The 125,376-nt window shown below is 40.5% G+C and overlaps 3 protein-coding genes across 3 annotated transcripts; 2 read left to right on the top strand and 1 right to left on the bottom strand.

The window, feature by feature from the left end:
* The first annotated feature begins 51,438 nt into the window (after window positions 1-51,438).
* nckap1l (NCK associated protein 1 like) lies at window positions 51,439-73,539 on the top strand. The gene is made up of 31 exons (XM_030092262.1): window positions 51,439-51,598; window positions 53,204-53,314; window positions 54,341-54,433; window positions 54,878-54,934; window positions 55,282-55,424; window positions 55,836-55,926; window positions 56,960-57,097; window positions 58,269-58,317; window positions 58,628-58,784; window positions 60,095-60,151; window positions 60,274-60,370; window positions 60,595-60,704; window positions 61,407-61,539; window positions 61,630-61,711; window positions 61,807-61,865; window positions 61,947-62,092; window positions 62,178-62,310; window positions 62,818-62,937; window positions 63,428-63,567; window positions 64,183-64,314; window positions 65,279-65,497; window positions 65,696-65,826; window positions 67,058-67,155; window positions 68,084-68,177; window positions 69,281-69,363; window positions 69,660-69,740; window positions 70,823-70,916; window positions 71,033-71,149; window positions 71,733-71,842; window positions 72,389-72,478; window positions 73,151-73,539. The coding sequence occupies exons 1-31, from the start codon at window positions 51,509-51,511 to the stop codon at window positions 73,265-73,267; spliced, it is 3,372 nt and encodes a 1,123-aa protein (XP_029948122.1). The 5' UTR covers window positions 51,439-51,508; the 3' UTR covers window positions 73,268-73,539.
* Window positions 73,540-78,724: 5,185 nt separating this feature from the next.
* On the top strand, window positions 78,725-92,997 carry LOC115388794 (calcium/calmodulin-dependent 3',5'-cyclic nucleotide phosphodiesterase 1B). The gene is made up of 14 exons (XM_030092069.1): window positions 78,725-78,912; window positions 80,822-80,935; window positions 82,355-82,537; window positions 82,927-82,993; window positions 83,127-83,243; window positions 83,993-84,133; window positions 84,973-85,073; window positions 87,099-87,224; window positions 88,861-88,962; window positions 89,196-89,316; window positions 90,925-91,006; window positions 91,255-91,372; window positions 91,819-91,955; window positions 92,286-92,997. Exons 1-14 carry the CDS (start codon window positions 78,860-78,862, stop codon window positions 92,381-92,383), a joined length of 1,560 nt encoding a protein of 519 aa, XP_029947929.1. The 5' UTR covers window positions 78,725-78,859; the 3' UTR covers window positions 92,384-92,997.
* Window positions 92,998-98,113: 5,116 nt separating this feature from the next.
* Window positions 98,114-123,824, bottom strand: LOC115388795 (protein phosphatase 1 regulatory subunit 1A-like). Its single transcript, XM_030092070.1, has 7 exons — window positions 123,586-123,824; window positions 112,989-113,049; window positions 105,585-105,622; window positions 105,361-105,424; window positions 103,578-103,760; window positions 99,984-100,112; window positions 98,114-98,839 (listed from the first exon to the last, which is right to left on the bottom strand). The coding sequence occupies exons 1-7, from the start codon at window positions 123,664-123,666 to the stop codon at window positions 98,760-98,762; spliced, it is 636 nt and encodes a 211-aa protein (XP_029947930.1). The 5' UTR covers window positions 123,667-123,824; the 3' UTR covers window positions 98,114-98,759.
* Between the last annotated feature and the right edge of the window lie 1,552 nt (window positions 123,825-125,376).

The following is a 125,376-nucleotide window of genomic DNA, read 5'->3' as shown; positions in this document are numbered from 1 at the left end:
GGTTCTGACATTTAGCCACTATATTATCAGAATCTGCATAGTTTTTGTGGAGAAACTTATAATTGTGCACAGTATTGTGCACAGTATGAAATACATTTTTATACATGGCTGAACCATAACATTTAGCTTCCAACTGAAATATATTTGTAACAATATAATCAATACAAAAATAGCCAATTATATCACTGAGAAAACAAAAAATTATACCCTTTGAAATATGTAAACAATAATATCTGCAAAATGCGCATCAAGAAAAAAACAAAAACAACGTACAATTAGCTGTAAAAAAGCTCAATGAAGATAAATGTGCATGTTTCAGAATTAAAAAATTGCCAAATATATCAGAAACAATCACTAATTGCCATCCGCGTGCGTCTCACTCTGCAGTGCGCACCGGCGCACCTGCGATCCAAGATGGCGGCGGCGCTCGTGGGGTTATGTTTGAAGCTGTCTCCCAGCTGGATGAGCCCCCAGTCACGTGTAACATATCGTTGGAAAGCTCGCGAGACGTAGAACATCAACAAACGTGATTTGAGCTCCCAGGGTGAACGACGAGCCCACAAGATGGCGACATGAGGCAGCATATAAACATTGTGGCGCACGACGCTCTTTCACTTCGCTAGAGGATTATGAAGTCAATTTTGGTCAGAGGAGAGCCTGGATAGGTGGAAAATGACCACAAAACGGTAAGGAAATAAAATATGTTGTGTTTTGTGTGAATAGCTTTGAGATTTGGCAATGAAGTGTGTGAGAATCATGCAATCTGAGGTGCTGGCTGTGAAATGTGAAGATCAGTTTTTGGTTTGTTTTGCCGCTGACGGGAGCTGGTCGGCTCAGAGAATATTCTGCCTGGTGTCATCTTAAAGAGCAGCTTTTCTAGTTTTACAAGATACCAAATATGTTGGGATGGAGCAGACGGACCGTGCGTTCTGTAGCGTTTTGTGTCGGCAGGTGCGGGTGAGGGGGGCGTGTCGAAATGTTGCATACGAATTTTAAAGTTGTTATAAATCAAACACTCGGTCATCAAAGTGCAGTTTGAGCGTTCAGTTAGTGAGATTAAGGCTTATTGTTTGAGACACAATTGAAAGAAAACATCCTCACAGCATTTTAGTCACTTTTTACACATGTTGAAGTGGAGCGTAAAAATGTTGGACCCGGTACCGGGTCCGTCGGGCCAAACGGGTTAAGGACGAATTTGTTTCTTTTATGCCCTTTTTGCACATCTTTTGTGCCTGCCGCTTAACGCATTGTAATAAGAATCAAACAGTGAACTGAAAGTAATAAGCAGATCGGAACTTATCTTCCTTTTTAATTACCAGATTAAAACCCGAGGGAGAATAGAGACATTGATGCTCAAGCGGTGTCAGCTGTGGCCTGTTCACCTGGATATAATAAGCCTTCCTGTCCTGGAAAAGGGATTTGATGAAGCAGGTGGCTGCTGTGGCCTCTCTAGCAGGTGGATGCAAAACCCGGAGGTGAGGGGCTTCTGCTATGTATGCTGTGAAACAGTGCTCACGTGTTTCCCAAATATGGCGGGTTATGATAGGATAGCATGAATTTTTGAAGTGGCTGATGATCAGCTAATTGCTTTATCAGCATCAGACTAAGACAGGCCTTTTCTGAATATATTTGTTAATTTCAGGAGAAGTAGCCCTTTCTATCCTTGCGTGGCCTTTCAGACCAGCCTCGATCCTCCCGTCAGACCTCTGAACAGACCCTGTAGTTTGTGCAGGAATGGCGCTCCTGTCCCCGCGCTAACCCTGTCGTAGCTGAGGCTGTAAATCACGGCTGCTAACAGAGTCCTCATGGAGATGCCATGAAATCCCGCTTGTACTCCACAGCTACAGCTCTGCTATATATAAATGGAAAGAGACCGTTTGGTTGCATCATTTATGCAGGGTCCTCACCTCTCCGCAGGTTGCGACCTATCAGCTTTGACCTTTGACCTCCACACTTTATTGGAAACAGGAGCAGCTGGTGCATCCTGAGTGTGCAGCACTAGTGCTATTCTCTGCTGCTTGGCCGTCTAAGGAAAACTGGTCATCCAGCGGGTCAGAGAATCACACTGATGGTTCTTTTTTTTCCCGGATATGAGACGTTTATTGAGTTCAGGTTCAACTGAGTGCATACCTAATGACAGATCAGGAGAATCCACCAACACCTACACCTACAGATTACACTGTTGGTGTATTTTGGGGATTATCAACTGAAAATAAACACATGAGTGACATAATGCATAAACAGGAGTATTTAAGTGAGGGTTTAGCACCCTTTAGGCCCCGTTTACATGACAATGTTTTTGAGCAAAATGGGAAACTTTCATTGCTGAGAAAACCAGAACTTTTTGAAAACAAATTCCAGAGTGGAACGCTCTGGTCTTCATCACTGTGCAGACAGAGGAAGTGCAGCTTTTTTGAAAATACTGGATACTGCACATGTGCACTACAGTCGTAGTAAATATTTGTGCACTTGCACAAGTAAATCGGCTCTGACAATAGAGGAATCCACAGTGTCCTGTGCCGTCGATTCTTGAATTGTCCAATAAAGTGTTCAATGATACAATACCTGAATAAGCTTTAATGTTTACATCAGGGGTATGCAACTAAAATTCACAGCGGTCCGGTCAGGGATATTTTGTTCAAGCAAAGGTCTGGAACATCATAATGTCTAACTGAATTAGTGTGATATATGTAACCTAGTAGTTCTATGAGCGTCTGCATGTCATCAATAGCTGACTATCAAATCAAATGAATTCATGCACTCCTTGACAACCTCCCCATCACTAAATGGTTTTTTGTGGTGCCCCAAAATCCAAGCAACTCTGAGGGAACATTCATTTGCACGTTGCTGGGCAGTGAGTGACTGTCAGGATCCTGGTGGACTGATCATACTGGGCTCCAGGCCCGCCGACAGGGGGGGGGGGGGCAAACGGGTTTGTTGTCCAGGGCCCAGGGTTGGGGGGGCCCAGAATTAAAGGCCGGGGGGCCCATCCAGCACCCCGCTCACGGATCCCGATGCAGCATGCAGGCACCGCGCCGCTCCGTGCCTCCCCAACCCTTAATAGGCTCGTCCATGCTTCACATGTACGCGTTTCCGCGTCCGCTTTGGAGTGTCCGCGCACCACCGAGGCGCACGCGCTTTCTCCCATATATCTCCCATACTACATTTTGAGCTCAGCTGTGCGCAATGTTCAATGCAGGAACGCTGACCTACGCATCCTCGAAGCTTTTCTGGCACTACAGACTGTTTATCTGCTCCTTTATTCCAGACTATTTAGAGAAAATTAAGCACATACACTGTCAGTACACTATCATTAAGTATTGAAGTTTATTCAGCCTTTTTTTTCCTGTTTCTGACTCGCGGGGGCGGTGCCGGAGCGATTAGTTACTTTCACTTCTGTCTGCAGACCTTCTCCTCCATCCAGACAGAGTCTGCTCTCTCTTTCCACGAGTTTTTCACTCTTTCGGTGTCTTTAAGTGGAGCCATCAGGCTGTAGCTCCGTCTATTTTCACATTTACCGTGAAGTTTTGTTTGCTGTGGCACTCTGGCGCATGCGTTCACCGCCACGAGCTGCGCGCAACGCGGTCTCAAAATCTGGCTGCTGCGCGGACGTCGGTGGATCGGTACGCGGGACCCTAGCGGACAGGAATTCATGAGGATTTTTACATCACGCGGACCAATGCACAACGCGCACCCACGCGGACATTGAAGCATGGACGGGCACCGCATGCAGGCACCGTGCCGCACCGTTCTGCGCGCCGCCGCACCTATCTGCATGTCGCACGCCGTACTGCTCCGCACGCGGCACTCCGCTCCGCTCAATATAAGTCCGGGTCCATATTGGATGGCATCTGGGTCCGGATCCGGACCGCGGTCCGCCAGTTAGTGACCCCTGGTTTACATGGTAAGTGCGAGTAAACAAAAGCAAAGCCCCCACTAGTGGCGCCACATGCTCTCTGCAGCACTGTCAGTGTTTCTGTGATCATCTTCAAAATGCTGCTGTGTCATGCAAACAGGGCTTCATGCTGTTCATATCAGAACAATCTGGTTGAAATGTTGATGTGTCAGCATTAGTTGCTTTGAGTGATTCAATTTCTTCACGAGCACATGAAGTCAAACTTTGAAGTGCAATACCAAAAATACCGTACATTAAAGTTCATAAACACGTTCAAAAACAAGTTTTTGTGAGCCAGATGAGTAAATGCCTCTCACCACAATGACAGCAGCATGTCTGCTAAAGACTGATCCAATTTACACCTCCTTTTCCGAAACAGAAATACAAAGGAAATGAGAAACATTTCAGATACTTTCAGATATTGTAAATCACACATCGTGCTGTGTGTTAAGCTACTTGCATGTAGTACTACTTGCTTCCAGTATTTTGCCCGATTTTGGCGGTGCAACCCATATTCCATATAAGGCAACCAGGCTAAATTGATAGTGTATAATTTGTGTGTCTGTCAGACACAACCCTCAAGGTGCCTCATTAATTAATCTACTTTCCTGTGTGTGTTTACACAATATCTGGTTGGCATCCATTTTTATATATGCAAACCTTTAGTAGACCCAGCAGGATACACCCTGGACAGGTCACCACCAGTAAATCACTGTCTCAGAGAATCAGCTATACACACACAAACACACACAGACATTCATATCTATGTGCAGTTTTGTGTCACAAATTAACCTCAAATTTCTCTTTTTGGAAATCCATGAATGCACAAGCCAAACATGCAAACTCTGCAGAGAGGTCAAGTTTGAATTGAGGTTATTCTTGCGATGTGCAAAAGAAGCTAAACACTATTCTACCATATATCTCAGGTTCTCAACAATTATTTGTTCTAAATCAACCACTGTTTGAAGTGTACCAACCAAATGTGGTCGTAAGTGAAAGCTGAGTCATATTTAAACTTAGACTTTTCTTAAAAACCATGTAAAGGTGGTTGTTTGACGTGTTTGTTCCTCTCAGGCACATTTTGCATGTTTTCTCTATTCCACAAGCTCTACTTTAAATTAAATAACTTGTAATTTTGTGCACTTTTAGACATTTTTTTTCCCCTCAGTTAGTATTACTCCCTGCGTACTCTTGTTCCAGGCCAATTATAAATGTTTTCCTTTTGTGATCGTGTGTCTGCGCCATGAGCCTCGAGTAAACCAGGGATCAAAGATCGTGGATCAACAACCTGCCAATTATCTATTCATAGGCTTGAGACCTAAAATCAGCTCGAACATCTTTATTGAGTCACTGCTGGTCGTAGCTGGCTGGCAGCCTTGGACACGGTGTTTTGTGGACTGAAAATGCTGCACAGTTGTGCACCAGTGGAAAAGTTTTGCTGGGCAAGATGCTGTTTCATGGATGCGTATTACATCAAGTGTCTTGAGCAGAGGAGGTGTGTGTTTCACTCAGCGGTGCACGCACATCTTTGAAGTGAAGTCTTTGAAGGCGAGTCCCACGGAAATGACACACTGTGCCTGTGAGAAGATTTCCTGCTTCCCATCTCAAAGTCTGCCAGTGTGCCTGTATGGTTTAGGTATTAAGATTTTCTGGCACTGAGTCCAGACAAGACACTGCTTTGTTTTAGGTAAAGTAAAGTTCATTAATGCACCACCATCCAGACACAAGGCGATTCAGAGTGCTTCACAACAACTCTGAAATTCATTTAAATAAAAAAATTGAAGAAACATTAAAATCATGTCTGCGTCATCATGTCCCATTATGGGAGATTTGTTCCACTTCAACAGCTTGGACCGTTTACCTGTTGTACACTATTTTTATTCTCATTCTATTCTTGCATATTCGTTCAATATTAAACATTCATTGAGAAATTCATTATATTTAGCAGTTTCTGAATTTATTAAAAACAAACAATGGCCATTTATGAGGATCCCAGGATAAATGCTTAAATACAGTTGAGTTAAATAGAGACATACATTTTGTCTTGTGTAAGATACTTGCACAACGCTTCTGCTTTACACCTTTTGAATTGTAGTTATTTGCTTTAGCATAACATAACCCACGGTTAATGAACCTTTAACCTTGAAAATATGAAAAGAATATATCGATCCATCTTTGATGTTTCACCTAATCTGGAGTTGCAGAAGTGTGGCGCTAATTCCAGTGTAAGCAGAATACATCTTTGTTTTTGGACCGAGAAAGGAAACTCCTAAACCCCATGCACAGTAGACCAAACGGGGAAGCCTCAAGCCAGACTTGAACCAACGATATTCTTAGTCTGAGGCAATAGCAGTAACTACGACACTGTCCAAACTTTTTCCATTAAGAGTCACACAGGAAACAAACAACAGCTGTGCTAAACTTTGATTTGTGGAGAAACACACTTCTGCAAGTTCCACCTATTGCTAAAACAAAGTATAATACAGTCAAGTGCAAGTTTCACATACTCACCATATTTCATGATATATTTAAGAATACACTATGAAGCACATGGTTACGAATGGAGAACGCACAATGGTGCTGTGCTGAGCACTGATGCATCACAATGTGAGCATCTCCATTCCAGTCCAGGTTAAGGGTCTTTCTCAACGCCATGAGCAGGTTCTTCCCTGGGCTTGTGTGGAATCTTTCTGGGTACCATTCTGGTTTTCTCTGTGTCTGTCTCTCTGTATTTGTCATGTGATGGACAGATATACCGATGAGTGCAAAGTTGGCTTTAATTAATTTTTATCGTATTGTATTTATTTGAAGTCATATGATAACAAATTCCAGCTGCAGAGTTCTAAAGATGCACTGCTGCTCAAAGAGATGAAAAGACCTTCCGAGTAAAGGTCTGCACTTATTTAGGAATGAAGTGTGTCTGGGAAGATAATCAGAGTATGAGAAGGAAAAGCAGCGAGACAGAGAGAGCGAGAGAGAGAGAGAGAGAGAGGAATGGGGGGAACAGACAGAAGAGGGAGGGGGAGAATAATATGAAGTGAGGGAGAGATTGAGAGGTGAGGGCGGAGGAACAGCTGAGACTAGAGAGAGAGAGAGAGAGAGAGAGAGAGAGAGAGAGAGAGAGAGAGAGAGAGAGAGAGAGAGAGAGAGAGAGAGAGAGGTGCACACAGCACAACAGGGAGAGATGAAACTGAGGCCATGTGAAATCACTATTGAAATAACAAAAAGTCATGACTTCTTCATCACTGGCTGGGTTGGATATGAAAGTATGAAAGAGTTGACTGTCAAACTGCCTATGGGTGTAATGACTTCAATTTCTAGTGCCTGATTTCTGCTACAAGCACAAAAGCAGAGATTTATGATGCACTCAGCTTTTGTAATGTGAAGCTAAATCCATTCTTCCATCTTCTATACTGCATTATCCAACCGGGAGTCGCAGCGTGCCGACATCACTGAAGGCAGGGCAAACCAAAAGACAGTCACACCTCCAGGTAAACTCAGATACACCAATCAACCTCAAATGTGTGTGTTTGGACTGTGGGAGAGAGACCGAGCATCCTCCAAAAAAAATCCCATTACCAATTTGTTTGCTCTCTTGAGATGAGCATCATGATTAGTTTTTAACTTTTCAAGTTTTTGCTATAAATCACACCAGTCATCCAGCAGCAGTGGAAGCTGCAGACTTATCATATGAACTTGGGTGTTTATTGACGGGGCTTGAGAAGAGGCTGGGAACTGGTGGTCTTGTGTGTTTCCAGCCTGTTCAAACAAACTGTGTCCACTAAACAAAGTGTGGTTTATTGATTTCCAACATTGCCGTGAGAGTTAAGGGTTGAGTATGTTTGTAAAGCAGAAGTGTTTTTGTTGTCCGTGGCTGATGTTTTCCTGTTTTACACAGGATGTTAAGAGTCTGCTTAGGTATGGATATCACTGTGTGACACCAAGCTTTTATTAACCAAGACAAGAACTTAAGGATATTGTGTCTTTCATGAAAATAGAGTCAAGAAATACCTCATTTTGACTTCAGTGTAGGGTCCATATCATGCCAATGAGATTTTGCAATGATTTTAAAGACATGTGCATTACTGCATGATTTTTTTTTTTTTAACTATCTGAGATTAAAACATAAGTTGAGTGTTGTGAACCATCTGTGTGCATCCGATGGTTTGGTCTCAGATTCACCCCTCAGTCCCACTCAGAGCGCGTCGGTCAACAAAAAGGCACAAATATGTTTGCATAAGTCGGTGACAGCCTCACACAAACCCTCCTCTGTTTGAATTAGCAGCTGCTGACACATATTTGTGACTCCAAGTAAAAAGCAACCTTTCACTTTTCTTTGACTTATATTGTACAGTAGCTTGACACAGCTTTGAGGCAGATATATTCTGGGACGAGAGACTGATTTCATATATTGATCACATAAACAGGAGGGTGAAGTCAGAGGGACAGAGTCAAAAAATGAGAGGAAAATAGAGAAAGGCAGTAGAATGTGGCAGCATCTGTGGAAATCTCCTGAAAGAGTCGGAGGTGGGGAGCGCTGTGAAATAGTCCAAATATCTGGAAGAGCTGAGTGCTTGAGAGAGAGAGAGAGCGAGAGAGAGAGAGAGAGAGAGAGAGAGAGAGAGAGAGAGAGGGAGAGAGGGGAGCAACGATGATGAGGAAAAAAGGGTGGGGGAAGAAGTGGAAACTTCACAAGCATTTGTGAAAGCTGACGTACACATTACTGAACTGCTTCACATATTTTTCAGGAGGAAGTATTTTTGGAATCATTCAATGGGTTGAAAAATCAATAAAAACAAATCATAGTGATGAGTTTTTTTTTCATATAAGCAGATGCTTCAGGTGTGGATATGTATCGAATACAGAGTGTTGGAGCAATTCAGATGAAAAAAAAGTAGTTTCAGCAAAAATGTGAAGTCTTTCTTTTATATACCGGTATTTTTCAACAAGTCTAGTTATTTATCTCTTTCCCAGCCCTCCTTCTCTTTCCTTCTGAATGTGTCTGGTTTGTCTATCAGTGTGATCAATGCTCCCATCCCTCTGACAGACCTTGCTTTGCACTGAGGAGTCTTTCTTAATACTGTTAGTTCTGAACGCCTCCAAAACATCCAAAATGAAGGGTCCTATTTCCCACACGTAAAGCATTTAAGCATTGGCCACTGTTGCTACTCTGCTAGTCATAAATAACAGAAATGCACTTAAACACCTGACTAAAGTATTTTTAAAATGACCATTTCTTACTGTAATGATCTTTAATGGTGGTCATGAAAGTGTTATATTTGAGAAAATTCATACGTTAACTGTGTCTTAAAGTTTTCTGCTTGGTAAAATTTTAAAGGTTTCTGCAGCTGGTTACGTACTGAAAGAGTACTTGACCAGTAAAGTGTCCGTGAAGACCCCAAAACTTCACATCTGTTCCCTCAGGCCTCCTGAGATCCATATGAAGAGATGGCATTTAGCTGCACTTTAAACTGCTCCCTGATACTTGGAAGTATGTTCACTTTCTTAAGAAATGCTAGAAACCACATGGATGTACACACACATGCCTGTATCCACATGCAGATAACTACTCTCCAGTTTTTCGTTAACGTAAAACAGGTGTGTTTTAAACCACATCAGACCGTGTAGTATTATTTGTGATTTCAATCAATCTTTATGTGGCACTTTTCAGACAAAAACTAGCACTAATTCACATGATCTAAGAAGAGCCCCACTTTTCACCCAATACAAAATCCGCACACTCTCACACAGACACCCTCTCATACAGTGGCTGAGCATAGATGAACATTAAAAAACCAATCCTAATTTAAAACCAGAAAGATAACTACATTTAAAAACCTTAAACAAAAAAGAGAAGACTGTGTTTTGTGGAAACATTTGGTCTTGTTGGAGCCTGATCAATGAGCACATAGGTTTAGAGGCTAATGAGAAACATCTGTACGAAGATGCGCTATTCCCACTGTAAGAAACAATCAGAACAAAGATGGTAAAGAGAAGCCAGTGACAAACTGCCTCACTGTGATCTATGTAGACACATCTGCAAGTGATTGTCTTGCTCTGGTTTACAGGGATGCTTGTTGTACATTTTACATATTGCATGTGTGTTTGTGTGTTTTTATTCCCCCTTGGTGCAATCACTCTGTATTAGGAAAGCTGTTCCATTCAGTACTGTTACAGTGTCCTCACAAGACTTCCAAAAATTACTCATATAAGACAAGTATGGCTTTTGTTCAATTACTGTCCAATTTTTTCTTAAGCAATCCATATTTGCTGTTGATTTAAAAGTAGGAATAAATGTTCTACCTCTATAAAAACCTAAAAACACCTCACAAGTGTGTGAAAACTTCACCCTCTATTATGCATTGTTCAGACGATTTCTTAGTCCGACATCAAAACATGTCCTGGCTGATACGTATCTCATAATTGACGGCTGTGACACAGTGAAAACACCGGAGGCCTGACTTGTGAGGGCTGCACTGTATTGTGGAGTCTCGTGTGTGCCCTGCGCGTATGGAGCTCATTTCCTGCAGAGGATCAGTCTGAGGTGGGCACATGAATGGACCTATTTATGGAGACTGAGTGGTCCTGTGGATGAAACCAGGTGGTGAAATCCCAGAGGTGGTGAAAGGAGAAGTTTAACGAGAGTGAGTTTTTGTTGTTTATTGCGCAAGAGTGCGATAGGTTCGAAAACTGTGGGCAATAATAGCAGGAACCTTATGTGAGGAACACTTTTATTAAGGTCATTGCAAAAGAAAAGCACAAAGTCAAATAAAATCTATGGGAGATTACAAAAAGCGGAAAAAAAGATAAAAGAAAAAAACGTAAATACAGTCATCTGGAAGCGCTCTGGTCCAGTTTTGGTTCTGTTTTCTCATTTTTGCATGCCCTGTCTCACCTGCTTGTCTGTTCCACAAGTTCTCCTGCCTGGTTTCCTACCTCGTTAGTGCCCTAATGTGCCTCACCTGTGTCTACCCTATTTAAGCCTGCAGCCCTCACTTATCTTTGTTGGTGCATTGTGGGATGTCTGCATGTTCCTGTGTCCCTGCGTCCCTGCGTCCCTGCCTGCACCTCAGCTCAACTTGCCCTGCGTTCCTGTTTCCCTGCATTCCTGCAATAAAAGAGTTCAACTCTGCCTGGCTGGGTCCTTCCATCCCTGCACCGTGACAGTTTGGTGATATTTTTCTTTCATCTAATGTTGTACAGCGAGAGGCTTTTGTCACAGCCTCGTAACAACCTAGCACAATCTTAGGACAGTGTCAGAAAGATCAATTAAAGGATAAGTACGGTTCAAACAGTTTTCACGTTGTTTATAGAATGAAGTAGAACAATATACTCACCCCGAATGCTTTTCTGATCCGAACAGTGCTTCGAGAGATATTTAGATCCAAAAGGGCGGACATCCATATGCGTCTAGCAGACGGGGCATGGGCTCCTAAAACGGCTTTAATCGTCCAAAAACTCATTCGTTTCACCAATATTTCATCATGGTCCGCTCACGCCTCTCCTCCACGACAGCCCGGTGTCGCGAGATATGTCATATATGCAGATAAATGTTCGGTAAGAAGTGCGCACGAGTCTAGATATCTATGTCTAGGTAAGCCGGAGCTATAGAAGCTGCATTGTTTTGTGTGTTTGACTGCCGATGCTAACGCATGTGTCTGATACCTGCTCTCAGGAATAAACATCCTTAACCCTGTAAAGCCCAAACCATTAAATAATTGACAGAAAATTCCAGTTTTTTGAACTTGGAGCCTTTATTAGTCCCTCTTAACAAACAAATTTTTTTTTTTTCAAATATCATTTTCCATTTATGAGTTTCAATTTGTATCATATTTGATACATCAGGTCACAATGCTTAACGATTGTTTTTTTCCCTGAACAAACAAAAACATAATGAATCAAAAACAAATCCAACAAATGTCTATTTCCAAACATGCAAAGTGCTGCCATAATGCAGTAGTTGGAAATCCACCAATGGAACTGACTGGGTGGAAGCCTGAAAAACATAACGTTCAGTTATTTTTACCCATTTTGCGGTTCACGACCTTTTCACTTTGCATGGTGGTAGGCTTGAAAACAGTTTCTGTCCTTGTTCAAGCAAAGATGCACTTCTGACAGTACACATGGGTAAAGTGGCCTGTGCACTTCTTGCATCTCTGTCGGGTTTCCCATGTTGGAAAATGATTCATGCCATCCTTTCTCACATCAGGGGGGACCTCAGTGGTTTTCCTCTTTCGGGGAGGGGTTGATGTTGCTTCTGGAGAGGTCATTGGTCTGCCACACCTTTTGACTTTTCCTGCCCTTGTGAGGGCAGTGCCAACAGAAGCCTGAAACCTGAAAGAGGTAGGGGCTTCTCCCCGGGCTGCAGCTTCTCCAGGTCTCTTCTGTAACAGAACCATGCATTGATTACTGCCACTGTAACAGTGTGTCACCAAATGTAAATGGACCATCTTCGAACCTCGTACCATCCAGTCAAGCCTCTCTTCAGAGTCTTCCTCAACACATTGCACCAACTCGACAGATGGAAGTTCAACCTGTTTTCTTTTCCACCGATATATCTTCCTTTTCATGTTACCCCTTGCCAACTGCTTCAGTGTTGTGTCCCTTGATTTTGTTGTGTCTTCTGGGACTTCTGGTCTTTTATCATCATCACTACTATCTGGGTTTTCCTCCTCATCCTCATCACTGCGATCTGAGGTTTCCCCAATCTTTGCAGTAGGAGTCCATTCTTCATCCTCCACATCATCGTCATCATCATCATCTTCCTATATCTGCTCTATGTCACTTGAATTCCCATCCATAATCATTTTGAGAGCATCTTCAGCACTGTATTTTTTGGCCATCTAAAAACACACATAACAAAAGATTGTGATTTTATTCTAGTTTTATCAGTTTATTATGTAAAGCAGTAAGCAAAAGGAAGTTACAAGAAATCAGATCATGGCAACACTGAACTAGTCATCAATCATGATAACATACCAAGTTACATATCTATTTACTCTAAAAATACCAAATTATGTGATTTAAAAATCAAAAAGACTGTATACTGCTTGATGTTTTATATAATGCAAAAAATCCAAGAAAAATGATAATTGACTGTTTTAGTGTTTGATGACCTTATATACCTGCTGTATCAAATTTGATACACCATTTTCAACACGGTTTTACTAAAACATATATGATGAAATTTTAAGTTTTTTCACATTGTATGAACCCAGTAACTGTTCCTATTGATGTTTCAGTAAAAAAAAATATGTTTTTCTTACCTTAACCTTTTCAAACTTGGCAAAGTTCTTCTCCAAAAACCACCGGCATCCACTTCCTGATTCATGGCAATCTTGAAGTGTCACTGGAAGGACCGCTAATGAATGACTTACTACCCCCTGTTGGTTTATCTATGCACTGCATGTATCTGATTGTATACATCAGGTTTTTCAGGCAAAAAAATACCACACTGCTCACGTGGAGGGCTGACAAACTCATGTATCAAATATGATACGTTTGGCGTTTTAGGGTTAAGCTCGTGTCTGGAGTTTCCATTCGTTTCCAATGTATGTATCATTTTTCAACAGAGCTTAAATGTGTTAGTCTGGTTCGATACTTTACTATAATATTAGCATAAAGCAATAGAAAAATTTATTTATGAGCCCCGCCTTCGTCTCATAGACCCCCATGTTATCCGAAAAAGTGCCGGTCAGCGTCAGCCAGTAGATTTCGAGCTTCCGCCTTGTCGTGCCGTCAATCAAAGTGTGCGCGCAGCCAGAGAGCACGGCCGCTTGCCCAGGAAGAGGTGAGTTAGCTCCGCAGCAGCCGCCGCGCTTACCTCGGATATATCCACTGTCTGCTGAACATCCACCGTAAACAGCTAAACATGTAGGATGCTGTAGGACTCGGAGGCTCTCATTTTCACTCGACAGATAATTCGCGTGCACAAGTAAAGGGGCGTGGCTTTGTCGCTCATGAAAGCAGAGGGAGGGGGGAACCTCCAGACATTGGATTAAAAAAACCTCTCTCTTTCAAAACTCCGGACACGAGCTTTACGCTGCTACACGCCTCTGGACTTCATTCAAACATATTACAAGATACATGTTGTTGTGGTTTTGCTGACCCCTGAACTGAAAGCTTTGTTTACGGCTGCTGCGTGCATGCGCAGTGCGGCTCATTGTTTCCGGGGCTACCGGAGGCTACACAACAACTTTCTTCTTCCAGTTTAGTGCAAAATGGACGAATATCTGTCGTGGAGGAGAAGCGTGAGCAGACTATGATGAAATATTGGTGAAACTAATGAATTTTTTGGACGATTAAAGCCGTTTTAGGAGCGGCGTTACCCATGTCCTGTCTGCTAGACGTATATAGATGTCCGCCCTTTTGGATCTAAATTTCTCCCAAAGCACTGTTCGGATCAGAAAAGCATTCGGGGTGAGTATATTGTTCTACTTTTTAAACAACGTGAAAGCTGTTTAAACCATACCTATCCTTTAAGCTACACCAGCGCTGATCCAAAACTATAGTTTACAAATTTCAAATACAGTAATGTAAAATACTGGATCAGGTTCAGCTTTTCATGCTGGCTCCCTGAAACCTGAAAAAAGTGGAGTAGGAGATGAATAAATGCTACTCAAACAGCAGCTCAATTCTTGGTTTGCCTTATTTAATTATTTCCTGTGAAGTAAAATACCAGATGATGCTGGTATTTTTGTGTGCCAACGGATATCATTGTGGATTAGATAGCTCAGTCAAATCGACTGTCATTCCCCGAGCTCATGAAACACAGTGCAAGAGATAACAAACTTATAAGAATACCAATTCCACAGTTTTGTCAGTAGGAACCTCTACTCACCTTTTCTTACCAAATGAAACGCATTATAGGAAGATCTCATTTTTAATTCTCAGTGGATTCAATATATTTGGTCATTGAAATTTACACTCTACCGTGCAAAAAAATACAATCAGATTTACTTCTTATCCTCAAAAGCAAACAGCAATGTAAACCCACTAATGGAGAAAATGTTTGGATGATTTTTTTTCTTTATTTGGCTTATTAAGATTTGTAATTACAATGCAACTGTTTGTTCATAGTTCTGGTGGAGTGATATTGTAAGATGTACACTGTGACCTCAAAAGCCCCCCCAAACAAAGCTATGCTTCAAGTATTTAATTAGTTTCTCATCTTCGGCATATGAAGCTAACATTGAGCTTTTCAATACACCTGACCTCCACTACATTTAAATGTAGTCTGATTACCACTGCCAGACCTGTAAACTGCTTAACTGACTAATTGTACAAAAGGAAAAATAAAGTAAAGGTGATTGACAGTTACTTCTTTATTGCTGTTGTGTGGGGTTTATTGTTCGGTTAGAAAAAAGAGAACCAGCTGCAGTTCAGCGGTGAACTCAGCATGACGAGGACTCCCTTTCTCCCGTCCACATTTTTGCCCTCAGGCACCTTCAGAGAAGCCCTGCCTGCTTCGTCTCCTCTTTTTTAGAGCAGCAGCTGCAGAAGTGCGCCTGTCCCCCCCAACGCCGATCGTAAACCTGCGTACCTTCAACAGGTTGCAGTGACAGTCCAGTAAAGAAAGCTGAATAAAGACGACTCCTCTCGTTTCTTCTGCATTCATGTCTTCTACATCATATTTTATACTCTAGTGATCTAAGCCTTGTTCATCTTTCCCAAACTATCAATTATAGTGATGAAAAGGACAAATATCAAAGTGAGACCACCACCTCTTTAACCAGAAAACTACCCATCAAATGAGAGGAAGTCACAGCAGCCGGGGCTCTAACTTACCACGCCACATTTGGTAATAATTAAAGGGCCGTCAGTCACATTAATTAGAGTCACATTGCAGGAAACACACTGCATACAATACACACGAATTTGCATCCTCCTTCCACCCTCTTCTTCGTCCGTCTCTCGCTCACCCAGACGCACTGTACAAACACGCAAGTCTGTTTTATAACACAGCTGACCGGCCGTGTAAACCGCGCTGTATTTGAAGAGGAGGAACTATAAAAAGGAGTTCTGCCACCAGGCTTTGAATGAGGCATATATTCTAGTTTATTTTGATAATAGGGTCATGTGGCTGAGTCTACACAGTTGCCTGGTAATCCTCCAATCACAAAGTCTCCTTTATAGTGGGGTAATAGTGGGGTTAAAGCACGCCGTCGCTTCAGATGACAGACATTGAGCGAAAACATACCATTAAGTCAAACAGGGCCTGTTTTTCTTCCTTTCAAGTAACATTTCAAGGCGGTGGGCTTTCAGTCAGTGTCATTCATTCAGTACCCTGTTAAATACAACTGCAACTGAAGTGACTTTATCTTGGTTCTCAACCAATTGTACTGATTGGGCATGACATACTGACATAAAACAATCCAAAATGTGGATCTTAAAGAGAATATACAGACTCAATATACAGTAGTATACATGTCACATAATACTGATTACATCTTGAATATCAGGATATTTTCCGTTCTGAAGAAATAAATACATTTCTCAACTCGAGGAGGCGCGAGCTGAACTTCGGAAACATCACTCATTTTTGTTTCTTCAACTAAAACTTGAAAAATAAAACTAAATTTCAATGAGAACAGCCTTATGGGAATGTCTTTATACTGCAGAAATCAGACATTTCTGGGGTAAAACCCACATATACATGAGTAGAACATGCAAACTCCACACAGAAAAGGCCACAAGCCTGAAAATTGTCTGTAGAACTATAAGCATATGTGAAGTTGTATATCTGTTGTTATTTGCCCTCTGATGGAGGGGTGACCAGTCCAGGATATCACGCTTTGTACATAACCAGGATTGGCTCTGGCAGCCAGGAATGAATGAACATTTCTTCCTGGATGCTAAAAATTGTATATATATGTTAAATATGTTAAATAAAGCATGTAACTTGTTTCTGTTTGAGTGGAATATCATATTACACTTAAATAGCCAGAGATCTTTTTGATTTACTGTTTTGAGTTTTGAGAGCATTTGCTGATTTAAAGCAGCTGGCCTTAAGCACAGATGAGGATTACAAAGATCTGGTGGGATTAGGACCACAGAAGAGGATTTTTTTTTTTTTTTTTTTTTTTTTTTTTTTTTTTAGTATTTAAATTTCCAATTCGAAGTCTGATGCTGAGTCAAGTCAAATCACTTGAGGAAATGCACCATTCTTTGCACAGCTCCCTCTGGAGCCGCGCAGTGCTTACACAGCTTTAAGCACATATGAAGAAGCATTTCTGAAAAACTCGGAAACAAAAAAAGGCTTGGAAATGCAACAGTAGTAGAGATTACCAAAATTAATTACTTTTCTTTCCCAGCTGTGTTGTGGAGTTGCATAATCACGGGGTATAAAAAAAGGTGCTTCTGTAGGAATGTTCCACATAAAACTGCACAGACACGTTTGTCAGCCAAAAACGATGAATTACAGGGTGACTTGTGTCCACGAGGAAAGAGAGGCAGAGAAAAGGCAGACCAAACGCAAGAAGTCAGAAGAGACGTCAAGAAAAGAGGGGAGTGTGGCAAATGCTGTTGATTGGCAGACGATCACTAGAAAACACAAACCAGCAATTCAAGGAAAAGGTAAAAAAAAAGAAACAAAAAAAAAGAAAAGGGGGACAGCTCTCCTCTGAAAAAAACAAAGACACATTGAGAAGCATAAATCTGCACCAGAAAGATGAACGGATTCCCGGTGCCTCGAGCTGGACTCTGCTCGAGAGGAAGTGAAAATGGTGGCCTCAGGTGTTAATGGAAAACAGCAGAGGAGTCGGCGCTCCTTGTTCTTTTGAGGGACATCTGCAGTGTCACCACAGCTAAAAGGGCTCAGAGTTTAACTGATGAGAGAAGACAATATTTTTTTGTCTTTCCCTCCTTCGCACAACACTAGTTAGTCCTTATTCCTCTATCCATCAGTTTTTACACACCCCCTCACACTGAGCTGTCATGCTCCATCACGTCTTAACAGCCATCTGGAGTTCTTCCTCTAAAACAAGAAAGAATTGAAGAAATGCAGCTCACTCGAACAAAGCTGCTGTGCCAGATCATAAGAGGAACAAAACATCACAAAACAGGTCTCAAATCTACATACGATATAAATTTATATCAAGTCTGACTTCTCCCTCTATGATACGCATTTCACTATCCAGCAAATATAAAGTTGGTCATATTTTTACTGTTATATTGTTGATAGACCTCCTTCGATTACACAGTTTGTCACAATTTATCCATTTAGGCTGCTGGCAACTGTTTGGCTACGTCTATGGAAAGAATAGTTTCCTCACTTGTTTGCCCTCCTTTTCTGGGTTAACGCTTGAGCAGTATACAGGGCAATTTATGAGAACTTCACACCGATGGTCAGTTTAGCCGCAGCCGCGGCGGAAGTCCATCCACTTGTTGCACTTCTGACATGTGCAACTCTTTCACCCCAGCTGAATCAATACAGGTCAGAGTCAGCACTATCACAATGGAACACTAATGTGTACACACACACGCACACACACACACACACACACACACACGCTTAGTCATGCAGGCACTGGCACACAGACTCAAGACACACACTCACACATACAAGACACCAGACTCTTCCCAAATACGTACATTCCTCACACTTGAATGAAACCCTCGGCCTGTTCCTCGGCTCTGTGCCCTCTCAGACGGCAGCCTCGCTCCACACAGCCGTCTGGTTGGTAGCGCGCTGTACAGCTTTGCACTTTTGGTGACATTACAATGTCAGCTCTGCTGATATACAGTATATGTAGGGCTGTCAAACCCAACAGGATTCATTATTACACGGAGCAGGGCTTTTTAGTCATTTTAAACAAACAAAAATAATTACTACTTTAAAAGACATTTAAGGATATTTAGACATTTTCCTAATCATTTATAAAATGATGGCTTATTTGTGCAATAGTCATTTATGAAATACTGCAGAAAAATAGTATTTGGCAAAAGTAGGCAAAACTCTTCGAGTTTGACTGCTCTTAAAAACATAATACGGTAATGCAACTTATTTTTCATCAGTTGAAAACTGAGTGAATAAAAGGACAAAATGTTATGTATAATGTGATTATTCTTTGCCCAAGAAAACACCAGTAATTCACAGCCCACATTTGTCGCTTTGAAAGCAACTCAGCAGGAAGAAGCTTCAAACATCGGCTGGGTCAAATACACTGAGGTAATAATATTAAACTGTCAGTGTTGCACAGTAGCTTAAGTGACAGGTGACCAGGGTCCTCTCTGCCGGACCCTGACAGCAGAAACGGCTGCTGAAACAGTCACCACGGGGTCAAATGTTAAAATCCAGCACTTACATTTACATTGACACTAGAGTAAATACATTAACCAACATAAACAAAGACAAACACACAGAGCTTTTTGCTACTGCAAAAGCATTTATATATGTTATTATGTTTTGAGTCAAGCGGACCCAGTGACCTGAGAAAATCTGTTGGACTTGTTACTTTTCACGCCAGGAGCTCAAAGGTTTTACAGTGAAAACAACATTATTTTTTCTTTCCTGCTCTCCTTGTAAAAATGTCATTTATATGGAGGGTTGGACAGAGTGGTGTGAGAGGCAGCAACCCCTGCAGCTTTATGTGTGTGTGAGTGTCCCAAAAAACAACGGCAACCGCAGTGGTGAAGCCACTGGTCAGCTACTTTGTGATGCCAGCGTATAAATGTGTTAACAAACCATACTTCATGTAAAACTTTTACCATTTATTAAAGCATGGGTGGTTTCTGTCAGAGAAGATTTGGGAAATATTCAGCTGTATATTTTCTGAAACATATTGAGACCCCATTTTAGTCATTAATTGGGATTACCAATCCTTAACTTCAATTTCTGTGTACTTATTATCCTTTTGAAACACTTTTTAAATCTATAAGTAGCAGAAAAAATAGTCCACTAACCATATCTGTTGTGCTCAAGAGTTGCAATGGTTTTAACCAGTTCCAGTTTTCTGCAGATGAAAGGCCTGATAAACCCTGGTGGTCCAAAGTCCTTCACATTCCAAATTACAGTGAGAAAGACACCCACAAACTTTCAGTCACGTGGATAGTGGATCTGGAAACAAATTAATCTAAAACACAAGAAAAGGAAACTGAAAACTTAGAGAAATTTCACAGCAGGAACATGTAACAGATCGATAAAATAATCCTCAGATCATGATTTTCAGAGTTGTTGAGAACAACAGAGATATAGCAATAACAGAAAATTATATCTATAAACTCCTTCATACAAACTATAGTAACAATGTTTTATGAAAGAAAAAAACTGGCATGTACAAACTATAAATAGCACAAGGAAAAGAACAGAAAGTATAACCATTTTCAAATTGTGAATGAAGTCTGGTTAAGGTTGCCCAAATTTTTAACTTTTAGCGGTCATCACATGCTGTGATGAGCCAGTTCATCAAGTCAAAACAAGCATGACTGTCAAATATGGAAAAATCCATTTAGAAAGTGTTGAGACTCAAGCAATCTTAAACAAAACGTTTGACTGTGAAACTCTACATGCATCACTGTATTGTGAGAGCTTAGAGTTAATAGTTTGAAAAATGGAAGACAATCTTTACTCCCACAATTATTTAATAAAGCTATGTGTTTAGTCTTGTCTGCTGTGAAGTAGCTTTAATTACATTGAGGATGATTTATGACGATATCCCCTGCTAAAATAAAAAAATATTCAGAAGAACATGGGATATAGTGACCACAGAGGAGTAGAAACACAGTCCCTCACATGTAAATCTCACCTTGAATATATCTCGCTTTTCTTCTCAAACTGTCAGTAGAAAATACAGTGAGCATTAAATAACAGACCTAAACGATCACAACAACATGCAGTGACAACACGCACTAATCCACCTGTTTTTTGAAAAGTGATACATGTCCTGAATGATTCTCTCCCTGCCTTCTCCTTGCAGCCCTCCAGTCGTGCCGAGTGCCCAGGCTGACTCTGTAATCTGGCTGAAAGCAGGCCACATGGCTCCGTATCTCGTGAGGAGATCCCTCTGTGTGGCTGCTCATTCTTTTCAGCCGGCATCTAAGCCTTTCAGGAATGCTGAACTCTCAGACTCGGACTGAGTGTGCGAAATGTGTGCAGAGGTAAACACTGTGGCTCGGCTTGTGAACGGCTGCCAAGGCTTTTCTTTTATGTCTGCATGCTGTCCATGAACCATTCATTATGACAATATACAGTAGGCTGAGACTGAAATCTTTTTTTCTCCCTAAAACTACACAGGAACACAAGCATGAATCTGCCCTCTTACAACAATCTAGACAGAAACAAGTGGCTCTGGGTAAATGACGCATAAAGCTTTTTTTTTTTTTCTTTCTCAGCCAGAAAACAATATTGTTGTTCAGACTGTTGGCCCTTCTGGACCCTCAGAGTTTTACCGAATTATGTTTCTGAGTCACACGTGATAATCTTCCAAATGGGTCCAATTGAACTCATTAACCTTGACGCTGGTGAAGTGGGTCAATTCTTTCACCACAACACATTTGCACAGACTTTCCCTTGTAGTGGGTATGATAGTAGAGAGACTGTGGCACGCCGCGTTTCCATGAATGAAATTATAACAGCGTGAGATGTGGACTTGACCACTAAACATTAAAACCTATCTATTTTATCTTTTAAATGCAAATTGAGATCAGATTTTTTTTTCTTTTCTTTCATTTTTTTGCAGATGTGTAACAAAGAACAAATAACTTTGTGTTGTTGTTTGTGAATATTTCTGAACTTGCGGTCACATGCCTCAAACTGGTACTGGCAACAGATTTAGAGATGCAATCTCCATTCGTGGACTTAATAAGTGAAATGTTTGAACTTACAGTTTTTCACAATTGCTAAAACACATTTCTTGAAACCTCCATCCATTTTCTCAAAACCTTAAACACAAATCCAAAAATCCACATTACATTCACAAAAACCTCAGACATTTCTGTCAAAATCGAATTATCGCCTCAAAACCAGTTCTCTTGTGATCAAAACCACACTATGCGTTCAGATCTCACACACAGCAGGTAAAAACATGTTCACCTCAGATCATTCATTAGACACTGCATGAAATAACTGAGGACACAGCAGCAGTCCTCACTTTTAAACCTGCTGGGTTCTTTTCCCATTAACCCATTTCCTGGGTAGCCCTAGATTTTGTGCAGATTGGGTCACTTTTACCCCAAATTAGATGAATTGTGTCGACCCAGCAGAGTGAATTGATGATTTTAACAAAATCACCATTTTGAACACTCCTGCAGCTCCTTCTCCTTCTTGCATCTGGAGACTTCTGGCAACAAACGCAACAGAAAACTGGAGTCCTGTGTTCTCACAGAAGATGATTGCAATGGCTGAGAAGGAAAAGACATATGACATCCCTCTCCTTATACTTATGTGTGGCTGTGGCTCATTTGGTAGAGTGGTTGTCTCACAGTTGTGAGGTTGTTAGTTCAAATCTTTTCCTCTACATGTCAATGAACTGCACTGAGCCCCAGCTGGCTTCCAGTGGAGGGTTTGACAGCCTTGCATGGCAGAGGGCACATGTTTCTGAATTCTGAGGGTTTACATTTTTACTGTAAAGTAACCTTCCCAGACCCGCTGATAAATCTTGACCCAGCATCAGGGTCAAATCTTCAGCCCAAACAGCTGGGTAGAAATAACCCCGCTTTGGCTCGGTCCCTTTTGGACCCAGCGCTGGGTCAGCAATTCCACTCAATGTGGGTTATTTTTACAGTAACCCAGCAGTTTTCAGAGTGTGTAGTGCACAGAAAATTTTTATTTTACGTATTTGAAATGCATTTAGAAAAAAAAACCCCATCTAAGTCAAAGTGATATCTAAATTGACCGTCATAACAAAAAATAAATACAAAACAAACAAAACAAAAGCACACTACTGCATGGTCACGGTCCTGGAGATTCAGTCTCCAGCATCTTGTCTTTGTGCACACTTGGTCTGATCACATCATTAGAAATATGTGTGTTCAGTTTTGAGCTGTTGTGTGTAACAGATGACAGCTGTGTTGGAGTTGTGTTCACATTTTGCTGCCAGTGATTACAATTTTGCAAAAATGTTGTGAAATGTGTTTAGTGACTGAGAATGTGTCTAAGGTTTTGCAAAAAAGAGCAGATCGGTTTTGAAAATTGAGCATAGGACCTGAACAGTGTTTAAGTTTTTGCCAAAAGAGTGTTTGATTCGAAAAATGAGTTTAGGCCACTGAGAGTTTGGTTCAGGCAGTGGGGTTTAGTGTTTTAGCAATTGTGAAAAACTGTAAAGTACAGAAAAAAGAAGGCTTTAAAATTATTAGTTTTATTACTGATTCAAACATTTTCAACAATGCACTTCTGATTTATTCTAAACAAAAACACTAAAACAAGAAATGTGCATAAATTCATCTTGTTCAGAGTCACTGAGCACTGGAGCCTATAGCCTGCAAATTACAACCAAATGCAGCATACCCAAAGAAAACCCATTCACACATGGGAAGAACATGGAAACTCCACAAAAAATGTACCCAGATAGACTTGAAGTGGGAACTTTCTCTCTGCAGGGTGAAAAAAACTAATCACTAAATAACCATAGAATTCAGTTTTCTGTATTTTGAATGGAATAAGACATTTTGGTGTAGAAGCTGGCATATTTACCACTATCGCTCTTATTCTGTGTATATATTCTGTACATTGCGTGTTTACTCAAATGTTGTTCTGATAAAAGCTGAGATGCACTACTGCTGCTTCTTTGTGGACCGTAGGATTCCCTTACAGTCTGTGTGATCGTTAACATTGTACAGCAGTTTATTGTTTCCTCTTTTTAATTTGCCGCTTGAAAAAAAACTTGAGGATCAAAGACAGAAGAAATAAAGACCCAACAGTTCCTCTGAAAAGCTGGTGGAAATGAAAATGCAGCTGAAGCAAAGTCAATATTGATCCACCGAGGACAACCGCGGCTTTAAATGAAGACTTTTCTGCTTCAGTGTCAGTACGACTTGGAAATAAGGTGAGTGTTGACCAACATGTTGGACTTATTAGCTGTAAATGGTGCTCATATGTGACTTTTCTCCTTAAAACCGCAGTTTGAAACGGAACAACTTTGATTAAACAGATGAGGTGGAGGTCTTTACTCAGGCACCTCCAGGTATTTTATACAGGACAGCATGGCCCCTGAAGTTACACCTCCCCTCATCCCTCTTTCCTTCCATCCCTCCTCCTCCTCCTTGGGGTCTGGGAGCTTTGAAACCTCAGAGTCTCATCAATAGCCCTTTTGAGCGGGCTTGTTTGGTTATAAACACGGGTTTTAAAGAAAAAAAAAAGAGGCTGAAGGCTGTTGATGGTGGCCGACGTCCAAAAGCAGTGGAAGTGTGAGCGGAAGAAAAAAGGAACAGAGGAAGGAATGAAAGCCAGACTGATGTGAGAGAGGAGTGGAACCAGTGAGGGAAACGAGAGAGAGAGCGAGAGAGAGAGCGAGAGAGAGGTAAGACTTGCATGTGTGTCTTTAAAAGGACCGTACAGTAGTCTGTGGTCTCCTAAGGTGAGTCCAGCATGGAGAGAGGCTGGACGGTGAGCGCCCTCCCCAACGCGCTGACACAATGAGGCTCTGTGTGGTGATCTTCAGGAATGCTGAGAGATGGCAGGACCGAGGAGACGAGAAGGGAAGAGGGGGGATTTAGGAATGGAGGGAATGGCTGGGTGCTGGTAATGGATAGGGCATGAAGAGACAGACATGACAATGAAGAGGAACTTTTTGGCGTAGAGTAGCTGTAAGTGCTGAACAGAGGATAGTTATTCCCTATCAACTTTGTAGGTTTGAATATGTACATTTTTAGGGTTTTTTTTATTTTCTGTACAAAATGAAACACAAAATAAAAAATTGGTGGCAACGCGAAAAAGATCTATATTCTCTAAGTTGTCATTAAAATGACTTTGGTGTTATTGTGCAAAAATCTCAGCATCGAGTCAGAAGTCAATGGGGTCAACTATGGTTGACAAGAACAGTTGCCAGATATAGGTGTATCAGATTGATTAGAATTAATGAGAGACAGACCTAATTTATCCAGTCATTCCTGCAGCTGAAGTTTGCTGAAGCTTTGTATGATATCAGTCAGTAACCTTAGTGTACACTTTTTCCTGAAGGAACTTTGGGATAGAGATATATTTTCTACCTACGACACGACAGATGGAACCAAGATCAGTTGCTTTGCTGGCAAAAAAGAGAAAAGAGATTGAAGAAAAACCCTCATACGTTAAAAAAGACGTATTTGAGTATATAGTAATTGTGAATGCTTATGTAATCACATATTTTTGTGCATGAATACCTGACGTCAGTTTCTATTTTTTTTATAGTTTAAAACAACAACTTTGAACATGAACAAATAAAACTCTGAACCAGTAAATTCTGCGCTGATAAACCGGGCAAACATGGAGAGCTTAACAGACATCGTGGTAGAAAATCGGCGCACAAACCATTACTGAGAATATCCTGCAGTATTAAGACCTGGTCGGTGTAAGTGGTTAGCAATTGCTTGTCATCATCAGTCACAAAACATGTGCATCACTACAATAAGGATCAGTTTTAAACTTCAGCCAAGACCCTTTCTCTTGATGTTTTCTTAAAAAGTGATAAATACAAAAGTCTATTGCCCTCTTTAATCCTGAAGGTTGGTAACATCATCCCAGGATCTAGTTTTGTCACAAACCACATGATCATATGTCATTAAACGTTACAACACACCCTCAGCACTCTTTACACTGGTGTTGTAATTAACACCTCCTACAAGCTTTACACTATGTCTACATGGGTACCACGTTGTTACAAAGGTTGTTCTTATGTCTCTACATTGTACATAACACAAAATAGTATCTGACTCTTTTTCCTGTATGTCTAAACCTGTGATGTTTAAAGATAAATATGGTTATGTGCTTACTGTTGATCAAAGCCCATAATCTGGTCTTTGTTGGCACATGGTGTGATCTGGTTTTATTTCTTTCTCCAAATTGTTGTCTCTGTCAAACTGAATGATTATTTGAACCATACATGGACACGCAAAGACTGAGTTTGGTCTTGAAATTAAAGAACACACATGTATTAAATCAATCAGATACAAAGGCAAAGACACAGGGTAGATGAAGCTCGAATTGCCAAGTGGAGCAAGACATCTTGGAAGGATAAGAGGACAAAGATTAAAGGCAACTGAGAGGAAGGGAATGACAAGAGGAAATAAACATTTATGGATGGTGTCGTTCAAAAGAGGGTACAAAGTGGAAAATGAGTTAAAAAAATAGAGGTATAAAAGTGATTAGATGTAAAAAAAAAAAAAAATCAAGATATGAAATGAGACGAGGAACAATGATGAACTAGAAGAACTGCCGCATGTGTCAAATGTGAATGAAGGGGAAGGAGGCAAAGTAAAGAAAGGTTGCAGCTTCGATAGGTGTTATTTAGAGCAGGGGTTTTCAAAGTGTGGAAGAGCAAGAAGTGCTCTCTCTCTCTCTCTCTCTTTCTTTCCCTTGCCGGGCCTCCCCTGAAGCCCTCTGGCGCCCCCCGGGGGAGGCGCGCCTCACATTTGAAAACCGCTGATTTAGAGTCATTTTAGGGTAAGAGAAGTTAAATTACTTAAAGGGGACATATTATGCTTTAATTTCACTTTGTGAAGAGTTTCTCATAGTAATATGAGTTGCCGTAGCCTCATTATGACGTTCAAATTTGAAAACTGTCTGTTTCCTCCCTGTCTTGCTGCACCACATTTTGTGGGTCGAGTTTGAGTTTGGTCTGCTTATCCTGAAATAAGCGGATTTAACTCCTCCCCCTGACTGTGCCCGAACCGTGTGTGTGTGTGTGTGTGTGTGTGTGTGTGTGTGTGTGTGTGTGTGTGTGTGTGTGTGTGTGTGTGTGTGTGTGTGTGTGTGTGTGTGTGTGTGTGTGTGTGAGTGAGAGTGGGCGTGGACAGATGTGTTCACGTGCATACCAGGAAGCAGGCTCAGAAACAGCCTCTTCTGAGGAGGGCTCCTCAGAGCGACTTTTTAAACCGCTGAAACTCTGAACAAAGGATGAATTTGGGACGAACAAACTTAAATACTATGCTTTTGGGCTTCTGAGACCTATAAGATGTGACTGAAAAATAGCATAATATTTCCCCTTTAAATCATGTATAGAGGAAATGAAAACTATGAAGAAAACCAAGTTTTGGCAATACATACAGAATGAGGGAAAAGGGTAAAGAAGGTCAGGTAAGTAATGAGAGAGAGCAAGACCGAGAGCGAGAGAGAGAGAGAGAGGTGCTGATGGTAAATTTGTTTAGACTCCCCCACACTGAGAAGGCTCCAGAGGTCTTAAAGGAGGCTGGGACATTGCTGCTGGCTGACCCATAATATTTTTTGACCAAGCTGATGCTTTGGGATTAGTTTACGAAATACCATTGAAACCTAAATATGAGTGACCAAAAAAAAACAGTAAATATATATCACATTTTTGCACTTGTTGCCACCTGTTTATAGTCATTCCTTTATTCTTATTCTGTTTTAAACCTTCAGATTTCAGTGTTTGATAGTTGTTCATAAGTACTGCAAATAGTGTAAAGTTTCCATTTATTATGTTTCATGTCATTGCGATTCATAAACCTACTGAAAGAAACTTAATGTCACCAAAGAACTAAAATATATATTACATTCAAAGACGTCCGTCTATATATTCTTCAATGTAAGTCCCCTCCTCCATCTTCAAGATGTGGCTAAATTTATAGACTCGCTGACAAACGAAAACAGTTGAGATTACAGACTCCAGTTGAGATTTCACCACATGTTCATCTGCTCAAACCACTGCAATGCTGTCTGAGTGACACGATGTGACCGCTGGTGTGGGAGTTTTCTTTCCTTTAAATATCTGAAAAAGCATGTAACAGAACAGTGTTGATTTTACAGTCTGCAGAGTTTATACTGATATGTTTCTCATGGTAGTTTTCCTTTAATGCACCAGTTGTTGGGCTGTTGGTGACAGATAACTGCAGCCTATGGTATCTCAGACATGCTTCCAAACACACTGCTTTAAAGTGTTTCCAGGGTTCCGCCTGTAAAAACAGACAATATCTCCTCCTTTTGCCTATGGCGAGGCGTTTTTCCCAGGTTTTCTCCACACACTGAAAGAGTTAAAGATTACTATTAAGCTGTGTGTACTGCTTCCAAAAGGGGGGGAAAAAAGAAAAGAAGACAAAAGTGAGAGCACACCTAGTAGAGATCTGTGGGTTTCTGTAATCCAGCTGAGGAGAGAAACATTTGAGACGATGATCGGGGCCGCACAGACTGGGAGGAAGCAGGTCACTGGGCCAACTGACAGGGCTACCTGCAACGGACGGACAAAGGGACAGTGTTCTGGATGGTCTGGAGTTAATATGCTGTACATGTGGTGATGATAACTTAAATAGAGAGAAGAAAAAAGACAAAACAAAAACACAAAGACATATTTATAGGAGTGCAATTCCTCAGCACTTGAAAAGGACCAATGTGTAGCAATTTAAAAGGCCCCCTTGTGGAAAAAATGTAAACCACTTTACCAAGCAAAAGAACAGCAGTCAGCTAAGCTGATTATAGTTCACTGTTAAACAAAATGAATCAGGACTTAGACATTCACGCAAAACAACTCAGAGGTATCTAGAAGAGCAGGAGCTGGTATGACATCAATTTTCAATCAGCTTATTTAGAATAATAGACTTTACTTTCACATAAAACGAGCGGTGGAGAGTTGAGGCTTGATGGAGAGATCAGCTGCTTTTACACTGGCTCTTTTTATTTCTTTAAATAACTGAGATAGCCTTTATTTACTATTCAAAATACTAAATACGCTCCCATAAAATAAACCACACAGGCCAGCAGTGAGGCTTAACACGCTCCTTTTCCCATCAACATATCCTTGATGGTACTTTGCACACACCATATGCCACAATGAAATATTTGTTTACTTGTCAGGTACAACAGGAATTGTACAGACTGTGTGAAGCCACTCATTTGGAAGCATTGTCTCTCCAGTGCCTCACTGTGCAGGTACAGTGTGTGTAAGTGTTCTTCGGTGGATCGGGTTTGTAGACTGGTATGCTTTAATCGACATGTGGCATAGGTCCAGTAAATAACTCGAGAAATGAGCTGAATGGCTGCTCTGTTCACCTGTGGCGAGTCTGATGGAGCCGTCTGGCATAAAACCCGCATAAAAAACAGACAATGAGAGCGGAGGATGCAGGGATTACAACAGTGTTGACGAGGTTTGAACTGAGAGAGTTTGTGATTCTTTAAGAGGCAGATAAACTGAACAATAACAGGTAATGCTGCCTGGTGCCACAGTTTTATTACTTCTTTTTATCAAATGCACAAACAGTGCAGCTCTGAAATACCAAAGCCTGGCTATTCGCCATTTTATACTGCAATGTATTAATATATGAAACTTCTTCCTGTTTTTCAATGTTTTGGACAAAAACATTTGTAAAAAGAAATAAAGTGAACACATAAAGAAAGTATCAACATTTGGAAGTACTTTCAGTAGCAGTCAAGTAATTACGGTAATAAAAATGAGGTAAGGCTCACATGTTGACAGATTTTTGCCAAAACTGCTCAAATATCCTTTGTATAATAACTTTCTAGGTTTGATAAAGACTACTGTGAGTCATTTAAATGGCAAATCTAATCATATGATCTGAATGTGATTAAAATTGCTTGGCATCTTGGCGAATTTCTATTCTACTCTATTCTCTTAAAAAGCTCTAGGGTTGATAAAGAAACTAACCTGTGGGATTATTTGGGTTTGGTTCCTACCTTCCACAGGTCTAAAAGCAATATTAATAATATCCTCAGCAATATCAATTTTCAATTTGATCTTTTTGTGTGACCTGGCTGGAAAAGAAGAGCATGACTGAGAACACACAGGCAAAGGGATAACACACATATCCTTCCTAAGCTTTGGTTCTAAGGGGTTAGGAAAGAAAAAAAATGAAGTCTTTTCAAGGTGCCAGTCAAAACGATTTCACCCCCCACTGTGGACACTGCATCTGAATGTGGGTCTGCTGTGGGAGTTCACAGATCACACATCAATTCTCCTTTCAGAGCTTTATTTGAATCAAATGAGCGAGGATTTTTTCTTAGAAAAAGTCCCACTGTCCTCCACAGGTCAACTCTGCTGTGAGCAGAGGTATTTTCTGACGCTGGGACGGAATGAATGCTCAGTTTGCTCTGCCAACCAGATGAGTTCGGTTCAGCAAATGTTTGCCGAAAATCTTGAATCTAGCCAGAAAAATAAACCCTCCTTGGCTACAATCATAATACTGCTGTGCAAAATTATACTGTTTGCTCCGCTAGCAAAACCATTACATCCCGTTTATTTTACCTAACATCTGAAATAACACGAGGCACAATCAAAGTAACATTGTTGATTTGCAACAGAAAGACAGAGATACCTGATTAAAACAGGAGCGATCCTCACCATTACTAAACTACATCACATAAAAAAAACACATCTTTTGGAAAATACTCAGCAGACTGATTTGTAATCCTTATTTTTCTTTTTTGTGGACCAAGTTTACAAAGCAAATTCATATTTAGTACTTTGAATTCTTCCCTTCACGCTAAATTTCTCATAGTTTTGTTGCTTGTATTATAATAAAGAAAGTTCATTACTGGTGGATGTTTTTGGATGACAGAGGGTGGCTGATTTGATTTTTTTTTCACTTTTGAGTGGAGAAATGACTCCAAACTGAGTTATGATAAATTTAAAAATGAAAATCTTGCTGACATTAAAAGTCATTTTGGAGATTACATGTGTGATGCAGTTTAAAGACTGCAGTGCATGTTCAAGTTCAGGGCAGAACAACAGGAAATTGGTTTAGTAGAATGGGTTATATATAGCAAAAATGCAGCTCCGTGAATGTGTGAAGAGTAATCAAAGTTATGATTATAATAATTAACCAAGAAGCGAGGATTTAAAAGGGATTTCAGCATGTTTGCTTTATTCAAATTTGTCAAATGTTCTTTTTTTTTTAAACCCTCTTCTTTTTCTCTTTTCACAGTGTGTCATATATACTGACCCCCAGATGCAGTTTCTGCATTACAAAAAACGTACCTAGTTTTGAAGGTAAAAAAAAGTAACATCTTACCCACAGTTAGCTGTGAGCTCTGCTCAAAGGAAAACAGTGTCCCTGTGTTCAGCTGAGCTGCTCACATGCACAGTTACTGGACGCTCCCCAGGTTATGATGGTAAATTTAAATGGGGTAAAAGATCTGAAAATAGAAGCGGTGAATAAAATCTCTGGTCATTTGCACTTATTACTTGATGATCAGGAAGGCCGCTGACCAGTGACCAATTAAGTATTCACAGTAAAACCATGACTTTTTTTTTTTTTAATGGTTTTTTATTTAAAGAGTGCACAGTCTTATGTCAGGTCAATATTTCTTATGGCTCTTTGAGTTAAAAACAGATTTGCAGATTCTTGCACGTTTTCTGCAGTTCTATACAGAGAGCCCTCTATACGTCCTACTTGTGGATTCCTTTTGGTCATGGAGGTGGAATGACGCGGTGCGCAGGTAGGTAAGAGTCTGGATTGTGAAGTGTTCACTTTGCATCGACAGGGAACGCTTTTCAAGGAATGGAGAACAGGCCTGTGTCAATACTGGGCAGGACAAGGTCTTGATTTATGCAGGGGGGCTGGCGCACCAGAATTAGCTGCATTACAGTTGCCTGGCCGATCAGAAATGCGTACTTTTCCAAGAATGACTTACAGTGAAATGACAGAGAGACCAGTTACCCGGCAAGATTTCCATCAGGTGGACCATGCGAAGAGTCGCGACACGAGCTGGATGCAGCTCAGCAACAGGTAATAAATAGTAAGACCATGCTTCTCATGGGGCTCTCTTTATAAGAACGGCACCATTAATCAGCCCAAAGTATATGAAGCTCTGACTGTGTTTTTATTTCCTGCACTGAGAAGGGGAGCTTTGGAAATCACCCGAAGGATTTGGGGAAGCAGTGATTCTTGCCTGCTGTATGCTCAACTGAGCGATGCTTTGTGCTGCCAGCAAAGAATAACAATACAACAGCCATCCACAAATCTATCCACAAATACATTTCCTTGTTTATTCCCAAGATTTGTTTTCTTTCTTCCTTTTTCTAATCCTTGAATTGTTGGCTCATCACTTTAACTATCTGCCTGCCAAAGATTAACCCCAGATTGACTACACTTTCAACAACAATGAGAATTGACAAGAAATTTCAATAAAATTGAAAGTGAGAAAGCAACCAGATAATTCCTCATTAATTCCTCCATGTGTTGCTCCAAACTATTCTCTGATTGGTTGCCAGTGTTTCATGGGACATCTGCAGACTTTCTTTGAGCAATCTCCAGTTTCCGGACAGCCAGAGACCGTTCAAACCACGTGCAAAATCTCACAGTCCACATCCAGCACAGTAGCAACAGCGAGGCTTTTCCTTCTGCACTGCACATGCTGTGCATGCATTAGTACCAAGGATACAGCCTTTCTTTTTTTTTTTACCCGAGAGCTGCACAGATTGCTTGAAACAGAGACTTCTGATCTCTGAGATGCCAAAACATTGCAGTGAAGAACAAACACTGGTGGACACCCCCACTTTCATCATCACACTTAAGCAACGGACAGTTTCACAGATCTGTCCTAGAAATGGTCTGATTAGGGTTTCCTGGTTACAATAGTGTTCCATCTGCTGCAGGGAATTCATGTTCTTTCATTTGAAAATTTTTGTACAGTTTTTTTTAGATCAATTCTATTTGGTTCTGGACTGAATGAAAAGAATCCTAAATCTGCATTTTAAGTATTATTATTATTAAATACTTTTTATTCCGTTGCAATAAATATCTGACATTATTGTGAAAATGGTTCCTATTCATTCATTCATCTTCTGTCCTGTTTCCTTGTTCGTGGTCACACGGTGCAGGATTGGATGGGTGGGGGCAGGGTACACCCTGGACATGTCGCCACAGGACCAACAACTATTTAGTCTGTTGTGATAGACATTGTACACATTTCAAAGTACAATTAAAAACAAACATACATCTTATTTTTCCACACAACTGTCTGGGTATAGTTAGAATACGGTTAAATGACTGATGTAGAATCTTGAAATGATAAAGTCAGGAGATGCCCACCCTCAATGAGTGCGACTTATTTAAATCCTGAAAAAAACATATGAAGACTTTTAATTTGAGAAAAACAATGATCACACGAGTTCAGTGACGAACTGCAGCTGTAATCAGTGAAAGGAAACATATATAAGGAAGTAAATGGGGAGGAAAAAAACAACTTCTTCTCTGAACTTCAAAGCATGTGAGAACTAGTGATGACACTTGGCCTGATATGTATTGAAGTTCACTTCTGTTGTTCCAAAAAGTGGTCCTACAAAACTATTTTGAGAAGGAAAATATGTCAAAATAAGAATAATGAAAAAAAAATCTAAAATCTATCATGCAATTTTTGTCCTTAGTAAACTTTAAAAATAATTGGCAGCTTATATGTATAATCCTATATTTACTTTCACACAATTTGTTCGGAGGAGAATGCCAATTTTTTAAAAATCAGGCATTATAAGTATGTATTTCATAATTATTTTAGATAAGTGTTTCAGATAATATTCTTAGAAAAAGAAATGTAGACACCTGGAGCAAATTGGATTATTTCCAAATACTAATGAGGTGTCTTCTGAGGCGAATACCAACATGCTCTTTTGCCGCAGCAGCAACAAAACACCCTTGTTTTTCTTTGGAGGAGGAAATGCAAGGCATGAAACTCCAGAGAAGAATTAAATTCTTCTTTATCTGTTGCTTTTCTACATAAACTGCATGATCTCTGTGTTTATTCTGGATAGAGGCTGAACTACCCAGGAAAGTAAACACTGCCCATAATTCAGGAAAGGGCCACAGCCTATGGAGAGTAAATTTAATCATAACTTCTTCTGACCACTGTTAAAGCAATACCAGTCATTCTACAATCCGCCAGTTCAAGTTTCTTCTGTTGAAAGTAGCTTGTTGTGGTATATTTTTATTAGACTTCCTCCCTGCACCGTTCATGCCTCAGTCAGCAGACTTTCAGTGCAGGGCTGAAATGTTGATCCAAAAATGAAGTGACTAACAAATATCTCACACAGTGATTTATTTTCCTCAGATTAATAAAAATCTACTTCAGATAGTGTCGTGTTAGTTCTCCTCTCGCGCCACAGCAAACGGATGAAGACTAGACATCAGAAAGCAACATAGAAATTGTACCAATCAATCCAGAGAGTCAGGTAAAGTCATTTTCGTTTCATATTGCTGTTGAATCGAGTGTCTTGAAAGTTAGAAAAGTTTTCAAACAGTAGATGGTAGATGGATTTTTCAGGGAGCAATCTGTAAAGAAATTAGAGGAAGATGTGTTTCTGTTGAATGGGCAGGGACTGAATGGTGGTGCTGTGGTGAGGGCATGCTTTTTTGTCCCATCATGTATTTCCTTAAAGTTCCCACTAAATTATGACAAAAAAACTGAGAAATGTATTTGAAAACAGATTTTCCGTTTCTTCAAATGCATTTGTGAATGAAAGTGATAGAACAGGCTATAGTGCACAACCACAAGTGTAGCAGATGTTCTACAGTCATACCTGCTGGAGATCTCCAGAGTTACAGCACCTGATAATAGTTTGTATAAGCTGAATTTGGGAATTGAACTGCCAACAACTTCACCAACTCAACAACAGCTGCTCAGTGTTATGGATGTACAACCAGTATGTCTTTTCTATAGTCGCAAGGAACGATGCAGTCTTAGTTGAAATAAAGGTCTTTTTTCAGTCTGGATATTTGTCTTTACGTGGATTACCTTGGTAATGCTGAACACAGAGAGGAGACTGTTACTTCAACGTCGTTCAGAAGTGAAGATACATCGAAACTCAAAGAGTGAAACCAGGTCACCAAGCGCCGTCTTCTCCTCATGTGACGGATCAGCAACTTTCCCAAGATGAGCAGAACTCATGGGGCAGCTCAATAGACTGTGGTGAACTTAAAGTAAACTTTAGCCCAGTATGAATTTCTTTCTTTTTCTTGCATCCTTTTGTGGGGGTGCTTGTGAGAATAAAGTACAATAAACAGAAGCTCCCGCCTCTAAAGGTCTACAGCAAGTGCAAACAACCTCAGCCTGGCTGTAGCTTTATTAGCGGTCAGCTGGTTCCCATTAGAGAGGCTTTGTGAACTGCTATCTCTTCTCAAGAATCCCAAACAAACTGACCCTGGGCTCTGTTTGTCTCCCTCTAACCTCTCTCAGCATCCGTCATGCTTCTCCAAGCAATATCCCTGGAAACCGGCGGCCTCCTTCAAACAGGGGGGTCAGTGTCAGCGACCTCTCTGACCATTAATGTTGTTACAGAGCAGCTTAGGTGTATGCAGCGCCCAATCTGTTTTTTTTTTTTTTTTTTTCCGTGGCCCAAGAAAAATGGCTCGTCCAGCATCTGTATTTGAGTAGGAGGTTTCAGAGTTGATGTCAACAAATTTGATGTCGAGTCTGACACCCTTGTGTCTACAGGAGGTGTGAAACTAAGAAGCTCACTGTGGAAAAGCACCTTTTCAGTCTCACTGATCATTGGGTATGCTGGACCATTACGTTTTTTAGGAATGCAATAACTTGGTGGCCTACAGGTTAGAGAAGTGGACTTGGAGTTCGTATGTTTGAGTCCCACAGCTGAAGTGTCACCACTGCGGGTCCCACAGCAAGACCCTCGACCCCCATCGGCTCGCTGGACTGTCACAATGTGGCTGCACCTACGCATCTGGAAGTGGTCAGCATGGAAAGAAAAGGAATTTCCCCGGAAGGATTAATAATGTATGATTAGCTGAATTGCCTTTGCAATTTAACATCAATGACAAGAGATTGGAGGGCTGCACAGTGCTGCAGTGATTCACACATTTGCCTCTTAGCAAGAAGTTTGTGGGGTAAAGACATTCTGTTGAGTTTCCATGTTCTTGAATGTGTATGCGATTTTTCTCTTTATGTTTTGGTTTCATCCCACAATATGGAAAAAAACAAACTTGCATGTACATTCATTTGTCTGTAGAAGTGAATGTGTTTATGGCATAAAGCAGTGATGGTGAAGCAGTTCAACAATAATCTGACCTAGGAAAACAGAGGTATGAAGGATCAAAATAGAATTTTCTGATAATTGTGAATTTGCCTGCAATGTTTTCAAGTATGTATGTAATTTTTAAACATAATGAAGTGCAATTAACACCATAATACGTTTGTCACTACATTTGAATGAAAATCAACAACTTTTAATCTGCATTTTTTTAGACAAACACTTTTGTCTTATAATGGGAAAAATCACAAAGCATGTCCATAGCTTAATTTACATACTTTTTTAAGAAATGCGCTTTGAACATAGATATTTTAATCAAATGTTATCTGCAGTGTAACTGAAAAAAAAACAAGCAATATTTGTGGTTGTTGAGAAGTTTTAATCAGTTATACTTTTAGTGTTAAATTTCATCATTGCAATAGTAATTGTATTTCAGTAGAATTTTTAGTGCTATTTCCATTTGATTTGATTTTGTTTTTTGTTTTAATGCAGTTTTCATAGGTTTTTCAGTGATATGATCTTGACAACTGAAAAATCGGAAAGATTAAGTGGAGTGAGATATACTTTATTCACATCGTTAGATGCAAATGTTCCATTCAGTTTTTTTTGGCATATCTTCTTTTTAAATTGCAACTTTATACACAAGTAAACCTAAATATACACTTATATTGAGAAGGTTCATTTAAAGTGGTCGGGCACCTGTGTTGTGAAAATGTAGTGTATTATTGATTATAATCACATTAGGTAAGGAAAACATATTATCAATATCATAATTCTTAAGAAAATTGTTATTAATCCCTCAGACATGAAGAGATCATTGAGAATTTGTAGCCACAAGGTCCAAAACCAAAGGTGAGCTTCTCAGGAAGGAATGTGCTGAAGTTGACATATGAGAGATGAAAACAGGGACTCTCTCCTTCACTTTCTCAGATAAACTTGTTGGGGTCTGCAGGACTGAGAATCCTTTGTTGAGCTCCAGCTCCTGGGTCTTACTCATGCTCTCAGATGGCCCCATCTGGATCAAAGCTCCACCAGTCCTGCCCTGCTCTTCTTACACCTTATGATCCCAAACGGGAGACAGTTTCCTTTACAAACACAAAAGTTTACACATTTTGGTTACAGAAAACATAACTTATGAGAAACGGTTAGCGAGTACAGTAATAGCGGTTGTGACTTTTAGTGATTTGCTGTGGTTTTTGATCATTGGAAGGACTCAAAGGCCTTACCAACTTAACATGAAGACCAGTGACCAACAAAGCTACCATTCATACTTCTACCCCAGAAGCGGAAAATGTCTCCCCCCTGATGCTGAAAGCAGAGCGAGGGGCAAATCTGCAAAGACAACAGACAGGGAGAGAGGGCTGCGCCGCTCTGGATTAGGATCTGCTTGCTGTGAGCCACATTCATATATTCACATAAGCAAAAGTAACCAAGCATGTGCACCACAGAGGGCAGAGCAGGGAGGAAATGAAAGCCCTGGTCTGATTCCTCCACGGGCTGAGGGATCAAATGGCCTTGGAGGCCTGGGGGGCCCGATGTGGATCTTTGACCTGCTCAGACTGATCTGTCTGATGCTCTGGGGTATAACTGTGTGTCCAATGTACTTCATCTGCCTTTAGATATGGACCATAAAAGACTTAAAGTCTTTACTTGAAATGGCACACAACAAAACAAGTTTAGACAAAAACCTTGCGGGTGTTAAATGTTTGAATGTGACGGTGCAAACTGATCCACGGTAGCTCTCTATCGAGAAACAGTGAGACACTGATTAATTAATGTTTTTCAGTAAGTCGTTTCCATGGCTGTTCATTAATTTTGACCGTGGACAATTTGTGCTTCTGAACTGCCGTCCTCTCAAGGTACGCTCATAAGAAGCTGGTGTGTGTGCCATATATCCATTGACTGACAGCTCGCCTGCTGCTCTCAACCACATGTGGACTCCGAATGATTTTGACTTCTGTGGCCTTCTCTCAAACACAAGGTCGCTGGTTCAATTCCCTACCCCCCCCTGTCAACATGTCAAAGTGTCCTTGAGCAAGACACTGAACCCCAAATGGATGGCCTGAGTGCCTTCATTCGTGTGTGAATGGGTGAATGTGATTAAAATGCTCTGCTGACGACTCAAACCGTGGAAAAGTGCTACATAAGTTAAATCCATTTACTAAGCGAAAGCTTAATGTTGCAGTGATATCAGTATAATTATCAGGGTGGTTGCATGAACTAGTTGGCAAATATCATATTTGTCAAGCTTAGAAAACTGTTTGCTGTATCAAAAAACACCTAACAGTGTAACTCTACTGTTTCTTTGAACAAAGCTATGACCAAGTCTGATCACATGACTGATGACAGGAAGTTTAACTTTTTGTTAAAAGGTCGGAGCAGAAGCTCTGTCCACCCTCTAAATGTGTTTCCAGAACCGTTGTTTAACTTGGAAGGCGTTTTGCTTCAGAAAAGATACACAGTGGTAGATGGCGGGATGATCAAAAGGTTGAAACAGCTTTGGGTGGCCTCTGAGCTTCCGATTATTCCGTATTGTGTTATGGAAACACTTTATTTTGTTTGAGGGGTTTTTTTTTTAGTTTTTTTGAGGGCACACGTCTGAGTCGGGACATCCTGTTTCCTGTGGGGAAGATGTTTGTCTCTCTCATTCTCCGTCTTGGGGCGATGCCTACAGCGCTGGAGAAACTTGAAGGCTGCAAATGTTGATGTTTTTAAAGAAAGTGTGCATGTGTTGTGCTTGGATGGGAGATCAAAGTGCACAGCACACGCTAATTACAGTAATTAGGTCAAGACAGCTCAGCGATGTCGAAGGTGTGTGAGATCCTAGGCTCACAAAGATAAGACAGTTGAGAATGCAGCTGTGTTATGTGATTTCTCTAAAAAATGTATTTGCACATTTGAAAAGTTGGAGTAACTTGATAAAGACAAGCATCAGTGTGATAATGGCACATGCACTTCCCCTGCTTCAAACTACATCTGGCAAATTAACAGATGATTTTGGTTGGTAATCAGTACAAAAAGATCTGTAGTAATACTGTCCACCTCCTTGTTGGCTAAGAGGACTGTTATTTACAACTGAAAAAGTTCATCTTCAATAAAAACTACCTCAAATCTGAAAATATGTCAAAAGTTCAAACTAAATCTGTAGGAAAAGCAAACTGCTTTTTTAATATTTTGCTCGTCATATATGAACATTACATGTGTATACTGTATGCTGTCGTCACAATATTAAATTAATTTGTGTATACAAGTGTATGTAAGATGTGCAATATTTAATGTAAAATATGTGGCATATTTATGGGTAATGTCCAACCATCACTTACATGCAATGATTATGCAAACTATATATTTATATTCTTAAAATAGGATGCATGAATGTGAGGGTTTTGTACTTGATTCACCACAGTTTTAGTGTTCTAAATCAATGAATTACATATATTATGCTTAAAAATGTTTGAGACTACCATCACAGCGTAATTCCACGACTTAATCCATGGCAAAGATTTTACTAAAAGAAACTTGAAGTTTCCTTTTACATGCTAATATGAGTCTAGGTCTTTGTTAAGCCTGAAACCTTCTCTTTCACAAGAACTTTCTCCTCCTCTGGTTATTGCTCCCTACATTGCTTCCATTATAATTACTCTGGCCTGTAGAGGTCACCATAAATCTCTCGGTCAGGCACCAGCAGTGCAGTGAGGTCTTTCATACCCTCAGTCATGACCTTCACGTTCATCATCCGTCCATTCTGCTTCAAGGTGATGAGTCGCTGCAATATGAACTTTTATCAGAGATGACTTTTCTTACTTTCTGACTTTTCTTGTGAGACAGAATTTTGAGCACAGATTGTCGTGCAGTTTTCTGAACATGACTTAAGTGCCTTGAAAGAGTTGTCGGTGAGGGAACATCATGTTGTACATTCAATTTCAATAGATCTATCATTCTAGATTTAGTTGAAATCTAAATATAAACTGTGCTGTTGAGCTTTGTCTGCAAAGTGAAGTTGCCTCCTGAACCGCTGTGACGCCAATACCTCACAGTCTAAACACTGAACCTAAAAAACTCACCTCTTCTCTCAGGATGGGTGTTTTTGGAGCTGCATACATTCACCCCTTTAAAATGTGTCTCCTCAGGCATCCTTTCCCTTTGCTTTAAAAGTCTAAAGAGCAGGTTGGGGGAAAGGAATGCGGTAATTTGAGTGGGTGTTGGTGAGGACGGATAGAGGGGAGTGGAGCTGGGCTGGGTCACAGGAATTACCTGAAGAATGACAGCTCATAGAATAGAACAGAACAGAATAGAATAACTATTAATCCTAAAGGGACTATTGCAGTATGCTCCTGTGTTGACAGAGTTTATTGCAGTGACTGCTGCGATGTATATCAGACCAGCGTGTATTGTCTAGAAGAAGTCAAAAACAGAAAGTGTCTCTTTTATTTCAACAATTATTCAGGTCATGACTTTGTGGTGCCCATTTCCAAACTGAATGAACCTTGTGAACATATCACAGTGGAGCTCTCATGTTCTCCCTGTGCATGCAAAAGGCATGCATGAAAGTTAACAGATGACTCCAAATTGCTCCAAGATGTAAATTTTAATCTGTATCTTCAGGCACAACTGGCTACTTGAATAAAACAGTACAGATGATGGAGGTGTTAAAAAGACAATCAAAAAATATATTGTCTCCTTCAACATACAGTATTTTCATTGAACAGGTTTTTTTTTTGTTAGAGCTATCGAACATAGTGGGTGGTGTTTTTTTTTTATTTGTTTTTTTTTGTTTTATATGTATAGATTTAAGCATATCTTGGGGATGCGAGTTCGGTGAAACTAAAAAAACTAAAGACTTCCTGTGTTATGTAATGTAACTCTTTGGCTCTTCTCATATTATTCTTTTTCAATATTCCACTTTGTTCTTTACCTCTGGCTATTCCTTATAGTCTGTAATCATAACCACAGTAACAGTAGTTGCTCTGTAGCTGCTACAGATTGTATTGTGTAAACAAACAAGCTAAATCAACCTTATCCAGATTATTTCATGAGCCGCCTTCACCTCTGCCAGTGCTCCTGTACAGATTCCCACTCGTAGCAGGGCTTGCTTGACTAAATGACAGCATAATGTGTGTGTGTGCGTGTGTGTGTGTGTGTGTGTGTGTGTGTGTGTGTGTGTGTGTGTGTGTGTGTGTTACCACAGGGGCATGAGAAAGCAGAATCAGCTCCCAGTCTTGACAGACTCAATAACCTTTTCGGTCGTCACCTCCTTCCTGCAGCAGTCTCGTCAGCTGCCATCCTCATGCAGCGGCAGCTCATGAGCAAATTGACCTCGGACTCTCCGCAGCAATAAGTTACCAAATGAAAAAAATATTCCCTTATCAGGACTTCATTCGTGTTGGCAGAATGTCAAATACAGGTGAATGTGGTGACAATACATCCGAATGTTGCTTTTCGTGTATTTTATGATAGTCGGAATCTGAATGTGTTGTGACTTTTAACAATATATGGGTGAAAGAAAGCGGCAATAAACTACAGGGAAGTTTAATTACGGGGCTATAAATGTGTCAAGGTCAGTGGGTTGGTATAATTAGGCCCAAAATAGTAAAAAGTGGGGGTGGAAGGGGGCTGGGGGCATCCAGAGGGACATGAAAAAAGCAGAAACAGAGGAGAGAGTTTTCAGCCAGCCGCTCAGCTCCCATTCATGGGTGGTTGGATGTGAACACTGGGCACTCTGTGTCTATAAAGGTGATGTCTGCTGAGAGATGCTATCTTTACCTCACTGATACAATGGCCTCATACACAGCAGACAGTGGGCCAGAGCCACAGGTCTCCACACAGGACCACACCGCTGAGCCACTGCGTCTGTCAGGAAGAGTGCGCCACCTACAGGAACTGACAGAGAATGAGGACATGAGGACTTATCATTTGAGATGTGACCTGTTTTAGTATTTTATGTTACCTCTGTAAGCCTTATCCCAAGCCTGTGATTGCCCAGCTAGAAATTATGTAGACTTGTTTTCCTTTTTACATCATAAAATATCCTGTTTTTAATAAACTTTTTTCACTTTGCTAGTCATTTTTTATTTTAATCAAGTTTTTATTTTAATTTTTACTTGGTACATGACAATCATACATCTTCAATGCTAACCGGTAGGACCTCTACATGGAAATGAAAACCAACAATAACCCTACAAGTTGTGGACATTGCTCCAAAGAGAGAGAAAGCAAAGAAAAAACACAAGCAAGACAACATAATTAATACACCAGAAGAAAGAGGGGAGAAAAAGTCTTTAATCAGGTATCGTCCCATTGGGCGTTATTAACAGTAGTAAGACCAGAAAATGTTCCCAGTCAGGTGCTGTGGCCCCACCCCATGTAGCATACACTCATATCTGTCTTTATAGTCATATTTACCCATTCTCTAAACTGCGAGGCTTTGGGAGTTTTCCAGTGTCTGATAATAAGTCTAGCAGCCACTGAAACCCCAACCTTAATTTTGCTAGTCATTTATATAGACTGTTGCTTACAAAAATGCACAATACAAAGCAAAAACTAAAACGAAAAAAAAACCCCAAACATTTTAAGGCTATTTTCAAAGAGATTGCGCATGATCTGTTTAAATGTAAGCTGATACTATTAAGTCCTAAATATGGTGACTTTCTTACCCTTTGTAAATCCAAAATGTTTGCAAATAGGCTGAAGGAATCCAAAACATGTTTTCAGCTCCTCATTAAGACACACCTTGCGGCTGATGATGGCTGTTAGCAGTGGCAGGATAGAGTTAACTCCAAATAATATTCTCCACCTATATTTAGGATGGTAAGCAATGCATCATAAAGATTATAGAGATTCACTGGAAAGAAGTCTGGTAAAAGAAAGAAGGCCCCCTCCCAACAAAACAATACAGTGAAAACAGTGTTGTAAAGCATGCAAACATATGGTGACTCCTCAGTCAGTCGGAAGGTTGCAGGTTCCATTTCTGCCCACGTTAAAGTTTCTTTGAGTAAGACACTGAACCACTTTGCTTAAGCCCTGCTCAGGCAGTGGGAAAAAATGCTATATAAGTCAAATTAATTCAACATTTACATATTTAACATGATTAAAAAAAGATCACCAAACCTTCCCAAGAGAAATTTTTTTTGGGGATTTCTGAGCAGAAATCTGACCACCATCTTTTTATAGGCTTTCTTTTGGACGCTTACTAAGGTGACTCCTTGTAGGTTTGGATGCATGACTGCTAAAACTATTTCCTTTCGGCGTAACTTTACTCTCAGCTCGGGGAAAAAGAAGTGGGACGGGGATGAAAAACCCTCCTTTTCTGTGCTCTGAATTAACAGATGTAAGGTGTCACATAAAATAGAGAAGGGGGCTTGCGTCCCCCCTTACACTGCAAGTGTTTCCTCATCCAATTGCTACATTCCATGTCAGGAGGACTTTGTTTGAAAGGAAACCCACCCTCAGCTAAAGATTTTCTCTCCTTCCTCTCTTCCTTTTAAAAGGGTTTTTTTTCCTTTCAACAGTTGCTTTTGCTCGCTCGTGGATTCGTTGGGTTTTTCTCTGTAAAACTGGCTGCGTTCTACCTGGCACTAAATAAATTAAGCTGAATTGAACTGAAATTACTATTTTCCTTCACATCTTCTTCTGCATGCCTGCCTCCTCCGTCTCCTACACTTTTCCTTCTCCCCACCTATCATTCTCAGCTCCCTCTGGACCAATCCTGCGCCTCTCCGTCCCGTCTGGTCCTCCCACTCTGATCATCACTCCCATGCCTGATGTCAGACATCAGCTGATGTTGAATGAAGCCTTTAGTGACTTTCTGAAGACATGTGCTATTTTTACGGCACGGTGTGGCAAAGGGACTTCACATATGTAGTCATTTTCATAGTTTCAACAGTCTCAAAGCATTTTACACTTGTCAGACTCACACACCAGAGGCTCTCAACTCCCATGTGGTGGCAGATGGGATTCAGTCACTGAGATAGGCCTGTATGGAGACAGTTTCTTTATTTTGAAAAACACATTAGATATATTCATAAGTTCCTTCTAGATCACCTTTCAGAGGACTGTGCTCTTTGGAAGGACTGCTAGAGAAACCATAACCCACACATGCTGAGCGGCTCTGCTGTTCCCTCTGGCTCAGACATAAACACACAAGTCTTAAATTATGACACCCATATTATACCTCTGAATGTCCAAGCATCGACCACAAAGCCCTTCTTTCTTTGCTCGAGCCACCAATGAGTGAGTGCTGTGGTCACTGCAGGAGTGAAAGCAAAAAAAAGAAAAAAAAAAAAGTGCAAATAAAACCACCTGTTATTTAATCTGCAGTACCAGCTGAGCGGCTGGCAGGCAGCTGACCTGCTTCCCATGCGGGGCCAAGTCGTCTGTGAGCAATTTACATTCTTTTCACTGAGCCTCAGACAGTCCTCTGGCATCTCATTAATTTAATAACAGAAAATACATCAGCCTGAGACACTTGTAATAACAGTATGGCTTTTCGACATGACAAAAATTTGATGTTTTATTTTAATCCTCTTTTTTTTTTTTTAAAGAGAGAACTGTTGCTGACAGTGCTATAAAGTGAATTGCAGTTGTTTGGGCAATCACACAATTTTCTTGCTCAACAAACTGTGACAAAGTGGATGGAAAATAAGAAGAGGTGGGATTGTTGTGAGTGGGAGAAACTGGTCCATTAATAAAGCGCAATGTGCAGTGAAGGGACACACCCTGGCTAAATGAGCCCTGACAGGCTCTCAGAGTCGCCAGAGAGAAAAAGCATATGAGCGGATATGGAAAACAAAGCTTTCAAAGTGTTTTACAAAAACCGGCACAGATTTTTTTTTTTTTTTATAAATTCACACAGCTTGGGTGTCGTTTTTGACTCTGCAGTTTTTTGTTTTTAACCCATCTGGCCAATGAGTTGATGCAAGAAGGAGCCATGCTACTGATGCACAACAGTCCTGTCGCATTGTGAATAACCTTACAGAAAGATGCTGGGTCACCTTTATGAAACACTGTAAATGTCTGATAAATGTGTCAGACCATTTATTTTATGTCCCATTCCCACATAGAGACAAACATCTTTCCTACAATCACCTCCGATAACCTCAGCAGTTCTGACCAGACTTTACAGGTCACTTTCCCCGACACAAACAGTTAGCTGAGGAACTCCTGGTCAGGTTTAAGGATTACTGTCAAAGTTCATCTTTCAAGAGACACCACCACCTCCCTTTGTAACGTTTTCACCTCCTCTGTCTGTCTCCACATCTCCTGTTCGCTGTGTTTGAAGACCTTCCAGGCTGCCGGGTTTAATGATCTGTGAAATTTATCACTGTGGTTCTACGTGTGCGTGCACACAGTCTGTGCCAAGTGTCATGTTATTGAATCCTTCCACCTGACTAACTCTGCAGTAATTATCAAACAAGTAGGAGGAGCGTTCTTGTACCCAGTAATGTCTCCTCCTGAGTTAGAGGAAACCAGCTGCAGGTCATTCAGGTCACCAGTCAGTCGCTCACTCAGTGCACCTTTCTTCCAGCTGTGGAGTGTGCGCATTGGACTGCTGCCTCTCTAACATGACCCCACTCAGAGAAATTTACACTGGCCTCAGCCGCCTCACAGGAAAACACTAACCTTAAATGAAATAAGTGACTAGCAGAAATGCATTTGAACTAAAGAGCACATACCGATGACGCCTTGAAAGACCAACATGAGAAGAGGAACCTCTGAAACCTCATGACCCCACCTGGAACTGGCTCACACTGATGATTTCATCACTTGGAGACAACTTTGCGTATTTGTTCCACAAGATTGTCACTGGATGGCGACTAAGGGTCATTTGATATTGAACACATTGAAGGTACAATGAATTACACTGACAGCAGAACCAATGGTATTCATAATGATCAAGCTATTTCAAGACACCTTTTCAGAGAAAACACCAAATATTCCACATGCGCATGTATCCATGCAACTGTAAACCCCCCAAAAATGTTAATTTCACTCATTTTAAGATTGCATGACATTTTTTTTGACAAATTAAATACATACATTACCAATACTGTGCTTCAACTTAACCATTAAGCTACCACTTGTTGAAAAGATTCAGTTTCCTTTCACTGTCTTTCAGCTGCCAAGTGAAGCAAGCCTTATTCCATGTAGATAATTGTTAGTTCTGCCTATTTGATCAGGCTTCTTCACTCATCAGACACATTCCACTCATCTGTACAGCAGTAAAAGTGTGAAGATTTAAAAACTGTGTTGTTGCAGCCTGTCAGTGACACCCCGCCTGCCCTTTTTTTAATCAGGGCTGTATGTTATCCTCTGTTTCTTGTTTTCTCTTGTTTTTCTTCCCTCCATGCCTCAACATGTCAAAGAAGAATGCCCTCTCCCTTTCAACTTGTCTATATGGTTAACAATTTAAATGTGTAATTACATGCTGAGTTAGGTTTCATAGCCAGGAGCAAAATGTACCTCACTTTTTCGAGAAAGAGAAATGTTCCCTTCCTAAAAACTGACAGAAATAAGGGCAGTTAGAGGCCTGGTAAAACATGTTTGTCTGTCAAACAATAGAAATTGTATCCTTAAAAAAATGCTGTACTTTATGTCTAAATCAATTCACCATGACGAAGCAGTTCTGGTGCACACATGAGTAACTGCAAAGAGGAAAGCAAGTCTGAACCACATCGGTGTTGCAGGGTGAAATTTATAAGAAAAAGGAAAATGTGACAACTCTCAACATAATATTATGTGTGCATTGTATCTGCTATAGTCTGCCTATAAAGACTAATGCTAAAATCAAAATAATGAATAAAAATCCACGTTGACACTGGAGATCATGGGGAAGCCACAACATGCTGCTCCTTGTTCACTGACCTGGATCCACACACAGTTCAAAGGTCACAAAACAGCAACTAGGTTTTAGTTTATGTTAGTCCCTTATATGCACACTTTCTGGGGCCTGCTAGAGTGGCCAGAGATTACCGGTAAATCTTTACCACATTGGTTTTCAGTATTTTTTAATTTTTTTTTTTTTTTTTTAAATGAGGACATTGTGTCCATCTCAAAAGCTATGAAAATGTAGCTCATTTCTGGGCTCAGCTGATGGACTGAAATGCAAGGTTGGGATATCACTCAACACTTAAAGTAAAAGGACAGATGCCATAAAAACTGTCTTTTTAACCTTCTCCAACAACAAACCACCTTTCTGTTCCTTACATCATCTCTTTCCATTTTGTTGCCTTTATATCTTCTTAAACTGTGCAGGATATGTTTCTGTCCAGGACAATGGAATTGAACAGTTTTTGGAGGTTCAGTTGGCCATTTGACAACAAGTGAGTTTTAAGCTACTTTTCTACACTGTTAGAACAGATGATAGTTATGTAATAGTTCTTTGGAATAGATAGAAATAACTTGGTGAAAAAATATGTGGCTTTGTACAAACATGTAAAGAAGCATATGCAATGGCTTAATTCTGTTTTTTTTTTTTTTTTTTTTAATTATTTTGTTTGGATAAAAAATTGGAGTTTTTTCATTCAATGCAAACATACAAATGTGCTCCACTGTGCAATAAGAAACATACTCAGTGACTTTGATGTACCATCTCCTGTCAGTTAAAGGTAATGGACACAGTTTCATTGCTGCAGGACTTTATTCCAGTTACGGTCATTCCAGTTGACAGTGAAGACGGTGAACCCGAGGATGAGAGTGACAGTGGGGAAGTTTGGACCCTCTAACATGATAATTTAAATAGTTTTTGATAAGAATATTCTTATTTCATTCATGATTCATTTTTGTCAAACTCAGACTCATGTAAAAGTTTCTGAAGCCTTCAGCAAGAGGCTGAACTGTAAAGGTTCAAGAATCTATTATTTAATCTTGGTATGGAGAGTTAACGGCATGGTAACCTTCTTCTGTAAAACCCCATCCTCTGCTCTGGCTCTAACAGTCGCAGGCTGCCGTCTTGCTTTCCCAGACAGCCTTGTTAACATGTCTGTCGCTCTCTGAGCCTCTGCCAGCACGGAAATAATAAACAGATTATTTCTTCGACTCCACTTAACATCAGTCAGTGTTTTGCTCTGCGCTGCCCTCTCTTTAGTTGACTTTAGTGAGTCTCATTAAGAAAATTACTCTCTCAAAACTCCACTGGGCACTCTGAGTTTACACTGGACTGAACCTGTTGCAAAATTCCAGGGGTTATTGGGAGTCTTAGGGAGGAAAAACCCAACAAAAAAACAACACTTGGATGCTGAATAACTTGAGCTTTTTGAGTTTGCATGACAAAGTTTTCAGTCTGAGGGAATTCTTGATGTCAAGCCTACAAACTCTTTGTGCTAACACAGGCAACATCCTCATTTCAAACACAAAGTTTAAAATCAGTGTATTTATGAGACACACATTTGTAACTAGGAGGTCTAAGAAGTTCTGAGAAATCTGTTTTTTGATATTTAGAGCATGGGGAAAATAAAAAAAATGTGCTCACAAATTCTTCTGGAAAGCTATTTTTAACATTGGCAAACCTCTGAAATGATCATAGATGATGATAATTTATAGTCTGACATACTGAACACCAGCTATGTATGATGATCTTCTGCTTTCACCTTTAATTATGTTAGTGTGGTGAAAAGAGCAAGAAAATGAAATTACAAGTGAGGGTTGGTTTCAGAGTCTGAAACCAGTTGTTTCATAACAAGGTTCCATTTCAACATGGTAGTAATTTAGCATGTTTAAATTGTTATTTTATTGTTTTTATGTTTTATGTTTGTGACAAACCAAAAAACTTCATTCAATAACTTTGAAGCTTACATGACAAAATAAATTAATCTTCGCATTTTTGCAGAAGAAAGGAGATGAGAGAGCATTGTGTTGTGCGTGCTACCCTTAAAAAATGTTCATTTTAGAAAAAAAAATCTTTCTTTAAATGTCTTACCATTTACTTGGTGGCTTGGTCAGCCGAATTGGCGCCTACTGTGGCCTGTTTTTGGTCAATAGGCCTTATGTTTGATACTCCTGGTCCAGATGATGTTTTTCAACATATGTGAGGATGAGGCGCCCTCAGAGAGCTAGCACCACACTGCATTCCCCTAAATCCCCCAACTGTCACTCCATACATGATTTATTTTTTGCCAGCTCGTTATTTTTGGTTGAATACTGAACTTCTGAATGCTTTCCACTCAAGATATGAAAGGACAATAAGTTGAATTACCTGTAGCTTCAGGTTGCTGGTGCTGGTTACACGGATCATCTGTGTGTTTGCCCTGAGATGACCGTGCAGATGGTACCTGAATTCCCACCTTCAACATTAGTTATCTGGTTGGGTCCAGCTGTAAAGAAGAATAATGGATGATATTCTTACAGAAGTCTGTTCAGATCCAAACAGAATAAAAATCTCTTCCAGTGCTCTTTGGATGCTTTTAATTTCTAGCATTTTTCAGACAACTTATTTACTATTAATAATTCAGATTTTTTTTTTTTTGGCGTCCCTGACCACTGACTCCTTTCTTTAAACCCCGAGGTCCTCGTTTTGAAGACCTCGCTTAATTTATCCCCCCCTTCGTGCTTTAACCAGAATCCATTAGTGGGTAAATGTCTCCATCTGGTGGTTTAAAAGTGAATAGCACTACTTTTTGTCTCCCTTAAATAAAACTGAAACCTCCGCCGGACGGTAGAGGTCAGAGGTCACCGCAGTCAGACTGTACAATTCTACTGTGTAGAATATGTGCAATAATCCTGGACATTATACTATCCTGCACCCCCGCCCTTAAGAAATTCAGCGACACTTTATCATCCATTCATTCTGCTGTATCCATTCACTCCGCTAAAACATATTGTACATACTATATATCGTACTGTATGATTATATATTGCATCGTATATTGCATATTGCATTGTATATATTATATATTTCCTGTTATATTTTTAAGATTCATGTTGTACATACAGTTAGATCTTTATTGTCTTTAGCTTCTATTATCAGTCCTACTATGACTTGCACTATTATTTGTTAATTATTGCACTATTCATGGCTTTTGCACCCTGCTGTGGGTTCTATGAGCCTGTACACCTGTAAATTTCTCCACTGTGAGAATAATAAAGTATTCTATTCTATTCTATTCTATTCTATTCTATTCTATTCTATATTTATTGCTAAATGTGCACAACAACATCAAACAGCTGCTGTCTCTTCAGGACTTTAACATGTTCTTTTTTTTTTCAACTGAAAAAGTGCAAAATCAAAACTGAAAAACATTCTGAACAAAAAAACCAACAAGGCGCAGTATCTAAACTGAAAACACACCACAGTCTGCAGCAGCAGACACAAATAAATGAAATAAACAAAATATATCCGATACGGAAACAGCACAAACTTACATGTGTCTGTGAACACACACACAAGCGGCAAGAGATCAAGAGATAAAAATAGAAACTTGAACTTGAACGAACAGACAGAAACACCGGATCAAACTCCACCCAGCCTTCACACCTCAGTATTCTTCTTCTTCTGACCCAAACAGAGCAGTGCTACAGTGAGTTTCTTCTTCACTCTGCTTGGTGCGCTACTGCTCTGGTTTTAGCGCCCCTAGTGGCTGGGCCCTCGAATTACATGCCATGCCATACAGCCTTCAGAACACAGAGAGGAAAAATAAAAGAGTCTTGCCTTTTCCCCATGGGGCTGGGACAAACAATGTCCCGTACGGGACACGCCTCTTTTGACTCAAATACAGGACGTCCCGGCTAATACGGGACAGTTGGCAACTCTAGGTTAGACGCCCGCGCGCCTTGACAGCCGAGGCCCAGCGAAAGTGTCTCTCTGCTGGGGGGAGGAGCTCCGCCACATTCCCATCAGAGCTAATTGTGGCTAAGTCAGCTGGTCAGCTGACCCACCTGTAGACGAGCTGACTTTATGATAACACTGGCGATGGATGAAAAAATATAGCCGAAATGAGCGACTCTGCAGAGCTTATGTCCCGCGCTGAAGCTCCCTTGCCGTGGCCCCCGCTAAATCGGTTGGATCTAAATAACTTCTGGAGGACTCCGAGCTGCACGATGTTTGTCTGAGTGAGTATATGAGCATGCACACACACCTAGAAATAAGGTCCAGGTGTCAAAAAAACGGAGTTGCCCTTTAACAGTGAGGATATATAACTTACTAATATATATATATATATATATATATATATATATATATATATATATATATATATATATATATATATATATATATATATATATATATATATATATATATATTTATGTTTAACATATTTTTACAAGGTTATTTCCTTAAACATGGCATCAGCCTCAGCGGAGCACTTTTACAGGAACCATGTACCACTGATAATCTTTTTTTTTTTTTTTAATATATAAATCTCCATTTTAAACTCTGCCTTCTTGACATGCAGCTGCAAAGTGGAAGTGAGTCGCTCTCCCATCCGCTCATAGCTCCACCTACAGTCATGAGCGCCATGTGACTCGGTGACAGGGTGAGGCTCAGGGTACACTTGTTCATCTGCTGCGAACTGGCAGGAGGCCAGGACCCGGAGCAGGAGCCATGGACTACCACCAGAAACTGGCTGAAAAACTCTCCATCCTCAATGAGAGAGGGAATGGAGTTCTGATCCGTATGAACTACATAAAGAAGGTGAGGGAGATCAAGTACATTCAGAAGGGAAATGATGTGAATAATGGAGACAAGAAACAGGAAACTTCTTCTTTCATTTTATTTGCTGTAGTTGCTTTCTCCAAAAAGATATTAACCTGCATACAGGCTATCAAACACAAACTGAAGAGACATTCTTAAAACATATATGCCCTCATTTGATATCTGTCTGGGAACATGTATTTTTGTGTCATTTTCGTGTTCTTCATCACTGCTTGTACACAGAAAACATAAAAAGTAGGAAGTTTGTGCAAATCAGCTTATCTTTAGATCTACAATGCAAAAAATTAAATTAAAAACTTAACACTTTTCTGTATAATGGCACAATATAGTTTCTCTGTATTGATGCAGAACAGGAGTATTGATTAGATGATGCACGATTTCCCAAAAATTGTGTGTATGTAACACACATTTTAAACTAAAATGCAGTAGTCTGTTTTGTATTCATGTCACTGGTCTGTGTGTTTAACTGAAACACACTTTGACAGCTGAGACTGGGCTTGTCTCTCTAAAAAGGAAGTGCAAACAGGAAGTCAGTCCGCGATGTCTGTTTTGTCAAATGTCAGTTAATGTGAACTGAAAGCTCAGAAATGCACAGATGTGTGGAAACTCTTAAAATATACTGGATAGCTACCAAAAATCTCTGAACAGAACCCAGTTTTAAACATTCTGTTATGGATGTGATGCAGTTGTACCTCAGAAACAACATGATCAGTTCATGAGTGCAACCACAACAATGGAGGATGAGCCGAATGAACATGTGAGCATAAGACAAGAAGATGCACTTTCCTATTTTGAGACCTTTCTAGTGGTAGGCATGTGAATTTCAGATGAGCAACAGAATCTTACACTGTCAGCTTTCACAGCCCCTTGTGAGAATGCTGCATTAATGATCTTGTTCAAGTTCACCTTGGTTTTTTTCACCCCGTGAAAGATTTGGAAAACATTTATATTTACTCCCTTCAAAAGTGGAAAAGGCTTGCATACCTTTACCAACCTGCCTATGGGTTTGTGTTTTTAATATCATCCATTTTAAGGGGTGAATCATAACACCCTCTCTGAAAATAAAAACACCACTGCATGTAACTTCATGCAAACATGAATTTCAAACATGAAGACATGTTTTAAAAGTGACTAATATTGTAGTGTTTTCACAACCAAAGCTGAATGAAATACGAAATGTTTGTCGCCTGATTTATATGATGAAGTTACATTTTTCTGTTGCTGCATCCTGTGTTAGTTTGTATACATCCAGTACATGTGATCATTTTTGATATGAATTTTTACGTTTTTACAAAGTCAGTAAAATGTACGGTACTTTTTCAAACAGAAGGTCCATTTTAATCATGTATTTTGTGACTGGCATCAACTTACAGTGGTTAGTTTGGAAGCTGTATGAAGAAACTGGGAAGTTACCAAATATGGTTTCTTTAGTGATGAATGGTTAAACAGCTCTCTATTTCTGGCTTCTTAGATGTTGTTCAAAAATGTGTGGAAAGAAAGTTGAACTACAGAAAATGCAAACTGTCAGAAAACCTGAAAAGTTTTGAAAAATGTTCATGTTTACTTATTGTCTCCACCCACCAGTCATGTGCAGATCCCAAACTGCGGCCTGCCATCTTGACAGATAAAACTAAAGAACCGGCAATCAAGTACATCAACAAGAAATTCCCCAACATCGACTTCAGAGGAAACATCGTAAGTGTTAAAAAACCTCTGAGGAAGTGTTTTCCTCTGGTCTGCCTGGTGACTTCTACATAACTTTTATTTGTTTTTTTGTTTTTTGTTTTTTTAAATTGTGATCAAAAATCTGTTTTTATCTTGCCTGTCATCTGACTGTGTGAAGCAATATGTCTTAGTTTTGAAATGAAATCTGCTGTTATTTGATGCAAATAAGATGTTTTCAGGTAAAAACAGATGTGTCTTCAGATTGCAAAATAATTTGACTTGACATGTCACATAACAGATCATATGTCAGAGGGCTGGCTTGTTGCTGGAGCACTGTATTAGAATAGAACATATTGTTGAATATTCAATTCCCCTTTTTTTCCCCTTATTCTGATTGATTTGAATGGATTGATTGGTTTCACTACACATTGGTGTAAATGGTTTTTCAGTTTCAATCCAGCAGGATAATACAGCATTTACTTGTTATTGCATCTGCCTTAAACTTTATTAGTTTATCATTAGTATGTGGCGGTACGGGCTGGCTTGACTCACATTTGATAATTTTCTTCATTTTTAACTTTAGCCTGCTGGAAGGCTGTTTTTAATGCTCTCATGTTCTTCTCTTTCCTCTCACATACTCTCATTTGTCAGCACTGAATGTGATAACTTGCTGAGCTTCTCTCCTGCAGACTGTGCTCGTTGCTCTTTCACTCCATCCTTTCCTTCAAGCATCTGCAGATGTGGAGCAGGAAATTCGTGAACTGTACATCTCATCCATGTTAATCTGCTGAGTGTCTGTTTTCTGATGTCAACTCGAGGTTTTTGTCTCCACTGTTGCTGAAGCTTCCTCATGTGGGATTTTTGTGTGAATTCTTTATATTCTATTTGAATGTGCTGCACCATGAGACAGTCCTGGTGTGTTGTTATTGAAGCTTGGTACAAGCCTTATGAATCCAGTATTAGATTTAAACTCTGAGGGGAAACAGTTTCAGTAGTGTTTTTTGCTCAGTGAATCACAAAGGGTTTTAAAAAAGAAATGTTTTTTGTTTATTTCAGCAAAATCTGATAAGCATCCAGCGATCAAAATCTGAAGTGTTGGCAGCAACATCGAGCTACTACGACTCCTTCCTGGATGTCATCGAGTTCAGGGTGATTGTTTTGTTTTGTTTTTCTCTCCCTCTCCTCTTTCATATTGTATTTCTTGCCAAGACATTTTCAAGGTTTTATCACCTTTTTAATCCGTATTGAGTGAGTCAGCATCACTTTTTTTAATCTCACGCTAATGGAAGAGTCTGATATAAGAAAGCCATTTATCATGCTGTAAACATCAGAGCTAGTTAACCCAGCGTGCCTTGCTGCAGTTTTCCTGTTTTTGTTCTGTGACAGTGGTTGCACGGAGGCCAAGGCTCTGCAGGTGCTTCTGAGGCTTCAGATTACTCAATCCTGCGACAGAAAGCAAGCTGCAAATAATGAATTAACCTCAAGGCTTCAGTGAAATTGGATTTTGTGTTTTAGAAAACAGGCTTTAGACAGTGCATTTCTCTTTATTTGGAGTAAAATTTGCAATCTAATCACAATTTGTTTCTCATTCAGGACCATGTCTATGAATTACTGAACTCCATTGATGCGTGTCAGTGCTTTTTTAACATTGTAAGTATTTACCTGGCTCTGAATACTTGTTTTTGTTGTGAAGGAGAACTCTGAAGTCATGCACTCCATCTGCCGAGGATCTGAAAAGCTGTCTTTCCTTTCAATTCTGTTGTTTTGTCTCCCCCAGCATTCTCTTGATGCTGTTTGTCAAATCCTTTTCTTTCACCCCAATTAAATTAGCAGACAGTCTTTCCAAGTCATATTTCTCAAAAATCTGCCAAATAATAATCTGTCAAGTAAGCAATCTCTCGAGTGATGCAATTCTACATTTAGTGACATGCTGATGTTTGAGTGACAGTGAAAAAGTGTCAGGGGAGCTGACCGATTTATTTAATTTTGATCTCCAGGCTGTCAACTTTGATTTCACCAAAAACTACTTGGATCTGATCGTCACCTACACGTCTGTCATCATTACGCTCTCCCGGATTGAAGACAAGAAGGCTTTGGTGGGCATGTTCAACTGCGCCCACGAGATGACCAACGGCAGCAGGTGAAAGGATCACGATTAACTCAATGGAAGTTGAAACAATTAACAAACTGGGCTGACAATAGATGCATCCTTCCTTTCACCTTGTTTTAGCAGGGATCAGCTTCAGCCAACTGACTCTAAGCTGAATGAAAATAGATGATGGATAGATGTCCCTCTCTCCGTTTGAAATGATGAAATAAAATAATTCCATATTCCATTTATGTACAATACGGGCTGATTGCAGAGGAGAGGGGCAGGGAAGCTTGGCTAATAGGGAAGATTTTCAGCTTATCCAGTTCCAGGGTCTATTTCAGAGGCGAGAGGCGGAGTTGAGGGCAGATGGAGGTCATACTCGTCATAATAATCTTTGTAATGTGACACTTGCTTGTTCTACATCGTGTGTTTTTCACTATGTTGTACTGACCTCTGTAGCGACCCCTCCTACCCGCGGCTTGGCCAGATGTTTGTGGAGTACGAACATCCATGGAAGAAGCTCACTGAGGAGTTTGGTCCTCACACAAAGGTAAATGTAACTCAGACCTAACTGAGTTTTTCTTCACATAAAAAGGGAGAATAATAGTTAATGCGTCATTTTATCAGTAGATCAAGCCCAAATGTAAAAAAACCCCAAAAACAAGCTAATTTTGTTTATTGTTCAAGGTAAATTAAAATGAGGGTTTTTTTTTTCCTTCAATGTCCTCTGCTGTTAAAAAAACAGCCCCTTGGAACAAGCCCCTCACCTGACTTTTACCCAAAACGGAGGTATCAGACGGCCGCTCCAGATGCATTAGGAACCCTCCTATTGTACCGTGTACAAAGAGAGACCCCAGAGTAAAAAGAATTGAGAAATTGTAAGAACGCTAAAGCCTGTGAAGTGTCGTGTGTGGACTCTATAATATCCTGCTGCACAAAAAAAACCCTTTCAACCCTGGAACAGACTTATGGGTCTGGAGGATAAACAGCAATCTGATGGTTTCTTCTTCTTCTTTAAGACAAGACATACAGCATGATAATGCTGTATCAATGTAATGCTTTTGATAATGTTGACAGCTTTATGCTGTTTAAAAACATGTGTTATTGAAGTTCTGTTATGGAGTTCTGAGGAGCACTGTAGAATTTGGTAAAGCAGTTTCATAATGTGAGTCATATGCTTAATTTCAACGGATGTTGCTCCTCTTTCATCCTTCAGTGAGGGACCACATGATAATCAATCCTGCCCTGAGCCAGGCAGGCCAGGAGTTTCCCTAAAATGTCAGTCTCTGCTTTATCTGTGACAAGATTATCAACAGCAGAGCAGATGGAATCCAGTTAGATTACATGCAAATTCACTTTGACATCTCTGCAGCGTAAGTTTATATTAAATTGCAAGATGTACTTTTTGGCATTTCACTTGTGTTTTATTGTGAAACGGGCCTCTTTTTGAATTGAAAAACTTTCTGAGGCTTCAATTTTTTCATTTCAGGTGTGAACACCTTCCAGTTTTTATTGCATTTTGAGCCTTTTTTTGGCCCCTTTTCCTACTTACTGTCATTTTCTCCTCTGCCTTTCTCTCTCAGTCTGTGACAGCAGCATTACTCTCGCTGAGGATGCTCTACCCACGCAGAAACCTGCCTGCAGAACAATGGCGGAGCGCCCAGCTCCTCAGCCTGCTCAGTGCACCTGCTGCAATGCTGGACCCGGCCTGCTGCGACACTGTGAGCTCACCCTCTGTGTTTATCTCTGGTAGAGGGAGACGGCTGCGGGGAAATGAGACGAGAGTACACATTATAACAACTTGCAGTGAAAATATTTCAACAAGAAGGGCTCGCAGAGGAGACAGAATGAAATGACAGTTTTTATTCAAATGATACACTTCAAAAGCTTTATGCATGATATGATACTGCTCATCCGACATTGACGTATCTTATTATCTCTAAAAAATATTCTGCAGAAGAGGCAAAAAAGTCCAAACATACAGGTAGTTTTTCTCAAAAAATATCTTCATTGTTGAAGGTTTTTTTCTGGAAGTGATAGCGTGGCCCAGAGAGACCCCCTAAAATAACATCATCAGCTCTGTCTGGGTTCACACAAAGAAACAGAAGCGTCTGAGGCAGAAAAAGATCAGTGCCTATTTCGAGTAGATATCTTCAAACAAATATTCCTTAAAAAAAAAAAAAAAAAAAATGTGTACAAGAAAAAAACTAATTCTGCTTTTGAAACAAAGTGAAGTCACATCAACTATTGATTTGTCTCCTTTAATTAAAAAAAAAAAGCTATTAACACAGAAGCTTTTCCGTCCATACCATTATAACAACCAGTAATGTGATCATGAGCAATAATGTAATACCTGCCAATAATGTAATATTTTTTTGCTATTTTTAATTTTGTAAAACCAGTAGTGTAATTTCTTGTTGAAAGCGTGATGGGATATTTGAGTCATTTTCACGATAACATTTAGCCAATTTTCTAATAACTTGTTATATAAAGAAGTTGCATTCAGAACAGTTTGAAAATGTAATAAGTGCAGCCAATAACTTCATATTACATAAACATGTTTGTATTTTTTGTGGGTTTTGAGCAGTTTCTTTATGTGTTATAGGTACAGTGGAATCATAATACTCCACAATACATACCAGCTGAATCTATTTACACAGTACTGCACAGATAAAGATTAAAATTTTGACAATGATGCTGTGATTATTTGAAGCAGTATTAGATTGATAAACCCAGATGAAGCTAATAGGACAGAGGATGCCTTAGGTCCAGATGAAAGGCCCCATTTCTGACCTGGGAGCCGTTGTCAGTTGCATCAAACACTCAGGGGATTAGACTTACCTGTAACAGGGCGTCTGTATTCAGCGTTAATTGGAGTTTTGTGCTCCACAGATGGCCTGTGAGTACCTGTCCATGGAGGTGATGGAGCGTTGGATCATTAGTAAGTTTTATCAAATCATCATTTTCACATTTTGGTATCATCGCTTACCATCATTAGTTCGCCACTACACATTATCCCTCCGAGCCATTCCTTTTCATCATTGACTTAAAGTTGAAAAATGAAATTGTCATTTGAAAATCTAATTACACAAAACTAAAATGTCTAAACTGTATTGACACTGTTACTGGAAGAAACCTCTGACCTTGTGTTTTTAATTTGGGAGAAAAATCCATTTACTGCATGTAAACACTAACAGCAGCTTCTTTCCTGCTGACTGCCCCGTGACGTTTGCTGGCGTTTCTCTTTGTAGTCGGCTTCCTGTTGTGCCACAGCAGCCTGAATACAAACCAAGCCACCCTGGAGCTGTGGAAGATGGCTCTGCGGAGCGGCCTCTATCTCACCCTCACGCGAGATGAAGTCCTCAACATACACAAGGTCTCCGAGGACCTGTTCGACAACATCAAAGGGTATGCAACCCGCAGCCCGTGGCTGATGGAAAAACATTTCAAAAGCTGAGATAATGGGGAGTGGGTGCAGCGTTACACACCATCTCAGCTCATTTAAAAACTCATGTCAAGGATGTCTCCTCATTGTGGATTAAAGCATCCCGAGCCGCAGAGCACTCTTATTCAGTGTGTGTAATTGCTCGTGTTATCAACCTGCATCAGAATTTCATTCATATTATATTTAAGAACTTGAGAAGAAGCTGCTGTTGGACAGTTTGCATTTGGGTGATAGTAATATAGTTATATAATTTACAAATAGGCAGTTCATTTTTACATATGAAGCAAAGGAATTTTAAAATTAATAGATACAAAACTGAAACTGGGCTGGCATAAGAAGCAGGGGTGTCAAACATATGGCCTGTGGACCAAAACTGGCTGGTTGGAGGCTCAGTTCTGGCCGACAGGACCGCCTCACACAGCGCAAACAAATCATTATCTTCTGCTTTTTAATATTCATTATGGATCACACTGTTTTAGCGAGATTAGTGTATTACCAGTGCAGTAGTGTTTCCATAAAGCTAAAGCAGTGTTTGTGGAAACATACGAGGTAAATGCCTCAGAAAAATCATCGGCACGAATCAAGTAATTGAAATATTGGAATTTTTAATGCAAAAAAATACAATGACAAAATAAAAGCCACAAATTTAAAACAGTGTTTTGTGGAATTTCACTCTACATTAATCAAGGATATGTCGAAAGAAAAAGACATAATGGTGAAATGCATTTATTCTTCAAGAAAATGTTCAAATTGTTCAGGTTTTTTTTTTTTTAAGAACATACCTATTGAAATTACAAGGAGGGATTAGAAGATAGCACATATATATATATATATATATATATATATATGGTGACTGTGCTATCTTTTTATCCTTCCTTCCTGAACTATTAATCTCTTAGAAACAAGAAAAAGACAAATAACTCACCAACAACTGAAAATATTTGGCATTTTTCTGTAATGGAACGACAACAGGAAATAAAAAATATCAAACTCAGAGGATATTAAAAAAAAATCATGGTGAGTCACTCCTGTGTGATCAGTGTAATATGATTTATAGATTATGGCATTGATTATGGTACAGGAAGGCAACATTTCTTCAAAATAAAATTTTAGCTGACAGAGATGTAATGTTGAAGCCTCATTGCACGTGTCCACACCAAAAACTTAATCAAATATTTCAGATATTCCCCTGATCGCCACTGACATTAATCCATCAACGAGGTCATATTTTTATTTCGTCTGATAAATCCTCTCTCCTCCTCCTTTTTACCAGATACAGCAAGCGAGTTGCAGACATCAAGGAATGCCGCGACCACGTTTTAGTCAACAGGTGAGCCTGGCGGGAAACGGAGACATGGTTTTATCTCTCCTGTGTCATAAATATTCAATGGTATGCATTTACTTTGAAATGAGCGCTGAGACCCAGATGTCCATTTTCTGTGTTATTACCAGCGGAGCGATGCACAGAGAGAGGAGGCAGTTTCTCAGAGGTGCCATGAAGGAACTCTTTAAAGTTTTGGAGGATGAACCCGGACTCCTAGGACCAAAGGTAGGAGCGGTCTAAGGAGCCCAACAGTGCGAGTTGAGGAATTTAAATCACCTCATTACCACAAGTTAATGCTCCAAAAATGACATTCTGCTCACATGAATCAAGAAACTTCATGTCTTTGATCCCGACTTGCATGCAGCACAGGTATTTAATTCCTCCCAATCTCAGGGACTCTCTCCTGACAATCTTTCTTTTCTGTTCTGTCGGATGATGAAATCCCACAGGCGCTGTTTGTCTTTATGGCTCTGTCATTTTCCCGTGACGAAGTCCTGTGGCTCGTCAGACACTCTGAGAATATGCCGAAGATAAAGACACCCGAGGACTACGTTGACAAGTAGGTCAGAGGTGCACAGGAAATAAATCAGGGACCCCCGAAGCTGCTAATGTCACCGTGGTGGTGTAATACAAAAGTCTGGCAGCCATCAAATGAATTTCCGTCACAGAAAGTGAACTATGAGAGATAACATTTGTTGCGCCTGGTTTCATATTCATTCTCAGTGTGAATCTTGAAGATCAGCGCTGTCACTTCTGAAGGTCTCCTTCAGTGGCTCTTGTCAATACTTCCCAATGAAATTGATGTACTTTGTACTTGTACTTAAGCATATTTTTTTTGGGTATTGATGCTTCACTTGAATGTTCAAATGATGCCTTACATTCATTCAGTACATTGAAGTTCTTGAAATTCTTCACAAAACATTTTTAATACTACTTCAACAATGTAAAACCTTATATTAATATTGGTTCAAATATTTTTAAAAACTCTTGGCAAGTTATTATGCCACTGACTTTAGTGCATTTAAAATGGCCCAAATCTATATTTTATTCACAGTTATCACATTACTGCAGTGATGAAATGTGTGATATAAGTGTAGGCAAATCAGCATATCTACATTTACCAAACCTTTTTTTTGCACTACCGTAGCAGTGAAGTTCTATCAGTTTGTGCAGTTTAGTCTTTGAAGTTGCCTCAATGTGTGAATCTTTGAGTCAGTTCTGCGTCCGCTGCTTGTTTAATCAGTATTTTCCTCTTCTCCAGTCAGATGGCGGAGCTGCTGTTCTACATGGAGAAGTTGAGCGGACTGATGAGAAAATACAGCCATGTTGTTCAGCGCTATCATGTTCAGTACCTGGCACAGTTCGATGCGTTGGTCCTCAATGACACCATACAGGTACTTGTGCATAAAAACACTGCGGCAGACAGCAGAGGATGTTATTCACCATCTTTCTCCATTGGTTTCAATGTATTTCCTTCACCACAGAACATGTACGTGTGTCCGGAGGAAGAATCAGTCCTGCTGAGCTCTTTTGTCTCAGTTCTGTCTGCACTATCCGTCAAACAAGGTAACAAGAATCTGAAGAAAAGCACTAGGCTTCGCTTTGACTCAATTTTTCTTTTCATCACACTCAAACATCACCGAATTGCTTTTTGTTTGTAGTGGAAAACAAAGAGGAATTTGACTTGAGACCACTCAGACTGGACTGGCTTAGATTACAGGTAATCAGAGAGTTAAATCTGTTTTTGAATGACCAGCCAAGTGGAATATGACCCTAACACGCTTTTCTTCCTGTGTTTAAGGCCTATACAAGTGTGAATAAAGCTCCTCTTCCACTGAAAGACTATCCTGACCTGGCGAAGGTGATGAACATGATCCAGTTCCACACCAGGATGGTGGACAGCGTTGAGGAACTGCTGCATGAGACGTCTGATGTGTCCATCCTCTGGTCAGTGTCGGGTCCTCTCTCTCTCCAAACATCTTCTTTTGAAGATTTTCATGTCTTTATTCACTGATTATTCTCTGTTTCCCAGTTTCTACCCTCGAGTCTTCGAGAAAATGTTCAGCCAGAGCAGCGAGGAGATGACCATGAAGCGTTACCTCATGTCCTTCCCGTCTGTCTGCTCTCACTTCAGTCAGTGTGCTCACCCTCTCTGCCCAGAAGAGGTCAGTGTTCAGTTGCTCGCTGACCAGACTGTGAATGAGGCGCAACTGGTGGCCCGCGGACCAGATGAGGCCTCCATCCTCCTGTATGGCCCACAACACATTTGAAAGTTTGGCAAAAATACTAATATTCTTCACTGACGTGGAAGTACAAATACTTGTAAAAGAAGGAAAAAAAAAACTGTTTTCCTCCATTTATATAAAATAAATAAATTTCAGGTATGTATCCTGAAATGCCGCCACTGAAAGTAAAGGGTTTTCAGTGTAGAACCCTTAAAAAATGTAGAGTATTGTGATGAACTGCCACATGTGGAATACACTATACTGGATGAATCGGTTTGCCTGTTCTGTTTGAACTGAAGCACTTCCCAGTCTTCAGATCGGTCAGGAGCATTTGTGCTCAGGAAAGCCCTGTGCTGCTTGTACATTCTCATCTGCATCCTGTGTGCGAGCGTGTGCACGGCCCCGGCCTGCCCTCATTGTGTCTCTTGTTGTGTCTGGTGTGTGCAGACGGAGGCACTGGAGAAAAGGAGTCTGCGCCTGTGTGTGACCTTCCTGGAGCAGATCGCCAAGCAGACCAGCGGCGTTGTTTTAGAGATCTGCGCAGAGCAGCATAACCTGAATGACGAGGTGAAATCTGAGTCCATTTCATTCTTTTTTTTTTTTTTTTTTTTTTTCAGCCTGCAGACAGTGAGCCAGCCAGAGGCCATTTCCAAATATAATCACAATTATCCAGCTTGGCATCGGGGTATTTATCTCGAGGCAGTAAGCTGAAATGAAAGCCAGTTGGCTATCAGTGAAATGCAGGTTACGTCTGGGAACACACACACACACACACACACACACACACACACACACACACACACACACACAAAACTAAGAGCATTTTAAAGTCACTAATTTTTACCTCACATACATGTTATTTTAAAAAAAACTGATTACTGTGGGGAAAAAACATGCAAACTCCAAACAGAAAGCTAAACCTCTACACCAACATTGCTACAATAGTTTGTAGGAAGCTTCTCCTCCAGCACTGTCTTGCCTGAGTTTTATAGTTGTCTCTCTGTCCCTCTTTTTCTCTCTGTCTCCGTGTCCAATTTCCCACTTGATAACCCTTTAGTTGCTGCCTAAGCACTGCGCCGAGAGCATCAGCGCTGCTCGTTACAGAAAGCAAAAGAAGCCGCCGCCAAAGAAAGGAGAGGTTCAAAAGGAGAAGCCAGGCGCCGAGAGCCTGAGGAAAGACCGCACCATCCTCACCAAGTCAGCCTTTCATTTTGCTTCTTATGAATATCACTGTCAACTGTGCTGTCTGGGTTTATGTTATTGTAATTGACAGGTTCTTGATTTTTGGAAACTTATCATCAAGAAAAATCATCTCGTGTCAGAGAGCAGCTGTATAAACACTCAGCAGTGATGAATTCAGGATGTGTGGAGTGCCGTTAGGTTGAGGCAGTTCACGTTGGTAGAAACATTTTAATATCTGCTGACATTTTAGAATCATTTCCTTCACCCTGTGACGCATTTCTTGCCTCCTGCTATTTGGAAGACGGAATAAAAATGCCCTTGAACACAGGGGAGAATTAATTTTAAACTTTACTGCTCCTTCAAGTTGAACCGGTCAGGGTTGACAGGAACAGAAGTGAAGCCTGTAAACATCAGCCACACAAGGTTAGACGGAGCTATAGCGCAGCTTCACTGGCAGCAAATTCTGTTTGAAGCAACACTTAAAAAGTTGTAGTCTTGTCTTTCTCACTTATCTTCCGACATGTCTATCACCTTATTTATCTGAGGCAATGTCAAAATATTTGCCCTAACTTCCTGAAAACATCTCCATTCTAACTCTCTCTCTCTTTTTTCCCTCTTTTTCTTTTCCAGTATGGACAAGATGCATCTGATGCTGACAGAACTCTGCTCCTCCTTCAGTCTTTGCACTGACTTCGCCGTCTTCGACCACACCGTCATTCCCACGGAGTTCCTCCTCTCTCATCTGGAGATGCGCCTCTCTGAGTATGCTAAGTGGGGATGGGGGGGGTGAATCTTAACATCTGTCTAAATAAATCTGGATGATTTAATGAGTCTTGAGGGTGGAGAGCATGTGTCACTTTTGCAGCCCCGTAAACAACCGCTGTCAGAAATATGCTAATTACTGACCTGACTGCCTGCTTCCATTTGAGAAGGAGCACACTCCCCGTGAAATATTGTTTTTCATCTGCCAGTGCATAAATATGCTGCAGAAATACACCTTCACGCATTAACATAACACTATCTTTGTGTATTTTTAGTTTGCTGAGTCAATGTTAAAATTTACAGACTGAAAGCTCCTGTTCGGCTGAAAGGCTGAAAAATACAAATCACACAAAGTCAGATCTCCTTGACGGGGATGGACACGAAGCACTGTTAAAACTAAGATTCACCTACACTGCATTTTTCTTCATATTGTGTTTTTTGACTGCTCCAGCCAGGGAATCATTACGATCCCGGCTCTCTCCATCACTGTAATGAGCCCTGCATACGATCTGACTCCTTCGTGTCAAGACGCTGTTGCACCCACATAAAAACCTGAGCAGAGATCCATCATGTCACTCTCTTGCTCTGTGTCATTTCAGTGCTAACTGCTGTTTGGATTAGAGCCTGGTACCAGGGAAACCTTCATGTTTCTGTTTATACGCCGTGTTTAGTCTCCCTGTCCCGGCTGATGATTATCTCCCCCTGTCAACTTAAAGTTAATGCCCGCAAGTAGCACCATGCTTGCAGTGGCAGCAATCATAAACACAGGCAGAGAAAGTGAGTGAATGGAGAGCACTAACAAAAAATAAATAGAATGGCGCTGAAGCCCTCGGGCGGCGAGTACACCGAACTAATGAGAGCAGCGCCAAGTCGCCACGGCTCGTTTAACTCATTTTAAGTTCCCATTTGTTCCCCCGTCGGTCCTCGGTTGACAAGTGACGTTGGTGAAACCATGTTTCTCCAGGATCATCGTGAGAATGGCCAATTACAACAAGACCACCCAGGAGATCACACGTCCCTCTGACCTGCTGGCAGGCCTCAGAGCCTACACCGCCAATCTGCACTGGCTCACCAGTTACATCAATGTGGACGTCGCCCGGCTGGTGAAGAGCGTGCTCCTGCAGCAAACCGTGCCGCTGGACTCACACGGGGGGCAAACCATCACAACTATCTACACAAACTGGTGTGTGAGATCAGAGTGTATCTACTTCTCACTGCATGTCGTTCTCCCTTTGAGGCAGATGCTTTTTTTTTTTTTTTGCCAGATTGGATACCTCATCTTGTCCTCTGTTTATCCCTTCTTCGTCCCTCACCCCATTATCTTTATCTAAACAGCATTGCTGCAATAGCTGACCTTTTTTTTTTTTTTTCGTCGCCTCAGGTTCCTGGAGGGTCTTTTGCGTCAGGCAAGCAACTCCCTGATTGTTCACTGTCCCACCATGCACTGCTTTGTCAACCAGTCGACTGACATCGAGTCGACGTTCAGAGCCGAAGAGTTCTCAGATATATCAGGTCAGCTTCAGGACTGATTTAATCTGCCGTTCACAGCGATGTATTAAAAGTTAAAGGGGCTAGTTTTTGCACTTTGACGTCGGCCACTGAATGATGTGTCAGAATTTACACAAAGTCGGCGACATCATACTCAGAAAAGCAGTTTAATGACTCTTATTCCACATTGCACTGCAGGATGAAATGACTCAGATGACATTTTACAATGATATGCAGTCTGTAGTATCCATAGCAACACGTTTGTAACACTTTTGAAAGTTTTATTATGAGTTTGTCCCCGTTGTACAAGAAGTTCATCCATACAAAAGTACAAAAGTGACTGAAAATATTCAGTGTTGATCTGATAGGAGGTAAATTTAAAAAGTTTAGAAAGTTTGTTTGAATTCAATCAGCACAAGCTCACGACACAAATCAGTCTTTCTAAAAGAAAAGACTCATCTTTCACTGACGTGAGTCAGCATGCTAACCAAACATTACTGCTCGAGAGGATGTGGATTCCGACGTTGTGGTGAAGTGTAGCATGTCGCTTCACACCACATGCCATGCCGTTTTATTTCCTCCTGACACAGCCTGGCTGATCTAAACGTCAGAGTTTCTCACCATCTCCCCCACTCCTCCATCTCTGTCCCGCGACTCGTCTCTCCTCCACACGGCCTCCAGTTCCACCTCCTCCGTAGCGTCTTGTAGGAGTCAGTGGACCTGCTTGTGGCTGTACTGAGGCGATGCACACGTAACAGGCCTTGGATCTTCCACATAAACTTGAACATTTAACATGTATTCATAACAGAGTCCGCTGCACTCCAGCGGACTCCCCCACACCGTCCTCGTCCTTGTTGTCTATATTTACTCCCCCTGTGAAGTATCTGCCCGCGTCAGAGTGACTCACTCTCCTGTCCATTACCCACTTCCAGTTTTAACCACACACGTCCTCGACCATCTATATTCATTCAGATGTCAAGCTGAGTGAAAGGCCTGATAGTAGCAGTTGCCTTTGTTTCACTAACCCACCCACGCGCTCGAATCAAATTTAATCTCTTGTCTTTTCCACTGCAAGAGGGTCAACCTTTGTTTGCAATTCCTGTAAAAACGCCACGTTTACGTATAAAGAAACGAACGCATCAGTGCCGGAGGTATTCATGTGAACATAGATACCGTAGCTACACTCAACAAAGCTCGTATTGATCGGCCTTTAACAGTCTTTCCACCTAAATTATTCCTATTCATCTCTGAGCAGAGCTGCGGGCGCTGGCTGAGCTCATCGGTCCATATGGAATGAAGTTTCTGAGTGAGAACCTGATGTGGCACATCACCTCTCAAGTCACCGAGATCAAGGTACGGTGTGACGCATTCCCCCATCGCTGCCACGGCTCAGTGGCAAACCCAACAGCAGAATCAAATAAATGTTTGGAGTTTATTGAGAAGATTGGTAGCCTGAAAGAGTATTCGGGAAAGTCCAAAAGCATGAATACTAAGGTACATGGTGATCTGGCAATGGACACATCTGTAATCTGTCTTCTCTCCTCTGTCACTTCACTGCTTGGTTAGTTTTTTACACCAAATTATCACCTGCTGAGGTTTCAACAAGTCAACATGTCTGTTCATACCCACTGTAAGAAAGCACTTATCATGAAGTTTTTTATCTTGAAGGAAATGTAAGAACTCAGAAAAATAAATACTAAAGTAAGTAATGAAGTCATTATATTTTAAGAGTTGTAGTCTAAACCATTGTATCCTTTCAGGGTTTTGCTACCTTTCTCACATGTTTTTGTTTTTAGTCACGAATAGAGCAACACAGGAAGACAGATTCGAGTTCTACACACAACAAATACAATTTCTTTTCCCTCGATTCTCTGCTGGCAGGTTTAGTTTTGCTACAAAACACTTATTTATTCAGTGATATATTTTCACAGAGGTGTTTCTATCGAACAGATAATATTGTATTTGAAACCAGACCGTAAACTGTTAAATTCAAAATACAAAAGCATTTCTTGTGAATAAATTTATTTTGATAAAATAAAATGAAAAAAACAAACAATCTGAATCAAAAATATGTATTTCTCTTTTGTGGTAAAATGTGAGTATCTGCATCAACTGTCCTGTGCAAGAGGCTATTTCCTGTGAGATCCTCATCTCTCACACCTATGATTGAAGAGAAAAGCTTCACAGCGAACTGCCAGACGGCTGCGTCACTGAAATGACCTCTGCCCGTTATCAACCCTGAACATTTATCACTTATTTCACTTTCCTCCTTTTATGTTAGAAAATGGTGATCGAGAACATGGACGTCCTGGTACAGATGAAGAACAACTTCGATAAGCCTGAGGAAATGGCCAATCTGAAACGAAGGCTGACAGGTGAGAGGTACAGCGAGGGAGACGTGGGAGAGGCTGTGAGGCGGGGGGGGGAGACGGGGGCGTACCGGGGAAATGTCAGAGACAAGAGCATGAAAGGCAAGAAGTGAAAGTGGAATTTGTTGAATCGGAATGAGGCTACTCACCTCAGTCCTGAGGAAATAGAGTCGAGCTGTCATTTGCAAATTTTTATTAATAAAATCAAAGAGGATTACCATGTCAATCTGAATAAAAACCAGTCCTGTTTATAAGATGACGCCTGCCTTTCACGAGATCTGGAAAAACTGTATCTGCAGACAGGATCATTTTAGACACCTGTTACATTCTGAACACCTACATTAATTATCATGTTATTTATTGATGAGGAATGTGGTTATTGTTAATTTGAGTAAGAAGTCTACTCTGTTGCATTTTTATTTTTTGAACTCAGTAGTTGTGGCTTCAAAAATGACATAATTTTATACATAAGTGAAACTTAAACCATTTATGTGGCTGGTAGACATGTATGGCCACTTACACCTTTTTGTTTTTTTCTTCAAAACTAAGCATTACTAACAACTACACAACACAACGCTTCAAGTTTCCAAAAGCCCATGATGTTAATGTGGCGATTCGGATGAAACAACAGGATTGTAAAAGTTTTAGTGAAGACATCCAATGAGAAGTTTCACACATGAGATTTTTTTGTGCAAGAACTTGTGAAATACAGTTTCATTGTAATTACTTTTACAGATTAAAACTGATTTTTTCTAATGGTAGATAAATATATGTTTTGCAGTGTTTACTCCAATAACAGACAGAAATGTAAAATATTCAGCAACACAGCAAGAGTGTGGAAATGATCTATTTTCAAATATTTCAGTGACTGCTCCATATTCCATGTTCCAAAACTGTCATTAGCAATTTTTGATTAAAATTTACTACTGAAAAGAAATTCCCTTCAAAAAATTCTGTCACTATGAATGCATTATGCACAATTCTCTTAGTAGGGGAAATAAATTGAATCTTGTGCTGTAGCCGGGTTTGCTTCATCATTGCTTGGTGATGTGATGATCATTTTACCCAACTGCTTATAAAACCTTGATACATTTCATTTCCACCAACAGGTGGAGAGAATATCCTGAAGAGGATGACCATTATTGGAGTGATCCTGTCATTCAGAGCAATGACTCAAGACTGCCTGAAAGACGTAATGTCCAACAACATTTTCTGATCATGAACAACTTATCGGTTTAAAACTGTTGACAGCATGGGTGAAACTGTATTGGGGTTCATGTAAATATATACTAAAAGAGCCTCTATTAGTCTGCACCTTCTGAACTAAAGTATTTCAGAGTGAAAATGATATATTGTAAGTGAATAATAGATCATTGATATGGTAATATTTTACCTCATACAGCAGAACTGCAAGCTGTCCTTGTCATATGGTGTTTAATTCTGTTTGAATACATTACTGATGATGTGTCATATAATCCTGTAAACCAGATTCTTGATAAGCATTGCCCCTACATGATGCGGTCTGTCGAGAGCCTGAGAGACTTCGTTTCCCCTGAAGCCGACATCCAGGTAACACACCGCTGTTTTCCCTCTTCAGGAGAGCTCTTCTGGAATCAACCATCCTCTGCTTGACATCTCAGTGAATAATCAAAGTGCAGTAATCACAATTGCCACTATACACAAATCATCACACTGGAGTTGGTCAACAGTACATTAGCGGCTTGTTTTCACTGGCCCACCTTATTGTGGGAACATTTAGGTTGAGGGCATGTTTTTGTGCTGACTTCCATCCAAATGTATATTTACCTTTGGGGAAGTGACTGATTCCCATAAGATGTTAAAACTGCACAGGGTTTGATTCGAGTTTAATGCAAAGTATTCGACTTCGCAACAGTCGAAGTGAGCCGTGGAGCTTCGGAGAAACTTGTTGTTCTTTAGTACCAACCAAATTAAATTCCTTATCTCCCTTTGGAGCAATCTGTGCGAATGTGACTCATGAACTCTCCCTCCCTTTACTTGCGTCGGGCTTCTGAGTGAGGCATGACAGCCGTGCCACGGCTCGGGCCAGGATAACCCCAAAGACGTCAGCAGCTCCCCCCCACCCGTGCCTGCGTGAGAGAGGCTCTGAATGCTGCAGCGACGCTGCTCTCTCAACCATATTAGTGGAAACATTTTGCCCAGACAGGGCAAACCGAGCATGCAACCAGAAAAAGGCCAAGATCAAAAAGCTGTGTCAAAGATGCAGACACCCACCGCCGGTTCAGCGTGACCCCCTCAGAGAACGGGGAGTGTGTCACTTCATTTGCTGCAGGACATTATCATGTGGAGGGGAAAACTTTCAGAGTGCCTTTTCTTGAGCACATGCTTTTTTCAACTAGATACGTTTTACACTGGATTGCTGTTAAATGTAGTTGGAATGTGAGTCATTAACTGCTATTTTGGATATTTATGTGCCTTTTAAACATTATAATCACGTTTATAAGACAACATCAGACATAAAGAATTGATTACTGACCTGAAGGAGAAAGCAGAGATGTTACAGATAAAGATTGAGCCACGAGTGAAACTTACGTGAAAAGGTTTAAAAGTGGTTGTTTGACGCTTTGACATGATGATTGCATTCCTCTCCGTAATGCTTTGTGATCCTCCAGGTGACCCTGAATGTTTTTGAGCTGGCCTCTGCCGCAGGACTGACGTGTAACATCGATCCTGCTCTTGTCGCGGCTATCGGCAGCATGCAGACAGGTAACACTTAAACAATTAGTGCTTCTTCACTACACAACAAGCCGTCCTCTCTAATGGCTCCCTCATCAGACAGAGAGTGTTCTCTCACTGCTCGACGTATTTATGTCAACCTGCAGATAACACGTCCATGGACGAGGAGTACAAGCTGTCCTGCTTGTTGCTCGTCTACATCGCCGTGTCCCTGCCCACCATGGCGCTGGACCCCAACTCACTGTACAACCGAGAACACGGAGGTGCCCATTTATTTTTATTTTTTTACTCGACAAAAACACTTCAACCCCCGACCTAAATTATTTGTTTCTCCAGTGCCTAAAAAAAGTTACTCCACCTTGAAACAAGGCGCTCATTAGCATGTCTGTGTATCATACTTTCCAGTTCGACATGGTCTGAAGCAAAGCATGCTGGTTAATGAGAAACACGTTTCTGTTGAGAGAGCTTTGTTTACAGATAACTCCGGCTGACGTGCATCGATACAGTTACTTTTGGCACGCGGCCCTGCTGACCCCGGCTGCTTGGCTTCGAGCCTGGAGAGAAACTTTAAAGAGCAGCAGATAGAGGAGATTTCTATCAAGACCCAAAATGGTGTTTGTCACCGATCATTCCCTTTGCCCGTACTTTCCACCGACATGTTGACATATTTGACTCGAGAGATACTGTATACTCAGCATGTTCCCCCTCGAGAAAATTGGGAGTCATCAAGTGAATTCCTGGAAGTGGATCATTCAGCCTTAAAAACATCCTAAAGGAGAGGGCAAGCTGTTCTGTTCCCTGATTTTTTATTTATTTATTTATTTATTTTAATATTTTCTTTTTTAGGGCACAACAACAACATCCACTGTTTGGCTACAGCCATCAACCAGCTGGCCGCTGCCATGTTCACCATCCAGAACAAGAACATCGAGCAGCAGCTCAAAGAGTTTCTTCTGGTGAGTGAAAAAAACCTGTTGTTAAAAAGAGAAGGCTCAACAGGAATTTCAGCCTCAGAGTCCACCAACAATTACGTTCGACACAGACACTGCTGTGGCTCCCGCATGTGTGTAGATCTCTGATTTTGCCAAAGAAACCAAATTCTGACACCTTTCTATAAGAACCTGCATCAGTTTGAACTATAGTGACTTGTCTGTTGGATTGGTCGACACAGGTCAGCCTTCCACAATGGCTGCGTAATAATTCCTGTCCAGTAACGGGACATAACAGTCTTAATATTATAGCTGATCCCTGTCCGGTTAGAATTTACTGACTCACCTGGAAATCCTTTGCAATTGGCTGCCATGTTTTATGCCACTTGTCTGAAACCTTTATAACCTAACGAAACTTTCCAACAAATGAAATGTGTCTGAAGCTACAAAACATGCAGGAAGGCATTGCTTCATATAAGCACAAACAATTACAGAACATTCAGTTGTGACGTCTGTTGAAGCCTATTCTGAGACACTGAACACACCGTCCTGTGTGTGTGTGTTGCTCCACAGATGGCCTCCTCCACCCTCCTCCAACTGGGACAAAACGTGGAACGAGTGGAGAGCAAAAACCGAGAGTCGGTGTACCTGCTCCTTCACATGGTAGGAACATCCTCCGCTTTCAGACCGACATGGGGAATTTATGAGTTAATAATGTGACTAATGGGAAACATCAGAGCCTTTAATTATGGGAAGTGTTTCTCTCCGCAGTAATCCATCAGACCTTCAGTGTCTTCTATAATGGCTTTATGCTTATCTCTCAAGCACTGGAAATTACATGATTACCAATTAATTCGTTGCTGACCATTTATAAACCCTTAAAGCTAATTAGGCATATTTCAAAGTGGTTAAAGAATTTTCTATGGTTGAAGACAATGTTGTTGTTTTTTTTAATCTATATACAGTGTATAGAAAAATAATACATTTTTAGATTGACTTAACACTTTAAAGATGGACTTCATCACTTTTTTGATGTTATATAGCTTTATGAAAATCAGAAAAACTCAAATTATTACTTGAAGACCTGATTTTTTTTAATGGACAAACACAGGAATTGTTTGAATTAAATTCTGAACCGAACAAAAATCTTGTGGTTTGAATATTTATTGATGAAATATTTTATTTTGAATAATATAGTCAGATACAATACAGATGTTTTGTGTCCATCAAGGCTCAAAGGCTCAAATTTGTTTACTATTTATATTCATTATATTGCAGATGAAGTTGAACCAAACATTTACATGATATAACTACGGATATATCTGATTTCTTCAGATTGTGGAGGAGTCTCCGTTCTTGAGTCAAGACATGCTGGAGAGCTGCTTCCCGTACGTTCTGCTCCGCAATGCCTACAGGGAGGTGTACAAATCCTTCGTCATCACCCTCGGCTGAAGACCTTGCTGCGTGCTTTTGATTCTCATACCTTATTTATCTCCCGGAGTAATTTAATGTGCGCACATGTTGCGCTCTCATTGCCACTCGGCCTCTGAGTCACACAGGCGTCTTGTGGCTTTGCATGTTTTCACCACGCTTTCACACTGATAATCACACACATCCCGTAATCATTCTCAAATCTCTACTTGTTTTTTACAGCCTGGATAAACAGTGGCAGTGAGTGTTTAACATGATTTATGAACTCTTCTCCATGAATAAAGATGATTACAAGTTGCTGTTTTATTTGTGATTTCTGCCTTTCCGACTCTAATAATGTACTCCTGTTTTCTAGATTTTCCTGGTGGCAAATTCTAGGTGATGCTTAGTGAGTATATTTTGAATGAGGCACTGTTCCTTCCTTTCCTTCCAATTCAACCCCTGTTGCAGCTTTATCTGATTAGTTGCCACAGTGGAGAGATGACTGCTCACATCTGGTGTGTGTGTGTGTGTGTGTGTGTGTGTGTGTGTGTGTGTGTGTGTGTGTGTGTGTGTGTGTGTGTGTGTGTGTGTGTACGTGTGTACGTGTGTACGTGTGTACGTGTGTACGTGTGTACGTGTGTGCGCGCACGCCTGTATGTAACTTAGCAACTAAGGCCGAACCATCTCACAGGAGCACAAGAAGTTTAATTCCCACTGCAGGTAACGTTCACCTGAATGTGACCTCATGAATAAACAAACAATAGATCCTGAAAATAGCTCATGCTAATGCAAGGTCACAAACAGAATGAAACGGTAGGAGGAGTCAGGGAGAGGGTTTTTGTCTGAGGAATATGAAATCACTTCTCTCAGTATAACATTTGGTGGCAAAGTGTACAGTTTTTCATACAAAGTGAATTACATACCAGCTTTGGAGAGCCTTTCAATTATTTTCCATTTTATTAAAAATATGGTTGCTTTTCAAGCACTTTCACAGATAAATAGATTTTCAGATTTTTCTTTAACATGTAACAAGATAATGGAAGAAAGCTTGCTGTGGTATCACTTCATTTATTCATGTAAAAAGCTGAATCTGGGGAAAGTATCTGGTGAAGTGTGCAGAGACTGTCAGTTTCTCAAGCATTTGCGTGTGTGGACATGAGTTGGTTTTCTCCAGGTGGTGTGAGTTTACCCTCACAGTCCAAAAACATGTATCTGAGGTCAAATGGTGACACTAAATTGGTGTGTATGTGATTTTCTGTTTGCCCAGTGAGTGACTGGTGACCTGTTCAGGTCTTAACCTGTCTTAGCTTTGCCCCTTAATCACAGCAACACTTGACAGCAAGTCCCTGAACTGGATAAAGCAGTATAGAATACATGGATAACTACATGGATAATGAAGGACAGGAAGATGGCAGAAAGTGAAAATAAACAAATTCTAGTGTGTCCTGTTCAAAAAAAATATTTTTTTTTATATTTAAAGGAAAACACACACACTTTCATGCACTTTCAAATACATATGATACACTAAATAAATATGCACAGGAGCATGGTGCTATAATAAATGTCAGTGCCTGTGGGAGGTTTGCATTCGAACGCTTCCCTTTCAGTCCACAGTGGATCGAGTCCTCAGACCCCGAGGACAGTTAATGGTGGAAACTCTGGTCCTGATATAAAGACTCTCTGCTGATTGTGCCGGTGACGCAAAGCCTCTGCTGCTGCTGACTTGTGAAACACTGAGGACTGCATGCACACCCACCACACATCATCACACAGACCGCAAAACACAGCGTGCATACACAGAGGAGGGAGCTGCAGGTATCCGTGAGTGTAAACACAGAGAGCTGCAGCCATATACACACATCCCACAAAAAACACACACTGCTGGATTTACAGCAACATACAGAGGCATAAGCTCCTAAATATTTCTCATTCACACTCACACACACCCCCCTACACACACAGACAACCGGCAGCAGTGTTTCAAGCCAGGGGTCATGACACTGAGGTGTAAGATGCACAGAGCAGCTGACAAAAATCTCAGTCTCCTGACAAGGTCCACCACGCTGGAACGGTAAGATCGAATTTAATTCATCTTGTTCTACACTTCGTATATTAGCTTGTTTATAACATATCACTGAATACTGTATTTTCCTGGTGGTTAGACATTTGTTTTCCAATGGTTGGTTGGTAATGTCATTAAGTTTCATTCAGTTGTAGAACAATGTGTAAATTAGATTTTTAATCTAATGTTTATTTCATTTTAATACTGATAGAAAAGTTATTTATTTGTTGTTTTCTACCTCATTGTCCTGAGGGGCCTTTTTATTTTAATTGTGTTACCTAACTTCAGACACATCACTGGGCTTTCTTTGTATTTGGTGCATTTTTACAGGTATTATCAAGGTGAACAAACTAATAGCACAGTGTTTTCATTCTTCAATCATATTAATATACTAAAATGAGTGCTTTTCAACCATCCACATCTGTTTTCAACCACACTTCAGTGGAGGTGAACAGACTCCAAAGATGTGCTCAGATATTCTGTCATTTTGAATACTTTTACCAAATTTTCCAATCAGATTAGCTCGATCCTCCAATATAATTTTTCAAACTGTTCATATGATGGAACTAGATTTAGATTAGACTGGTCATACCTCAAAATGAAAAAAACTTATTTGATTTTTTTTGCACTCAATTCTAAAGGCAAAGTGAACATGATACAGAACCTCTGGCTCACATGGATCAGAAATTGCAACTGCATCATAATTATTATGATTGTGCAAGTAAGTTTTGATAACCTCTCCACAAAGAACTTTGAGGTCTCCCAACCAACTTCTTTTTGTCCATCCCATGATCTAATCTAAGAACTAGAGGAGACTGGACATCTGCTATTGCAGGTCCTGAACTTTGGAATAATCTTCCTATTAATATCAGAGTTGCTTCCTCTGTTGAGTCTTTTAAATCATTGCTGAAAACCCACTTCTTTTCACTGGCTTTCAATTCAAGTTGATTTTAAGGCTTTTGGTATTATAATTTTATTGTATTAGCAGTTTTGTTTTAAATCTTGTGTTTAATGTTTATTATAGTTGACTTTTTTATTATGTAATGGCAGTTTATTGAATTGTGGAAAGCACTTTGGGGCAGTCTGTTTCTGTTTTTAAATGTGCTATATAAATAAACTTGACCTTGACCTTGACCAGATGAACCGGTCAGCGAGATTTGGCCACCGTGAGGAAAAAAAAACCCCCCAAAAAAAACACACACAGGGCCTGCCCTGTTATACGTACAAGACTTGCGGCCTATAAGTAGGAAGGATGCTGTGGTCAGGGGGATGCCTTGTCCCAGCATGAATCTTCAGATTGTCACACACTTCAGAGGTCCAGACCACTAAGCTCTTGATTTACTGAGATTCTGTAGAAAGTTTATTTGCATGCATCTTTTGAGTTGTAATTGATGATACACTCAGTTTTTATGCATTTTGTGGGTAATCGAGTTAAATGAAGACCATGAGTGGCATCATGTGCAAACTGGGGTCTTCAAATGATGCTTTTATTTGCCCTGTTTACGTGAAAATGATCAGCTGGAAACTACATCGTTTTTGCACAATTTTGGAACAATGAGGCCCTCAACGACAAAATGAAATGGGAAACCGTGGAGATGTATGAGGTGGGAGAATGTGTGGAACATATCAGAGCATCACAGGTTATCAGTCTAAATAGTAAAGATGAGAAATAATGTAAGACCTCAGAAAGAGTTCAACAAAGAACACATCGCAACAAAGTCTGAACAAAAAAAAGTATGGGGGGGGGGGGGGCGGTTGAGGAACTGCCTCTCGCCACAGTAACAGCAACATCTCTGCTGCATGTTGAACTGATTTACACTTTACACTTCCTTTTCAAACATGCAATCATTGAAAAAAAAAATAATCAGATTTTGTAAATCACATATTGTAAATGGTAAATGGACTACACTTATATAGTGCTTTTGCACTGCATTGACAGAGCCCAAAGCGCTTTACACTACATTATCACATTCACCCATTCACACACCAGTGGAGATTGTAAGTCAATCTGGAGATCAGCCATACCTGTGCTGGTAATGTTTTCACCCTTTGAACCGTGTGCTCAATAGAAAACTTTTCATGCTGTTATAAAAAACAGCAATAATGACTCCCCAATCTCCTCCTTGTCCTCGCTTTCCTAAAACATTCAGTTCCCAAGCGGAGACACATAACATTTAGATGTGATTTATGCTGCCAGAAAGCCAGATTTCTCCCTCTGAAGTGTGGTGTGGGTGAGTAATAATTGGCTCGGGTCAGTCGGTGGACGGAGCGAGATCAGAGGCTGTGTGTTCGTCATCGTCAGAGGTAGACCGGCTTGATGACAGATGAGTGGAAGAAAAACAATAAAGCACCAGTGTAGAGCAAGAGACTGGCAATCACACAAGTGGAAATTAGTTGAAAGTTTTTTAAAAATCAAATAAAAGTGACACTTGATTAATTTTACTCTTGCTGGCTGTAATTTACTTTTTTTTTTTAATGAACATCGGAGTACAGATTGACCAGAGACACCCCTTTATGTTGATTTTTTTAAAATATGCTATTGATGAGGGGGATAGAAACAGCTCACAGTGATACGGGAAAAGGGAGAATCAAATGTTGTAATCGCACTTCTCTTCATTTTTACAATATGCCATGCCGTGTCAAAGAGCATGGGAGCATGGGAGTCAGTCTGACCCAGCAGCCGGAGAAGGACAAGCGAGGAGGAAGACGGACAGCAGGCAGGGGTTTTCCCAAGCCACGTCGTTGCACAGCTCTCACAATACTCTATAAATAAAGACTAGTTGTGGATTTAGGACTTAGAGCTGTAAAAGTGGTTAGAGATGAATTCCACTGTCTCCTCTGATCTTCTTGGGTTGCGTGCTACATTTTTATGGGTCCCTGAAGGGCAGAGCGCTGTTTTTATCCCCGGCTAGACCTTCACTCCTCACTGTGACCGGCTGACGCGATATTTCATGCAGATCATGGTAATTTTCTGTCTGCAGCAGCCCCAGCAGCAGCAGTCACCCTATCGCCCTGTTGTGGACGGCTTTCGAGAAAAGGTTTTGTTTGTGTGTTTTGGTTCGGGGTGCCTCCGGTGGGTTCAGTGAAAGACTCTCTGTGTGGCTCCCTGATTTTGCGGCCGCGGTGGAAAATTCTCATTTGGGATTTGAGCACACACGGCTTGAAAGCCGTGCAGTCAACACTTCATCAGCCAGTGAGGTCAACTCTCTCACACTTCTCACAACGGGTGTATACAAACACTCACTGACTGACAAAGACACTCACAGCAGCTCTGCTCTCTCTCCCTCTCTCTCTCTCTCTCTCTCTCTCACACACACACACACACACTCTGACACAATTTGGGCCTGCCTAACCAATCACAGAGAAGTAGAGTAGGTCCCCCCAGAAGTGGGTGGGGGAGCTGTTGAAACAGAAGTCTGTCTCAGGACACACAAAGTTTGCGTTGGTGGTTAGGAGAACTTTTCTCGCTTTCTCCAGTCCCCTGCAACATTTGCTACATTTTCACCTTTATTTTGTAGTTTTTGTTTTATTAAACTCTGGGGTCCATCAGAGCACAGCCTGAGGGAGGAATGGCTGAACTGGTGAGAATCCGTAAAAAAAGGCTTCAGGTACCCATCTCTAGGTAAGACAGGGTGGGGGGGGGGGGGGGGGGGGGGGGGGGGGGGTCAACACATTACTACAGGTGATATTGAGTTAACTACCTACTGAGTGAGTTAATAAGCTGGTGGGGCTTTAGAAAGCATGCTATATGTTTGATGCATCTGTGTTTCAAAGATGTTTTCCTGTTTTGCAGAAGTGGAAATATGTGACTTAAAAATACACCCTGGTCTGTGTGGTTTCCTTTTTTTTTTTTAAACACAGAGCAAACGTACAGATCTTGATCTCAGCAAATGAGTGCTGTCTCCGTTTGAACCGCTGCAGTTTCTTTTACGCATCTAAACGATTATTCACAGTGACAAGTGAGCAAACACTTGTCACTTGAAGTGTTTGTGTGCACACTTGTCTTAGCCATGGTTTAGCTGTGGAAGGAAACTGTGCTGCAGTGGTGTTGGGCCATGTGGTGTTTGTTGTTAACACACTGATGTATGAGTATCTGCAGGGTCCAGACTTCGATTAATCAGTGGGGATTCTTATTTTTTTTCACCACGGTTTCACATATTTCTGATGCTGCCATCACTGCATTTCAGTATTTTCCCCTGATACCAACACACACTTTCTTCATTTAGCTTGTTCGATACTGTTTGCCTTACAGCCTCAACAAGCCTGCCACTGTATAGAGGCGATTCAACAAGTCTAAACCAAGGGATGATTTGCGATCCTTCTCCATAAACACAGGTTCTTGAGTGTACTTGACGAACAATTTCCTGTAAACCTTTTTGTTCGAGGCTCCTCTTGCCGTAGAAAGAAAAAGACTGTGTTATCATATTGAGATTGAGAGTGAGCTGTGGCATTCAGTTGCATGCTATTTTTATGACTCAACAGCTTTTGAAAGCCGGTGCCAGCGTGATAAACACTTGAAAAGCTGTGAGCGTCTCATAGTTGGCTCCCTGGCGTGGCCTCGCACGGTTTGAACGCAGCGGTTCTGGTCACCAGACGGGAAGCACACCCAAATGTTTCATCGAGATTGTGTGTGGCACAAATATCAAATCAAATAAATCTTCCTTTGAAACCTACAAGCAGGAGGAGGGAAAATTCAATCATGTGGATGGTGTTAGCGTGAGGTATTTTATCACGGCTGTATTAGAATGTGGAAGCTTTTGGACTCATTCCTGAGGAGAGATTGCATTAAAACGCAGCAGGTGCTGAAGGTGACTTACTCCCTGTGCATTTGCTTCTCATTAAACTGCAGGGGATGATTTGATTTCCAGCGTTTCTCTGCTATAATTTGATTAAAGGTTTCAAAACCGGGTCTGAGCAACATGTTATTGGGTATCAGAACGTGGCCAGAAAACGGAAAGGCATCAGATTTCTGGGAGTGTATTCTGACAAAATACAAGTTACATAAGACTGGCTATGGGAAGTTTTCCTCTTGTGGAAAATATGGCACTAATGATGGCCCTTTTGGCACTGGCTCTCATTGGCATTTAAATCACTCCCAACTGAACTGTTTCTCTTTCTGACGATTCCTTATCCTGATGTTAAAGTGCCTCTTGGACTCCGTTTCCCTCACTTGGAAGAACCGGTGGCGTCGCTTTATAAATCCTCGTGCAGGGAGGTTCCTCAAGTTCAAGTTCAGGTGTATGTAGCACAGTTTGACACAAAAGCAATCCACGGAGCTTTATAGAGAGACAGATCACAGAAAGTTCACGTTTTGCTTTTAACGGCCTGTCTCCTGCAGTCAACTTTTATGGCTGCATCAGCTGTGATTTAATGTGAATGCTTTGATGCCAAACTGCTGTAATCTTCAACCATTTTGTGACCCACTGATTGCTGTTGGCTGCTCAGAGGTGAAATTCCTTTCCCATCTGTTCCCAAAAGGGGTATCTACCATTTTTATTCACATCCCAAAACACGATGTTGTTTGCTTTCAGGCTGCGGTGCATGCTGAAACAGCTGGAGGAGAAAGACGTTGACTTTGAAGAAATCAAAAAGAATCTGGATTTCACTGCATCGTTGCTGGAGGCTGTGTATCTCGACGGAACAAGGTAAAAAATATTGCCTCGTGCAGAAGATTTTGAAAACAGAGGCCAACATGCTGGCTGCACGTTGATGTGGAGGTTAGAATCTCACTTCTCACTTTTTTTTTTTTTTTTTTTTACATTTTGGATTAAGTTTAATTGCAATAAAACAAGTCAACATAAACCTACTCCTGTTTTAAAAAAGAAATTTGAACCAATGCTGAAAATACAACAGTTTCAAGGAGACACCACTGCAGTGACAAGATGTCAGTCATTTTGTCTTTATACATATTTAACGAAATGCATTTCCTGAAAATGTTAAAAAAAAAAAAAAAAACCAACACTTTTGTAACAGTGACCACCAGGCACCACGTGACACTGAGAACTCCTGATGGCAACAGATACTCTACGTAACACATTCTTGAGACATCGTTTGCAATACAAACGCTGTCTTTTTTTAAACTGAAAGAGTCTGCATGAAAGTTTGTCTCTTGCCTGTTTGAAGTCTTCAGAAAGTTCACAGACTACTTGACCACAAATGTTCTTGCCACTTCCCCCAAAATGCACTATGACTCTCTTTTTTTTATCTTCAAATACTCATAGTGGTAAAGAACAGAAAACTGATTATATTTCCATGTAGACTGTTTGCCTGAAAAGGCGGTTCTGCTTGTTTTTTTTAATTAGTGCATATCACAAAACGTATTTGTTGAGCTGCATTAGATGCAGAAACCAGGTGGACTCCAGCACTCTGGTTTTGCTGCAGACAACTTAAAAAAGTCACAGATGTGTCAAGAATCCTGACAGACATGACAGTCAGCAAGGTGTGTGTTCGCCTACAGTGTGAGTCAGATGGGTCAAACTGACGGAGAAAGTTGGGTGTTTTATCAGCACGCCATCGTATGAGTGTACATGCAAAATGGATTTCACATTTTCCTTTTTTTTTATTCCCAAAGTACGTTGCCACACTCACTCATTCTCACACACTTATGGCGATTTTGACATCTGGCCTTGGGGAGATGGAGGACTGGATCCAGCTCCAGCTGCCTCATCTATGTCAGGGGGAAATAACAAAAAGCAAATGACCATGGAGGTATTATTAAGTCGCTTCTGTTTTCAGGCCTGTGTGGTGATGGTGACACACAGTTAGCTTTATGGGATAAAAAGACACAAAGGATTGTCCCTCAAGAAGTTGAATACACTTTGATGATTTGATGTTTTCAGGAAGTGATTTGTAAGTAAGTATCACTTTACACAAAGCTCTCCATATAATCTTTTCAGTTAACTGTTGGCCTTTCAAGGTGCTATCCAGCCATTAGGAGAAAAATATAGTTTGGAAAATATCAATAAACTGCGGGAGCGGAGGATCACCCACACTGCCACCTGAGTCACGGCTGCTCCCAGCATTTTTGTTTGACCGTCTAGTTGACTAACAACTATTTCTCACAGACAGTGTCTGGACACTGAAGATGACCTCCAGCAGCTCCAGTCGGACGGCGTGCCTTCAGAGGTCACAGACTGGCTGGCCTCCACATTCACTCACAGGATCCGGCGCCCTGTGCGACGTTCTGATGAGAAACCCAAGTTTCGCAGCATTGTCCATGCAGTGCAAGCTGGGATATTTGTGGAGAGGTACTGTATATTTGCTCATATTCATCATAATTCTTTTTCATGCTTGCTTTGAAGAGCAGTTTCCTTCATGAGCGAGAGTTTATTTATGACATTCAATTACAATAAAACACAGAAATAATTCTGTCGTACCACAACACTCCCCTGGTGAATGACTGATTTCACTGTCTCTGCTATGATATAAGCTCAAAGTTGTTACCATTACAGCCTCAGAAAACACCGACAGATCCACCAGACTGTGAGACATCAGCCTCCTTTTCTCTTTAAAACATCCTTCCAAAGCGGACAGAGGCTTTAGAGGATTTATATAAACAGCTCCTGAGTCGAGTTCGCTGTGCAACGTCAACATCTGAACTTTAACTGAACTTAACATAAACATCGCATTATTCCAGGATGTTCAAGAAAGCCTACACGGCAGCCATGCCAGACCAACCTGCAGCGGTCGTAAACTGCCTCAGGGTGAGCCTCTGCCGATCATAAATTTCACAATTCGTTATGTGTTTGCGCAACAGATCAAACGTCTGATAAGGAATGGTACACACAGCACAAGTGTGCATCAGTGATGCAGCCGCTCTCCTCTCGCCCTCCCCAGGATGTCGACCGCTGGAGCTTTGACGTGTTCGCCCTGAACTCGGCCAGCTGCGATCACGTGCTGCAGACTTTGTTCTTTGAACTGGTGACCAGATATGAGCTCAACAGTCGCTTCAAGGTCCGTCCCGTTCGAATTTCATTATGAATGTCACGACCTGATTTGAAAAATTCAATTTGGTCGTGTTTATTCTCCCGTCCGACTGGGAAACATGGCTACACATGCAAATAAATGCCCTTTGATGTGTGAAGTATTAGATTTAGAAAAGAACATTCTGATTCAGCTATCCAAATTATGTTAATTTGCCGATTTATGCACATTCTCAACCTGATAAAAGGTTTTCCGTTACAGAAAACACTTGTAGCATTTCTTTTTTTTAGCCATTCACACATTTTCTTATCAACAGTGCCAAAAATAGGGTTGTTACATCAGAGTGGAAAGATCAAACTCAGATTTCTGATTTCTCAAAATACCTATTGAGAAATTAAATGATGAGGCAGCAGTGGAGTTCCCGTTAAGTTCTCTCATGAGAAAGAACTTTAAAAAAGAGAGTTACGTGGTCGAAGATGATTACTTTGGTGAAAGATAAAGGTTATTTAAAACAGAGTTTATTTTTCATAAAGAGGGTTGAAAAAGTGTTGTGAGATGTTAGAGTTCTGGATGGAGCATGTCAGAGTCATATGCTGTGGTCATTACTGACCTGGAACCAAAATGTGTGCTTCAATTTGCACATTAAACCAAACTTTTAGATTTAATTACCACATTTTGATTTACAAATCACATTCATTCAATTTTTTCCAGGTTGTGACAGCTTGTGAAACAAACCTGACTCCTTTAAGTCCACACTCACGATGTTATACTTTTTTCAGATCCCCATCTCATGTCTGACTGAATTCCTATCTGCGCTGGAGAGGGGATACTGTAAATACAACAACCCGTACCACAGCCACGTCCACGCCGCCGACGTGACTCAGACTCTGCACTGCTTGCTGCTGCGCTCTGGACTCGTGGTACGCTGCAAGAGCTTTCTTATTAGTCACTGACGTCTGCTTAGATTAATGACAGGAATAGGTAGGATTGGAATAAAAGGCAATGGCTCCACATTTCCTTCGGAGGGTCCAGTCAGAAAAGAGGGTCAAATCGAATAACCGTCAAATTCCACTGCTTTTTGACAGTGTGTGAGACTGTGTGTCTTTCCCATTTAAAGATTGGTGGATGTCAGATTAATGAGACTCAGACATCCTGAAAACATAATGCCTTCAGTCTACAGCTATTACCCAACAAAAAAATCCATCAAAGGTCGAAAGTTTTGTGCCTTATATATGAGACATTTACAGATTTGGACACATTTACTTTTTCTTTTTCTACAATGTCCATAAAACTTGACACAGCATAATGTCTCATTCATGTGTTTTCAATCATGATACTGGCATGAGTTTATACTTTGGAAGAATATCATTTATTCCCACCACTTTCTTGAGCAGCCTGACATTTTCTAACTATTTACTCATGGCCAGGAAATCTTCCACAAATGCTCCAGACTTGACAGATAGATTTCACACAAAGGGGAGCTTCGACCAGCTGCTCTTCAGACAAATGACTCAAACCAATAAATCAGGGGTCTACCACTTTATTGACAAAGAAAGGTCTTTTTTCCCTTCATATTTTTGCAAAAATAACAGAACAGAACCGTGTTTGTCCACATTGATTTAAATGTGATCTTATTTATCTCAGTATACAGACTATTAAACCATTTTTTTCTTCAAGTTTTGACTTCAAGCTTTTCATAATACTTAATATCTATTCTGCTAAATCTGCATTAAACTGAACTTGTTTTTGCCTGTTTAAGCACTGGCTGACTGAGCTGGAGGTGATGGCATCCCTGTTCGCCGCGGCGATCCACGATTATGAACACACAGGAACTACAAACAACTTTCACATCCACACAAAGTAAGCTCCATTTCCCAACGTATTTCATGACAACTCTGTCCTCCATGCGCAAAGCAGCCGGTATATCAAGCCACATCCTCCTGTTACAAGGTAGAAATAGCGAGTTAGTGTATTCTGAAGGCCTTTTATGCAGTTTTAGAAAGAGAAAGCAGGAGCCACTCTAAAACAAACATGTCTTTATAGAGGGAACACAATATTTTTAGACTTTCCACATAGGATGACTGAAGAACACGGTCTCCTGGCACTCATCATCATCATCATGCTTTATTTTGGGATCGAAGCACAAAGATTCCTGTCCGCAGTAAAAATAACACGTTTTAGCTGCAGCGTCAGTCCAAAAGTTATATTTGACCCAAACAAGATGTGTTCTTTACATCCTTCACTTCACTCCTACGGGAAAAGTATCTAGAAATGAACAGACTACCTTGAGATTAAAGTTTTGCAATGTACAGTTTTGATGTTTACAGTGTGTTCAGCTGGCAAATACATGTAAAACGACAACATAAAAACAAGGAATAATTTCTGATGTTTCTTTTCTCGGTGTCAAATGAAGCAACTGCATTTTTAAAGCTCTGCACAAACTGAGAGCTGCCCACACTCAACATAAATAGCTCCAGTGGATCAGTCGTGACGAGACTCGCAGTGTTTGGAACTAATGCGGGGACGTAAAGTCTTCACTGGCACCAGCAGTCATAATTCAATTAGCTCTCCCTGGATGGACATGTTGAGGATATACTGGCAGCGCATGTAAGGCATTGTGCGCCATACAATATGTTTCAGATGTGTCACATAATCCACCAATATGTCTCAGTATATAAAAAGTAACTCCACATACAAGTGTGATGACAAAATGTACAGTAAGTATCGATGTATGCAAAGAGAGAGAGAGAACAGATGTGAACTAGAATCATTTACAATATTACTCAAAAACACAAAATCTGCTCTTTTCAAAGTGAGAAATATTGACCTTCACCACTCTGGGTCATTTTCAAACAGCACAAATGATAATGATACCCTCAAATAGCCTAACACCGGGGACATTCAAAAGATCTTTTCTTCCAGGGGAGTGGGGGAATAAATTAGGCTGGAAGTACATTTTAAATACCCATGTGCCTGAAAACCCTGAAAACATTCAGAATTTCCATTTGTAGAGGAGCGACGGGGGGAGCTGAGGCAGTGTTAGAAAGTGGTGCAAACCATGAAAGAAGGGTATAACACTCATTAGATGCTTTTACTTTCTGATTGATTATTGATTGTTTCTTTAAGATTGTCTAAGTAAGGATGCAATTAGATTAAAAATATCTCAAGAAGTGGGGTTTTGCGAGTTAATACTCCCTCTTTCATCTCTTCACATATATTAAGATTTTATTCACATTGTTTTGAAATGTTTTAAAAACAGGTATTTCAGTCAGGGCTGGTAAGTATAATGAATATTAGAAAAACCTGTGAGAGTTTTCATTTTTCTTTTTCCCCATCTTGAAATGAATTCACAGTAAGAAACCAAAGAAGCCATCATGTCTGACATGATTTCAAGCTGAGGATGCTTGCAGTAAAAACACTTCCCATTTCCCAAAAGACCAAGTTAAAACACATCTGATGTTTGAGGCCATTTTCTCAAGTGTTTCATTGAATGTTTCACCGTGTGGGTGGCAGCAGTTTCAAAATAAATACTAATTGGAAAAGTTTTCACAGTGCACTTTTAACCGGGGTAATATGTCTAATGAAGCAGATCATGAAAATTAATGGATAAAAGGCATTTGATTGAGAAATTAGTCCATTATCTTGCTATGGTGAGTCGTTACAATCCACACAGAGCCGGTCTTTATCGCATCACATTTCCTCTTCAGCACGTTTAGATTCACTTCAGATTGACCCCAGAGGACTCGTCTTTTTGTTTTCTGCTCCCACCTCGAATAACCGCTGTGCTGAAGGTCACTTTCGTGCACGTGGATATTTTACAGCCGCCGCGTGTCTCCCTCCTCTGTCCGCTCCAATCTCTTCACTGTCTCGCTCGCTGTCTTCCAGGTCAGAGTTTGCATTGATCTACAATGACCGTTCTGTGCAAGAGAGCCATCATCTGAGCGCCGCGTTTCACCTGCTGCAGGACGAGCAAATGAACATCTTTACCAATCTGACCCGGGAGGAGTGGATGTAAGGCAAACAAAACTTCTTTCGTATCAAAACGAGAAGGTTGTGGGTTCAAATCTTGGCCAGGCCTTTATGTGTGAGGTGTGTGCCTGAGTTTTCTCGGTCTCCTTCACAGTGAGTTTAGTTGGTGACCATAAAAAAAAGGCCTGTATTGTGAATTGGAGTATGTGGTGACCTGTTAAGTGTTTTCACTTCCATTTGACAAAATTAGCTTCTACACACCCCAGCAATTACCAAGCAAATCGACTTTTCATTGAGATTAAAACATTTTTTTTGCCATTGTAGCCAACAAATAAAACTTTGTTGATAAAATCAGTCTTGAAATCAGTTTGAAAGTGAAAGAATAAGGTTCTAGATCTTAAAATAGAATTAAGATGAGAGTAAAATGTTACTATATCCAAGGTCATGTGAAGCTGGAGCTGATCCCTGCTGATACTGGGTTAAAGAGCACACCCTTGTCTGGCTGCCAGTTCACTGCAGGAAAAACAATGAGAATTTGCACATTCCTCTGATTTACCCAACATGTAAGAGTAAACACACACAGGCACAGAGGATCAACTGTAGAACCGTGCCAAGCCACACAAACAACAACATCAAATGGTTATTAATCAGGAATAATCTCCAGTAAATGCACATTATGTTGGAATCTTTGCACAAACTCACAGAATCCATATCTTTGAAGGCTTTATGTCCAAAATGAATCCTTTTTTTACATTAAACATGTGTTATAAAGGATTTATATGCTAAAGAAAGTAGTTTTGAGCCTCAGTGTGACAAACAAGGACTGTCAGGAAGAGAATAAACGACAAAAAGTCGTATTCTGTTTATTGCATTTGCACATTGAGAGGAGTCTTTATCCTTTCATTTGACTGCACAGGAGCAGATGTGTTGACGTACCGATCCCGATGGTGTATTGTGAGTAATTATCTGCCTGCCATGAATTGCCTATTGAGGGACTTTACAGCCCGCTGACTGACCCCGACCTCTGACCCATGCAGATAAAATTTCTCTGGAGAATCAATGAAAGGTCATGTTGCCCTCATTATTTAGTGAGTCATTCTCAAACCAGCAGCGGAACAATGAATGAGTCACATGTGACGACAAAAACTAAACTCCAGGAAGCTGGGTTTTTTTTTTTCCTTCTTCTTTTTCTAAATAACAGTTTGGTGCTGCTGAGGTTACATAAACAGTTAAATCCTGTGAGAGTTGATGGATTTTGACTGTGATGTTAGACTAATTTGGCAGCAGTTGTATTCTTGAAAATGTAAACAATTCATGTCTGAAGTACAGTTTGGGATGAAGAAATATTTACATTGCATATAAATATAGAGCTTCTGCGTTCATGTAGGCTGTTGCTTCATATATCACAGAGACACTGTGTGATTTGTATTATTTTCATGGAAGAGCTCTGCAGATACCACCAGAGATAAACACACGCAGCATCACTGTAATGGGGCTTTCCTGACAGCCGGCGTTACCATGGGAACAAGAAAATCTATCTGCAAATCTAAAAAAGTTACAACCCTATTGAGCCTTCCTGCCTGCCATTTTTATTCAGCTGACTTCCTCCTTATTATACAAGGTCAAGCAGTGAACTTGACGTGTGTGTGTGTGCGTGTGTGTGTGTGTGTGTTCACAGGGAGCTCCGATCGCTTGTCATAGAGATGGTTTTGGCCACCGACATGTCCTCCCATTTACTCCAAGTCAAAGCGATGAAATCCTGTCTACAACAACAAGAAAGGTAACTAATGGACTGTGCTGCTGTTTGCATAATCAAGAGGTCACGTAATGAATGTTCACGGTGCATTCGACTGATTTACACCTCCTGCGCGCGCACACACAGGCACGGGGATGCATTAGTGTTGGACATGCTGGTGTGAAATCTGTTTTTCAGACCCCTCACAACCATAATAATAATAATAAAAAAAAATAAAAAAGAAAAAACAATCAAATGCACTGTGCTCTCTCTGACAGGGTCGACAAGGCCAAAGCGCTCTCTCTCTTACTGCACACAGCTGACATTAGCCATCCGTCCAAGCCCTGGGCGCTACACTCTCGCTGGACCAAAGCTCTGATGGAGGAGTTTTTCAGGCAGGTAGGTACGCTGATCCACGTGAGGATGACTTTCTGATGCTCTGTTCAGTAACAGGTGTGAGTGAGTCACATGTACAGTATGTATCAGTCAGAGCAGCTGGAACATAAGACCGTGGGGGCAGAAGCACAACACAGTGCATTTGAAGCATAAGACACAGCGGTGGAAGCACATTATTGTGGGACAGAACTGAAAGACTGTAGGGCAGGATTATTAAAAAAGTGGAGCAGAAGCATTAGACATCGGGGCTGAAGCACATTACAGCAGACAAAATTGAAAAACAGAGAGGCAGGAGCATGAGACAGGGAGACTGAAGCATATGACTGTGGAACAGAAGCACAAGACAGTGGGGTAGAAGCTGAAGGCAATGAAGTGAAAACACAAAACTGTGGAGTGGATAACCAAACACAAAAAGACATCATCATGCTCAAGATGTGACTTCATACTTTTGCATTTCACAGCATGTATTTTTCAACTTTTCCTTATGTAAAAAAATAAAATAAAAAAAAAAATCTTTAAATAAATATTTTACCGCAATTATCTGTACTTATACTTTTAAAACTGACGTGCATTTCACAGAAATGCTCTCTGCTGGTCCCGTAATGACAATTCCTATTCTTATATGACCGGTTTGATCTGGTGTTATCTCAGTATGATTGATGAGTCAGGAGGACGGACGCCAGAGAGCTACTCCACACTTCTCTAAATTGCTTATTGGAGTTACGAAGTGAGAGCGAGAAACCTTCAAAGAGGGTTATTCCGTCAAAACCACATAAATAATCCCCGAGGTATGAAGCAGAGGCAGTCAGAGAAGGAGGGTTTTCTCTGAAGAGCTGAATGTTAGTTTGGCAGCCGAGGCCCAGCCGGGCCTTATAAGTTCACGTGTAGTCAAAGTGTTCAATCAAAGAAACATCTCGAGTTGAGACGGATCTACAGGAAATGATTTCATGCTGTTGCAATCATGTTTCTTTGATTTCACAATCAGACAAACATAATGACTAATTCAAGCTTGTTCACACGAATGGAACTGTGAGGTTTTTTTTTTTTTTTTTTTTAACTTTTGTACCAACCAATGTGCCTAAAATACAAAATAAGTGGTTTACTGCTTGCTTTGAGAAAATGAATATACATTCTATTTCTAGCTTATTACTTTAATTAGATCTTCTAAATTTAATTGTTCAGTTGTCATAGAATAAAAAAAAAGTTGCTTAAACTTCCATTCATTTGTGCAGATACGTTTAAGTTGATATACTAATATTCAAAGGCTGACTTATTAAAAAAGTAAGTAAAGACATGTTATAACAGTGAAAATATGTTTAAGTATATGAAAGTAGGTGCTGTGTGTTTATTAGGAATTGCAGTTCTACAATCCTACAACTCCTTGTTATTAGAAATATAATATTATGAGGACTCAGTCAGGTTGTAAGTGAAGATTATCTTTAGTAGTCGATAATTAAGAGTTTTCTCACATTTTTTTTTATTTTTGTCAACGCTTGGACTTGAAAAGATATAAAAGGAGAGTTTATTTTGTTGTTCTAAAACTTTTTTCTCTCCAGTCTATGCCTGCATTGCCCTTTGAGTATTGAGTCTTTCTTCTTCTATCTTTGTGAGGGCGATAGAGAGGCGGAGCTTGGCCTTCCCTTTTCTCCTCTGTGTGATCGGAAGAGCACCCTGGTAGCCGAGTCCCAGATTGGTAATGATGCAGTTTCATTTTCAGGCACTCTGATTTCACTTCCTTATTTTTTCTGAAAGCTTTCCAATAATGAGATATTTTTCCATATTTTACATATCTAGACTGTTTTTTAGAATATGTAACATTTCACCGCATCATTCTTATATATTTTACCAATAATTGTTTTAAATGCAACACGTTCATCAAACTGAATCTGTTTGTGCATATTTTCACATGCTGATGGAGTGGTGTTTGTTCTTTCTTAACAGGCTTTATAGATTTCATAGTCTATCCAACGTTTTCTCTGCTGACGGACATGGCAGAAAAGATTGTTATTCCTTTGGTGGAGGAGAACCCCGGTCCACCAGATCCCTGCAACAGACACAGGTACACACACATCTTTTAACTGATCTTTTTATTTGTTAAAGTTCAATTTCTTCATATTTCAAACCAAACAACCTGAAACAGTTGAGGTGTTTCAGCAATTTTTTTTCTTTTTTTTTAATTCAAATTGTATTGTGGTTAAATTTCACTATCACTATGGGACTTTTTTGTATGTCAGTTCTCACACATATCACATAATGCATCGTATTAAAGGTGCTTTTTAGCAAAAGTAGATTGTCTACAATATTTTCATTCTTGAAAGAAAAAAAATACATTATCAGTTATATTCTTTCTAACAAATCTCATCATATAAACACTTGAAACACTGATTGCCTAAAATTGTAGGATTATTTTCATCCAAACTGTGCACTAAAGCCATGAGGACATTTAATGTGGGAACCGTGAAGGTTGAGCTGTGTTTGAGCGACAGCGCTGTCATTTCTCCACAGTAATCTTTGGAAGGAGAGCTCGAGAGGTTTGCAGTGGAGTCTCGCTCACATCACGGCCGAGCTGGTGAGTTTTCGCTCCACGTGGACGAGACACACCGAAGACAACAAGCTGAAATGGAAGGAAAGCGGCTCCAATGGTATGTTCACCTTCAAAACAGTTCAACATTTGATCTATTTTCATATTTAACAATTTTGACAATTATGTTTGATTTGATTCATGCGTCACTCTTTCCATGAAAGTATATCTCAAATAGAGAAAAAGATCCTGTTTCAGCATCTGTGGCTCATTTGGCAGATACAAACGCACTTTGCACCACGACTGTGCTCAGTCGTCTTTATTTGATTTGTTATCTAAATTCATTTTAGAATGATGTCATGCAGAGATTAACAGCCCCAGATATTGTTTTCATTTCAACTTAACGTTTTCCCCTCCGATCCATTTCAATCCAATCTTTTATATCCTGCAGGATTTTCAGAGCCCAGCGTGACAAGAGAACAGACATCCAGACAAGACGTGCCGTCAGAAAAATCCCTGCAAGACCTCACAGCCAACGCAAAACCGTAGACAGACGTTCATTTGTAATACTCGCTTGTTTTGTAGGATATCTGCAAAGGTTAACTGAGGTTTTTGTATAAAAAAAAAAAAATGCTTGTTTATATAATGTTGGGAGGGGGAGTAGTGGGGAAGGGTGGTTTAAGAATAAAATCATCTTCCCAAGGTAAGATGTAGCATAATCACAGAAAGGTCTTCATGTCTTATTCCAAGTGTAAGTAGGCTATATGACCGTAATTTAAATACGAAGTGCACATGCTGGTCATGTCCGGTGGTTTAGTCTATGTCTAATTTGACGCCTAAACACTTTTGTAGTTTGAACTGTACACCAATCGTTTAACCTTGCATTAAAATGATGAAGAAGTCACTTTTGAGTTTGTGTGAAGTCTGTTTTCCCAAAACTCAGAAACAGGTTAAAGCACACCCTTTGGCCACAGATGTGACAATAAAATAATGTTACTCACAGATAAGGAAAAAAAAAAGGACAAACTTGGCTGGTGTTTTTGGAAAAAATATTATTGGATCATAAAATAGGACAGGTCACGAAAGCATACTTTAAGATTTTGTATTTAAAGACAATCCATAAACAGAAAAACATATAGCTTTGACACTTAAAAAAACAAAACAAAACAAAAATTTGTGGTTTTGTTTCATAGTCCACAAACATTTGAAGTGAATTGATAATTCTGTCCAGGGTGGAACTTGCCTTCACCATTAGTCGGCTGGGCAGCCAGTGAGCCAAGTCTGGGTAAAATGAAACAGAAAAAGCATAGGTGGATCAATGAAAGCGGTCATCTACCCCGTGCATGCATGAGAGATGGAGTCAAGCTCCAGATGCAAAAGGCAGGGTACATCCCAGAGAGGCTGCCTGTCCAGTACAGGACTGAGAATCACACACTGACAGGCAAAAGAGAGTCACTATTCAACACACACACACACACACACACACACACACACACTGGGGACATGCCAAGCTCCACAAGATGCCCCAAATCCAGAATCAAACCTGTGTTTTCTTGTAAAACTGTCAGAACAATCAACTGAAAATAAGAAAAAAAATGGACTTCAGATTCCCCAAGGATAAAACAAGAACAACAACAAAACAAAGATGAAACTGAGCAATGAAAAGATGGTATGGCAGAAAACCCTTGAGCTTACTGAACCAACAAATTCAGCCAAAGGAACTGTCATAAACCACAAGGTTGCAAGTAAGGTTAAACATGACTGCAGCTTGAAAATCAGCCTTGCAGCTTGTTGTGGCTGAAACGGCAACACGAACCCTCCTCCTGATGTGAGGCGGAGTGAAAGTTTTGAACCAGTGCAGCACTCAGAGCAGGTAGCGATTGAACTGACCGCAGAAAAAAAGTGAACCTAACTTAGATCAAAAAGCTTATGAATTGAAATGTAGTGTATGTTCAGCATAAATTTGACACAAGTTGGTGGACGCGGTAGAGGTGATCCACTCCATGGTGACCTGGGGGGGGGGGTTAAGAGAGCCTGCATCAGTTCCCACAATAACCCTCGGGGTTCAGATAGTCCTGCCTGCTCTAGCTCTGGAGATCCAGACTCCTTTGCTGTCTCACCCCGGGTTCAGGGGCCTCACAGAGCCCCGCAGCGTCTTGTTCTCCGCAGTCAGCATGGCGACCTGTTGCTGGTTAAACTCCAGCGAGTCCCAGAAGTGAAGAACTTCCACCAGTCCAGGATGTCCTCTGGGCAGTTTAAAGCTTCACACTTTTTTTGTGTGTGTTTCTCTATGTCACTCTTGTAGAGTGTCTTATTTTTAGGTCTTTTATAATTGTAATTTTTACTCTATTCTTGACAGTGTGTTGTCTGTTTAACCTGAATTCCAAAGACCAAATAAGAATTCCTATGCGCTTTAAACTGTTGTTTATTTGTACAAATGGCAAAAAAAAAAAAAAAAAATCTTGAATTGCTTATAAACTTTGCATTGATAGAGCTTAAAATGTGTTTGAGTTCTCCACTTTCCCAGCAGGAGGGGCTCCACCGCAAAGACAAAACTTCCCTGAGGCTTTCCCAGAGGACTCAAATGCAAGTTCCAGCTTGTTGTTATATAACTGTCAGTTACAAAAACTCGAGATTGCACTCTCAGCTTTCTAAATTGTCTGGCAGAAGGTGGAAAATCTGCTCTTCTTTTATGTGAAGCTGAAGGCTGTGAAGCAATAAATAGTGCAACAACTAAAGACAGCTTTGCTATATGCAACGCTGTCTTCAATTGTTGTGCTAGTATGCATTACTTGAGGCTCCACCCAGTCTAATAAGTATATAAAATACCACTTTTGTTACTCGATGATGTTAAAGAAGCGTCAAACAGTGGAGCTTTTATCACCAGGGGCTCATGCAGACTGAGGCCAAGATTGTGATTGACAAGCAACATTTGGGAAGCAGGTCATCAGTCCCAGACAGGCTCCAAGTGTCTGTATAGATGTGACGTTCATCTTAAATTGCTGCAGTGTTACAAAATGCATTTGTGAAATCCTGTCTTGTTTATGAAAGATTCATGCATTTTTATGCCCTTGCCTCAGAGTGCATTGAATTATTTAACGGTGGAGCGTCTATTTTTAGACTATAGTCAAAATCAACGGCATGACCAGTGGTGCAATTTAACTTGAAGTTTACGGAGACGTTCCCTGAGCAGACCCCAATTTTTCTTTTTTCTTTTTTTTTTTTTTTGCTCCACACTCTCAACGGGACTTGGTGGCAACACTGATCGTCCCTCTGCCAGCTCCAGAGCAGGGTTTTAAAATGTATAAAAGTGTGAGTGTGAAAACAGACATGGAAATCAATCACCAATTTAAACATTTTATTGTATCAAACAAATTTAAATTACAGATGTAATCGTCGATCGATTCAAATAAAAGGAAAACGTAAACTCCAAAGATTTAGGTCATGTAAAGTATACCGTTACCATTAAAAACAAAACGTTACATGGTTCATAGATACAATACAGGAGAAAATAAACAAAAGACTATACAGGAATGTCTCACTGTCTTTCTTGTTTGCGGTGGATAAAGTGTTGCTTGTCGGGAAAGAGCTGCTCGTACTTTGGCTGATTAATCTGTTTCAGTGACATTAAACACTCAGGTGGCTTTAGTTTTGTTTTGTTCGGTCGTTTCCTTATGTGGAGTGTGAGATAATAAAAAGGATTGTCACATAATCTACATGTTAAAGCCACTTCAGTGCTGTGATGACCATGTGTTATAATAACTTTACATTAGTTTGCTTGTCATCTATGAAATTAGAATGAAAAGAGAAAAATGAGTAAAGTCCCTCAAGCCTCCATAGAAAGCCACTGTACATTCAGTGCCATGCTTAAAAATAAAAGAATAAAAGAAAAGCATTTTATGTCTCGAATTAAAATCCCCAAGAAGCATTCATGTGTCAAAAATGAGGGTGCAATTTGTTGACTGGAGCTGCGTTTCTCCATTGTTAATCCGAAATATGCAAATGATTAGTGGACAGTCTGCTCTAATGCACCCTGCTTGTCAACTCCACTGTCACAGCCACATGATTTGAGCGGTACATGTCTATAATCAGCACATCACTGGACACGTACACACACACGCACGCACGCATGCAAGCACGCACGCACATCTCCTCAAGTAGAGGGGCATTATTTTCCAGCTACCCTGTTCAGAGAGTAAATGGGATAATAGCACATAAATCAATATTGTCTTTTGTGCAGGCATCCTTTTTGAGGTCCATTGTTTTTAAACAAAGGAGAGGAACATGATGTTTTATAATGCATTATGAAATGGCTCTTTTTAGCTGTGCTCATGTCTCTTCTGTGTTTGAGTGATTCTAACTCATGACCACAACACACCAAATCACTTCAATTTTGCCGTCGAGGAGGCGACCTGCAGACAGACAGATGTTAGCAGAGTCTTTGGAAATTAACCAAAACAAGCTCAAGGTAATTTCAGGTAAGCTGCCATGCTGTCTTAATGTCCCGCAGCTGAATTCCTCCTTTAATCTGCTGTAAACTGTCACTGCAGATGCACTCTTCTCTTTATTCCCTCTGTCAGGAGGACAGGACATGAGCTCCTTCTTATGAAATGAGATTAAAAGTTCAGCTGGGAAGATATTGCAGGTATGAAGCTCTTGTGCCGTGGAGCATTTGGCTGGTTTTCACTGTAAATACTGTGTTTTTCCTACTTTAGCTGTGAGAAAGTGAGCCCCATAGCAGCTTGCCTGTGTGGGACAGTGTTGTATTGATTATATTAGACCTGAACGGACTAAACATTACGCTGTGAGAGGTTTCTACAGACACATTTTTAATAATGACGACAAATGTTGCTGGCTTTGTCTTGAGGCTGCATCGCCACATGTGGCTGCTAGAGAATGATTAGCTGCACAGCTGGCTGGTGATCATGCGTTCAGATGAGAAGATCTGCTGATGTACAGAGACTCGTTCTCTAATATTATTGTTTGAAAATAAGTGTGGTAGAGCAGTGGTTCCCAGCCTTTATTCCCAGGAGCGCCCCCCTCCCCCGACTCCCTCCACCCACCTGCATACACATGCACCAAAAGAATGAAGTGATTCATTCATCTTTTTTAGTAGTATTTTACAGATGTGTGATCATCCCAGCAGGTGTGCTAATATGGTTTCATATCTAACAAGCAAAAATATAACTTTGGGAACCTTACAACCTCGAAGAAGGAAAAAGTCTGGACACCCCCTGTGATCTCTCCAGTCGCCCCCTGAGGGGGACTCGGACCCTAAGTTGGGAACCTCTGTGCTAGAAAACGGATAGGTATTCCATTTCAATGCAAATGTATTTCCAGGTTGATCCATTTCACAGTTTTTAAGGTTATTACATTAAATCAAAGAAGAGATGTAGGGGGTTAAAATAAAATACATGTTCATCAGCACCTTCCTGTATCCAGGCTGTGAGTCAGGGGTGCGTTAGGTTGAGCCATGGCCTCGAGTTTGGAGGACCCAAGTTTGAATCCTCAATTAACAAAAGTGCATCTCTTGTCAAAATTAGTCTCATGTCTGTGGGGTAAGTACTTTCTTTGGCAAATTGACACTTTCTTGCCTTCAGGTTGTTATTATGTGATCCTTTTATTAAAATGACAAAACATTTTTTTTAATATCATGAGCTGTTTTTTTTATTCTGCCTGAATAGGACGAAACACAGAAGACTGCAGATAAAAACTGTGCCGACAGCTGAGCTTTCTTGTTTTTTAATTTTGTCTCTAATACACCAACAACACTTCTGGAGCAGATGGCGATGCTGTTATGTATGCGATAATCATTTTTGATTGCAGTGTTTTCTTGTTTCATGAGTAAACGGTAATGAAAATGGTTGAATTATCCCTCGCTTTTCCAGCGTTGAGCGAATTTCAGAAGATCACACTGTGTCCTCACAGACGTCCTGAGCAGCATGTTAGCTGTGCTCCATCTGTCACACAGGAGGCTTTCAGGCACAGCGTGGAGTGCTTTTTTGGAGCATCCATCCATTCATTCAGCACAGCTACAGACATAAAATGCAGGAAAAATAGACTTGATTGCGCAAAAATACACTTCACTGTAAACATGAGCCGTTACGGCCCCTGTGCAGTTCCCTGGTTTTCCTAAATTACGGCCGAAACAGGAAACATGGCTAAAATCAGCTCTGTGTGGACACAGTTTGAAAACATCGCCTGTTTTTAAAATAATGCAAACAGAAAACAATGTTTAATTTTATGTTATAGAATAAACCAGAAGGATAAAGTAATTGTCTAAAAAGCTATTTTATGCTGTCCGTCAGATTAACGTGTTTCATCTCTGATAATGCAGGAAAAATTATGTTCATAGACACTCAAACCAATGGTGTGATTTTTGAACTCAGCATATCCTTCCTGGAGCTTTGTGCATTGTTTTTTAAAATGATGGATTTGGCTCCAGTTCTTCTGAGGTACCGGCAATTTTATTGCTTTGAGATGGAAAAATAATCACTGAAGTCACGGCAAACATGATGAAAACAGCTTGAAAGCATTTCCAGTGGAAAACTTGTTGACATTCAACATTAAAAAGGGATGGTAAGCATGTCAGTTGTGGTGATGGATGCTCGTAATTGTGTGAGGAAAAAGGTTATTTCTTCACCTAGTCTAAGTTTTCAGTGTTTCATAAGTACAGAAGGCAAGATTCAGTTTAGTGCACGAGGGGGGAAATATAAATAAATATTTCTTGAGAATATCTGACACAAAATAAATGTGGAGACCTTGGTTGTTGTTGTTGTTGTTGTGGAGGTGGTAACTAAGGCCTGGCTGCAGAGTATTAGATGCCCTGATGTTTCTGAAAAGTGGATCTGCAGACACAATCTTCTGTCACGGTGCTGGGCTGGCTGAGCAGACGGAGCAGCACTGGGTTGTGCAGAGGACGCCTCTACTTCTCCTTCTCAAGACTGCACTTCTTTGTCTTCTCCTCTGCCAGCTGACTCGTGCTGCACGCCACCGCTTTTGTGTCTGTAAAATATAGACGGGGACAGAAAAATTACTGAGTGACAGTGGGGAGAGCGGCGAGGCACGCCGAGGATTTTAGTGCAGGAAGAACATCCATTTAATCGGGTTTTTTTTATTTTAGGGTACATTTATTTCTAAATGACTGAAACTTAAAACATTAGAGAAGAATTACAAATTCTAACCACATATTTCCAGTATTTGGAGTATAATTTTTGAACACGATTATCACTGAAGACTGCACAAACAGAGAATGTGAAAGAGTCCAACAAAAGTTCACTGTGCACTGTCAGTTCAGTGCACGTGAAGACACGGACTCCGAGTGTAAGCAGCTAGTTAACAGTTAATAAAAGTGGGCTTCAAATCAGTTGAAAAAACTTTGGGTGCATTTGAATACACACATAAATCAGCAACATTTGGTCAATCTGGTGATGCAGATGAAGAAATTTCTCCCTTTGTTGTTGAAACTCACATGTCATTACACTTACCAAAAAGCAATTTTAGTCATGTTTGATGCATGTTTTGCATGTTTTTAGAGAACACAGAGAAAACCAGTGCAGGAAGAGCATGTAAATTCAAATGATCTGACACTGAGTCTGATCAATATCAAGCAGCTTTCAATGAAGTAATAAATGGAGCAAATCTTGTATGCTGATATGAAAAAATGTGGTTTGGGAGAAAAGGACATGCTAAAAGTACTTGTCTGTGACACCTTGAACTTCTGAGTCTTTCTGTCAGTGTTTTCCTATTCTGGTAGGACACCACCGTCCTTAATGGAGACTGACGGCAAGCCGTGAAGTTCCTCAAGTATCAGCTGTTGACAGGAAAACAGCGACAACGCCGCAGCCTCACCAGCCACAGCCAGCTCTTTTTCCCCATTTCCGCGTCGCCGCTTTCTGGGGTATTTCAGCCGCGGCGGCTCTCTCTGAAGTAAAGATCAAAGCCACTTCACAGATGTTTGGTGACAAGCCATGATTGCATGACACCAGCCAAGCCTGTTGAACTGTTTACCATCCCTAAATAAACCCTGCCCGGCGAACGGAAGATGAAGAGTCCCATGGGGGGAGAAAGGCCATGAAGGGGGTGTGTGTGGGTGGGGGTGGAGTGGGGTGGGGGGCTTCCAGAGCAATAGCTCCTCTGTGTCACTTACCCAGCTGTGCGTTGTTTTGTTGCGATGAGGGATCTGCTACACTGGCAACGCTGGAACAAGCCTCTTTCTCCTTGGAGAGGGGGCACTCCAGTCCACCGCCGGCGTCTAATAGACTCTCTCTGGAGAACTCTGCAAAGCCAGGATGAGAGGAAAGAGAAGGCAGCCATGGAGAATACTGACCTGATAAACACACAGCAGTGCACTTCGCCATGCAGAGGCGCTGATAAAACGCTGATATGCTCCCTTCAAGGATGCTGGTGCTCAGAAGCAGCTCTTACTGCCTCATCAATCAGTGCCACCTGACATTTACAAATGCCTGTTAATTACTCATGCTGAGTTTTAAGGGACTGATCTTTGAGTGAAGCCATACTCGAACAGACTGGTGTTAATGGTCATTGATTTGTTTTTCTCCAGCTTCCACTCTCCTCCAATTTTTTTGAGATTTAGAACTTAAAGTGCAGCTCTTCTCCTGGTTGTACAAGCCAACAAAAACAGGGATTCTTTGACTAAAGTGTTCGCAACAAAAACAGTGGTTTAAAATTTAATTTTGTAGCAGTAGTGCTATTGTTTCAGGAAGGAAATTAAAACAAAAAAGCACCCGCGATGCATTAATCCTGTGCAATTGCTGAAGTGTGTACAGTGTGTGCTATACTCTGTGACCTTCTCTCCATCTGCCATTACAGTGAATTACTCGGCCTGAGCTGAAAGGCTGACCTCAGTTTTTCGTCGGTGAAAGTACTTGGCACGGACAGCAGACTATACGCCAGGGTGACACTTTGACCATGTAAGTGCTTTTTCATCAAAGAAGTGGTTTGACTTTTTGGGAAATACTGTCTCTCTTTGGTATTTTGCAGAAAATATTGATGAAAAGATCAATGCCATTTTTGGCAAAGCGAGTAGCTGCTCAATTTGGACTAAAACAGACCTGCACAATCTGCATTTAGTGGCCAGGCCAGTTGTGGCTGGCACACAGCTGACTGTCTTCCAATCCCATAATTGTTTTGTTTTTTTTTTCAACCACACCTCCTCCTGTCCTTGGGGAACACATCCTTAGTTTGCCAGCACCTTAAATGACAACACCAGTGTGAGTGTGTTGAGTCTGCCAATAACAACAAATAATAACTTGTAATAACTAGTGTAATAACTTGCCAGTTGTACTGGAAGAGTAAAACACATTTTTTATGTTTTATATATTTTTTTATATTGTTTTTTTTTTCTGATAAGCAAACTGCTCAAAAAAAGCCTTCATGCCTAAGAAATTCATCCCTACTGTGGTATTATTACATTATTGACCGCACCAACTACATTTTGAATGTTTATTTTTAATGTTACGTCAATCATGCAATTACTTGTTTTAACAGTGGCAAAATTTTACTGCAATAACAGATCAAATATTCTACAGGACTGCTGGCAAGTCACTGCATCATTGTTTTATTACTCTGAAAAAAGATAACATTATCACGTTATTGCTAACAAAAAAAAGCAAGCAAATTCACATTGCAGTGCTTAAAAGGCCAAAAGCTACAGGAATAAAAAAGTTCTTAAGCTTCAGAATTATGTTAGTGTAGCAGACGCCTGAGGGAAGCAATCTAGACTAGGACAGCAGCGATCAGCAAAGATCAGACCTTTATCTCACCATTCATCCTTTGGTTTTCCAATTCCTGCACCTAATTTATTCCAGTATACTTTCATGCATTTATATTCATCCTCCAAGCAGTGTTCTTGCCTCCTACTTCATCCTTTTCTGTACCTTTACCCCCATTTCCCTTTCGTTTTACACTTCTCTTACTCATTAATAAGTTGCATGTGATTTGAACATACCTCCTGGTTCCTTATAGCAGACCATCAATCTCTCACAATGAGCGACCTCCTCGCACGTCTCACATCTTCTCTTCACTTCATCACCTGCACAGTCTCCAGTGTCCATGCTTTCATTATTTCTCTGCCCCCTCTTCCCGCCCTGGACATGTTTTGGCAGACTCCATTTTGGTCCTGCTGCTGCTGCATTAATTATGGTCTTTATATGCTTCCTGCCTCTGAATGGGCCACATTAACTGGATGCAAGAAGTGGAAGCCACCCAAGTACATTTAATCAAGTCCTATAATTACACACAAGCCACTGATTCTTGGTGCTTTGCTTCCCTTGTAATGCTGCTGATGTTTTACTTCTCAGAAGGAAGTTTCGGAATTAGATTTAGAGTGAACACAGAAATTGAGCATAAAAAATATACACTAATATTATAGTCCTGGGTCAGCCGTATGAAGCGAGGGCATCCTGTCTGCTGCTGGCTTTTCAACCAAAGAAATATTGTCCTTTAAGCCCATCAAAGGCAGACGTAAAAACTCACATTTACACAGACAAAAGCGCCAATCAACTTCTGTTGCACGTCTTAGTCTGTTAGGATGTACAGGGAGATCATACAGACATGATATTCCCCACAGTTGTACTCAGGAAGGTAAGTATTCAATAGTAGGTGGTACAAAAGCCCAGAGAAATCAAAGAGAATTACATTTGTTGATAAGTACACACGTGTGTTTGTTTGCTTTCTGTTGCAGATTTAATTGGTTTGTTGTTGATCCTGTTGTCAACTGGTAACAGTTAGTTTCCCCTGGTTGACTTACTTTTGTTATTTGGTTTGCCAATTAGCCTCACATGCATGTTTTTTTTCTGGACTATGGAAGTAATATTCACTCAGAGAGCATTTGAACCAAAAGGCCCTGAAGCGAGGACTCAAAAAGGATATTCTCGCTGTGAGGCAAAGGTGCAAGCAGCCTTCATGATGAAAAAAAAAAAAAAACAACAGCAGAATTTCAATCAAAGAATATAATAAAAGCAAGAACAGACGAACAAAGAAAGATGATTGTTTTCTCTCCATTCTGCCTTTCGCCTATCCCCACCGACTGAGGCAGAGGGGAGCTACCAGTCTGTTTTTGCTCTTTTCCTCTTAAATGAAAGTTGTTGTTTTTTTTCTGCACCATTAACGCCTCAGCTTCTTTTTCATCTCTGTATAATTGCTTCATTTTTTGTTTGTTTCTATTTTACTGAAATATTTTCTTCTGAGATAACTATATGTTGGAGCCATACGAATTAAAGTGAAAAGTTAATTAAATTATATGTGTCAGATTTGACCTTTTCAGTTTGGAAGCTGCTCATTTGCATGCTGCAGACCTACCAAGATGTCTGTAACTGTGTAACCAGCTGAACATTGCTCCTCTCACTGAGCATTTTCAAGCATGTACGTGAACCTTCAGTGGCCATAAAACTCACAATTACGCAAAAGATCCTCCGTAAAACCTAAAACCTAAGTTGAACTGTATGTCTGATTGCTAATGAAAGGGTCATAAAAGTAAGTCCTTAATACAAACTGTTTTTGTTTTAGTATAGATATTAGGTATTGATACTCAAGAGACAGCATTTGATTGTTATATTTCTAACACTTTCACCAATTAAGAGTCTTTCATGTGCTTTTTCCTACAGGGGTGTGACAGGAAGTCGTGCTTGCACCACAGATTTAGCGACCTAAAAATCTCCAGGTTGTTGTTTTTTAACTTGCTCCCATAATCTCAACATCACCAGTGCAGCTTCAAGCATACCCTCCATTTGGCACCGCAGTTTCTCGAAGGCCTCGGCCGTGGCCTCGTCATCGTGTGGGAGCTCCTCCCCGGCGGGAGCGGAGTCGGGGCTGGGTCGGTCCGACAGGCAGCTCTCCGAGGAGCACTCATCCCCGGCTCCCTGCTGCTGCCTGTACAGGTGGTGCTCCACCAAGAACTGCAGCTCTGGGAGGAGGGAGGCGGAGGCAGAAAGACCAAAGTTAAAAGCAAAGTCGGGGAGGTGAAGATGAGGGTGACACAGATAGAAAGTTAGATGAGAAGAAAGAGGCAACATGGGATGGAAAAAAATCCGGAGTGTGTTAGTGTGAATATCGAACCTGAAGTGAAAACCAAAAAGCACCGAATCATCGGGGAGATGGGCGCAAAAAGAGGACAAGAAAAAAATAAATAAATAGAGGGGGAGAGAGTGGTGTGAGATGAAGGCAACCAATGAGAGACAAGAAGGTTATGAATAGCACACAGGAACGACAGGTGGAAAGAAGAGGCGTCAGGGTGGAAAGAAATTCAACAAGAAATCCAACACATAACATGTTGTAGGTTAAGCTTTTTAATAAAGCGGCGACATTTAATTAACCTCCTGCACTGTGTGGCGTGAGAAGGCAGGTAAAGATGCATCAGCGCTGGGATATGACTTTTCTAATCACCATCTTTGGCCTCCTTCATCTGTGACTTTATTAGTTTTAATCCCCTTGTAGAGGGAAAAGAGCACACTGATTATTGCATGGGTCTTTCTGTTTTTTCTTCAGATGTGACTCATTCTCACTGTATGTTAACTTTAAAACTAATAATAAAGAAACTTTCAACAGCTATAATTTCCATTTATTCTTATAATTTTTGCTGTTTTATTTCATGTTGTTTTTGAGAAAACAATATCAACTCTATTGCCTACACTCCTGCTTACATAACGTACATCCAGCGTTTCATTTAATTAAAATTATGCTCTTAAGACATGACTTGCATTACATACCAAATATTTGGTGCTGATGCACTTCTTCAGCTTTAATATTGTTTTTTCCTCTGGCTTCATTTAGGTAGTGCAGAAACATAAATGCCTTAATCTCAACAAGACATAATTTCTAAAATACAAACAGTGAAAATGGAAGAATGGAAAGCAATTCTTGCAAGAAAATGGGAGTAAAGCTTCCTCAGTGAAGCAACTGGGGTCACCATTTGGCTCCGTCACATTGAGCTGATCAGGTTATTGATCGTGGCTATTTGGAATCCAAGGTTGTTTACATTCTGTTTTCTCAGCCTGGTACTTGCTGGCCTGTTTGATTATTGTTGCAGCTTTTTTTCCTTTGTTTTCTTTTTTTCCAGCTTACTTTTTTTAGATAATAATGATAATATTAGAGGTACATTCAGTAAAGATTGCTGATAAGTTTTCAATGAAAGAATAATTGACACATGTTCTGATCTGTCTTTCTTCCAAAAGTGTATTTAGTTTAAGTGTTTCTCTTTTACAATACAGCACACAGTGCTTGTACTCTGTTTTGTTTAATAGCTTCACCTTTAAAACTATGCCAAATTATGGCAGTGTGCCTTTAAATAGCACATATCACTTGCTGTTCTTGCAAATAACTGGTAAATGTGTGTCTTACATAGCTGAGTGATGTAGGTACAAGATGTAATGCAGCCATATTATCCAAAATTATAGCTTCCAGCTATTAACGGGAGCCAAATGTATGATCTGAAGCATTAACTGTCAGCAATACACATTTAGGAGACATGTTTACAAGACTTATTATATAATAATAATAATTTCCACCTTTCATGGTAGGCGTGCCTTTTTGCCCTTTTCGTCGTTGTCGAGGAGAGTTCAACAAAGCTGCCTGTAAAACATCAACATGACAATAAGAGAGAAGATACAGCCTTAATAGTGATGTGTCTCACTGAAAACAAAAAGAAAGCCAAAAACAAAACAGAGTTCACATAACTGCATTTGTATGATTCACTTTCAAGAAAGCTGCCATTAGGAATAAATCGGATTACCTTGTACAACTGGTTCGGTAGACGATCCTCGTCTATTTCTGTAAAGACAAGAACATGACGTTCAGTCTAGGACAAAATGAAAACAAAGCATATACTCGTAAATCATAAAAACAATAAATGTAGTTTATGTACAGTGACACCCAGAGGTCTCACTGTTTTTGACTGTCAGTCTCTGCAGTCTTTCGCAGTGCTGCTGTTCATCCAGACAGTGTATATCAGAGTGGATGTAAGGTGATGGTTATGTGATCCACCACGAGTACTCAAGGAGTGCTCCATTTTTATCTGGGAGACATCATTAGATTGTTATTTTTATTCAACATCCATGATGAATGACAACTGGCTTCCTGGATACAATTCCTTTATTGATGAATTCATGAAGTGCTTCACACAGCCCACTGCTGTTTGCAGATAAACAATGCAGCACTCTTAATGCAAAGCCCGAAAGGGAAGAAGCATCCTCATGTTTATGTCTTGTTGGTATTCTCTGGAGTAGAAGTTGATTCAGATGCCAAAAATAGAAAATGACAGAAAAGACATTTAGTCAAGTACCAGGAATAAGTGTAATTCTGACTGCTATTGTTTCCAGCTGCCTGCTGAAAGCTTTTTATTTGTACATGAAAGGCGGCGTATTGCGTTTCATGAGATTTCAGTGAGTAAAATTTCCCCTAAACAGAGACATCTTTAAAATGCAATTACCATGTTTCTCCAAAAGAATTAACCACCCAGCATTGCGACTTTATTTAAGCCAGTTTTAACTGCAGTTGCTGTAGCTGTACGTCTCTGTGGGAGGCCACCAATCTGAGGGCCACTCCAGTAGCACCATCAGCAGGGATCTTATCTCCCTGTCTGACCTGGAATTCCTACTTATCTGGCTATTAGGCTGCCTGGAGACACTGTCTTGATGGCTTCAGTGATAATAAAAAATGGTTGTCTCATATTTGATATGTATAAAGTTCAATCAATCAATCAATCAATTTATCTTTGTATAGCCCAGTATCACAACAACAGTTGCCTCAGAGGGCTTCAAGATGTTACATTGGTTGGTAAAAATAAAAACAGTGAATAAGCATAATGTTAATATGTCAAATTCACAGTAACGAGACAAAACGAAGCAACCACCGCCTTACACCCTCACATCCGGCAAGAAAAAAACTCCAAAAACCCAGTGGGAAAAGAAGAAATCTTGCGGAGAACCACAGTATGGAGGGATCCCTCTCCCAGGGACGGACAGCTTTGGCAACAGCTAGCATGAGACAACAAGAAGTAAAGCCTAGGACTATGTTGAGTACAGTCCGTTGGACGGTCCAAGTTAATGATTTAATTTTTAGTTAAAGTAGGTGGTTGCACTTCTTGACCATTTCTCACCATCAGTTGGACATGAAGACCCTAACTATGTGAACTTTGTGCATCAATTTTGGATACAGGAGTGATCTGGAGATCGGAACAGCAAGATTGTATGCCCACATTTGTTTTTCTAATTGTCTCTGCTGTTGGATCACTGATGTGGAACCTGTTACCCCAACAGCCCATATGGATAGAGGCAGGTGCACTGTGTGTGTGTGTGTGTGTGTGTGTGTGTGTGTGTGTGTGTGTGTGTGTGTGTGTGTACTTGTCGCTGCCCATAAGGGAGTATCCAAAAGAAAATAATACGTTATCGAGACTTGGGCAGGACGTCTATCTCATTGATTTTAATTTCAGTCTGATATCTTCTCTTTCTATCTGCCTCTTCTAATTTATTTGTGTCTATTGTTGCCGGGACAGACTGACACCGTGGTAGTTTCTTTTCCTATCTTCACTCCCTGCTGCAGATGTTCCGTCTCATTTCACTATGCAGTAATTTTGAATACAGCGCTCACAGCTTCACTGTCCGCATAAATTTACCCCACAAAAACAGAAGGGATGTCTGAGAGAGTACGAAGTATGAAGCTCGCATGAAGCTCAGTCAATGGAGAAAAATTCAATAAAAAAAAGTCAATATTATGAAACATGACTCAGTGGTCACAACAGGAGAGGTTCAAAATAGAAAAGAAAAAAGATCTGTTGACTTGAGTAAAATGAAACCATTAAGCGTGATCAATAGTGAGCATGTTGAACACACACCCAAGTCTGTGTAATACAGCCTCAGAACTTTTCTTTTTTTTTTTCTTCTAGAACACCGCCTCGTTGCTTGGCAACCGAAGCATCCCCCGGCACTGTATGCCAAGAGCATGTGCATATATTACTCCCACTTAAAAGCACGCTGTTCAAAATGCCTGCACTGGTTTCGATATTCATCATCCCCACCGCCCCATCTCTCTATCCATTTTTTTTTTACTTTGTCTTTGCACCAAACACAAACCCAGTGGTGTGTAAAACGTGACAGAAAAGTTAAAGATTTTTTTTCGTTTGAATGGGATTCTTCTTTACGTGACATGCTTAAAATTGGTTCAGGAGTTTGAAAAAGTTCCTACAACCATTATGGATTCCTTTCAAACCAACCCTAGGAAATGAGCCTATCACAAACTGTCGTTTACAGGGTGGAGATTTACAGACTGCTGCCCGTCAGACAAAACGTCAAACTGCCTGAAAATCAGTGTTTTTGAAGAAACATTACGGATGACAAGAAAGGTTTGCGAGAAGAGGTAGCTCAGAATATCAGAAAGAGACATTATAAAATGATTTTTCAATAACCAAAATGAGTTAAAAAATCAATTTCTATTAAGGCTGTTAACTAGTCCTGGTGTAGAACTTAATGTATAGTTCAATTCATTGTTGGTGAACACTGTTCAATACGAAGTCAATCAATTAATTAATAGAAAAAGGAGCACATGCAATGTTACTTGTTGATCCTTAATTGCAAGAAAATTATTGAGTATGTACATCTTTGAGGAATCAGAGTTTAATATAATTTGACCTGGTAAAATTAGACATTTTTATATATCTGCCTCGTAGATGTTACTGCCTTATTATTTCACCTGACTTCATCCTTGTCAAAAACACAGCTGCTGCTTGAGAGACATAAAAACACCTTTAGTAACAACTCAGCACTTCCACACAATTCATGACGGATGCAGGGGAAGCTGAAAAGCCTCCCCTGGGAGGAATTTGGGGTTCGGTGTCTTTCCCAAGAACACTTTTACCTATGGACAGGAAATGTTGAGCCACTCTCTGAACTGAAATCATCACAATAAAGCACATGTACACATGAAACTAGCTGTTAAACTAGAATAAATCGAACTGAGCCTTTGTGCATCAGAGATCTAAAATGTATGAAAAGTGTTTTTAAATTGTGCATCGAACAAATCAGTCACTGTGCAGCTTTGCTTGGAACTGAACAATTCCATCAGCGGTCGAGACGGTTGAAAATCAATTGGGTTAAGAAACATTAAACATGGCCTTCACACCACTGATAATCAGATTGCTTTGTCTGAGCATTGAGCCCATCTGTGCTACAGAGAGAGGGAGAGAAAAGGCCAATAAAAAGCCTTTCTGTCAGTGATGAGTCTATCGCAGCAACTCCCAGCTGACTGACGATCTGACACAAAGCCAAATGAGAACAGAGGGAGTCTTCTGACTCCACTTTGCTCAGCCAAGCTACTTCAGTTTAGCTCTCTGCTGTAGCTGGAGCCAGTTTATGATTCTCCACTGTATCTGATGAAGAAAAATGAGCTAAAGAACAAAAAGGCTTTTGTTGAGAAAGAATTGAATTAAGAAACAGGGGTCTACACATACTCATGCATTTCAAAGGGCTTCTTATCTTGCTCTTCTGGTAGTTTTTTTGTGGTTAAGAGTGAAGAAAGAGGAGGAGGAAAGCTGTTTTTTTTCTGCACAAACAACAGCAAGCAGCATTTTTCTTCATTTTAAACAAATCAGCTTCTAACATGTGCAAATGTCTAATGGAAAACATGTTTCGAAAAGTACTGAAAAAACATATCAATGGGAATACAGAGATATTGGCAGAGTGTGAGGTGTAAGAGGATATTACAAAAACCCTGTTAAATGGGGGAACCGGAGATAATTCTTCGTCATTATCATGAATACGACAGGAAGCTGCGTGTATTCTAATCATCTCCCATGCCACAGTCCTCCCATGTGTCGTCATTATAACGAAAATAATGTTCAGTGCTCAGAATGTAAATGCTCAGAATTCAACTCTCTGGTTGTGAACATGAAGATTAAGTTTTTGTTGCAGTCACAATTTGGAATCTAAATAACTTTGAAATGAAAAAGAGAGATGATAAAAACCACAAAACTGACCTTGTGGTGGTTTTGGTATTGGACAGTCTATTTCAACTGCTAATACAGACAATAATACAAGTATTTGATTCAAAAATCCATTTTGAACTCTCCATCTTTTAGATGCTTTGACAGTACGTTGTGTGTGTTTCTGTGGTAGATATATCTCACTGTGCATCTGACAGCTTTGAAAACAATGTACTGCTGATGAAACATTAACAAGAGCTGCGGGTTCATCAAACACAAAAAGGATTAAGCTAAAAAAAGGGAAGACATTATTCCAAGTTTTATTTATTCTACTAAATTCAAATGTTTACTTTCGCTCGTATTCCGTTTGATCTCACTCGAGTTGGCTCCTTGTTCGCAGGAATCGATAAAAACAGAATCCTCCCAGAAGTCGAGCTTTTCTTCAGAGGAAATCCAAATCGGCCACCCCCTCGTGATAATGCCTGCTCCCTCATTATTCAGTCTGTTGTGCTGTGTGTGTGTCTGTAACTGCTCCTCTCACGTGCTTTTGGGGTTCACAGTGCACAGGGCAGAGCGATCTGCAGTGCATTAAATAATGCAGGGCTGTGTCTGATGTGGGGCACACCATTACTGCACCAGCACAGCTCCTCTCCCTCATCATCATATCTGCTCCTCCCCATCCCCCTCCTCTCCGCCACATCCCGGTCCTCTCTTCTGACACACACACACACGCAGACACAACCGTCCGTGATTGTCTCTCTGCAGCCGTGTCTCTCTTTGCTTCTGTGATCCCCCGTGTTTCAGCCTCTAATTTAGTTTTAATATGTGTCCTCGCGTCGTCTAGAGGCTCTCATTCCTCACGCACACACACGGGGAGGTGCAGCCCACTGTCACGCTGAACGCAAGAAACAAGTGGCACAGCTGCACGGCTTCAAAAGAAGCCCAAACAACACCCAGTGCCCCAAAGACTTCCGGCTATCTGACCCAATTATCACCACTCAGACGGGCCTCTGATACATTTGATAACTGTAATAAAACCCTCCGGTGTGTCCCTCAGTCACATGGAGCCAGAGAGGCACATCCCAGAGGTCACTGAAGACATAATCGTAAACATAGGCAGGAATATGAAGGAGAAGTGCAGCCAGCTTTGACATAATAATGTGCTCATGTTTTCTAGGTGTCATGTTTATACTGTTACCAGATCCTAGCTGAATAAAAGGCATGAGGTGTTCTGTATTTCACCATCTTGTCAGAATTCCCTTTTTCCAAAAGAAAGAAAAGCTGACACTGAAAAAATTAAAATGTACAGAAACAACAAAAATATTCAATTTAATTAAACAGCAAGCTCTAAGGATAAAGATAAATAAGAATGAATAAAACAGTTAAATCAATCAGCTGTGGACATCTGCATCACCGATATCTTTTTGGTCTTCTTGTACGCTACTTTCATGTAAAATCTAACCAATCAGAAAACAGCAGGATTCAGGAAGCTGTTGTCCTGCTGTCATCTTGGTGTGATTGTTGTCAATGTAGCAGGTGGTTAGAAGTTCACGCTCATGAGAACAATAATATAAAACCTTAATCACATGTCACCTACTGCATAATGATTAGTGTAAATTCTGCAACTTTGTTTTCAATTCACATTGAAAAATTTTTTTAAATCAGTGGTAGTTCAAAGCCATCTTCAGTTTTTCTTTTGAGTGAGTACTTATTTCCAGCTATAAATCTTAAAGTAAACCTTCCTAATTTTACAATATAAACTCCATGACAAGCATGTTTTTCTCAAATTAGCACACCAGAGGCGCACTATGATGAATGCATTTTAAAAAAAAAGAACAGACTTTCTCTTTGTCTCTGATCCTTTTGTGCTTTGTCTCAGCTTCTTCCTTTTTTCCACATTGCCATTTTTTTCTCTTCTGAGTTGATTTCTGGTGCTCTCCACTTCATACCCTCTTCAGTTCCTCGGTCTCTGATCTACCAAGCAGGGAGGAGCGTGTAGGCTTTTCTCTGCTCTTTTACTTGGAGATCAAGGTCGACTGTGAGAAACTCCATATTCCCTCTGTCTCATTACTGAATCAAACAACTGCGCAGGAACACACTGTATAATCACAGTCGTGCACAGAGACGTATTAAGCAAAGGGTTCACAGGTCTGTTTTTTAATCTTTAATGATTACAAGAACTGTATTCAAGATCGAGAAATGAAGGATATCATCTTGCAGCCTTCAGTTACTGCTACATTTAGAAATATGTGTAAAAAAAAAAAAAAAACACGGTCTGCCCTCGACTGTATTCTCAGTGACGCATCAACTCTTATTTATTCAGACAAAAAACAAAACCACTCTCTGTTTTACTCCCCCTGCCCCTGAATATCACACACACACACACACACACACACACACACACACACACACACACACACACACACACACACACACACACACACACACACACACACACACACACACACACACACACACACAGGGAGCCACAGTATGACTCATACAGCACATACCTCCTGAGAGGTCCACTGTTGTGTTTTATCGCTGAGATCTCAGGAGAAGCAAACACACACACACACACACACACACACCTCGGTAGAGCCTGAGCACTCTCCAACCAATATCAAATAGTCACGTCTTGGTATGAATGAGATTGTGTGTAATTGTTTGTTATTGTGAGGAGCAACATACTGTTGAGAGCGTACTCCGCCTTCAGCGGGGGTCGAGCCCCCCGCGACTCTGAATTCAATAAAGCGGTATAGAGGGAGGGTGCTTTTCTGTACGGTTCTTTGTTTTGATACTTCTTATAAAAGATTTGTTAATTTAACTTTGTCCAGTGATTAAAAGCCTTTCACTGGCTGCTACCTTGATCAGGTCTACCATGCAAAATAGAGCTCACTGAGATTTTCAGGTAAAATAAAGATAAAAAAAGAAACTGAATTTATTTCAGAATATTTCAGTTGTACGGGGCTGCTTTGAGATATACTGTACTTTACATATCTATGCTTCATAATTCACACAAGACTGTTGTGTTTTCATGTCCCGGCTGTATCTGTACCAACACACTCCCGTGTTGTGTCTCCGTTCTCCTCCCACTATGTACTTTAAAGTCAGTTTCATTCAAGCCAAAGTGAATCAAGTATAAGTTATGGAGTAACACACACATCAGAAAATAGCGGAAAACACTGCATGTATGTTTGTGTTCGCATTCAAGCGTCTTACCAGGTGACGACTGATCACTGGATGCCACTAAGGTAGCAGGTGTGGGTCTGCGTCTTCTGATCTGAAAAACACAAGCAATTTCATTCTGCAGTGAAACTGTAATCACGCTATGAAAGCAGATTTTCCATCAGAAATTATTTCTATATTGGCAATTCCAGGAATATCTGGGCTGTAATTTCTCACGGGCCTTGCTCTTATTGGGTTATACTGACTCCACCTGTCAAAATGCTAATTCGCAGCTCGCTGACATTTGCATTTCGCCGTTATTCGACTCACCGGAGAGAGTTGAGCGCTCTCTCCACATGACCAGGTGCAGGGTTAAAGTGCCAAACCACTTTCTGCTGTCAGGCCAGAGCAGGTCTGTCTGATCCATGCTTCACGCTGAATAGTAACAGACTTTGAAGATGGAGCCGGGCTGGACAAGAGCAATGTCGGGGTCCCGCAGTGCTGTGCAGCGGGATCAGCGGGGCAGTCTACCACCTCCTACCAGCTCTTGGCTCATGCCTGGTGGAGTGTGGCTGAATCAACCATTGTGGAACTAAGCATGAAGGGACATGCACATTTTATTGGTAAGCTAGCTCAGTGCTCTAAGTGAATAGAAAACACTGTGGGGTTCGGGTTAGAGGTTAACCAAAACCCTGTGCGAGAGTCAGAATATAGTCTGCACAGGTCACCAGTCTGCCACAGGGCAAACACAATCACACACTGACTACAAAGGGAAAAGTCCCCATTTCTGACTGTGGGAGGAGACCAGAATACACGGAGAAATCCCACACATGCACAGGAAGAACATGTAAACTGCCTGTTAAGCACTACAGCACCGTGCAGCCCTTTTTATTGAAATGTATTATCACAATGTTTTTATCATAATGTTTGGTGCTGATTTTATGTAAACATTTGTTTTTGTTGTTGTAGCACTTTGGTCAACTTAGTTGTTTTTAAAGTGCGTTATAAATAAAGTTGCCATTGCCATTGCAGGAGTTTTAAATCTGTAACAATAAATGATTGGGATTTCTGCTGAAAACTCACTCCTGACACTGTTTAGTCACAAAACAGATGCTGATATATTGATCTATGTGTCTTAAATATATGCAACATAAAAAAAAAAATGCACAAGCCGTGTCATGAAAGACCCTCACTTGCCACTATATCATACTGACCAGCACTGACTATAACAACATTAAAATCTGTCATTTAATGTGCAAATTATTGCACGAATTCTTCCATATTTTAATTTAATCTTTCAGTCTTTCAGAATCTTTCAAGCTGATTTCAACTGCTTCATACACTTTACTTTTTTTTTTTTTTTTTTTTTTTTTAATAGACTGTCATTCTTGCTAAAATTTACCTTAGTGGCAAATCACACCAATTCACCCTCATTTTCAAAGCTTTAATAATGTTTAAATTCAAGTTTTAGCTCATGGCTGAGAGGTAGTTTTGGAGGCAATATCATGCAAATTTATTAAAATAACTCATTTTTTATAACTTTTATGACTTCCTTATTTCACTGGAAAATCACAGTCATTCATTTTTCATTACCTTCATGATCAGTTTACTGCCTTTCAATTTGTATTTATTGTACCGTGACTGTGGAAGGTGTGATAGCAATATTAATAGACAGACAGCTTTGGACACACTGATGCACTCATGGTTAGAGAAATACACACATAGCACAAACTCTGAATGGATTTTATCTGACAGTTTAAGATAGTATGTAGAAAAATATGGTACTTTTATTGTGGGATGAAATGATTAAAGTCTAAAATGAGCTAAATACCATGTCCTTCGAGAAGTGCAGTTTTAGGTTGTTTTTTCTTTTGCACTTGATTTACTGCTCTGTTTTGAGTATATCTCTCTGAGCACACACACACACACACACACACACACGCCTCACAAACCTAGTAGGAGTTCTGCACAGGCTTTAATTGATTAGCTTCACACTGTCGTGACACAAAATACAGATGTGGCTACAGGAATAATGTGCAGTAATGAAAAATGAGCACAGTCAGTGACATTTTGATAAGACGTTCTAATGAGGTATTCAGGTTTGAAAAGGCTTCGCTGCTTTTGAAATCACTACCAAGAAGTACAGGAAGCCTTTGAATAAGAAGCGACATTGAAAGTTGTTTCTTTTCTTTTCTCTGACTTGCAGCAACGACCCTCTGTTGCTTTGAATGCTCTGCCAACGAGAAAATTACCGAACTCAAATGAGGAGAAACGAGTCAGCTATTCACTGTTCCCAGCAACACTGCAGCATTCTCCACTCTGTATCCATGTCTCAACTGGAAATACGCCGTCACAGAGGCACAGATAAAGCTGAGGTTTGCATTTTGGTATAGAAGCCTGAGCTTTGAGTTGGTGGAAAGCAATTTCGTTTTGATTAACTGGAAATAAATCATTGTATGGAAATAGGAATCCAGCCGCTAAATTGCTCCCAAAACACATTTAAAGAAGGATGAGGTGCAATTCTCTCGAACCACATTTGCAAGCAGCCACATGCAGAGGAGTGTATGGTGTGGATGCAAATACATCCGTGACAAATGGAAACCAACTTGGCCAGAAAGAGAGTTGTTCTCTCACATGAATGGGTGATATGCCCCAAAATATTGAGGCAAGCCCATGAAACACTAAAAAGTCTCCTGTCCATCTGTCTGTTGGAGTGTAAATGTTAATCCTCCCTTCAGATATTCTCAGCAAAGCAATGCCTTTTTTCCAAGTAGTGTCAAACAAAAAGTGGAGAGAGAGAGAAAAAACCTTTTTTTGCTGAATTCTTGTGCTGTTGTTGTTGGATTATTGATTCTCAGGACAAGGTCTTCTTCTGTAGCTGTATCACAATCAAGGATAACAGTCTTTAAAGGACATTTTCTCCTGTAATTGTTTAAGCGCTCTAACCCTGCACAGGACAAAGCTGTATAGAAAATAGAGAATTGAAGCATATTTTATTGGTTTTTCAAGTTGAAGTTACTGTTTCATCTTGTATACTGAAACTTACTAAGCATTTTAGTTAGCACTGCAGGCTCCGGTGTGGAAAGACGTCCTCTCAATAAGTACCCTTGAATCCACTGTATTGTCTGAGCGGTGTGTGTCTTTGCGCTTTACTTCTAAGCAAGAAAATCCACGCCACCAGCCCACATTAAAGCACAACGGGCCGTAGCTGTGTAGAACCGATTACAGCCAGAGTCATTGTTATTCTTCCCACCCGGCAGCACAGCAGAGTTCCTGATCCTCCGCTCACACAAGTACCACGGCTGATTGGACGGGCTCGCCCCGCCAAACGCCAGGCTTGACTTTCAACCCACGGTCCGTTCTGGAATGCGATGCTGTCACTTCTCTCAACAGACAGAAACTCAAGGACCGTTGGGTGGGCGGCAAAAGCCCGGCATGCCTGATATATTGTGTTTTTCGGACGCAGTGGACGAAATACCCTTGGTAGGAAAATGTAGGTCAGACCACGAGGCGGTAGAGTCATTACTGGTTTTGTTGCCGAAGCCCAAAGTTGCATGGACTTAACTCTGCTGTCTGACTGCTCCTAATGACCCCAGCGTGCAAACACAAAAGCTGACGCATAATTCCAAAGTTAACTTCTACATTTCCATCTGTTCACTTACTGAGATCTGACATAAAGCACATTAAACTCCGCGTTCATCCCAATAAAATGCACTTTCAGCTTTCATGGCCATGTTTACAAAAGAACAACCTTCATGGAAACTGGATCATTTCTATATTCATTTGCTTGAATTTGCGTGAAGTCCCCATTAACCAAAAAGGAAATGTGTTACCAAACATATTAGAGTGGTACCTCAAAATGAATCTGTAGAAAATCACTGTATAAGGCAGTAATCAGCTCCAAATTCAAAGTACAACACAGTTTATATTTTACTATAAACTCTAACAAAAGTGAAGGGAAGCCAGCCGAGGAAATGATCTTCACCACAATAACAGTGTCTGTGGCTCAGGTGGTGCAGCGTGTCGTCTCAGGGTCAGTCCTCATGTGCCAAAGTGTCCTGGAGCTAGACACAGAACCCCAAATTGCTCCCGGGGGGTGGATTGAGCACCTTGCATAGCAGCTGTCACCACTGGTGCGTAAGTGTCTGTGTGAATGGGTGAACTTGAGTGAGAATGTAAAGCACCTTGGGGACTGCTGAAGCAGCGGAAGTGCACGACAAAAGTGAAATCCATTTTACAGAAAAAGGTCTGAGCTGATTTGTACTGACTTTATGAAACATGTAAAAAAAAAGAGCAATAATAAACAATGCAAGCCCATTCAGACATTTTAAATCACATTGCACCATGTGCATAATCTGTTGGCATAAACTCCTCTCAGTAGTTGGAATAAAATGTACAGTCTGTGTTGTGTGTGCATCTCAGACATGATCGTCAGTGCAGTGATCAGCTTCCACGTGTGAAACAAGTTTGTTTTCGTTTTAATATGCAACAACCTTCAGTACCCTGAATGTCACTGGCAGCTGGAGCAATTCTGAATGACTATAGATGAAATGCAATCTCACATCTCAGTAATGACAAATTTGATCATTTTAGGTGCCACTAATGGTGGTTCTGCTGGAGGTTTTTTCACAATTCAGTTTGAGACCCAAAAGCAGAGTCATGCGCAATGAGTGAAAGGTCTTGATTTATCAAAGACTCAGTACAGTCTCAGTCAAAAGGTTTTTGCACCATTCTTCATCCATCTGAAATATGACCTTGCTATTGTTCAGCCCAAAATCATAGCTCAGTTACGATAAATGGTCATCGGCGCTCTCCAGCTGTGGTCTCAATTGGCTCTGAATGGAAGGAATTATTGTTGTCAGTCTTTGAAAATCCACATCACTGATTCCGTCTTTCTTTAATCTGAGTTTCCTCAATCCTCTGCCTTCCTTCACGTTTCATCAGCCTTTCTTTCCTCCTTGACACCTTCCATTCATTATTTTGCTTCGTATTGACTCAGATCACACAAAGTGGTACAGAACAGGCTGCCTGTGTGATGCAAGCAAAACTTAAATTTGCATCACTATCCTACATCCAAGACCGCTTTAATAATTCAATTTAATAGGAGATACAAAAATATATTTTTTCAAGCATGGCACAAGACCACGGAGGTCTCCACTGATGCTCTGATGTGAGACAAAATCTTTAGTGAAACCAAGATCAGACTGTTCACTGCACACTTCTCTGCTATTACTGAATGACACAGATACAAGTGGAGTTTAATGGCGTCAGAAAACGTGTGCTACTGCCAGATAGTTTCAAACAGCTCATTTACTGATTTAGGTAACGGTATCTCTGTGAGTTTGTTTTAACTTATGTTAATGCAAATGTTATTAAAACAGGGACTAAATCTGGAGGGAAGAGGTCAAAATCAAAATGTTAAATTAACAGCTATGTTTTCACTTTTAGAACAATTAGTCTGATTCACTACGATTGTGCACAAAACATGCTAATTTGCAATAGATCATAATTTCACTTTGCATGCATTAACTAAATATAACACCATGAGTAACTTCACAGATCAGGGTCTCAGACTGAGATCCTGGAGGGCTGCAGCCCTTATTTCCCATGTCTCCCTGCTTCAACACACCTGAAGCTCATCAAGATATCATCACCAAGTTCAGCAGAAAGCCTGATAACGACCCTCATTCCAATCAGCCGTGTTAAAGCAGGGAGACGTGCATTATTCTGTTTGGCTGTCAGACACAACACTCAAAGCATTCCGTTCAATCAGCTTTCACATGAACATGTTTGTAATATCTTAACTGCAACCACGACTGACTTTCATTATAACCCTAACACTGTGAATCAAACTTTTATGCAATACCAACAAATCAACTTATGCCTAAAATCATCTGTAGCCCAACAACAAGGACAAAAACAATCCATGTGATAGTTATGACCAGTAATTTAGTTAAACATTGAAACACTCCAGTAAGAATGAACAATTAACTCCCTAGCATCTAAGAATTCGGATTAGATAAACCTTTATTTTAACCCATGATCCTTTAATTTTAGCTTTCAGATCTTTTCAGAAGCAGTCTCTTACCACTCAGGTGACACTGTTTGTCCACCGGTTAACCATGGAAAGATAAACAAAGCTTGACAAATATAACAGGCAGAACAATCAAACTAAACATATGACTACTTGTACAAATGATACTGCATGTTGTAAATATCACAAGATGACGTGCTCAAACCTGACTGAAAAATCCCCTTCATGAAGACATTTTCCCAGCCAAGGACGAAGATGAACTCGTGTGGGAAATATTAACAAGGTTATTCAGGATGGCCATGAATAGTCTGTAATAAAATTAACTACGTCAGTATATCACTAGTAATGAGAAGCATACTGCTTCCATCCATAACTATGGTTTATGAAGCAAGCAGCCACCTTAAATCAGAGATTGGACCTTCCAAAAAACAAAACATTCAGGAAACCACTACATCAGGAAATCTTCACGCAAAATTGATAACTGAAACTTTGTATCACGTCGACTCGGATGAAATCATAATATGTTCAAATTGTAGTTTCTCAACAGATCTGAGTAGCTTTAGATGGAACAAGCTCATTGACAACACAACTTGACCCAGTTGCTAAAACGTGGTTTAACATTTCGACATATGTAAACAACTGATTTTACTCTAGAAACGAATTCCAGCAGTTTCATTTTGTGGAGAGCTGGAGTCAGGAGGAGAGCCTAACCTTTGTTTATCGGAAGGTAATAAAATCTACCAAATGCCTGCACTCTGACGGACACCAGCTCTGCATGAGAAAGCACTCCTGTCACTCATCTGAAAAGGGGTCAGTTCATTGACGCAGTGGGGGAGGTGTAAAAACCAATGCCTTGCAATTTTATGGGGCTTTGTGTGTGTGTGTGTGTGTGTGTGTGTGTGTGTGTGTGTGTGTGTGTGTGTGTGTGTGTGTGTGTGTGTGTGTGTGTGTGTGTGTGTTGTACGGGTAGGTAGACCGGCTCCTTTGAGACTGCTAGTTTGCAGGTGTGGTCACTGATTCACACATCTTGATGTGAAAAGCTGGAGAAAAACACTTTTTAATCCCAGAGAGAAATTCTTTAAAGGACTGAACTTGGGTGCAGTTGCTTGACAAAAGTATCCCCATCAAAACACTGTTGGAAAACAGCATTTTATTTAAAAAAGGAGCACAAAATATCTCCAGGAGCTAAGAAATGAATGATAAAAGCAGCACCAGACAGTAAAACCATGTCTTCAAATCACTGGTTGATTGTAAAAAAATGTGTCAGTATGGATTTTATTGCTATTTTAAAGAAGAATTTAAATTGTACAAAAAAACAGTCTTCCAGTGACTCCATCTGTTCCTGGCCCTCTGTTGTTTATCCAGTCTGTTTATGCTAATAAACACACATTAAGCTGAAGGTGAAGACTGGCTGGGACATGCTGTTAAATAGAGATAAGAGAAGAAGTATCTGGGGATGGTTTTTTTTTTTCCATTTCTCTGTTGTGAAGAAGGGTCAGGGAGGCTGCTGCGACCGACGTCCAGGTCTCCACGGAGGCTGATTCACCATGCTGAGAGCTATCAGGTTACAGGAATTACTGAACCACGGGTGAAGCCCCGCAGCTCAAAATTTACAAGCATGCTTATAAACTCCTGCTTTTTCTATTTGTTTACTTATCACATCTGGAGATTCCATTCTTTTGTTCCTTTTTCATATCAGCCCAGATGGGCTGTCTGTCTGTCTTGAGACCCAGCAGGTCATTCACATCAATCTGAGCAAAAAAAAAAAAAAAAAGTTAGATTCTATCCTGAAAGGTTAATACCCCAGTGGCAATCAGGCCAACCTTGGTTATTACTTATTGAAGTTGTGAGCTCGGAATTCTCCCGGGTATTTTCAGAAAAGGTGAGATAGGTTTAACTTGTGCGGAGATCAGTTGGCGAGGGCCAGGATGGAGGTGTTTAATCTCTTATATTGAATGACTGAGACCTGGGATCAGATGTGCAAATAAATGAGTATAGACTAGAGAGTGGACACCATCTCCCTGACAGACGGAAACTGGACCGACAGAGATGTGCTAACTGAATCACCTCTGACTCAGAGGAAAAACGTAAGGCAGCAATGCATCAACACAACTGTGAAGATGTTCCAAATCTGATATTGATGGTGATCTATTTTATTTCCATCCTTATGGAGCTACACATTCAGAGTGTTTGAACAATAGGAAGAACACACTTCAGATGCTTGTGAATGTGAAATATGTCCTTTGTCCACTGGCTCCCAAGCAGTTGCTAATCTTCAGAAATAGCTCGCTATGGTCACGACAGCAACATAAGCTGTCACAGTTTCCAAGGAGATGCTTGCACGTCGAAGTTTTGCTGGTCGCCCCAACCACAAAACAAGACTGAGCAACTAGGTTATTTTCCTTCAGTTAATGGAGATAAAAGAAAAGAGAGGCTTCTTCTTTTGGCTCCTCAATAATGCTACATTATGACTATACCAAAACGGTCGGTCAGAAAGAAAGTGCAACTAAAGTTAAAGTTAAACACAGGAATATGCATATGTGACTACATTCAATACTGTGATGAGAAGAAGAAATTCAGAATAAGGTTTCTGGTCACACATGTATATATTCATGTTTATTTAGTGTAATAAAAAATAGTTTGTAAGCTACCAGTTCATTACACAGCTATTGTGAAACAGAGGAGAACCTGCAGTCACAGCAACAGGCCTTGTTAAGAGTAACGACTCAGAGGAACCAGACTCTTGAAAAACTGCAGCTGCTCCCAGATGAAAAACAAAATGTTGATGGTACTACCTGCTAAAAAGGTCTCATATTGTGACGGTGGTTCTGGACTTAGACGTAACTTGGGGCACTTGGTGTGGTATATGCCAGCATTTAGAGGGGAAGCCTGGGAACCACTGATTCAAACAGATAACAGAGACTCTAGACTGAAGACCACAACAGCAGAACACATGTTGTTCATGTACAAAGCGTAGCGATCATTTTTCACAGCAAAACTGAACATCGAGCATACTTGAAAATGATCAAATACCAAAAGGCGGCTTGTTCAGAGGCACTAAATCTTGAGCAACTCGTTAACTGAAAAACCACAAGTGTGACGGTTTCTCTCAGCAGGATCTTTGTGTTTCCTCTTTTGAGCAAAACATTTTTTTCAGCTCATCTGTCAGTCCTTTCATGCAATTTCCTTTCCTCTGCCTTCTACAAAAAGTGTTTGTGAGGTTTAAACTCGAGAGTGAAGATTCCACACTGCAGAAAGAAAACATTGTACCAGACAGCAGATTGAGCCACATTAAGTCACAGTAAGTGGTTTGGATTAATACTTTACCTGAAATCCACTATATGACTTTTCATAGTGATGTAATTTTTTGTACTGAAAACGTCTACATGTCACAGTTCTCTTCAGCGATTAAGAAATAATCTTCTCCAGCTCTTATGAAAAGGTGGACAGAACACTGACATGAAACAGACGACAGTGGAACGCTCCAGATTTCACACCGTCTGTCTCATTTACCGAATACAACTAATGCTTATTCATTAAACGTCTGTGTAGGCGACTGTTTATCAAAGCCCACTCTCTGTGCACTGGAATACATTTTCCACGTAATTTATCACATTTGAAACACATGAACATCAGAATCGCATCAGCAGCCGCATCTTCAAACTTAAACCACACTCTCAAACAACCCCATAGAGCATCCTCAGAGGGGAAACCCGCACACACAGCAGCAGACACATAAAGCAGTCTCCTGACATCCACTTTTCTTTCCAGTCTCTCGGCCACAGGGAGGAAAACTGGAGGTGAACAGCAGGAAAAAAAAAAGAAAGAGATGGCAAAAGAGAGGAAGAGATGCATGAACGAGGTGCAGCCTGACTCTTAAATCGTTCGCCGGCTTTACTCAAAGCTCATTTATTATGGATGACCTGTCCTGTTCATGACATATTTATAAAAATGAGGACTGGAACATGCCTTTTCACTATATTCTCTACAGGTACATGAGCTGGCACTGCTTTGCTCTTATGTCATGAAGTGATGCTGAAATTAGAAAATAAAGATTTCAGATATTTTATATGTTTTCATCTGTGTGTCAAATTGAAGATGTGCCTTTTTGTTTTTAACTTTTGTGGACACCTCCTTACTGTGAGGCACTGGAGTTGGCCACACAATGCACACATGCATCGATGCACTGCAACACCCCTTTCAGAGCTCGCTGAGATGCTGTGTGTGTCCACAAAGCTGCCACACTGAGCGGAGGAGGAGAAATCAATCGTAGATTCATCCTGCTCACATCAGCACTGCGCTCAAGCGACACCCCCCGACTACACAAGCGTACGGGAGTAAAAAAAGACAACGGGAAAGTGGCTTCTGTAATTTGTCATCAGGTTGTGAATCAGCATGTGGGAGACGGCATGTGGAGTTTTTCAGCTATGAGCCTGCTTGTTTGAATAAAGCAGTGATAAGCTGAGAATTTATCACAAAGTGGGCCAAGTTAAAAGAGAGGTTTTCCTCCTGCATCTACACTACAAAGCGTGAGAGTACTACAGCAGATTTATACAGTCAAAAAAAAAAACAGATTGGGAAAAGCCTGAAAAGCCTCCAGCTTTTCCTCCTGGTTACCTGCTCAGCTGCCTCTGGGTCCAGGTGGGTGTCCAGCAGGGGGACGGTGAACTGGATCTTCCTGGGGCTCCCAGTTTCCATGGTGTCACTGTGTGTCAGAGCGGAGGACAGGAGGAAGAGGAGGGGAAAAAAAAGTGGGTGAATGAAGACAGAGAATCCACACCAAAGAAGAAGAAGGCTAAAGAAGCTCTGTGTAGGTTGCTGGAAAATTTAACAAGTGGGCTCCAGCTCAGTGGGAAAAAAAATGCAGATTGAATGAGTTTCAGTCTCACTATCCTCTGTCCTTTTAACACATCTTTCACCTGATTTTTAGTATCCTGAACCTGTTCTACTAATTTATTTCTGTCTCCGGCACCTGCCCCTGTCTCAGATCTATCCTCCCTCTCTTCCCTCTCTGTCTCTACAGACTCCCAGCGCTGAGGCAAGGGCATTCTGGGGAAGGAGCACCTCTCCTTCACTCCCATTCGCTGGACTCGCCTCCCTTCTACACCAAGTCCCACCCTCGCTTCACATTTCTTCCTGCCTGCATTGGCTGCCTGATCCTCTGAGGGCCGTTCTGCTGCAGCTCAGGCACAGATGAGAGAGTGAGGATGACAAAAGGATGCTTACACACTCTCTCTCCTCCCAGAAAAAAAGGGTGGAGAAGAAACACAATCCAGCCTCTGGGTTTTTTTTTTCCTCCAATATTTTTAAACTTATCTACCGACACAAGCTCAACAACTACCTCCACATGTGCATCCTACACTTCAGTTGTAAATTTGTAAATGATGTATTTCTACACCGCTGACAGTTTTTAACACAATTACACACAAAAGCTGTCAGTAGCCACTATGTAAATTAGTGAGAATTTATTTGCATGATCACGTTTTACTGAGAATTTCGCAGTAATTTATTACAATTCCCATCACACTGAGTCGAGCTGAGTCTTCCTCAGGCAATTTCAAGACTTGAACTCATGCATCACTAAAAAACAAGTTTCAAAGAGACTCTTCACACTTTTCTTTGCGGAAGTGTTATAATAGGTTTTCAATAAATTAACATGTTCAGTCCCTTTCGTCATCAAGTGCTGTGAGCTGATTGTCTGAGCCAGCTGGTCCTCTGTGCCGCCTCGCCAGCACCATCTTTATTGATCGCCTCTTAGTCTGAGTGTCCCTACATCACACGTCTGCTGGGCCCTGATACCGGACACCAGCCAACAGGCTGATCACTGGGGTGTCAGGTCCGCAGCACATTTTGGGAGCAAATAAACATCAACTGTGATGCTTTTTTGACACTTGACTACAACATTATTAGGAGTGTTACTAGTTCATTAACAAGGCGCCATTTGAAAAATATGTAGTTTATATGTTCAACAGTCAGATCCTTTGACGTTTTTCATCAAAACAAACATTGCTGACAGTTTTAAGTCTATTAGAATAAAGCAAAGAAATCTTCTTATCTTAAAAGATTCTCCTTCAGACACTGACGTTTTCTATTATAAATTGCACACGTTAAGAAAATGAAAATGTTCTATTCTTTGGTTTTTAGGCTAAATTTTCATTTCGTGAAAGACTGATAATGTTATAAATGATACCGCTTTTGTAAGGAATATGTGGGCTGACTGGCAAAAGTGAGAAAATTGCAAACTGTTTTCAGTTTATATTTTCTTTTCATTCATCAAAACCAATTACATTTTATTAAAGCAAGATGGTGGTCGTGTTTAACCTTTTTAATATTATTAAATGTATAGAAAAAACACATTTTTTCCCTTTTTTCAAGTTCATTATACATGACTTAGTGGGAATTAGTGAT

Source organism: Salarias fasciatus, chromosome 5, assembly GCF_902148845.1.
Source record: "Salarias fasciatus chromosome 5, fSalaFa1.1, whole genome shotgun sequence".
Lineage (NCBI taxonomy): Eukaryota > Metazoa > Chordata > Actinopteri > Blenniiformes > Blenniidae > Salarias > Salarias fasciatus.
This window is presented reverse-complemented; position numbering and strand designations above follow the sequence as displayed.

What these genes read in the sequence shown, in the direction of transcription:
- nckap1l (XM_030092262.1), top strand. Translation starts at nt 51,509, where the DNA reads ATGGACTACCACCAGAAACTGGCTGAAAAACTCTCCATCCTCAATGAG. An exon ending in GATGGAGCGTTGGATCATTA is followed by an intron (nt 58,318 to 58,627) that starts GTAAGTTTTATC and finishes TTCTCTTTGTAG; the next exon opens with TCGGCTTCCTGTTGTGCCAC. An exon ending in ACCCTCTCTGCCCAGAAGAG is followed by an intron (nt 62,311 to 62,817) that starts GTCAGTGTTCAG and finishes TGGTGTGTGCAG; the next exon opens with ACGGAGGCACTGGAGAAAAG.
- LOC115388794 (XM_030092069.1), top strand. Translation starts at nt 78,860, where the DNA reads ATGGCTGAACTGGTGAGAATCCGTAAAAAAAGGCTTCAGGTACCCATC. An exon ending in TGCTGCGCTCTGGACTCGTG is followed by an intron (nt 84,134 to 84,972) that starts GTACGCTGCAAG and finishes TGCCTGTTTAAG; the next exon opens with CACTGGCTGACTGAGCTGGA. An exon ending in GATCCCTGCAACAGACACAG is followed by an intron (nt 91,373 to 91,818) that starts GTACACACACAT and finishes ATTTCTCCACAG; the next exon opens with TAATCTTTGGAAGGAGAGCT.
- LOC115388795 (XM_030092070.1), bottom strand. Translation starts at nt 123,666, where the DNA reads ATGGAAACTGGGAGCCCCAGGAAGATCCAGTTCACCGTCCCCCTGCTG. An exon ending in TACCGAACCAGTTGTACAAG is followed by an intron (nt 105,425 to 105,584) that starts GTAATCCGATTT and finishes GATGTTTTACAG; the next exon opens with GCAGCTTTGTTGAACTCTCC. An exon ending in ACTGCGGTGCCAAATGGAGG is followed by an intron (nt 100,113 to 103,577) that starts GTATGCTTGAAG and finishes CTGGCTTTGCAG; the next exon opens with AGTTCTCCAGAGAGAGTCTA.